This window comes from Nylanderia fulva, unplaced genomic scaffold, assembly GCF_048542155.1.
Source record: "Nylanderia fulva isolate GAGA-0341 unplaced genomic scaffold, ASM4854215v1 Scaffold83, whole genome shotgun sequence".
NCBI classification, from domain to species: Eukaryota; Metazoa; Arthropoda; class Insecta; order Hymenoptera; family Formicidae; genus Nylanderia; species Nylanderia fulva.
The window spans coordinates 188,201-332,379 of NW_028190950.1; the positions used below are offsets into that span (position 1 = coordinate 188,201).

Below are 144,179 nucleotides of genomic sequence, written 5' to 3' on the forward strand. Positions count from 1 at the left end.
AATATTCATTTGTCGATTATCATACCTTAATACTATTATGCACAAAATAATGAGATGAATCATTTGGTGTAAAGAAAACACATAGTTGCCTTTAAAAAAAATATGAAAATTGCAATAAGCAGTTAGATAATTTTTCTTCAAATGGCTATTCAAGGTCAAATCAATGACACCATCTCATGTCCCCCTTGAAACCATACAACTTTTATCTGAAACATTTTTGTCTTAAACTTTTGGATTTTGAGAAATTTTAGTGGAAAGATTAAAATGGCCTACCCTGTATACATTATTTACATTATATATACATTATTTAATATTCTCATTGCAGGTAACTTAGAAAGAAAACAAATTATAGAGTCTATTAGAAAGAAAGGGAATTTCATACACAATACGGATCCTTCCTTAAATACGGGAGAATTAATTGTTTGTCGAAGGCCTGCCAAAAATAGTTGCAAAACAGTACAAGATTTAATAAGTTGCGCAAAGTGTAAAGGATGGTTCACTAAAAATAATATCAGGCATCATTTTAAAGAATGTGTAGGAGAATCCAAGGGCAGAAATGTACAAGTTTTAGGACGTGCTGTGATGGGTAGAATCCATGAATGTGCAAGTGAGATAGTAAAAAAATTTTTATTCCCAGTTTTGAGGGAAGATGATGTTACACAAAGTATTAAATACGATAAATTATTAATAACATTTGCGAACAAATTATGTATCAAATACAATCATCAACACCAACAAGATATGATACGTGCTAAACTTTGATTATTAGAAAGGTTTCTTATCGCAGTGAAAGAATATAACTCTAACATAACAGAGTATCTGATATATATAATCCTTACATATACGATGATTGTCTTAAAGCAGTAAATAAAGTAGCTTATTTTGATGATATTAATAAAAAATAAGGTGCACCATCAGTTGCGTCAAATATTGGGACATATTTAAAACAAATTGGTAATTTGCTAATAACAGAATGCATAAAGCTAATGATATAGAAATGCAAAATGCTACAGAAAACTTTAAAATTAGTACAAGAAGATTATGGTATATCTATAAACAGAAACAGTAGAATACATTATTTACAATATTTACAATATATATACGCTATTTACATTATATATACATTATTTACATTATATATACAATATTTACATTATATATACATTATTTATATTATATATACATTATACATATTTTTTGTTTGATTTTTAACAGGTTAATATTAATATAAGTCGTAAAAATCCAAATTTTTTAATAAGCACCGCTTTTTCATTTACTTTTCAGTTGGAGAAAGCATGCTATGCAAACAAACTTATTGGCGAAACAGGCACCTTCCATATTTATTAGCAGCATTGCATAAAATGTTTAATATATATAAAATTTCGGTTTACATTTAATGAAAATCGTTTCGTTTATATTGTACGCGATTGCATCACATTAAATGAAAAATGTCACGATATATATATTACGTACGTATAATACATGTTTATTTACGATTCCTAACTGGACATTTTACGCGTCTTCTCTTGTGTTTTATATTCACATGATATTTATGATAATTACAAAAAAATAATATATATCATGACATTTTTCATTTAATGTGATGCAATCGCGTACAAACTAAACGAAACGATTTTCATTAAATGTAAACCGAAATTTTATATATATTAAACATTTTATGCAATGCTGCTAATAAATATGGAAGGTGCCTGTCCCGCCAAATCATAAGTTTGTTCGCATAGCATGCTTTCCCCAACTGAAAAGTAAATGAAAAAGCGGTGCTTATTAAAAAATTTGGATTTTTACGACTTATATTAATATTAACCTGTTAAAAATCAAACAAAAAATATATATAATGTATATATAATATAAATAATGTATATATAATATAAGTAATGTAATTGTACAATTGCACAAAATAGTATCACCATTCTATATTTATTTAAATAATATAAAATGTTTTCATTGCAATAATATTGTTAATATTGAGCACAACAGCACGTAACCTTTTTATTCGATTTTTAACAGGTTAATATTAACTTAAGTCGTAAAAATCTAAAGTTTTTACTCAGCACTGCTTTTTAATTTTCTTTTCAGTTAAATTCTTGCATCAACGCGTTAATTTCTAGTTATTTATTATCACCTTTAAAAAAAAGGTAAAAAAAGGCGACCAGTTAAGGGCACGCCATTAACAAAAATTATTTATTGCAAACCCATGTAGAATCCTATCCTATTGCAAACCCATATAGAATCCTATGAAAAATTAACCATTGCAAACCCATGTAGAATCCTATGAAAAATTAACCATTGCAAACCCATGTAGAATTGTATTAAAAATTATCCATTGCAAACTTATGTAGAATCCTACATTGCAAACCCATGTACAATAGAATTGTATGAAAAATTATCGATTATAAACCCATGTACAATCGTAACAAAAGTAATGAAATAAAAAAAAAATTGCGACTAGTGAAAGTAGAAACTTGTACCAGTGGAAAATTAAAGTTGCAGACATATATATAGTCGTATAATGAATCAGTAAAAATTTAAATTTGCAAATGTAGAATCGTACCATAAAAAAACTTATCTTTTAAAAAAAAAAGATAAACAAGATGTGCCAAGTCCATTAATATAAAATAAAAGGAAATAAAAAAATTGTAGTTAAAAAAACTGGGCGCGCTGCTAAATAATATTCTAATGAGATTAAAATTAAATTGTTATTTTTAAACTCATTGCAGTTAAAATATGTTTTGTGTTCAAATTAATTAATGTTACTTTAAGGTGCTAAATAATATTCTAATGATATTAAAATTAAATTATTATTTTTAAACTCATTGCAGTTAAAATATGTTTTGTGTTTAAATTAATTAATGTTACTTTAAGGTGCATTGTAATTTTGAAACTTAGCAGCGCGCCCAGTTTTTTTAACTACAATTTTTTTATTTCTTTTTATTTTATATTAATGGACTTGGCACATCTTGTTTATCTTTTTTTTTTAAAAGATAAGTTTTTTTATGGTACGATTCTACATTTGCAAATTTAAATTTTTACTGATTCATTATACGACTATATATATGTCTGCAACTTTAATTTTCCACTGTTACAAGTTTCTACTTTCACTTGTCGCAATTTTTTTTTTATTTTATTATTTTTGTTACGATTGTACATGGGTTTATAATCGATAATTTTTCATACAATTCTATTGTACATGGGTTTGCAATGTAGGATTCTACATAAGTTTGCAATGGATAATTTTTAATACAATTCTACATGGGTTTGCAATGGTTAATTTTTCATAGGATTCTACATGGGTTTGCAATGATTAATTTTTCATAGAATTCTATATGGGTTTGCAATAGGATAGGATTCTACATGGGTTTGCAATAAATAATTTTTGTTAATGGCGTGCCCTTAACTGGTCGCCTTTTTTTACCTTTTTTTAAAGGTGAGTTTTTAAAGATTATATCATTCATTTTTGTACAATATATGATATAATAACATTACCGCAATGCCATGACTCTGTGTATGTTTTACTGTTTAGACGTTTTGATGCTTTAATCAAAGATACTTGATTCTATATATATGTTTATACATAATTTAAGAAGTATTTTCAATATCTTAAATCATTTCTTTCCTTATTTGCAAACATGTTTCAAATAATATTTGATATCATAGCTTTAAAAGATATGTATTAGAACACGTATTATCATATTAGCACAAATGCGTAATATCATATACGATAAATATAAAATATATTTTATTACTGCATATATTACTTTAATGCAGTTTACTTTATAAAGTATCTCGTTCGAGTACTCGTTATTTGGAATCATATTATTGCTTTATATGACAATATAATTGTGTAAATGATATTTTATTGTACCGTATGATCATATATAATTTTAATTGATCAAGTAAAATATAAAAAATATTTTTCTTATTAAATATATATATATAATTAGACTTAAAAGCTTGATTTGATTTACTAATATTTATCACTAACATCTGTTTAAGAGAGTTATGCCGGAATATAATTCTGTGATATGATCTATATTAATTTGATCAATTTTTTTTCAATAATATAGTAATAAATATTAATAAATATAATAAATATTAATTAATAAATATTAATAGATATTAATAAATTTATAATTTTATAGTATATAAAACTGAAGATATAAAGAAAATGGAATACAAATAAATATTTTTTTCCGTCAAGCTATCACTACATTTTGCACATGTCTAGTGGATTTTAGTAATTATCTTAATTATTTTATATCATATTAATATAATCATTTTTGTTATTATATTGACTTTTAATTTAATCATCCCTTTTATGAATCAAAATTTTGCAATGTAAAAAGACGAACATAACGTTGAATAGTAAATCGTAAAAAAATTAAATGTGAACTTGTGTGCATGTATGTGTATTGCTATTTTTCATAAATATTAAAGTGATCACAAATTTTGTTTGTAATAGCTCTTTTCTTAAAACTCGACACATAAGCCTGAATAATACCTTTTTTCAACAATAGAAACTATATTATAGTGAATAAAGGAATACGCAAAAATTTTGTATAATGATATGTATTATGTATTATACATAATTATTCAAAAACGTTTGTTACAACATTTTATACTTTTCCGTCTTAAGAGAATATATATATTTATTAAACAAAGTTGTATATTGTACATCCTGTTTCCCTTAAAATATCATAGAGATTAATTTAATAATCTTGTCACATTCTGTTGTAATTAAATATTCGTTATTATTAAGTCAATTACAATCGTGGTCATTTTAATATAATTAATTTTCAATTCTCACTCCTTTACAATTGATGCTGATTTTCGTTGGCCTACTGAAATTCATTTCTAAGTGCAGCCAAAAATTTGCCACATATATGCTAGCATGGTTCGGTGATAGCAGAGTGTATACATATTTACTAGTAAAACCTGTAAGTTTTCCCGCGTATTTATATTTTGTAGCAATCAAGCAAATATGATCAAATTTCTCAGCAGACAAATTATATTCTTTCAACAATCGTTGATTATTTGCAATGCATGACGTGACCTGATCACGCTGAAAAAATATTAGTTATAAAACAGATGTAGTTCCTATTAGTTAATTATGTATTGCAGAATCATGCAAACGCAGCAAGACTAAAGAATATAATATAATAAATTGAATAATATAATTGTTCAATAAAAAAAAGATACCACTGAATTAATGTCAGCAGAAGGCTCTTGATGTAATTGGACTTGTCTGATGATATTACTTAGTGAATAAAGTTTATTATACATATCTACTGTCGCGAGTTCTAATCTATTTAATATAGAATTAAAATCGAGAGCATTATCGTTTAGCTTTTGCATTTGCTTTATTTGCTTATATACATCTTGGCAAAAATTTGAGTCGATTAGTAGAATATCCATTTCTTCCATACGCGTGGATTCTATATAATTACAACTAATATGTAACATGACATTGTAGGGAATGTAACCTACATACATGTTACATGCAAAGAGGTTACATGTCATCAAATCTGACATCTGATCTGACACATATACCCATCATGGATCATGGAGCGACATACTATCGCCGTCTGTTGTAAAACGTGCGAGATGGACATTTCCAATACATGCATCTATTCATGTGTTGTGTACGTGTGATATATGTGTGCGCATGTGTTGTATACGTGTGAATACGTGTAGCACGATACTACTATGTTTGCGTGGTCGATGATGACGGGGACGTTTCTTAAAAGAAATTTTTCATATTTTGACTTTGCAATTATATATCTCTGCTTACAAATCACGTAGAGCAGAAATAAAGACACTTTTATTATATAATTCAAACTCAATCTATCGATTAAGTCTAGTATAAACTCGATTGCTTCAGCCGTTATTGAGAATTCGAAATATTATAAAGACTCAAATGTCCGACTCGCGTTAAGATACACGGTGTCTCTAAGGGCTACGCCCTTAACTGGTCGCGAGACACTACCGTGTCTCTTGATTACATAAAGATTATGGTATATCTATAAACAAAACAGTAGAAGAAAATATGACACAAAATAAAAGACAGAAAAAAGTTATGCTTCCATCTATGGAAGATATAAAAAAATTACACTCATATCTAAATAACGAAAGAAAATCATTGTATGCAAAACTTCAGAAGAAATTTAAATACGAAACATGGCTAGAACTTGCAACAGTTATATCAATGCAAGTTTTTGATAGAAGAAGAGCAGGAGAAATAGAACGGGTTACTATTGAAGATTTTAATACTCGCGAAGGAATAACGAAAAAGACCCATTTAGATTTATACAAATCATTAGGCACAAAATTACAGCAGCTAAAAATTATTATTACTATTATTTATTTATAAATTTTATTTGTGCGTGTAATTAAATTATATATATTGTATATGATGCAAAATAATTACCCACATATAACTTTAGTATAGTTGCTGATAAATACGTAAGATTCTTAATTCGTGGAAAATTGGGACGTACAGTGCCTGTGATTTTAGACATGGAATTAGTTCAATGTGTTGAACTAATTTTGAACCAGCGAAAGGATGCAAATGTTCCTGAAAAAAATCCGTATGTGTTTGGCATACCTAGTAGTACCAAACGCCATTTCAAATATTTAAGAGCGTGTATCCTTATGCGATATTTTTCTAAAAAATGTGATGCACAAATACCACATTCTTTAAGAGGTACTGAATTACGTAAACATATTGCTACAACATGCATTACGTTAAATTTATCTGACAATGAAGTGGATGATTTGGCGAACTTTATAGGACATCACGAGAAAATTCATAAACGCCATTATCGACAGTCAATAGCAGCTGTAGAGATAGTTCGTATGACGAAATTTCTTAAAGCAGCATTAGGTGAAAATGAGCAACAGCAATCTAATAATAGTGATTCAGGTATATACACTATTTATCTTATTATATATATGCCACAAGTACTTTTTATATATTAATTTTTGTATAAAATATATTAATTATTGTATTCCTTTTTTAAACTTTTCTGCATTCTTAATATATCTATTTAATTAGAAGAAAAAATCAGACAAAAGTCCGTATAAACCAAAACTTATGAAATTAAGGCTAATGTGTGCCACGATCATGGATGTCTGTGTAGAAATAAAAGTAGTAATAATGAATGCAACAATGAAACGTTACGTTTGGAACCTATTAAATCAAAGTATGAATATGATATATTCATTGAAATGGATTCAAATTGAGAATACGTTTCATTATTGTGTTCATTCTGCTTTACTCAATTTTTATGCATCGACGTCCGCGGTTGTAGTATATATTAGCCCTTAGTTTCAAGAATTGGTTTACACATATATATATACATATATAATAATTATCATAATATTGTATTATTATTAACAGAAGAGGAAGAGATGCAAGAAACAAACAAAGATACTTCGAGTGCAGAATCGGAAAACGATGCCGAAACATGTATGATAAGTTCACGTATATATATATGTATATATATAAGCCTTCTTTATTACGAACAGAAAGGAAATTACCAAAATTTCTTAGCGTAACAGATGAACAACAAAAATCTGTAAAAAAGAAAATCGTGCATCAAAACCATACAATAGTGAATAATGACAATGATTCTGACGAAACTTATTCCCCAAAGATAAAGAAACGTCGCAGTAGTAAGTTTATTTTCTCATTTTCACATATTGTATTCAGTTTTTATAAATTTATCAAGTCAGAGTGGATTTTCTTTTAAATATTATTTAGTATTATATTTTCATGTGACTATGTCAAAGTATATTAATATATTAAGCTTTTATTTATAATGCATTTTTTGATAGAATTTTAATGTACATAATAACAATATTAAATTAAAAAATAATAATGATAAATGATAAAGGTTCCACACACATTAGCTTAATTTAATTATACATTTATTTATATTATTTGTATTTTTTATATTATTTTATATTTTTTTATTTTTGTATTACTATTTCTTTTTATTCTTATAATTATGACGTTATAATTTTAATATTTTCTTATTAATGAAAGTTTGTCAGTACTCTGAAGAGAATTTTAAAGTAATTTTATTGTATTAGTAATATAAATAAAAAAACATTTAAATAAAATTTAAGTAAATTATTGCTTTTTATATAGAAATATTTATTCTGATTCATAGATAATTAATTTATTTTGTAGCATCTCCATTTGGTATAACAAAAAGAAGACGTTGGACGGAAGAAGAACGTAATACAATATTGAAAGAATTTCAAAAAGAAATTACCACTTCACAGCTGCCATCTAACAAAAAAAATTTCCTGTGTAAAAGAAAAAAATAAGTGCTTATTTAATCGATCCGTTGCTCAAATTAAAACGTGGATCCATAACTATATATCTGGCAAAATTAAGCGTCACTAAATGAATAAATATTTTTTCAGAAAATATTTATTTAGTCAAATCGGAAATATTTTAATTTTTTATTCAAAAATAATACGTAGATTACTTGTATTTAAGCAATTGCAAAAAATAAGTAGAATACCTCATTTTTATTATTTCAACACATTAAACTGAAAGTTAAGTTACGTTGTGAGAATTTTATAAAAAAAGAAGTTAGAGAAGTTGCACTGCGCAAAGTCATTTATTTTGATTTCTTCATATATTTATATTATATGTAGAGTAGCAGTACTGTGTAGTTATTACAATTCTTTTATTGATAATATATATTCATGATTACAAGTGCAATATGTGAAATTAATTATATGACATATTAAGCTAAAAGTTAAATTACATTGCGAGAATTTTATAAAAAAGAAAGTTAGAAAAGCTGCACTGCGCAAAGCTATTTATTTTGATTTTTTCATATATTTTCAGTTTTTATAAATTTATCAAATCAGAGTAAATTCTCTCTTCAATATTATTTAGTATTATATTTCGTATTATATTTTAGTATTATACTTAGTATTATATTTTAGTATTATATTTAGTATTATATTTTAGTATTATATTTGTCACTATGTCAAAGTATATTAATATATTAATCTTTGTGATCATGTCTCTCAGAACAATGCGTGGATTATTTCTATTTAAACTATTAACAATTGCCAAAAAATCGTCTTTACTTTCTATAAAAATAAAGTAATTTTAATTATTTAGATATAAGTAATCAGAAATTAACGCATTGATGCAAGAATTTAACTGACAAGAAAATTAAAAAGCGCTGTGTAAAAACTTTAGATTTTTTACGTTTTATATTAATATTAACCTGCCAAAAATCAAATTAATATGTTATGTGCTTTTGTATGCACTTAATACGTACAATATTATTGCACAATGAAAACATTTTATATTACTTTAAATAAATATATAATAATGATACTATTCTGTACAATTATACATATAATACATGTTTTTCTTAAAATTCCTATTAACTGAACATTTAATGCGTATCGTCTTGTGTTTTATATTTATCACATAATAATTACAAAAATTTTTAAAAATTTGAATACCTAAAAGATTATAACTTAACGACATTTCCCATTATTTAAAAAAATGCAAATTAAAAAAAAATATTTAAATTAATTTTGAAATATTTATCTTCAGAAGAATTGCAGAAAATGTTTACACTCTTAGTTCTAGTTTCTTAATAATAATTGTTAGAATCCATGAGGGGTTACATAGAACTCATAATTAAACATTGGATTTACAAAGATAATTTTTCAATTTGAGGTACTTAAAAATTTTTTATTCAAAAGCAAAGCAAATGAGAAAATAAGAAAAAGAGACTAATTTCACAGAGATAAATGAATATCAAGTTATTAATACACGAACAATTGCTTTCTCAAATATTACAGATAAGAAGTACCTTCGCATTGTGTAGCACAGCTCTGACTAAGCAGAACAATTGTCTCTGCCCAGTGCTGAGATTACTACCGTCTTCATCCAAGACTGCATCCAAATCATCCGATCGATAAACTAAAGAATGCACTTTACATTTCTCGAGGGTTTTGTATATATATGCATATCGGTATACTGATCCAACGGATCCACATTCTCTCGATTAGTAACCAAGAAGAGAAACGGATTCTGAGGTATAATTGCTAAATGAGATCTGGAATGTTTTTCTTTTCTTTACAACTGTTAACATACAATGATTATTTTTTGCAAGTTTATGAATACCTTAATGTGTTCAGTTGTAACGTTTGAATATTCACGTTGTCGATTAATATACTCCCAGAACTGATCTCTGTCAGTCTAAACAACGAAGATAGTAACGAACTTTTTCTAGCACCGGTGCGACCAACGACGCCTATTTTTTCCGCTGGTCGAGTAACGAATGTTATCTCTTTCAACGATGGCACTAAATGGTTCCTGCGAATATAATTACAAAAATTTCTTTTACCAAATGTTACAATCGTGCATTATCTTTATCAAAAAATTTGAAAATATTACCTGTACATAAATACAACTTCTTTAAATTCCACAACACTTTGACTAGGCCACGCGTAAGGTTGATTAGTGCCCATTGTATTTTCAGTCGGCACATAATCTAAATATTGTTTAACTCGTTCCACCGCAATCTCTCTCTCTGTCTCAGTAACACCAGCGCGATGACGCGACACGCGATATGCGACGAATCGCGAGAATAGGATTTTCTACCTATTCATATAAACGCGATGCGCGATTACGAAACCTAACCTAATTTATTGCATATTTACTATTTATTGCAATTCTATAATTTAATGACAATATCACTCTCGGATCGATGTCGTTGCACGTTTATTTATAACCAAAGAGATCCTCTTTGTTTATAACGACATCGCATCTATAGATAGGATCGCAGTAAATCGCTCGTCGCGCGCTACAAATCTTCAAACTTGGTCAACTTTTTTGCGATGTCGCACTCTATAGTGCGACGGATATAACGTGCGGAAAAGCTGCACGCTCATTGGATATCGCGCATCGCGTGTCGCGTCATCGCGCTGGTGTGCAGGAGCCATAAGATGCCTTTACATGGTAGCATCAAGCGTCAAGCATCTACGTTTGCGCAGATGTCACATAAGATAGAAAATAGCTTCTTGTGGCTAATAATATTAATAAATATAATAAATATAATGATTATAATTAATATTAAATTTTCAGTACTAATATGTGCTAATATTCATTTGATCTCGACTTATTCGTATGATTCATCTTATTATTAGCAGCAAGAAGCTGAAATCTATTTTATTTAACATTTGCGCAATGAGTTTTTGCGCCGACACGTTTGATGTTATCATATAAAGGCATCTTTATATCCAAATAATCCAATAGGATCGCATTGGAGCGAGAAGTATGTTGGGGGGGAGCCTGCTATGCGAACAAACTTATAATTTGGCGGGACCGGCACCTTCCATATTTATTAGCAATATTGCATAAGATATTGCGTAATATATATAAGATTTCGGTTTACATTTAATGAAAATCGTTTCGTTTCGTTTGTACGCGATTGCATCACATTAAGTGAAAAATGTCACGATATATATTATTTTTTTGTAATTATCATAAATATCATGTAAATATAAAACACAAGAGAAGACGCGTAAAATGTCCAGTTAGAAATCGTAAAAAAACATGTATTATACGTACAATTGCACAGAATAGTAAGTATCACCATTCTATATTTATTTAAAATAATATAAAATGTTTAGATAATATAAAAAGAATTAAAACACAAAAATATGCAAATGGTGAGAAAGGTAAAGATACACTTACAAGTAACGCTACCCAAGTGTCATACGCCGATTTTCCTGAGACTGTGCATACGTGTAGTACATTGAAAAATATCTGACACGTATCTTTTTATATCTGCCCAAAAGCCGTTTACTTCATTTGCTTTGCTTTTGAATAAAAAATTTTTAAGTACCTCAAATTGAAAAATTATCTTTGTAAATCCAATGTTTAATTATGAGTTCTATGTAACCCCTCATGGATTCTAACAATTATTATTAAGAAACTAGAACTAAGAGTGTAAACATTTTCTGCAATTCTTCTGAAGATAAATATTTCAAAATTAATTTTAAGGGTAGAAAACGCCCTTATGAATATATAGGGGTGACACAGAGTAACGATGGCTACCAGCAGCAGTCAGAAAACTAGAAAATAACTGTCGTATATTGAAAACAAACAAATAACGTACGCAGTTAGAAAATAAAAAAACAACGGCAGTAGATGATTTTCAAGGTAGCCGCTTTTCTTCTTCCGTCTGCGCCGCATCGCGCCAAGGCCAACGGTGTTTACATTTATTGTGACGTGCGAGAGAGGGGCGATCAATGGGATACCATGGATTTACTGCAAACTACCACCGACCAGACGGAAGAAGAAAAGCGGCTACCTCGAAAATCATCTACTGCCGTTGTTTTTTTATTTTCCAACTGCGGACGTTGTTTGTTTGTTTTCAATATACGACAGTTATTTTCTAGTTTTCTGACTGCTGCTGGTAGCCATCGTTACTCTGTGTCCGAATTTCTGTCGACTGCAGTTACTCTTTTGTTTTCAAATAGCTACTGTCGTTTTTCGTTTGTGATTGATGGTTTAAATTAATAGTCAGAAAAATGGCGATGAATCCAAAAAACATCATACATTTACTGCAACAAAGTTTTGATCGGCCCGAATATGATATACATTCAGTTATTACAGATGAAGAAAGATCTTTTGCAGTTTATTTAGCGGATTTAATTAAAGAATCCATTGACACTCGAATATTTATCGAAACCTTTGATACTTTATGCTATAATGACGAAAGTGTGTATCCTGACGCAATTGTGATTGAAGAGGAGTTTGAAAATGATTGTGAAGTATTAGAACAGGGATGTAAAAAAGCTATAATTGACGTAGACATTGAATATAAAAGGAAAGCGGTAGAATTTTGGCGTTCTGGAAAGACAAAAAATATGCCTTTAAAGTCAGTTCAACACAGATTTAGAAAAGTTTCTAGTCTTAAATTATTGTAAGATTAAGGAGGCACAAATTACACAAGTTGGAACTAGGATTGAAAAATTATTACAAATTTTGAAATATGTTTTAGAACAATTCAAAAGTGCGTCTGATAAATCGCTTTCTATTCATGACATTGATCTGAAGAGATGGGCTCTACGGGTTAGAGAGTTGATTTGTCACGTGAATTATTCACCGCTTCAAGAAAATGGGTCCATAATTTTAAAGTGAAGTATGGAATTGTATCACAAAAGATAAATAAATTTGTGACTCAAAGACAAATATCGACAAAAGAAAAATTAGTGCAAGAGTCTCGTGAATCCGTCTCTACAGTGCAATCAGAGTTATTATTGGTAGGAGAAAGCTATATTTTCAATTCAGATCAATCGGGATTTAATTTCGAAACACATGCAGGTCGTACGCTAACATTAAAAGGCTCGTCAAAAGTCGAATGTCTAGCACAATCCTTAAATTCCTTGACTCATAGCTACACTATCCAGCCAATCGTTTCTGCCGATAGAGATTTAAAGTCCCTTTTGCTGATAGTCCTGCAAGAGACTGGTGGTAAATTTGGACCAATTGTCGAAAAAACTTTATACAAGGCAGACAATATCGTTACATTTGCATCAAAATCGGGCAAATTGACATCAGATCTTGCCATTAAATGGTTCACAGATGTCTTTTTGCCAAATACCGGCGAAGAATCTGTTCTTTGTTTAGATGCATGGTCTGGGTAAACAGAAAAAATATTTGACGATGTAAATAAAGGCAATAAAAACGTCAAAATTCGTACGATTTTTGCTGGAACAACTAGCTTGATTCAACCGCTCGACGTTTATACTTTCAGACCATGGAAGAATTTTTTAAAACAATTTTCGGACCTAATCATACTGTATAATTATGATGTAAATTTACATTTAAGAAATAACATCCTCAAAATACAGTCTTTAATACATAATCAATTCTCCTTGCCTAGATTTAAGAATTTATTCCGATACGCTTGGTGGAAGAGTGGATACATCACAGAAAAACCAGACAAATGTGAAACCCCTTCAGATTTTTGTTTGAAGAATTGTGAAGCTGTCTGTAACTTTTGCAATGATATTGCAATAATGCAATGTGCTTGGTGCAATAAGTCCATGTGTATACAGCACTTCTTCGCAATCACAAACGAAAACTTTCCACATTATTGCACTGAATAAAAAGTGTAAGCATTTAATAATAATAATAATTGTTGTGCCTCCGGGAAGGCACGGAAAATTTTGGGGTCTCAGTCGACTGAAGGATGAGGATCCTAGGATCGGCGGGCGTCTCCTCCTTGACTAACTTCGATTGTTTATTTGAATAAATCTTTTATTCCCCTTATTTCTTGAGTTGGTTTAATTCTGTATAATCCCACCTGGGTGGTTAGTTAAGTATGCTCGCTCTCGATAGTCAGATTACAGGTGATAGTTTATATTCAGCGGCTTGTCTTCGACTCCTAGTTAGATTCTAATTAGCGACTTGACTTTTTGGATTTTCGTTAGCGACTGACTTCATCGCCTCGCTCTCCGTTCGCGGTGGTCTCCTGCCCTTTTCTACATCTTTCGGGGGAAGATGTAGAGAAGCTCTTTCATTGGCTAATTTTTATTCACACGCTTTTATCTAGGTGTTCGCGGTTTTCGGTGTAACGCTTATATTTCATCGCGTTTGCGTCTTTTCGCGATAAGCGCTTCGCGAGAGCGTGAGAACGTTTCTCAAATGATTGTATAATAGCCGACTTACTAATTTATTATTAAAACTATATTAATATAATATAATATAATGTAGTTATAGTCATTCGGACTATAACATTCCTCCCCCGTTAAAAAAGAAAAACGGAGGTACGAAGTTTTTCGTTCTTAATTTCTTAACTTACGTATAATAGTGGTTTCCCGTTACAGTATAGTATTACAATCGTTTCTTAAATTCTAGTACTTTGACTTCTTCTTAGGATTGATCTCGGTATTTCAAAGTCAATATTTGTTGTAGTTTGCGGTTGTTTTTTGTTTTTATTTTTTCTTTTTATTATTATTATCCATATTAAAATGAATATTGCAGCTACTGTCATTACTGTTCCGGTAAATGTCATTGGGTAGATAAATTGTTTCCGTGCATAAAAATTTTGTTCGTTGTTTTGTAAGTCGTTGTCTATAGTTTCTATTTTGTCTCTGAGTTTTGTCAATTCCAAACGATATTGTGAGATGTTTTCTAATGTGTCCTGATCATGTCCTATAATATTTTTTCGTCTTGTGGAATTGTTATATTTATATTTGGTAGGAAAGTTTCTAAGGTATTTCCGTACAATTTTCCTGCCGTTTGTAATGTTGTGTCTGTTGTTGTCAGTTTACAGTTTTCGTTTAATGTAATCTCGCCTGTGTTTTTGATTACTTTACTTTCTGATCGTCCGTCGCATCGTATAGTTATTGTCTGTTCAGCGGAGGTCGAGTATAGCCAAGTGTCTTCTTGGTGTAAGGTTATCCATATCGTGCGGGACGAGGTATATTGTCTAACATTACATTTATCCTGATAACGTTGTCGCAGTGTATACATTTGAATTTCGCACGGTGCGCCTACATCTATGCGATATATGGGTGTATTTTGTTTGCATACATATTGTGTATTTATTTTACTACATTGCTCTAACTTCTTTTCTGTTATTATGGCATACGTTAATTTTTCCTTTTCTATTACAATAATTGGGTTGTTTATTTTAATATAATTGTATACATTCTTTATGTATGGCGTAGGAAATTCTATCGCTTTTATAATGTCGTATGTCGGCTGTACAATTAAAGGAAAACGCAAAATTGTATATATTGTATCTGATTCGTGGTACGCTGTTATCGCAGTGTTTTCTTCTATCGATAACCAGTCGTCTGTACGAATTTTAAAGGGGAAATACAATCCTTCAAGAAGTTGTGCTGCTGCATCTTTTAAATTATTTATAATCTCGTCTATTGGTATTAATCTGGGATGCATTTTGCCCTTTCGTATATATGTTAAGTATTCTAATACGTTTTCTGTATCTTTTATTAGTTCGTTTACAATTGCTTCTATCGCCCTGAAATGTTCGTTTATTTTTTCTAAGGTAAGAGTTTCGGCCATAGTTTGTTTTAGCAGTTTCTCATTATGGTCGATTATGTTTTCTAATCTATCTAAATGTGCTACTGTAGCGTTTATTACTTTTAGTTGGTTTCGAATAGCGTGTTCGGATACCCGTTGCTTATTTGCTATTAATTCTAGCTGTTCGTTTATTTGTTTTTCATCGTCTGCGTCCATGATTCCGAACAATGTTTTTGTTATCGATCCTATACCGTCTATTAGTCCTCGACGTTTGTTTGTCGGTCCTTTGTATAGGGTATCAATTTGATTTTTTATGTTGTTTAGGTATTTTAATTTCTGTTTTATAATACGAACCGAATTCACGCATGAACTTTCTGTTCCGTCGCACATCATTTCTGTCTGTTTCATGTAATTGGCAATTTGTTCATGTCTAAATTTTAAAGGTGCAAGGTTTAATTTTATCACTAGTTTCCATGTTTTCTTGGAAAAGTGTAGTTGTCCGATTTGCTCGAAATATATCCCTGGACTGTGCTTGAACTCTGTTATCTTATACAGTTGACTCTTCTCACTTTCCTTTCCGAGTACTGCAGCGTTGCAGGCTAAGAGTGAGAGTGCCCTGTAATGATATACATATAATTCTTCTTACTATTTTGTCCTTGATCGTGAATATGCTTTCGTTTGCAATTTTTTTATCAAGCAAGAGGGGCGTTCGGTCTATATGTCTTCTGTCGTCCCTTTAGTCTTATGACAACCTTTGTTTTATTACTATTGTTGCGTCTTCAAAAAAAAAAAAAATGGTTGGTTCTGATATGTGGTTCGATTGCTCGCGATGCCATGTGGAGTTTGTGCCCTGGTGGGAACCGGTATGTTTCTCGTGTTCGAGATTTCTTCGATGTGTGGGCCCAGTTGTGGGGCCCGCATTGCTGACCAGCTGTTTTGAACGGGCTTTGGGGGCTGTCGCAAGATATGCGGCTAGCTCCTTTCCGTTTTCTTTACACGTGAGTGTAGATGTGCGGTCTGGTGTGCGCGTTATGCGCGAAGTTGCTTTGGTGCCTCCCGAGGAGGGGTTTATGATTCCGGCCATGCAAACTTTGAGGGCTTTGCAAGAGGGGCGGCCTCTTCCTTATGGACGTGTATGTCGCGAGGACGAAGCAGACGATTAGGTAAGTCCTAATTTTCAATAAATAATTTTAATCTGTTTGTGTGTATGCGTATCGCTCTTCTTCCTTTCTTTACTGTGTAATTGACGCTTGAATTTTTTTCTATTATTGTATACGGTCCTGCCCATAATGCGTCTAATTTCTTGGATCGTCCGCGTCGGAGTGTCTCGTCGTATACGAGTACTTTGTCTCCTATTTTAAATTCGGCTTCTTTCGCGGATTTATCAAAGTATTCTTTTGATTTTATTTTTTCCTCTTTAATATTTTCTTTCGCAAGTTGATTTGAGGCACATATTCTTTCCCTTAGTTCCTGTAGATAGTCATCGTAATTATACGTCAGTTTAGGCGGTTTTGTTAGTGCCGTCGGTAGTTCGACTTGTCGTCCGTATATTAGTTCAAAGGGGGTATATCCCGTAGCTGAATGAGGAGTGGTATTATATGTAAACATTGCGTATGGCACCCATTCATCCCAGTCGGTTTGGTCAGCATTTATATATTGTCGCAAATATTCGGCTAATGTGCGGTGCGATCTTTCTAATGCTCCATTACTCTCGGGGTGATACGCGGTTGTTTGTATCTTTTTTATTCTTAATAATTTGCATATATTTTTAAATACTTCGTTCATAAAATTTGTGCCTTGGTCTGTTAAAATTTTTTCGGGAATGCCGTGTTCAAAAATTATTTTCGTAACGAACTCTTTCGCGACGGTATTTGCTTCCTGATTTGCGATCGGTATCGCTTTACTGAGTTTTGTCAGGCTATCCTGAAATGTTAGTAAGTATTTGTTTCCATTAGTGGTAACTGTTAGCGATCCGAGGATATCCAACGCACATTTTTCAAATGGTTTATTCGGAGTATCTGTGATCACGAGGGGTGCTTTTATTCGGCGCGATAATTTATTTTTTTGACAGGATTTGCATTTGGCGATATATTGTTCGACATCTTTTGTCAATCCTGGCCAGTTATAGTTTAATCGAATTCTTTTGATTGTTCGTTCGATTCCTTGATGCCCTCCTGTGGGTGCATCGTGATATTCATAGAGTATTTGTTTCTTTTCCTCTTCAGAATATTTCCTAGTATTATCCGCGAATTCTTCCTCTTCTTTTTTTTCTTCGTCTTCTTCTAACGTGAAGATTCTATTTTTTGTCTCCTCGTTGATATCTCGGGTTACTTGTCGGCTTAGCGCGTCGGCATTCGCGTTTGCTCGTCCGGCCTTGTGTATGATTTCATAATCATATTCCTCGAGTTTCAGTCTCCAACGGATTAATCTAGACCCGGGGTCAGTTACATTGAACAACCATATCAAAGGTTTATGATCGGTAATTATTTTAAACTTTGTGCCATAAATGTATGGTCGAAAATGTTTAACAGCCCATACAATTGCCAATAGTTCCTTCTCCGTAGTATTATAATTTTGTTCCGCGCGAGATAATACTCGGCTGGCGTATGCGATAGGTCTATCCTTGTCTACCGTTCCTTGTGATAGTACGGCTCCGATTGCATAGTCCGAAGCATCGGTAGTCACGTTGAATTCTTCATTGAAATCCGGATACTTTAGCACTGGCGCTGTCGTTAATTTTTTCTTTAATTTTTCAAACGCGATTTGTTGTTTGTTTTTCCATTCGAACATTTCCGTTTTTTTCGTTAATTTTGTTAACGGTTTTGCGATTCGCGAAAAATTTTCTATAAATTTCCGGTAATAATCCGCTAGTCCGATAAAGGATTGTACGTCTTTTACTTTCCGTGGTGTCGGAAAATTTTTTACCGCCTCTAATTTCGACGGATCTGGCAGTATACCGTTTTCGGAAATAATATGTCCAAGGTATATTACCTCTTTTCGTAAAAATTCGCATTTGTCAGGCTGTAGTTTGAGACTATGTTTCCGTAGGCGTTGTAATACTTCCGCGAGTCTTCTGTTGTGATCCTCTAAACTGGATCCGTATATAACGATGTCGTCGAGATAAACGAGACATCGGAGTTCTTATATCCCGGTTAGCACTGAGTTCATAAGTCGTTGGAAAGTCGCAGGCGCGTTTCTGATTCCAAACGGCATTCTATTAAACTCGTAGTGTCCGTAGGGAGTCGAGAAGGCTGTTTTATTTTTGTCGCGCTTGGTCATCGGTATCTGGTGATATCCAGATGCAAGGTCGAGCGTCGTAAAGTACTTCGCGTTTCCCAGCTGATCCAAAATATCGGTAATATTCGGCAGTGGGAATAAATCGCCTATAGTTAATTCATTTAACTTCCGGAAATCGACTACTACTCTTAATCGCGGTTTGCCTGTTGCGTCAGCCTTTTTTGGCACTACTAATAACGGTGCATTCCACTGGCTAATGCTTGTATTGTACTAATAATTCCGTCTTTTAGCATTTCCTGTACTTGTTTGTTCACTTCTGATTTGTGTTTCTCGGGAAGGCGATACGGTCTCACATTGACGGGTAAGGTATCGGCGCGCGTGCTTATCTCGTGGTTTAGCGTTGCTGTGCATGACAGTGGTTCTCCGTTTAAATAAAACACGTCGCTATATTCTTCGCATATTTTCTGTATCGTCTTTCTTTCTTCCTCGTTTAAATGTTTTGTGTGTAACAATTGTCGAATTCGTTCGTCACGCGTTAATTGATTCGGAGTCTCGTCTATATGTATCGTGTACAACTTGTGCGCGTTATTTTCGCAAACGTCTTCTTCGGTTATGAGGGGTGTGTGTATCTCGACCGGCTTATCAGTTGTATTAATTACACTGATGGGACATTGGTGATTCTTCGGTTCTACCAAACATCGTCCGATATAGATTCCTGGGGCGGTTTCTTTGGCTCGAATGATCCCTGTCTTATTATCATTTGTTATTGCATGTATAATTGTTTCACTACGCGGCTTTAAGATAATTTTGTTATACGGTTGCAGTTTTAGGACGGCGTTTCCGATTTGTAATTCGCGTTTTTGTAATCGCACGTGACTTGCTGCTTCTGGAGGAAATCAATTCCTATGATCCCGTCGTATTCCATTGGGAAATCATCTTTCACGACGTAAATCGCGTGTTTTATCTTGTTTCCGTTTAGCTCAATTGTCGGGTACATTTTTCCGATCGTCTTTGCTTTATGACCGGTTATTCCAACGAGGGTTATTTTATTATTGTAAATTTCGGTCTCGCCCTTCAAGTGTTTCACTTTTATCAACGAAATCGTAGCTCCCGAATTGTAAAGCATATTTACTTTTCCGCGTTTTGCCTCTCGTATAGGCAGAGTAATTATATTTAAACTCGCTCTCTTTCTCGGCGTTCGGCGCACGTGTGTCACCTGATATTCGAGCGCGCGAGTCTTCTTAATCTTATCTCCGCGCTCTCCGTCTTCATCGCTGCTACGTTCGGACTCGGAATTTCTCTCCTGCCGGATTCTTTGATTATCTATTTTATTAATACTTCGCGGTTTTTTTCGATCCTCTGGCTTGTTCCGTGGGGGCGTATTATTTTTCGGTCGCCCGTTTAATTTCCAACATTCTTCGCGGTTATGTCCACGCTTTTTGCAATGATTGTAAAATTTTTCGATGGCGGATACACGCGAGGATTTTTCCGGTTTCGGCAGAACGTTGACCTTGCTACGACAGTCTCGTCCGTAATGTCCGGATTTTCCACATTTATAACATTGTCCCGTCGTTCGCTGTCCTGACCGCGTTGATTCAGGCTTATTTAGCGAGGAATTAGTTGCCCGTGACGTGCTAGGTCCGATAAATCTCTTTTCCGCGCTCGCGCCGGCTATCGCTTCTTGAAGCGTCGTATATCGTTGTGAGCGTACAAGTACCTTTAAGTCGCTTCGTAGCCCTAATTGAAAATTTAATAATGCTTGGGTTTGGATCGTTTGTAAGATAGTGCGTTTCTCTGAGCTCGTTTGGTTTCCTCCATCAAATCAAATATAATTTTTTTCAGTGTACGTAATAAAAATTCGATAAATTAAAATCATGTACATGATTTCTCATTTTGAATTCATTTCTCATGAATTTCTCTTTTTAATAAAAAAAACTTCTACTGTAAATAATATAATCTTGAACAGGTTTTACCTTCTCGAACTCTTTTAACTAAGTTAATATTTTCGATATATTTTAATTCTCAAACTCGAATTTGATCATTACTTTTTCGAACTAAAACTATCGCATTAACCTATTCTTTAGGTTCCGTTATTTTGTAATCACTAACTCCTAACTCAATCATACTGTAGTGTGTACAGAACCAGAAAGTATATAAAAAACCAGAAAGTATATAAAGAATCAGAAAGTGAGAAAAAGGTTTAGTACCAACGGATTCTGATTTAATTAATTTTATCAACAGAATTGTTGTCTTGCCATTGAAGGACGATTTAGATACGGTAAAGACGCCAAGAACGATGACAAACTCACTGAAAATGAAAAAGATTGCGACTTCGACACCACAAGGCATACATATTTTCAGATAATAATTTTGTCGATTGAGATAGAATTGCTGCCTTTGAGGACGATTTATACACGATATCGACTCCTGCAACAATAAATCTGACGAGAAACGAAATCTCAAAAGAAACGAAAAGTGTGGAAAAAGATTGCGTGACTATCTGCGACAGGCTTGAAATGTCATTTAAATACATGTATTTAGTTACATATATCTAGTAAATCTAAAAAAGTATTAATGAAAATGGATTCAAGGACTCAATATAATGTCTTGCCATTGGAAAAATATAAAAAGTGAAAAATAGTTACACCAATAGAAAAATCGAGTACAATTTTAAATAACTATAACAGGCCAAAAATAGAAGTAATTGAAAAATTAATTGCATTACACAAAAAGAGCATTATACACGCGGAGAATTTAATTTTTCAAGTAGTAGTAGAATGGGAGATAAAGGCACCTGCAGTGTTAGGTTTATTAGCGATATAAGATTTAAATTTAGTAAACAGAATTGACACGGTTAAAGTAAGAAAAACTAAAGCTATAGAAAATAATAAAGAACTTTTTAAAAGTTTAGGAGAAATAAAAAATTTTACTTATAAAATAAGATTGAAAAACAACGTTATACCGACTGTAAAGCCGGCACGGAAAATACCAATACATTTGCAAAATGATTTCAAGGAAATAATTAAAGCTGAATTAAAGAAAATGATTGAGTTCAGTATGTACAAGTCAATTAAATAAATTATATTAAAAGTTCATTTTTACTTGTGCCATTTTCATCACGTATACGTTGTTGACGTGTACTTTCGTCGTCATTTGAAAAATTAAAGCTTCGCTTTTATTTTGTTCCACTTTATTTTGTTTTTTTTATTCAATTTCTTGGTCACTTTTAAATATACCATCCGTCTAAAAGATATTATTTTTTGAATTTGAATAAAAGCGATACAAAACGAATGAAACCTCGTTCTTTACTTCACATGTGCACTTAAACATGATTTAACATTAACTGATAGTTATCAGAAATGCCAAATCCGAGCAAGGTGATAAAAACAATTACAATACATCTTATAAAATAATACAAATAAAATAAAAAGAAATAATACAAAAACAGTAAAAAGAAAATAAAGAAGTCAAAGATATTAAAAAGCGTTAATAATAGTGTTATAAATCGAATTAAGATTATCTGTGCATTGACCGCATTTATTTTTTCTATATCTAATGATGGATATTTTTTTCGTGTTTTGTGGAATTCCATTCATTTTTATTAGGTAATACTTTTATTATAAGTATATCTAAACACAATTAACGTAATAATAAATATGGTTTACAAATATTTTTAATTAAAACATTATTTATTTTATGTTATTTTATGTTATTTTAATTCTGCATAGATTAAACCAATTTATTCAATTTCTCTTTTTAATAGAAAGAAGATATTTTTTAGATCTATTAAAATAAATTTTTATATACCAATCGCGACCATTTCTGCTACTAACATTAATTTCTCTCCAAAACAATGCCTTTTTTTTAAAAAGTTCGGGTTCTAATTCATTTACAACGTTTACTCTATTCTTATTTTTTGTATTTTCTTCTCTTCGTGCGGTTCGTCTTCCCGGTTGTGACGCGGGGGAGGCACCGCTCCCACGTCGCGCCTTCCCAAAGAGTTTGGGAGGGCGAGGTCACGGCTTGAGTGTTCCCGCTCGAGCCGCCACCTCCCGCCTCTAAGGTGGTGTCTTAAATATATGCCTGCAAGATTTACAGAAAAACTTATAAGCTTTATTACAAGGCCTATAATTTGTTATTATTTTCTTTGAAATATAACAATGCGTAAAAGTATGCTAATAAGCATATTTAAGAAAAAATTTAAAAATACTACTTATATGCTGAGTAATCTTGTAAAATACATTTTATACACATTTTTCAGATGACTAATAAAATTTCTGTACTGACAAGATATGATCTTTAATGCGTTACAAATATATGGCAGTTTCTAATATATCTTATTCGGCTGCTCTTCTCTGAGCAGCTTCAGATTAGCTTAATGTTACATTTAATTAACACTTTAAAATACTTGAAGTCACCAGTGAAGATTAAACAATAATAAATAAAATAAATCTTCTTTTTATTTAATTCGACCAAACTGACACATAAAAAAAGTACAAAATATGTCACGCAACGTTTCGACCATCAATTACTGGCCCTTATCAAGCGTAACTAGAAAAATGATAATATAAAAAATTATAAAGTACAAACCAAATCATTCTACATAAAAACTATCAATAAAATACAATACCTAATTATTGAAGTAAAATTACATATTAAAACACTAAGCTGTTGTTCGCAAAAACTTAAAGTGATGATTAACAAAAAGGACAACGTGAGCCTAATGATAACCTGGTGAAAAATTATTTGTATATATATGCCGTCGACAAGAGCTATAGTTATGAAAATAATGTTAATATAAAAAGGATTTATTGTGTATAAAAACGTGTCAGAATTACTAAAAAAGACTAACGTCAAAGAAAGTACAAAGAAAAATAAAAATAAAATTATAAAAAACAGAGTTCACGAATTCGATATTAATAAATCATATATCGGGTTTAAATTTTCGGTGTCCTTATGTAAATTTATATTCTTATCATGATTCTTAATAAAAAACATCTCAGCGATCTCCCTTTTCTTTTTGTGCTTCTTACGATGCAATATTCTAGGATTATTCCAGTTAAAATGATGTCTATGTACCGTACAATGTTTACTGATTACGTTATGATAAAATTAATTTAATTTAATTGAGAAATAATGTTACACAAAAAATGTGTTTCAAGTATATTAAAAAAACTAAAATTCATTTATATGATACAAGCATGATAATCTTGTCTTTAAATTGACTATGATGTATTCGAATTTTGAGGAAAAAATTGTCAAGCATATTTTTTTCGCACATTTATATATGAAGAAATTATATCTGTATATTAATTTATCAAGTTATGAAATTAATTTAAAATTATTGCTGTAAAAGTAAATGTGATAAATATTTTTAAGTAATATTTTAATACTTTGTTTTTCTATGAATGCAAGTTTGGAAGTCATGGATCTGATAATAAATGCAGTACCACGGATTCTAAACAGCGACACCTGCAGAATGATAATAAATTAATTATTTGCATACAATATAAATATCCCTTTTCACATACCTTTTACCTCAAGAATTGTTTACTTCAAACCTTTATAACTCAATAAGTACATCAAAAAATATTTTATTAGTGTTTTGGAAAATTCTCGAGATAAGCTACAAGAATATCTAATAAAAATAGAGAGTTTTGTTTAATAAAAGTTGATCTTGAAATGACCTCTAAATTTGACCCCTACGTCAAAGTCAAGGTCACCATAAAATATCTTATTTTTCCTAGAAGCAATTTTTATATATAACAATATAAAATTATATAGAAATATATAAAATTATACATATAATTGCAAAATTAAATATGAAATATATCTATATATAATTAGATAAAAGAACTTTTTATATACATATACTTATATAAATGTATATATATATATATATATATATATATATATATAATAAATAAGTATTCACATATATAAATATATATTATATAATGTTTCATATATAACTTGACATGAGATTATACATAAACTTTATAATTTATATATAAATAAATTTAATTATATATAAAATGAACATATTTCACATATAATTATGTATAATTATATAATCTTATCAAAGGACAACGTAGTATTCATCGGCTTCTGAGTAATATTGTAGCCTGGAATATCTTTAACTACATATTGGTTGCTTCCAAGGTTTTTGTCAACTAGATAAGGCCCTTTATAATTAGGTTTTAATTTCGAGGGCACACCTATTTTACTACGATCATTCCTAATTAATACATAATCGCCTTTCTTATATACAGTAGGTTATTTACTATTCGCATTTTGATACATTCTTGTTATAGTCCCTTAAAACCTTAATAGCCTGTACTGCAGTGTCTCCGTAGAGATTTCTTTCCTGTTCCAGATCTGCATCTATATTAACAAGCGCCTGTGTAAATCTAACTAAGGTATTACCACTGTGACCACGCTGGTCGACGCCAGACATTAACTTTGCCGGACTCCAGGGCACCGACGAGCCTTCCTGCTCTACCCTGGGCTGCTGCCACAGTTTACCAAGCGACTTCGTCATTCTGGTCGCAATCGACTGACAGTCCAACGTCGACTCCAGGGCTCTAACGAATCATCCTGCCCTACCCCGGGCTGCTGCCTCGGGTTACCGGCCGATTCGCCAACTCGAACCCAATCGACCTCCGATGTTTTGTCTTCCACGTCCTGATTTTCCTGCGACCTCGTGAAGAACTTTAGACAAGGGTGTGGGGAGGGGAATAATTTCTGTGGACCCATCGTCTCTTATGGACTCCCCAAGTCCCTACCTCGGCATCTGCCCGAAGTCTCGCGGGAAAACCACGGATCAAAAACCGCGGGAAAGGCAGTCTTCTTAGAATGAATTGAAGACGAAAACCTTTCTTTCTGGAAAGTTCAGCTCGAAAATCGGCCTCTCCGCCATATCCAAGAAACTCTGTTTCTCCCCGAAGCAGAACCGTAAATACTCCTTCAATCGAAACCTCTCCCTCGAGTGAAATTTCTCTTCTTCGGAGATTCTGTAAAAGAAAAAGAGGATTACGCAATAATTAATTCACCCTACTTTTATCTGTTCAATTTTCCTCTGAATTTTCCATAAAATAGACATTCCCTGGGCTCCAATCTATTCTAACAATTCTAATCCTTTTCCAGAAAAGGAGCTATCCCTATCCGCATGTACGACTTTTTTCCTATGCCTAGGAGTCTTTTGAATACAATATACCACGTCGTTAAATCTTTTAATAATCGAATAAGGACCCTTCCAATTATTCTGCAATTTCTGGGTCTTTCCTTTACTTCTCTTGGGATTATATAGCCAGACTCTCTCTCCCTCCTCGAAAAGAATTGTTCTAACTTTCCTATCATATCTGGCTTTCATTTGCGAAGACTTTAAAGCTCATAACGTTCCCTAACACAAGAACAAATTTTTTCTAATCTTTTTTTTAAATTATCCACAAAATTCTCTAGAGGCAATTTCTCTTCATCAAATTTAGGACTTTCTTGTAACAAGTCTACTGGTAGCCTAAGTTCTCGAGCAAAGTACAACTCGGCAGGAGTCACTCCTGTAGTCTCATGTTTCGACAATCTATATCCCAAGAGAAACATAGGAATCCATTTATCCCAATCTTTCTGATTTTCAGAAATGTATTTCGCCAAGTAATTGATAATTGTCTGATGTTGATGTTCCACCTGATCATCTGATTGAGGATGAAGAGCAGTAGTCCTTGTCTTTTTGATCCCAAGAAGTCGCATTAATTCTCCAAATAACTGAGACTCGAAATTCTTTCCCTGATCTGTGTGAATCTCAATAGGCACTCCATGCCTTGAAACAAATTGACTCACAAAAATTTCAGCCACAGTCTTGGCTCTAATATTCTTGAGAGGGAAAGCTTCCACCCATTTTGTGAAACAATCCACCATTACAAGAAGATACTTATTTCCTGACTTAGTCAACTGAAGAGGATCAAGGATATCCATTTGCACCCTTTTTAATGGAGCTTCGACGTTATAAATTTGCAAAGGGGATTTTCCTTTTCCAGAAGGACCTTTCTTTGATATACATATCTTGTAGGTTCTGCACTACTTCTCAACGTCTTGCTTACAATTCGCCCAAAAGAATCTTTTTCGAATCTTTTTAAAAGTCTTGTTAACTCCAAAATGTTCTCTGGACGGAGAATCATGAGTTTCCTGTAAAATCTTTTTGATCCGATCTTGAGGAACTATTAATTAAAAGAAATTAGTTTGAATATTATTAGAGCTTCCCATCTTTTATAGAAAATTCTATTTTTTAGAACGAGAGAATCCTAATAAGACCAATAAATCTGAGCCGAAACATTCTTGATAGGAACTTCCGAATGTTATGGTCTTTTTCCTGTTTCTTTTCCTCGTATAATAAATAAAATGCTTGGATCTTTTTGCACGACGCCACTCTTCCAGATTTTCTCTCGCAAGCATAATGCGAGCGATCATTTTCTCTGTTTCTTCTGCGTTTTTCGTTTCTCGACTTTAGCGCAGTATTCGCATCTGAAAGCCTCACATGACCGCCTAGATAATCCATCGGCATTCCCGTGAGATTGTCCCTTTCGATGAATAATTTTGAACTCAAACTTTCTTGAAGTCTTTTGAGCCAACGAGTCAATTGTCTTTCTAGATCCTTAACAGACATCAACCATTTTAACGATACATGATCTGTACGAATTACAAATTTTCTACTTAAAAGATAATGACGGAAAAATTTCAAAGAATCTATTATTGCTAACAATTCTTTTCTAGTCACACAATAATTCCGCTCAGTCTTGCTAAGCGTTTTACTAAAATAAGCGATCACTTTCTCTTTTCCCATCTGTCTTTGTGATAACACTGCACCGATACCGATATTAGACGCGTCAGTATCTAAAATAAATTCATCTTCTCCTTTAGAAAAAGATAATATCGGAGAAGACGGTAACATCGATTTTAATTTTTCAAAAGCATCTTGGCATTTTTTCTCTAAACAAATTTAACTTGATTCTTTGTTAATACGTAAAGGGGTTTCGCCAAAGAAGAAAATCCTTTCACAAATTTACGGTAATACTAACAAAAACCGAGAAAGCTTCGTAACTGTTTTCTAGTATGGGGGACCGGCCAATCTCTCACGGTTATAATCTTTTCGGGATCCGTAGTAATGCCTTCTTCTGAAATAATATGTCCCAAATATTTTGCATTTCTTTGAAAAAAATACATTTTTTTGGATTTATTTTTAAGTTCGCTTCTTTCAATCGTGAAAATACTAAATTCAAATTCTCTAACATTTTATCAAAAGTTTTTCCAAAAATTATTATATCATTTAAATTAATACTAAACATTTTTTTGATAAAAGGCCATGTAAGACTTTTTCCATTAATCGTTCGAAAGTCGCGGGAGCATTACATAAACCAAATGGCATTACTGCCACAGACCCCTGCCGACCGAGAAAACTGTCTTTTCTTTGTCCTCGAAATGGACTTTTAGTTGCCAATAACCGCTCTTTAAATCTAATGTGGAAAGCCAAGAGTTACCTGAAAGTTGATCTAAAATATCGTTAATCCCGGGAAGAGGGTATGAATCTTTTACCGTCACATTATTTACATTCCGATAATCAATGCAAAATCTTATACTGCCGTCTTTCTTTTTCACCATAACGGCCGGAGAGATCCAAGGACTTTGCGATTCCTCTATTACTCCTTGTTCCTTCATGTCCTCAATAATTTTATCTACTTCCTTTCTTAAATGAATGGGAATTCGACAAGGTGCCTGCTTAATGGGGAGAGAGTCTTTTATGTTAATGACATGTTCTACAACACTACAGTTGCCAGCCACAATGTTTTCAGAAAATACATCAGAGAAATTATTTAAGAAGTTTGTTAAAATTTCTTTCTCTGTTTCTTTCAAATTCAAAGAATTATTTTCAAAAAGATTTTTTGAAAATAGTTGAAACTTTACAAGAGTTTTCAATTCTAACACAATTAAAAGTTTTATTTTCTTTTGACTTTAATTCATTAAATTCATCATTAAAAATATTTTGTAAATTAATCTTTTTAAGAAAATCTGTTCCCAAAATACAATTATCATTTATGGCGGCGACAAACATAGGAATAGAAACATAATATCTTCCAATCTCTACTTCAACTTCTACTAAAAAATTAATTAGAACTTTTTCTCCCGTAGGATATTTTAAATTACAATTTTTAATTTAAATCTTTTCTACATCCTTATTCAACAATTTTTTATTTATAAGTGAAACATCGGAGCCCGTGTCTATTTTTAAAGAACATTTTTTACCGTTAACCTTTCCGAGATAATAAAAATCATTTTCTTTAATTCTACCAACACTAACAATAATCTACAAATCGATTCGATATCGGAGTTTTTTCGGAAAAAGTCGAGCTCACCCCGCACAGCTCAACTAAACCGCGTTTCCCTTCTCCTCAGGACACTCAAATCGAAAATGTCCCGTTTTTCCACACGTCCAGCACTCTTTGCCTTTCGAGGAAAAATTATTTCTTCGCCATTCCTCTTCAAAGGATTTCTCTTTTCATGATCTGACTTTCGCGCGCTGTTTTCATTGTTTTTACTATCGCTCCTGTTTTTCTTATCAAAATCCTTTCGCGCGTCGTTCCTCCCCACCTTTTGGAAATTCGCGCTGTTGAATTTTCCGTAACTTTTCTTCTTTCTTTCAAAATTTTCTTCTTGAATGATTTTTATAGTCTTTGCTCTCTTAATGGCCAAATTTAAAGAGGTTATCCCCTCTAATTGAAGGGTCCTCCTCAAGAAACCGTCATAGAGAGCAGAGATAAATTGCGCGCACGCGATTTTATCCTTCACCGCGTAAGGACATTCGGGATATGTAAGTCGCGACAATCTTTCCAATTCGGCGCCAAAAAAAGCGAGATTTTTCCCGAGTTTTTGTTTCTGATTCGTAAATAAAGAATAATAGTTTTGAGTAAGATTTCCCTCCCCAAAAAGTAATTCTAATTTTGATTTTAACTCGGCAAAACTGAGTTTATCTAAATTCTCTATATTTTCTAAAACAGTTCGCGCTTTTCCTCCTAAATTCGCGGCCAAAGTAACGGTCTTTGCAGATTCATCCCAATTATTCGCGCGCGCGACTAAAAGAAATTGGGAGAGAAACTCCCGCAGCGGAACTTTCCTGTCAAACGTATCGGGTTTCACTTTGCAATCGATTCTCGCGCGAAGATCACTACTAATATCCCCGCAAGCTCTATTATCGAAGTTACAAGACGCAATATTATTAGAAGGACTTAGCTCGTTTTCCTCTCGCGAGGTGATTCTCTGCTCCAGCCGGCGTAGCTCCTCGTCGCATTGTCGCATCAAAGCTTCAAATTGTGTACGCTCCTGCTCTCGTTGTTCTCGCAGCTTCCTGATTTCCCGGAGCGCAGTTTGCAGTACATTTTCTTCCGAAAGAGTCTGTATTCAGTGGTATTCGCAGCGGAGCTTGTGAACGGGTTAGTCTGGGCGAATGTTGGGTAGTCATTTTCCTAATTATCTTTCGTAGCTCTTTGTTTGTTCGATCCCGGACGAGCCCCCAAAATGTTACGTCCTCGGGACGTCTCTTGCGCTGTCTCACGAAAAGTGTCACACACTCTCACTCGCGCCCGGAATGAACAAACTCTCGTAATGTGGAAAGAAGTTTTAATGAAACGACCCAATACAATAAAGTAAAGAAATACAATATGTAATAGGCCAGAATGCTCATGGCTCTCAAAGGACGCCGGTCCATGCGCCATCCCCACCTCCACGCGGTGAGAGCTGGAAACGTCGAGGTATTCCCTCGGCGGTTAACGGGGCAATGGTTTCGGGCAGAGTGTGTGTACCGACACACATCTCTGGGCATCGGCGGGGTTTTTCGGCTCCCCTCTCGAGTGCTACGGTCACGCTCGAACGCCGGGTGAACGCCTAGGCCTGTAGGGCGAGGACAATTGTTCTTAAGTCGTGGCCAGGGGAGCTGGGGACTCTAAAGGTGCTTCGCGGCGCACTAGGCGCGAATCCGAGGGAGCTTTTCCCCTCGGATTAGCCGTCCATAGGAGGAGGGACCCATAGCTTGGCTCAAGTCCCAAATCCTATGGAGACACGGCACGGGTGCCTCACTTGTGGGGCACTCACGGGGGGGGGGCGGTGGCTTGAGGGGAGACGGCTTAGCACCGGCGAGCCTCCTGGGAACAACCGTCTCCTCGCTAGTAGATTGCATCTCTAAGATGGGGGATGTTCGGGTAGGTGCAGTCCCCACTGTGGGACTTGGGCGGCGGTGATGTACCGGTGGGCTTAGCCGTGCCGGGGTGATTCGCCGCCCTTGTCCCATGGATCGCCTGGGGTTTGCTCGCGTGACCATCTTCTCACTCACCCGAAAGGGTGTGGAAGGAGATGGTCGTGAGGATTGTGCTTAATCCTCCGGAAATTCGTAAGCACACTTACTTCGAGTCATTTACTTCGAGACACGGATGCCCACCGGGGCGCGGTGATGTCAAGTGACGGGACATGATCCCAGAGGCTGACATCGCCAGCAACAGGGGTCCGCCTTCCCTCTCGTATAAAAACGCGGAGGCGGGGACACGGGCAGGGATGATGATGGTTGCTCGAGCTTATCTCGAGTGATCAGACATCATACAAACAGGAGTCTGCCTTCCCTCTCGTATAAAAACGCGGAGGCAGCCGGGCCGGAAGTGTTTCAGTATTGTAAACATTCCCGGGGCTACGTTTAGCCGACAGAACGGGGGTCTGCCTCCCCCTGAAAAATCGGAGAGCGGCTAGGGACTTAGATCGCGTGCCTCTACCGGGAGGCTCGGGTAGAATCCCCTGGTGCTTTGGCAACAGGGAAGAAGAGGGTTGTGCTTCACCCTTCGGAAATACGGAAGCACATTACTTCGAGTCACGGATGCCCGTCGGGGCGCGGTGATGTCAAGTGACGGGACATGCTCCCAGAGGCTGACATCGCCAGCAACAGGGGTCCGCCTTCCCCCTCGTATAAAAACTCGGAGGCGGGGACACGGGCAGGGATGATGATGGCTCTTCGAGCTTGCTCGAAGGGTCAGACATCATACAAACAGGGGTCCGCCTTTACCCCTCGTATAAAAACGCGTAAGGCGGCCGGTGCCGGGATGTATTCAGCATGGAAACATCCTGGTTAGACATGGCATGGTCTGAACGGGGAAAGGCACGTACTCCTGCGGATTCGAGCCTGCGTACGCTGGGTGATGCTTGGACCGGCACATCAACCCATAAAGCTTGCGCGGGGTCTGGGCCCTCTATTCTGCTGGGGGGCTGCACCCTTAGAGGAAAAACAAAGGGCTATGCCCACAAGAAGGAGGAGCCCCGCAGGAGGGGTTCTATATTTTCCTGGGGGATCTGCGGGAGTGGCGGCTTTGACTCAACACAGACGTCTGCCTAGTGGAAGATCGTTTACTCTACTATAAATAACCGGTAAACGACACGCGAGGGAAAGGGGGAAATTTGGGAAAGATACTCAGATATCCCTCTGATGGGAAGGGAACCCTAGCAGAGGGAGAACCAAAAGGGGGCATTTGAGTCTATCTCGTCTTATCCCCCCCGTTGACCACCACCTTGCCGTGGTGGGGGAGCTCACCCTTCGCAAGGGAATAGCCTTGCGAGGGGTGCTAAGAGTAGTCGGTACCTCCTGTGGAGGTACTCCTGGCTTGGTGGGGTCACAGGGTTTTGACCCACCACCCCTGGACGGTCACCAGGTTAAAAAAGACCAAAAACCAAGGATGATGGGATGAAAATCGGCGAAAAAACGTACCGGCCCAGGGGTTTCGGATGCCCCAGGGCCCGGCGGGGAGGGGGGTACAGTCCCGGCCTCCGCCCCGTCGTCAACGAGCGACGGGCTGAAGGCAGAGGAAGGAGCGGGATCTGGGGCTCCAATGAAGGTGGAGCCCCAGACCTCGGACGGCGAGAGACTGGCAGTGTTGCTGCCGGGTCTCGAGTGGAGGGACATTGCCCCGTATTGGGAGTATGCTGATGCTGAGACCCCCAATGCGGAGCAATTCTATAGATCCCTCGACATCCTGGAGAAGGTGAAGTCGGGGATCGGGCAGTTTGTGGGAGGCATCGATCTCCTTCTGAAGAGAAAGGACACGGACTCGGTGAGAGATCAGGTGAAGCGCTTTACCGGGTTCGTGCAGGGCTAGACGCAGGATCAGGCGTATATAGTCGCTGACTTAACGCGCCGTGAATGCGCCCGGCTCGGGAGATGTGCCGAAAAGAGCGTTGGCACGAGCCCTGATACCGGAAAAAAGTTCCGGGATCGGGGTATACAGACAGGGGCGCCCCCTGACCACGGAAGGGGATCCCGGGATCAGGGGGTGCAGACGGATGGGGCCCCTGGCCCTGGGGGGAGACTTCGGGACCAGGGGACACAAACGGAGGAGGCCGAGGCGATGGAGATCGAGGCCCCAGAACCGGGGGCGGTGGAGGGCACGTTGGAGGAAATATTCTCCATACTGGCGGCAACCGCGGACCGGGTGGGGTTAGTCGAGAGACGCCTCGGCGAGCTGATGGAGGAGAGAAAAGGGGTCAATGGGACCCTAAAGGAGGGGATCAACACCACCGTTGCCACCGGGGAGTGGGTAAGGGTGGTGAGGGGGGCGAAGGAAAGGAGGGGGAGGGGAGACAAAGGAGATTTCACCAATGGTGGGGGGAGGATGACCACCAGTGGTAAAGAGAGGAGGAGGAAAGGCGTCAACAGCGACGGTGAGGCGACGGTCGCAAACGCCATGGGGGCTGCGAGGTGTTATCGGTGCCTATTCCCGGGGCATACTTGGCACCGATGCACCTCGCAAGTGGACAGGGGTAGCCGCTGCTACCGCTGCGGCTCTCCTGCCCACAAGGCGGCAGGGTGCCTGGCTGGCCCGAGGTGTCCGCTTTGCGTGGATTTCCTCCGGCCGGCCAGGTGCCGACATAGGCTTGGGGAGCGGGGGTGCCTTATGACACCCCCTGCGGGGCCTAGGGGCGGGGGTCTCCCTCCCTCTTCCCCGTCGTTGGTGGTTGCGGCTAAGGCTGCGGCTGCAGGCGGTGGCGGGGATCGGGGGAGGGGAACCCGTAAAACCCCGGCGTCGTCAGACGCCGGGTGAGGGTGTCGGGGGGGACATGGGGACGCTTAGTCCCGTCCCTCCCTCCCCCACAACCTCCGAGAGGGTGGGGCCTCCCTGGCTGCGGGCGAACTCTGACCCGTAGGGGAAAGAGGGAGGCCGCAGTTGGGGGGACCTAGGGAGGGGGGGCCACGTATCCCCTGCGGGCGGACTTGTCCTTCCGCATGGGTGCCTGGCCTTCTCTCACAGACGGGACGTGACGCGTGAGGCCCTCTCACCGGGAGCCATAAGGCACCGGTGGGAGGGCAACACCGTCCACGGAAGGGGGTTTCTCTCCTTCTGAGAGGGACCCCCTGATGAGGGCTCCCTCAGTGACCGCCGAACCGGACTACCCTTTTGGGGGTCCGGGGGTTGCGACACTGGGGGGGGCGAGGGGCGATGGCTCGAGCGGGAGTTCTCGAGCCATAGCTCCGCCCCTCAAACTCTTTGAGAGGGCGCGGCGTGGGGTCGATGTCGCCCTGCGCCGCAACCGCGAGGAACCCGTACAATGACGGGGGGGAGGGTGTCGCCTTCCGCGGCATCCTCCCAAGAAGGGATAAGGCGGGGGGGCGGCTAGACGGCATGGGATTCCAGCATCCTAGCCGTCCCCTGTATAACGCCCGTGAAGGACATCCTCTGGGGTTTTAGTGCGGTAGGTCCTGTCCCGGCTCTCCGGCTCGCCGATCCCGACTCTCCGGCCCGCTACGGCGGACCGGCCAGGCGGATGTGCGGGCCGGCCAGGCGGGGCAAGGAGTCTTACATAACCCCCGCCTCTACCCGGAGGCGGATGATACCATGAGGTTTTCCCAGAGTTACAAAAAAAAAGGCCAGAATGCTCATCAGTCTCGTAAGCGTCCGCACGGTGCGACAGCTAGATCAAATCTAGTCATGGCGCCGGAAAAACATTCGAACGCCGGTTGTCTATAAACAACCCTCCTAGCGATGATGCTCAGGGGATGAAAAGGGATGAAGGTGCTCAGGGGATGTAAACCAGGGACGTAACAATATCTATGTAAAAATCAATTGATACAAAGTTTCGCTCGTATATTGTAAATACAAAAAGTGATAAATAAAAAAGCCAACTTATTGAGCAATTATTAGGGTTGTTCTGTCAAATAAAATTTATTCCATGTATAAACTATTAAACATAAAATATTATGTGAAAGCTACAAACATTCAATACTAAAACTTAAGCAAAAATTACAATCATTATATAAATAATAAACGTTTTAACCGCACGCGGTCTTCCTCAGTATAATTATTAAAAAATACAAAATCATTCAACAATTCACATAATATCGAAAATTAATGTTAGTTCTTCAAGAGTCGAGAATTTATAAGCAGTTAAAGCGTGTTTCAATCCGTCCAACAAATGTTCGTCTCGATATGATCTTTGATTTTAATCAAATCTCGAAAAGTTTCATCGTTAATATGCGAGAAATTAAAACGTTCCGTAGACGCTGCGATTAATAAAAAATTAAAGATTAACGTATGTGAAAATTAAAATATATATCCCCAATAATTGACAATATGCTTACTTGACATTGTCCTTCTTGACAATTTTAACCACGTTTTTTTTGAAAAAGTTATTGAAGATGACACAAGACAAGACCAACAATATAAAAAGACACCTCATTTCAAACTCTACATAATCGAAGAATGTGCGTGTTTATATATGATCTAATACCTATGTTTAAACCGTTAATGTCCTATTTGTCTTATTATTATTTATTGTTCGCTAATTTATTCAAAATATCAAAATACGACTCGCTGAGTAACTCACAGTATCTTTGTTTAAATTTAGCCCATTTTTTTGTTCTTTAATATGTATTATAGCATCTCAGAAATTAGTCTTTTATTAGGAGACGCGGTAGTGTCTCCGGCCATGTTCAAACCCTAGAAGACTTTAAAAGACACTACAAGTTTCCTTATCCTGCACCATCAAAGTCCATTTTTTGGGGGTGTAGAACTACTAAAATATAAAAAATTTTGAATTGCACGTAATATAACCTGAAAGGCGGCATCGCCACTAAGCGCTGCGTTAAAACGAGTGCAATAAATTTCTAATTTGATCTAGGCTTCATGACATTTCAAAAAGTATCATCCAGAAAAAAATTATCAGACAGAAATATGTATGTCGTGTTAAAATCGGAGAGACGAAGAAAAATATATGGTTGCGTTCTCACGAGAATGGGCGATGGAGGGGCCCATTCTTTATTTTTAATATTTATACAAGAATATAAATTCATTCTGTTGCAATTGAAATAAATGTGCAATGTATCGTTAAAAGTTATTACAATTATACAAACATTTACATATATGATTAAATAAAATATATATGTATACTATAATATAATTATATATTTTATATATGTACATATATACCATATATTTCAATTATTTCGAACTGTATTGCATAAATTGTTACTTATACAAAGTTATGTAATAAGAATCGAAAATACATATATTTGTGATACTTGAATTACTAGAAAGCTGCTCTTTATATCTGTACTTTAAAAAGTAACTGATATCCTAAAAAAATCATAAAAATAAAAAGGTCAGGCTTCAAAAGAAGGTACTCAAAAATTTAAACCTTTCAAAATTTAAACAATCTAATAATAAATTATCACGAAAAGTAACTGATATGTTATTCAAGGTGCCATTTCAAAGTGAACATACGTAAAGTGTATATTATTTAAATTTGGTAATAATATATTACCATGAAAAGTAACTGTGATATTTTATTCAAGGTGCAAGTTCACATTGAACATACATACATATAAGTAAAACTGATTATAATTTGATTCTAGAAAATAAGTGCAATATGTTATTTTTAGTGCACAAAATATAATAGTCGTTTATAGAGATTTGATTTGAAATTCATACTAGCCCGTACAATGAAAAATAATTGCTCGTAATTCCAGAGTACCAATTTGTTAATGACTCAGAAAAATAACATGGCGGCCTGCTCTCAAAAAACTTTCGATGGATAGAATAAATAATTGAAATAAAAGTTGTGAAAATTGTATAAATTAAAAATCTCCAATCTTTCTTTAGTAAAATTTCCCGTTAATGACCATCATTAACCTAGACAAGATGGCATATGTGATTGGGATTTAACATTATCAGTAATTTATTGAATAGACATAGAAAAGTTTTGTTGTATGCATCGGTTCAGTGTTTGAAATAATCATGTACTATCCATATACTGTAAAGCACAAATTCTTCATTTCTATCATAAATAATATCTATTTATTAAAATTTTATCAGACGTCTTTTAAATAGAAAATAGTGTCTTGCGATCATGAAGAATAGGTTTTGAATAGCAAGGTTTCATTTGACTTACAATTTTCTTCAGAAACACAGAAGAAAAAGGTATTTGTATATAGTTTTGTATATTCACTTCGTTGTGTGTAGAGCTTTTAAAAATAACGTTGAATCCTTATTCTAATCTAATCTTCTTCTAATGTAATTACTTTTCGTACTTCAAATGTTGTAGTAATTATTCTGTAAGAGCTTCGACATTATTTCTAAATGGACATCGAAAAACATCATAGTTTTTTGAGAGCAGGCCGCCATGTTATTTTTCTGAGTCATTAACAAATTGGTACTCTGGAATTACGAGCAATTATTTTTCATTGTACGGGCTAGTATGAATTTCAAATCAAATCTCTATAAACGACTATTATATTTTGTGCACTAAAAATAACATATCGCACTTATTTTCTAGAATCAAATTATAATCAGTTTTACTTATATGTATGTATGTTCAATGTGAACTTGCACCTTGAATAAAATATCACAGTTACTTTTCATGGTAATATATTATTACCAAATTTAGATAATATACACTTTACGTATGTTCACTTTGAACTGGCACCTTGAATAACATATCAGTTACTTTTCGTGATAATTTATTATTAGATTGTTTAAATTTTGAAAGGTTTAAATTTTTGAGTACCTTCTTTTGAACATGGCCTGACCTTTTTATTTTTATGATTTTTTTAGGATAATAATTATTTTCGTTGTCCAGAATCTTTACGTTATCCCAATTAAATGTATGGCGTTCATTTCTTATGTGTTTAGAAATTACTGAATATTTCGTTAAGTCCAACCTGATATTATTTTTATGTTCTTTTAGTCTTGTCTGTAATTGTCTCTTCGTTTGGCCTACATAAGATGCATTACAATTATTGCAATTGATCTTATAAACCACATTCGAATTGCATGGATGTTTAGTTTTATATTTCTGTGCTTTAATAATATTGTTAAGTTTGTTGAGACATCTGTATCCTACTATACACTCTGTATTTTTTACCAAGGAAACAATCATTTCTGAGATCCTATTTATATACGGAATAACAAAGAATTTTTTATTAACTGATTCCTTTTCTATAATTTCTGTTCCTTCTATGTTAGCTTGTCTTTTTATAATCTAATCTATGTAGTTATATCAACTGAAGAAATTATAACAATTTTTAATATTTCAGATATTTAGTGGTGATGAAATGAAATGAAAGATGAGGGGGAGGAGCCTCTCTATAGGCCTCTCTAAAATTTGGAAGCATTTTCTATAAATTTTTATAAAAAGAACATAAGCTACCTTGGGTGTTGGGATAGGAACGTGACATCCATCAATTGCTCCTATCACATCAGGAAGAGAGTCAGTTTGTGAAAAACGATATTTTACTATGTCTAAGCGATCACCTACAGGCCATTTTATAAACCTGTCCGCTAAACTATTTAAGGAAGCCACAACTCTTCTCATAGAATCATGCAACATTGACTTGCTAATTCCAAACCTGTCAGATACAGATCTATAAGAGGAAGAACCACGTGTTATTTTGTGTTAGTTACTTTAATACAAAAATTGAACGTGTTTAATAAACATTTTCCATAAACTTACCTAAATGAATCCGGAGTTGCAAGCAACCACAGAACTGATAATAACTGTGTTCGGACATCTAAAGTTGTTCTCTCAGTGTCTGCTTTCCTTATCAATTCAGGTGTCAATATTTGCTCTAAATTTTCGTATGTTCTTCTAGTCACACAAAAATGTTCCCTGAACTGTCTGTCTGTGTAATTACTTATTGCTATAGTAACATAGCCTTCAATTCTTGTAACATGATGTCTTAAATTTCTGCAACCGCAAACCCTTGTAAGCGCATTTGCTTCTTGATTCCATCGGTCACAATCTTCATCACTGCTCTGCTTATACTAAAGCTTTTCAACTGCTGTTCTCAATAAATTGTGTCCACTTACTGTGGCAATTGCAAGAATGACATTTCGACGACGCTCCTCCATTTTGTACACACACCAAGTTCTGTGAAAAGCGTTCGGCGACACTCGACACTCGAAGGCACACAGTTCCCCCACTACCTTTCCACCAAAATTCACCGACTCTCACGTTTCCGAACGCAACCTAGATTATATTTTCCATTACTTTTTCCATGTTCCACAAGATTAAGAAATCATGTTACTCACTGGAAGAGATAGTTCGTCTCTTCCAGCCCTATAAATAAGGATCACTGAGACCGCAAGTGCAGTTCCGTTCAGTTCCTCAGACGACAACAACTCATATATGTAAGTGAAAGTTACAATAAAATTTATAGAAAAAGGAAACAGACTATGATTTATAAGACCTTTGAATTCACGAGTCTTACAAATGGTGGCAGCGGTGCGGGATAATTAGCAAAAACAATAAAGTTATAGTGCTATTACTTCGAGAACAATATACTAGTTGCACTAGTCACTTCAAGAAAGACTTTAAAGACTCGAAAATTATCCCGCTCTGCCAAACTCAGCAGCAGCAGACTGGCGTGGACAAATTATAGAGGGGTAAGAAAAATTATTTCCTCTGACACATCTACCGGATCAAACGAAGATCCAAATATGGAGCATTCCACGTGAAAAGGGCCCACCTAAAAATAAACTTTTTAGGATTTTTTAAATAATTGTGGAGACTTGTTAGGGTACATATTGTATGAGGTTAAAGCAAAAAAAATAAGGATTATATGCCTCATATCCAAGATATCGAAGGTAGAATGTTTTAAGTAATTTTTCTTTCTTTGACATTTATAGCTAAAATTATAATATATATAGAATTTTTATAGACATGATTTTTTAGGATTTTTCCCGTAATTTCAGATGAAAAAGTTAATTTTAGTGAAAATTTTTTATTACCATCAAAAAATCAATTTTTTAGTTTGAAGTAAATAAACGGAAAATTATATCCACTTTTAAAAAACTGGAAAAATTCTCAAAAATACTTCAATATATGTAGAATATAATGCCATAAAGGAAATTTTGGGATCGCAATTGGATCTACTCGAAAACGAATATTTTTTTCAAACAAAATAGGAGTTTCAGACAAATTTCAACTAAAAACTCAATGATGTCAAATTTTTAATTAATCTAATTATTTCATACTATATGAATAATATATTTTTAACAAACAGCTATAAAAAATAATGTTCAAATTTTGTTATATTTTTATATGTTGATAAGCGAACGCTGCTACGATATTATGAGTAAAATCGTCTGAAATGATGGCTAAACTGTAATGACAAACTTCACCGTTCATTTTATAGTATACTGCAATGTGAATCGAAGCTTGATTATTATTATAGTAAAAAGATTGAGCCGTCTATAAATGAGTACTATAAATGCGTAATTTTCACTAAAATCACATTGAAGTAGAATTTCTTCGTCGAGCAAATTATTTTTTTTCCAATTAAAATATGCTGACTGCTGTTTAGACACAAAGTGACGAGTCTTTAGTTTCAATACCTTGTCGCATAAGCTATCAATAAATTCATCCGTTGAAATAATTTCAGTAACCAAAGTTGACCTATCAGTATTACGCCACTGTTGATATTGAATTTCATCAATGTCATTTTCATCAAAAATTTCACGTAATTCATTTTTCAATACCTGTGTACCTTTACATTCTTTGCAAGTATTGAAATAACAACTTTTTACTGGGTTTTCACACATAATATTCTTGATCAGATCTTTGTAATCTAATAATTTGATATCTCTATTTTTTGTAAGCAACGGTATTTTACTTCCATCAATCATTAGTTTTACATTTTTGTGATATACGCAAACACAAACAGAATGCGTTCCAATTGCACCTGCGATAACGCAATGTTTCGGACGTAAATCACAAAATTTTGAAAAACCTACAATATTTTTAAATTAGAGTATTGAAATCGGAATGCTTTGTGAAGTTCTTTTAGATTACATAAAACTAATCTTTTCTGTACTAGCTTACGTTTACCATCTGGTTGTGTTATTGAAAGGCAGTCAGTGATTCCAGGTAAATGACGGCTGTTATCGTCATTTTCATAAAATTCCCGTACTAAGTTTTTAATTTTGTCACTTAATTTCCTGCCATTCTTTTGATTTTTCAAAGAAAGAATAGAACGAATATCACCTTTATTTAATTGATTTCTAATTGACCTGCAAAGATTGCGAGAACAGTTAAAAAATGTCGCAATTTTTCTAGTCCCCCATTCAACAGGTGCTAATGTTAAAATGTTTTGTCTCTCAGTTTGAGTAGTTTCTTTATGTTGAAATTTAAGGTATAACGTTTTTAAAACCAAACAATCATCGTAATGAACATTCTTCTTACAAGCTTTTTTTGCAAGTAGCTTGTATTCGACTTCATAATCACTTTTATTATCCTCAGATTTTGATGTTTCAATTTCTAAATCTTGATCATTATTAACAGTCTCTTCAACTGCAGGTCCAATTGATTTGTTTGCCAGTTCCGGATTATGTAAAGTGAAAATGATAATATCATTACAATTATCAATTTTTTTGCGACACCCATCACACAACCAAACTGGCGAGGGAAAGTCTTTCAATTTTGCAATTTGTCTTTTAGTTGCAGATCTCACTACAATTTTTCTGTGAGGAATTACGTTAAATGGATTGCAACAGCGAAAAATTTGCTGCTTTGTACACATTTTTACAATGTGTAAAGACAGTGTAGAGAATTATATTCTTATAAACTTCTATTTTTATAATAAAAATAATAGCAACAAACAAAGTAAGAACAAAAATATCAGCAATAAAAGTAACAAAAGCAAATGCAGTAAATGTATCGAAATAATTACAAGTAAAGCAACTTTACGCTTCAATCACTAGACTAGTTTTGACGCACAACACGCCAAATTATAATGGTGAAGATATAGTGGGGGTATCGCGGCGCGGCAAGCTCGCACTTAGCTATGACCTTCAATATGACTTTGTTATTAGTGTATTGTGCGTCTCAAAACTAGTACTAGTGAATGAGGAATTTGCTTTACTTGTAGCTATTTCGATCCACATTTAAAGTACAGGAGACGGCTCAATCTTTTTACTATAATAATAATCAGGCTTCGATTCACATTGCAGTATACTATAAAATGAACGGTGAAGTTCGTCATTACAGTTTAACCATCATTTCAGACGATTTTACTCATAATACCGTAGCAGCGTTCGCTTATCAACATATAAAAATATAACAAAATTTGAACATTATTTTTTTATAGCTGTTTGTTAAAAATATATTATTCATGTAGTATGAAATAATTAGATTAATTAAAAATTTGACATCATTGAGTTTTTAGTTGAAATTTGTCTAAAACTCCTATTTTGTTTGAAAAAAATATTTGTTTTCGAGTAGATCCAATTGCGATCCCAAAATTTCCTTTATGGCATCATATTCTACATATATTGAAGTATTTTTGAGAATTTTTCCAGATTTTTAAAAGTGGATATAATTTTCCGTTTATTTACTTCAAACTAAAAAATTGATTTTTTGATGGTAATAAAAAATTTTCACTAAAATTAACTTTTTCATCTGAAAGTACCGGAAAAATCCTAAAAAATCATGTCTATAAAAATTCTATATATATTATAATTTTAGCTATAAATGTCAAAGAAAGAAAAATTACTTAAAACATTCTACCTTCGATATCTTGGATATGAGGCATATAATCCTTATTTTTTTTGCTTTAACCTCATACAATATGTACCCTAACAAGTCTCCACGATTATTTAAAAAATCCTAAAATGTTTATTTTTAAGTGGGCCCTTTTCACGTGGAATGCTCCATATATTAGAATCGAAAATCTAAAATCTTTGTTACCGCTCCGATGTCGCGCGCAACAAGTCCGTCTCGCGAACAAACACTTACGTTGAATATTCTGGTGGACAAAATGATTCAGATGACTGACGTAATAAAGAAACTGAAAAATCAAATCATGGATTTAAAAGTAAGTGGTCACACAAATCAAAACTACCCCCAATCATCAAATAGAGATAATTTCGAATCTGAGGACTAAGGAACACCTATAAAAAATTATAACAAAGTGATGCAACTAATCCCTGAATTTGACGGATGGAATATATAAACTATAATCGAATATCTAAACTATAAGAGATAAAAAGAAAAACGTAAAACAAATTTTAATGGCTTGAAGAGTACTTTAAAGTTATATGAACAAAAACTTTTTTATTTTTATTATTTTTTTCTAAAACCCCCACCACTTAAATTTTTTTTCAAAATTAAAAATTTTGATTTACCTAATTAAAAGCTTATTTTATTCCAAATTCAACCATGTGTAAAAAAAGTTATTTTACAAAACATCATTTTAAAAAATTAATTATAAACGCTCCCGTATATACGCTCATCCGTGTTAGGTGCGTAAGTAATTACCGTCGAACAATAAGATATATAAAAAAATGTTTTTGTATAATTTTTCTTTTGAAAGTCCATCAAATTCTTCCCAATTTCCGTTGGATCGCTGGCATATGGTCGTATAGTGTCTAATATTTGTGCCCACAGCACCTACGTATCTTATTATAGCACATAATTGTTTTTTTTCCTTTTCTGTATTGATAATATATTTAGGTATTTCTTTTATAGTATATTTGTCACAAGTGACAACGTCTATTATTACTAAATCATCTGTAACATTAAAAAAATACTAATTAATAATTGTACAAATAATTAATAAATTTTAATTATCCATATTCTATAATAATAAAAATAATTATTATATATATACATTAATTATTATATTCTCTTTATTGTTTTGGTAATTTTATTTATTTTTCTTACTTATTTTCCAAAATTCTCTGATTTTTGTCTCCTGGCAGGTATTGCATTTCCGCTTTTGCGAAAATGCTTCTACTTCATTTATGTCAATACTGTCTTTTCGTAGTTGCGTTTCTTTTATAAATAACGTCTGACAATGATGCTTTATCAATTCGCATTGGTTTTTACAGTAATCAATACATTTTACAGAGTAAAAGCTACTGCCAATTAATTTCAGAAACATTTCTCCTACATTACTCTCGCAGTCGACTATTATTTGTTCCAATCTTTTATTATAAGCAACGACTTTTCCATAACTAGCCATTAGTTGGGTTCTACGTTTATAAGCTTCGTTATTAATATCGTGTTCTTTAGGTTCTCATCGTCTATTCCAAGAACAAATAATGTCTGCACTAAACTGTCAAATGGACATGAATTTAATAAACTGTAGGAAATGCCATTTATTTTGTGCGCTGTTAAATCAATATTTGACGAATGTTTAAATATGCCCACTTCAGTAGACTGCTTGCATTGTAATTAGAAATACGATCTTTCTGATGTCCTAAATAGAGAGGTAATTGTTTTTTCATGCGTGCGCTTGAAATATCTTTTAATATATTATTTTCGTTTTCATCGTTTTTAAAATATTCAGTTATCGACGTATTTATATCATATTTTTCTTCTCTAATATTTTCTTTATCACAGACATCTATAAAGTTATAGTTACTAGTAACATCTATTTTTAGAGTCTTTTTTGTAATAATTTTTCCTTTCCAGTTTTCTTTCTCTTGAAGCTCCTGTGATTCTGTTACACAGATTTTATCTAATTTACATTGGTCTATTTTAGAATTAGCATCGACCAAGATCATTTCACCAAATAAATAATCGATGTGTCTTTGGACGAAAGTATCTACTCTTATTGTTTTATTTTTTACGTCTTTAAAAACTATATTTTTTATTTTAGTTATTTCTCCTTCACAACTTGCTGTCGATCCTCCCATGCTTCCGTAACCTATTTTGGTAACCTCTCTAATAACTTTGTCCATAATGGTAACAGCAAAATATCTTTTTTCAAAATTTTGGCAAGTTGAATATTTCGATAGGCATTTGGTCTATCGGTTTCGCTCTTGGATTCTTTTTCTAATTCATTTTCTATATCTTGAAGCCATTCTTTCCAATCCTTGGATATCGTTTCCATAAGATGCGTATTCTCCGTAAAATCATTCAAGCTAATATGTTCATCTTCTAAGATTATATTTTCAATTTCATCTTTAATTGTACCTAAAAACATTTATACAATATTATACATTATACACATTACATTACATTATACATTAATATTTGAGAATTATTGTGCGATAGTTATGCTTACCTGTTATGATAGATTTTAAATATCGTTCTCGTTCTTTAAGTTTGTTAGTTTCTGTTTCATATTGCGACAATGTTAATATTGCTTCGATCATTTCTCTCGCCTCCGTTTCGTCTTTGCAATTGCAGAGAGCACCAATACATGAAGCATAAAATGTTTTTAATATTTTTGTACAACTTTTTAATAAGCGAGTATACTTTTTTATAAAGTGCGCTTTGTCAATACGTATACAACAATGAGGAATATTATTTTTACATTTGTTTGCATAATTGTAAATATTAAAACATCCATCAAATGTTCTCGCTGCCGCATGAAGAAATGCGAAAGAATAGTCTACGCATATCTGTTTAGGTACAGGAATTTTTAGTGATAACCATTCATTGAGCCAATGCTGTATGCTTGCAACCGAATGTTGTTTTGTTATCATTTGTGCAATAAAAAATTGTCCTTCTTCGACATTTATAACAATTAAATAAAATAAAATATAGGCCGTTTTTTTGCCATCGCACATCATAATTTCTTTAAATCGTGCTCCAGTTGCATCAATATAAATTTCCAAATTGTTCTTATATTTGGAAAAAAGTTTTTTATAAATCTGTACTTGCAGGTTTATGTAGTAGTGGATATAAAATGGATCGAGTCCTATATTTCCAATGCAATTGCTGTACTTTGTCATATTTTTCATAATAACAAGTGCTTGTATAGGATTGGAATGTAGATAACAAATGCACACTTCTTCGTTTTGTGCAACATGCAATACATTGCTAGATCGAATTAAAGGATACTTTGGATCCCCGAGTTGCATTAAATCTGCAGCTTGTGTTGCTCGATGAATATAAACACTCTTTTTCTGGACTTCTTCAACCATCATTTTCCGAGTTTTCCCTCGTAAATATAATAGACCACATTTTTCAGTTTTTTTTCCTTTTTTAAAATTACATAATAATATGACATTATTGTCACAATCTCTCAATTCAAATTTTACGTGAATGCTGCTACCACATCGACAATATCCTAATTTATAAACAAATAATAATATAACATTATCAATTGAAATATGTACTGTAGAAACAATTGCAAAAATGATCGAAAAGAAAAGTTTAAATAAATTTAAAGAATAAAAAGAAGCAAAAAGTTTAGGATATTTAGAGTAAAAATAATAACTATAATTAAGATTTATAATATTAAAAAGACGTAAATTAAAAGTATTTCCAAATATAGTTTAGCCAAATATATAGTATAGTTTACCTTTAAGATATCCTCCATTTATGTTTTGCGGTATATAATAGTTGATATAATTTATTGCACAGGATTGCAATCGTCTTGTTTTCCAGAATAACTTTGCAAAAAATTCTTGATAAAGACCGGATCTAAATCTTAAATTTTTTCTGTAACTTGCTTTCTTATTTAGATTACGTCCGGTTCTTTTGTGCAAACGTTCTTTGATTATCGAATCAAACTCTTGTTTAAAAACAGGAATTTCAAACGTATCAGTTTCGTCATCTGTTATAAAACTTTCTGATCGAGATGACTCTAAACTCTTGTTAACTGATGATTCTGAGCTGTTATTAACTAAGGAGTCTGAACTCTTGTTAATTGATGTCAAGTTTATTTCATTGTTTAGTAAAATATCCTTAATATTATAAATATTGTTGCAGGCATATGTGTACAAAGAAAATGAACTTATTGTCTCGTTCATTTCTTTTGAAATGGAAAGCCAAATTATACTATCTTTTGGACATATTTGATTATTAACGACAATATTATTTTTATATTTTTCGAAACACTTTTTTAATAGTTCCACATTAACTTTAGGCGGCCTTCCTCTTTTTCTGATCATTTTAACTTGTTTAGCACTGGATTAATACGTGATTGATATAAGTTCACTTTATATTTTTGCTTAAACACTCAATCGAATTTCGGAGCTTTCTTCGGACTGCACCGCAGCTAAACTTGGTCCCGACTGAAAAATACTGTGCCACTCGCTAAAAACAATCGAATACCGCGAAAAAAAGGATTGTCGTTCTTCTTTCGAAAAAGAAAAAAATTCGTCGAATAACAGAAGAACTAACACCAGCAATACTATTTTATAAATTAGAGTTTATATATCACACACACAGACACACACACACAGACACAGACACACGCATCATTTTAGAGATTAATATTACATTTATCTACAGGGTTTGTCCGGAAAGTAATGCGTCGCATTTTTTTGTGACGCGACTATACATCGCAGAGCGATGGGACCGGTTGGGGAGGAAGGGGGGTACCCTTAGCTTTCCAACGGTAGGTCGCTCAATTGTTTCCATGCGCTTGGAGGGTTAGGACGGCTTATTCTGTGAACCTCTGCTTAGTGGTCGCGTCGAACTTGTGATGGAGAGAACGATAGAGCAACGCTATGCGATAAAGTTTTGCGTGAAGCTGGACAAGACGCCGCTGGAAACTTTTGAAATGCTCAAGAAAGTTTTCGGGGACGATTGCCTTTCCAAATCGCAGTCAAACAGATGGCACAAGATGTTTAGAGAAGGTCGGAAGGAGGTCGCCGACGAGGCCCGCGCAGGACGCCCGTCAACATCGCGAACGGACGACAATGTGACTCGTGTGCGCCAATTATTGAATTCAGACCGTCGAATGAATGTTCGCTTAATGTCGGAATTATTGAACTTGCCGAAAACGATTGTTCACGAGATTGTATCGGAAGACTTGGCCATGCGGAAGATTTGCGCAAAACTTGTGCCCAGAGTGTTGACCGATGCGCAAAAGCAACACCGAGTGGAAGTTTGTGAAGAACTCAAGCAACTCTGTGCAGATAATCCCAATTTCTTTTTTTTATTTCCTCGGCTGAAAAGGGAGCTCAAAGGACAACAGCTCGAGTCGGTTGACAACGTACAAGCTACTTCGACGGCCTCCCTGAACAGCATCCCAGTCAAGGAGTTCCAGAAATCTTATGAGGCATGGAAATCGCGTTGGCAAAAATGTATTGACGCAGAAGGGTCATACTTCGAACAATTTTAAGTTGTTTTACCTATGCGATCAATAAATTCTTTTTTAAAAAAATGCGACGCATTACTTTCCGGACAAACCCTGTATATTATGTACACAACACACACATACACACACATACAAAATTATAGAAATATAAAAAATAAAAAAGTTATATTATTCACAAATAGACTTATATAATAAATAAAATATATACATATAAATTGAATAAATAAATAAGCTCGTTAATTCATAAATTAGAGATAAAAAACAATGTGAGCCTATTACGAGCTATGTGAATTGATGTCAAAACATATATATTTCCAAATTTTACATCAAATCATATAAATTTAATTCACAATGAGACGTTTCGATGCTTACTTGCGTCTCTTCAGTCATGATTAGTTAAAACATAGTTAAACCAGTACAATGTGATCCGTGTTAAGTCAATTCTCTTCTAATATGTCCTAGGTCTCGCAATTTTTATTATTAAAAAATTTTTTATTACATCTAACACTTCTTTAAACAATAAAATTGAAATTTAAGTAATATTTAATATAGCTCTCACCTTAACTTCCAAATTGAAAACCTTAGATTGACCCTAGTCACAGAAAGATAAATAAGTGCACTTTTGTATTTACAACGTGAGTGTCAAGATGTTCTATCTTTCTGTGACTAGGATCAATCTAAGGTTTTTAATTTAGAAGTTAAGGTGAGAGCTATATTAAATATTACTTGAATTTCAATTTTATTGTTTGAAGAAGTGTTAAATGTAATAAAAAATTTTTTAATAATAGAAATCGCGAGACCTAGGACATATTAGAAGAGAATTGACTTAACACGGATCACATTGTACTGGTTTAACTATGTTTTAACTAATTATGACTAAAGAGACGCAAGTAAGCGTCGAAACGTCTCATTGTGAATTAAATTTATATGATTTGATGTAAAATTTGGAAATATATATGTGAGATACTATTTTTTTAATTAATTTAATTATTAAGAGGATAAAATAGGAAGATGTTCAAAATATAAGCATCTCTTGTTGTGTGATATTAATAATTTAATCAATGCTTAAATACATGTAAAGCGAACCCCATCGCTTCTGTCATTAATATTCGATAATCACGATAATTGTCTCTTATAGAATAGAAACTCCGAACGCGTAAATTTTGTCTCTGTCTGTTCTGTCTCTCTAACACACACTCTGTCTCTTTCTGTCTCATACGAACTCTGTTTCTTCACTTTCTTTATAACCCGTATTTATTCTCTCCGATCTGTTTCGTTCTGCGACTCACAGCGGACTGCCCTAGCTTTCGTTTCGGAAATCTCGTCAATACGTAAGGTCGCGTCAGTCAATATTTTCGACCAATAATAATGAATCTCTTTCGTCTCGTTACAAGTTTGTTAACTGTTTGTCTAATATTTGTGCCCTACAACTCGGCCATTCCTGCAGTCACATTCGCCCTCGAATGTATACCAGCGAACTGCGCTACTCAGAAACCTCGTCTTCGTCTTCGTTTTCGGAAAAATAGTCATCGCTTTCCTGGCTCCATGGCTTCATATAATCAGCTGACGTCGTCGTACGGTTTGGACCCTCACTCTCGCCAATTTTTTGCACCATGTATCGATGATTGCGCAAGACCTTGGTGATCTCATACGGTCCCAGAAATCTCCCTGCAAGCTTCGTTCCCGGTTCTCGCTGCGTACGCCTAACAGCGACCAGCTCTCTCTCACGATAGTCTCTAGCTTTTTTTCTCTTCCTATCAAAATTCCGCTTATTCTCCTGCTGCATTTTGACGATGTTTTTTCTTGCCTCAGCTCGTAACTCCTCTCGAGCATCCTGAAAGAGATCAAGTTGCTCCTTCTCCAGTATCTCCTTGATCTCCGGGCAATCTTTCAACCTTGGATGTGTTCCCAAAAGCACCTGGAACGGTGATGAGCCTGTGCTTCGATGAGGTACAGCATTCAAATACTGCTGCGCCGTATCAATGTAGCGATACCACTCGTGCGGCTTTGGAGAAGCCAACTGGGTTAGCAATGGTATGAGTGTTTTGTTGACTCGCTCAACCTGCCCATTTGCTCTCGGCACTCCTGCAGTAATTAAGATGTGCTCGATATTTTGCTCCTTACAGTACTCTTCGAATTCGCTTGATGAAAAAGCAGTTCCTCGGTCGGTGATAATCTGTCGTGGATTGCAAAAAACTGCAGCCTGCTTCCTCAGGCGCGTCAAAACCTCCTGTGTACCCGTAGATTTGGTGGCGTAGAGCCACACAAACTTGGAGAAAGCGTCGATGACCACAAGAATGTGATTGTAGGTCTTTTTCGTCGAAGGTAATGGTCCTAGATAATCCATATGCAATGTATCCAATGGAACATACCCCTTCTCAATAGTGTGCAAGAAACCCTCCTGCCTTCCCTGCTTTCTTTCCGCCAGAATGCATGCATCGCAGTTGCGCACGATCTCCCCGACTCTTCGCCGCAGGCTCGGGATCCAGTAATCGTTTTTCACCAGGTTTTTGGTCTTGTTCACCGAAAAATGGCCCCACTTATGCGCTCGACGGATGATCTGCGCCTGCATTTTCCTCGGAACCACAAGCCGTAGATCGCCATCGAATTCTCTGAAGAGTAAGCCACCTCGCAACGTGTACTCCTGCGCTTGTCCTCGTTCAACCAACTCGCGAAGCCTCTTCACGCTGTCATCCTCCTCTTGAGCTCTCCTGAGTCTGGCTGTCAAACCAGCATCCGTCTCGTCAACCACCAAGCACGCCGGTAACGGGTTGCGACTAAGTGCATCAACGTGCACCATGTTTCTTGCGGGTCGATGCTCTATGGTATAGTGAAACTCCTCCAGAAGTAATGCCCATCTTGCAACTCGTATGCACAGATCCCTTTTATTCATAGTTAGCGTGAAAGCACGACAGTCGGTCACAATTTTGAATGTGATGCCCAGCAAATAAACGCGAAACTTCTTCAGCGCCTTGATTATCGCCAAGACCTCTAACTCGTAGCTCGCATATTTAGCCTCAGCCGATGTCGCTTTCCCGCTTGAATAATAAACAGGATGGAAAAGGTTGTCCTCGTTGCTTCTTTGGAGTAATATTGCACCATATCCGAGCGTCGAAGCGTCCGTGTGCAACTCAGTCTCTGCTCCCACCCGGTACAGACTTAGCACTGGTCTCTCGCTCAGCATCCGCTTCAATTTCTCGAAGGCATTCCTCTCCGCCGTACCAAAGTTGAATTTCACGTTCGCTCTCAAAAGATTCGACAGTGGATGTGCTATTGCAGCATAACCTGGAATAAATTTTCTAAAATAGCCACTCAAGCCTAGAAAACTTTGTACCTGCTTGACACTGGTTGGCTCTGGAAAACGCTGCACTGCCTCAGTTTTTCTATCAGATGGTCGCACATATCCTGCTTCAACAACATGGCCCAAGAACTCCACTCTCGTCTGCAGAAAACAACATTTCTTCCAATTGATATCAAGACCAGCTTCGCTAGCAACCTTAAGCACTCTTGCAAGTCTCTCCAATCCGCTGTCAACGTCATCTGATGGGATAATTAGGTCGTCCATGTAGGCCAGCACTACTCCCTCTCGTGTCAGATCTCTAAAAGTTAAATTAATAAATCTCTGAAATACAGCCGGAGAATTGCACAAACCAAACGGAACTTTTAGAAATTCATAGTGTCCGTCAGGAACAATAAATGCTGTATATTTCTGACTCGATTCCTCTACTCCCACGTGAAAAAAACCATTCTTCAGGTCGAGCGTGGTAAACACTCGAGCGCCCTGCAACAAATCCATCTGATCCTCTATTAAAGGTAATGGATACCGATCTCTCAAAATCTTCTTATTTAAATGGCGGTAATCCACACACAGCCTGGCCGCTCCGTCTCTTTTTCGGACCAATACTACAGGACTGGCATACTCTGATGATGATGGCTTGATAATCCCCTCAGCCAGCCATTCGTCGATTTGTGCGTTGACCTCGGTTTTTTCTGATGGAGATAGCCGCTTCGCAGACTGGTAGACTGGTTCCTCATCCTTCAATATAAGTTTCATTTTAATGTTAGCCTCGCGCACCTTATTTGGCCTATAATTTTCAATAATTTTTTGCAACGATGCTCTCTGTTCAATATCTCCTACGTCGATCTCGCCCACACGATTCATTTCGAAATCCGCGAATGTCAGATCTGTATTAAATATCTCCGGTATCGCGTCCTCATTCTCGTGTGTCGACTCTTGTAATGGACTAATGGAGATTTTTCCCGCTTTAAAATTAACTTCGACTGTGTCCAAAAAGTCAGTGCCTATTAACATTTGATGTCGCATCAACGTATCCGAAATTATTTGAATACACACGGTATAGGTATGCTCATCAACACGAATTTCTGCCTCGAATTCTCCTAAGGTCGTGTTATTGTCCGACCCCACTCCACGGAATCGCATTCCGCCCAATCTCAATCGCGGTGAGCCTAATTTTATATATTCGTCGGCACGCATCAGCGTGAGATTGCTTCCGGAGTCTATTAAAGCTCTTACTTGTCGACCTTGGATTGAAACGTCTTTAATATATTTTTTACTCACAGATTGCGTCGTAGTAAAGCAGCTTTTCGATGTTCCCGCTTTTCTCGGACATTTAGACGCAATGTGTCCGCGCTCATTACACGCAAAACATTTCGCGCCTTGATTTTTCGTCGGACAGTTTGCCGCCATATGATCCCGCATACCGCAATTGTGACAACAAACAACCGCGTCCGTTGACTTTTCTTTTGCGTCACTTCTTTCGGATCTCTCTCCTTTGTTCGCGACACCGTTCCTTTTTTCAAATTTCAAGTTAAACGTACCTCGTTGTCGCAGAGTTACCCTCTCAAACGCGTTCAGAAGCGCCTCCACCGTATCAAACCGCTGTATACGCGCCTGGTTTTGAAGCGCATCATCTGGTATGCCCTCGACAATGTATTTGAGCATCTCATCATTGTCAACAGGAACTCGATTTCCCGCGATAATTTTCTCATGTACGTATTCGTGGAACGTCTCCTCTTTTTTCCACATACGGTCCTCAAAATTTTTTCGCAGAGTCACTTTAGATTGACGGTGCTGAAACATGCTCCGCAATTCACCGAGAAGCGCGTCAAACGTTATCGTAACATGCCCTGGTTTCGAATGTAGCCACTCCAACGCCTTGGCCTTCAACCGCATTCCGATTATCAGTCTCGCTGACTCGTCTTCTAATTTATATATTGTCTTCAATAAACGAATCTGATTTTCCCACGTTTCGTAATGCGCTGTTTTTCCGTCAAAATAGCCAAGCAAATCCGCGATAGCCGTTATATTCGTTTTCGATTGAGCTCGCACGCTATTATCATTAACGTTCGAATTTTCGTTAATTATCACGCGTTCCGTCCGCTGATTTTGTCGCAGTATTTTTATTTCGCGTTGCGCTAATTTTAACTCGCGTCGCGCTATCTCTCTCTCTCTTCTATACAGCTCAATTTCCGACAGCTGCGTTCCTGAAACGCTAGCTTGTGAGATATCACCCACATCGTCACGCCGATCATGAGACAGTTCGTCATCCTTGCGTAGCCACTCGCCATTCGGATCAGCTTCCATCATTCGGCAGATTAATTCGTTTTTCGTTCCCGCAGTAGACAAATTATGCCTCTTTAATATCTCCTTGAGCGTCTCCACCTTGTATTTAGTCGGGTCTTTCATCGTTGGTTGCTGAATACTGTCCATTGCACGCAAATCACCTATAAGTCACTCGGTATATTAACACTTGTTATTGTATCTTTGTCTCTCGCGAAATTCCTTTACCCGTCAGATTTCACATACACAACACTTTGTTTTCGTGTTTGTCCTTTGTCCCGTGTAACGCACATCAACTTGTTTGAAATGTTCAGGAATTTTAACGGCTTTTGTATATAATATATAAATAAATTCGCGTATAATTATAAATTACGGCACTAATCCCGGCTGAGCCCCCAATTTGTGAGATACTATTTTTTTAATTAATTTAATTATTAAGAGGATAAAATAGGAAGATGTTCAAAATATAAGCATCTCTTGTTGTGTGATATTAATAATTTAATCAATGCTTAAATACATGTAAAGCGAACCCCATCGCTTCTGTCATTAATATTCGATAATCACGATAATTGTCTCTTATAGAATAGAAACTCCGAACGCGTAAATTCTGTCTGTCTGTTCTGTCTCTCTAACACACACTCTGTCTCTTTCTGTCTCATACGAACTCTGTCTCTTCACTTTCTTTATAACCCGTATTTATTCTCTCCGATCTGTTTCGTTCTGCGACTCACAGCGGACTGCCCTAGCTTTCGTTTCGGAAATCTCGTCAATACGTAAGGTCGCGTCAGTCAATATTTTCGACCAATAATAATGAATCTCTTTCGTCTCGTCACAAGTTTGTTAACTGTTTGTCTAATATTTGTGCCCTACATATATGTTTTGACATCAATTCACATAGCTCGTAATAGGCTCACATTGTTTTTTATCTCTAATTTATAAAATATATACATTTTTTATACTTATTTCGCGAGCAAAAAATTCGAAAACCTAATATCTTGAGAGCGAATAATTTGAGAAACATTTTTATGCCATAATTATGCGAGCAATTAATTACTTTAAGGCACTTTATTCTTGAACGTCCTATTTTATTCTTGATTATTTTTAAAAGTTGGAGCAAAAAAATTATTTTCTAAAGTAAAAAAATAGCAAAAAAATAGCAAAAAATTTTACTATTATTAATCTTTTGCTCTTATTTATGTAAATGCTATTTTTTACAATGGCTAAGATAGCTTAATCTTAAGCTATCTAGCCCTCTAATTTTTTAAAAATTGGAGCAAAAAAATTATTTCCTGAAGCAAAAAATAGCAAAAAAATAGCAAAAAATTTTAGTATTATTAATCTTTTACTTTTATTTATATAAATGCTATTTTTTACAATGGCTTAGATAGTTTAATCTTAAGTTATCTAGCCCTCTGTAATTTTTAAAAAATTGGAGCAAAAAAATTATTTCTTGAAGCAAAAAATAGCAAATAATTAGTAAATAATTTTCATATAAGATTCATTTTGTTCTGATAATTTGGCTCAGACAGTTTAATATACCTCAATAACGAGTTACATAAGCTACATGCCGATCAGAAAAATATTATACAATATGTACGAAACCAAACCAGCATAATTCTTAAGTCTCTAACTAGTAGCGAAAATGTAATCAATATAACTTCGAATTTAATGAATCAAATAAATAGCCAATTCAATAGTCTTAAAAATCTATCTCAAATTAATGAGGCGAATATTTGGATTGACAAATCGTTACTAGATTTAGACGAGATATTAAGAAGGCTGATTAGCGAAATTTGAAAAGCAGAAGAATTAATAATTGACGGGAGACACGGGACCGTTAAGCCTTACGTCTTATTACCTAAAGAACTTTTTAATACTCTGAGACAACATAAGCATATAGATAATTTCCCAGTACCGTTGGAAGAAATATATTATACTACTCTTATAGATATAAGTAAAATATCAATAGCGTTAACCGAGAAAAACTGCTTATTCAACTAATAATTCCATTAATAGAAGATAAAATCTTAGAAGTAACTAAAGTAAATATATATATTTTATAAATTAAACTTCGGCTCGTATACAATTAAAATATGTGATATAATAAAAGGCCAACTTAACGAGCTTATATGCTATTAATTGAAAAATTTTTTTATTAATTTACGTCATAATATACAAAAGTTAAGATAAACGTTTCGACTGTACGACAGTCTTTTTCAATATCCTAATAATATGTCAATAAATTAATTTAGTCATATCGACCTTATTATAAATACAACATTTATGAGATTATATGACGAACGCAGTACAAAATTCATGTTTGTTGGCATGAGTTAGAGCGTCAGATGCTGTTATATTATGTAACGACATTTTTTGTCACAAACATAACACTTTTTTTAAAAAAATTATTTCTTTTTACTTAACATAATCACAATGTGTACTTTTTTAAAAAACAAATCGATATCTGTTAACACAGAACATCGACAGTTTGAGTGAAACTAAAATTGTCGATAATTACCGACAATTTTAATTCCGCTATTATTGATAATAATCCATATATGTCAAAAAGCCATTTTAGTGTGTTCAACATATTGAAATCAGACAACATAATATATTTTTACTGTCGAATCATCTCGCACACGCATCTAAGCGTGTCAATGACAGTAAAACATACATATATAAATGTGTCTCTTTATGACATAGTTGAACACAATTTCAATATTGCTCTTTTATAAATTTTGATGATATATGCATATTTTCATGTATTTTTCAAAGGAAATATACAATCTACCATATATATATATATATATATATATATATATATATAATATATATACATACAAGGTGGTTCAAAAGTCCGGCAACGGTCAATTATGTCCAAGAAATAGTGGTCTTATGAATAAAATATAAAAATTGCAGGGTTCAACCCGGGAAAAATTTTTTATATATAATTATATCTAAATAATTATATAATTATATGTGAAATATGTTCATTTTATATATAATTAAATTTATTTATATATAAATTATAAAGTTCATGTATATATAATCTCATGTCAAGTTATATATGAAACATTATATATATTTATATATGTGAATACTTATTTATTATATATATATATATATATATAAATTTATATAATTATATGTATATAAAAAGCTCTTTTATCTAATTATATATAGACATTTCATATATAATTTTGCAATTATATGTATAATTTTATATATTTCTATATAATTTTATATTGTTATATATAAAAATTGTTTCTAGAGAAAATAAGATATTTTATGGTGACCTTGACTTTGACGTAGGGGTCAAATTCAGAGGTCATTTCAAGGTCAACTTTTAATAAACGAAACCTCCTATTTTTATTAGATATTTTTGTAGCTTATCTCGAGAATTTTACAAAACACTAATAAAATATTTTTTGATGTACTTATTGAGTTATAAAGGTTTGAAGTAAATTTATAAAATATTGACAATATCTTGTAAAACATTCAATTTTCGTTATACATTTATACTTTTTATGCACGGAATAATGAGACCAATCAATAGGTGCAAAGAAAACACAGTTGCAAAAGACGTATGTAATTTTCAAGAAACAACTTCCCAGCAAACAACATTATAATTGCTATATAACACGTAATTAACGTGCATGTAACATGTAACATACACGTTAGTTGTAATTTCTCACTTATGGATTCTATTATTTATTGTAATTATATCCTAGATAGAATAGTGACTTAGCGAAAGATTATCTTTCGGCATCCTACAATATCGATGCTATCTGGGATATAATTACAATATATAAATAACATATGTTATATTACAAATGTTACATCTATGAGTGAGAAATTACCGTATATGTTATATGTAACATGCACGTTATATAGTATTATATACATGTAACATAGCAGTTATATTTTGTGTTTGCTGGGTGCATTTTCTTTACACCAAATTGGTCTCGTTATTCTGTGCATAAAAATAAAAAGTATGATAACGTAAAACTGAATATTTTACAAAGATATAATTTTATGTCAAACAATCTTTATAATTCGAACATCTTTATAATTCAAAAAGTACTTCATGAAAAAATGTTTTATTATAATGCTTTGAAAAGCTGTCGAGATAAGCTACAAAAATATCTAATAAAAAATAAAGGATTTCAATTTTTTTTATTAATTTGACACCTAGGTAAAAGTCAACATCTTTAGTATTTTTTTCATAAGATCACTATTTTCTGATATAATTGGCCATTGCCCGACTTTTGAATCACCATGTACATATTATATATATGTTTATGCATGCATATATGCATCCATATACATGTATATATATGTATATATTTCTTACATATATAAATGCATGCATAGATGCATACATATATACAAATACATATACACATACATGTATACACATACGTGTATGGTATAAGCATACGTGTATGGTACGTATATTGATATTACCTGTAATTTTCTATAAATTACAATGTATGCAGTACGCACAATTCGCTTTTCTCCTCTTATCAATAATTGAGAAAATAGCAAATATATTCAAACAACCAGCTGCATATTTTTATATAATATAACAGAATATTATATAATATACAAAACATTTTTATGCATATATAGAATGAAATGGGCCCTTCCATCGCCCATTCCCGTGAGAACGCAACCATAATATATGTACTTTTTTTGTCTCTCCGATTTTTGCAAATGAGACATTTGTATTAGACACTTTTTTGCAACAATATTTATTAGAATTACACATTTCTAGTACAATAAAATGATAAATTTTTATTAGTTAGGAAACGGCGACAGTTTATTTTCTGCTATAATTTTTAAGAAATGTTGTCTCATACGTTTAACATCAGCAGAATATGTCTCATTACAAGGATTTCCTCCTAAAGCTATAGTTGTAGCAAATGCGGCAGCAAAGATTCCACAACATATACCATCAGGTTGAGTTTGAACGTTTTCGAATATTATATTATTTTTATTTATTTGTGGATAACGGCGATGAATGTAATTTTTTTCTTTAGCCTTCAATGTTTCGTATGTACAGCCAGATAGACTGTCGTACACTCGAAGCTTAGTGCCATCAAAAGAAATACATCGCCAGTGATTACTGCAATTTTCTCCAATAATTTGTAAGCTTTTGTTGTTACAACTTGCTTCAATTATATGAGGATATAAAATATCTTTTTTTAATAACTAGAACGCATATGCAAATCGTTCTGGGAGAAGATATTTTAGAAACAACTAACAGACGAATAAATCGTCTCTGATATAAAATATCTTTTTTTAATAACCAGAACGCACATGCAAATCGTTCTGGGAGAAGATATTTTAGAAGCAACTAACAGACGAATAAATCGTCTCTGATATAAAATATCTTTTTTTAATAACCAGAACGCACATGCAAATTGTTTTGGGAGAAGATATTTTAGAAGCAACTAACAGACGAATAAATCGTCTCTGATATATAATATCTTTTTTTAATAACCAGAACGCACATGCAAATCGTTCTGGGAGAAGATATTTTTAAAGCAACTAGCAGACGAATGGATCGTCTTTGGCATGAAATATTTTTTTTTGTTACTACTGCAACTTTATAACTATTATTATTACTATTGTACTATTGTAACTACTATTTATTATTACTATAATATTTCTACTACCAACAACTATTTAAAATAAGCAAGAGACTGCTTTATTTTTCCGAAATTGTTACTTTTAGAAAATATGTATATATATTGTTGAGAAATACGGTAATATATATATATTTTTTTTTATTTTCGGAGCAAACCGTTGAGAATGTTTGAATATCTTTTTCAAGGATGATTGTATCGCGATGGAATTTGAAAAACAGCGTGATAGCCTCGTGATCACTCGCGCCTAATAGGCCGAAGTATCTCGCCTTACTTTAAGGGATCCAATCACGATAACGCGCCCTACGCGCGCTCCAAAACTCGCGCTGTACTCACAGCAGTCTCAATCGAGAGAGCGAAAAGAGAACACTCTTGTACATAGCGTTCTTGTGCTAATCGAAAAAGAAATAAAGTTACGATTCGACACCAAGTGCAAAGTTTCATTCAGAAAACCCGAACCCGGCGATAACATTAACATACAAAATTGGTCCTTCGAGCCGGATCTGTGAAATTAATCGGATGAAACTGCGACCTTGTTCTCAATCACGCGTGAATCAACCCGAGAGTTTCGGACAACTTCCCAGTGTTCCGGAAGCCTTGTGATCGGACGTTTAACGCGTTCTCGTTCGTTGCGGAGCTCTGTGTGCGAGAGTGAGACCGCGCTACACGACCAGCTGTCGCGCGCTCAGAGACAGTCTCTCTCTCTCTCTCTCTCTCTCTCGCTCTCTCACGAAGACGCGTGGAGCGAGAGAGACAGCGCAACGACGCGCGTTCCGACGCGCTCTCTCTCTCTCTATCTCTCTCTTGCTGCGGCTCTCTCCCAAAGACCAACATTTTTGCAGTACAAGCGCCGCTATCACGCGCTTTGCAATTTTGCCCTTCGGACGGCAGTTAAATGCCGTTCGAGAATAGCAACTGCACGTGTACTCCGCTACCCGTGCCCAGTGACTCTCATCTCCGGTGCCGCGATCACGTGCCAGTGATGGAATTCTCTAACACCGCGGGTGACAGTGAACATTGTTGCAAGTAACCCGCGCGCGCGCCGCAATCACGCGCTTAGCAAGTCGTTACACACAGTGACTCTCATCGTTTAAAGGTGACTCTCATTAATTGTGAGCCGCTATCACGCGCTACGAGCCAGTGAATCAAAACAATTCCTGGGCATTAATTTAAGAAACTTTCTGCATGCTTGCAGTACCAGGCGCAGGACGTCGTGCGCGCAACTATAAAGCGCCCGCCTCCTGCTTCTCTCCTTGACTCTTGTCAACTTTCGTCGAATCTCGACATTCTTAAACTACAATAAAGGTGCGTGATTTCAAGTGTGACTTCGCTAAAACGCGTTTTGCTATCACCACCGCACCATTATGTGTACTTTGCTCTAAGTGACAAGGATAGCCACTAACGGCCGTCGTGACGACGCCAAATCGCGCTAAAAATTAACTCTTTCTCGCACGCTCGCGCTTCGAGCCGAGGAATTTTTCCTCGCCGAGCAGCCGCGCGCGCCTTCTGCTCCCGTGAGTGATAAAATAATAGCTTACATATTCGGCATCGAGACTATGATGTCGACCACCGTGAACGATCTGCTCATCGAGCAGAGTGAAAACATTAGCTCGCTCAAAAGAGTCCTCGTCAATTTCAAAAAGCTAGCCAAGCCGAACGTGACCCTCGCCAAAACGCGAGGTCGTCTTGCCACTGCGGCGGAAATCTGGGGCGCTTGCCGCTCCCTCCACGTCAAGCTTCTTCAGATGGCAACGCCGGAGCAGAAGAAGGCCTTATCGTACTTCGAGCAGGACGAGTTTCTCGCAGCTGAGGATGTCTACAACGATGTGGCCGATCTCCTTCATGAAACGATAAGTCGATTTACACCAACTCAAATCGCGCTTAACGATCGTAGTCTCGATTCCTCCGTTCGCGAACCTAACAATCATTGTTTTCATTTGCCACGCATCACGCTCCCGAAGTTTGCCGGTAAATTGACTGATTGGGAAAACTTTCGCAATATTTTCGAGTCTCTCGTAGCAAACAACGACGCTCTTTCAAATTCCCAGAAATTTCATTATTTAAAAACGAGCGTAACGGGAGATGCTTCACTGTTAATCAATAATTTAAAGATTTCGGATGCAAATTATGAGTCGGCCTGGCAATTGCTAACAAACGAGTACGATGATAAACAAGCGTTAATTTATTCGCATCTGCATGCATTTTTTAATTTTCCGGTGATGAGATCCGAAAATGTAAGCGATCTTCGCAAGTTACGCGACACAGTGTCTGCATCATTAGCCGCGTTAAATAACCTCGGTCGTCCGGTAGAGCAATGGGACGACGTTCTTATATATATAATCACGCAAAAGTTTAGCGCGAAAACGCGTACAGAGTGGAATCTGAAGCGAACGAAACGCGACGAGCTCCCTACTTATCAGGAACTCAGTGAATTCTTAACGCTTCGCATTCGCGGACTATCTGACTTTTCGGATGCGAGCACAGACGCCGGCTCCGCGAAGCACGATAAGCCGCGTTCGTCAGTCAATAGCGTGACCGTCGCCAAATGTATTTGCTGCTCCGGCGAGCATCCAGTTGCGAGATGCGAAACGTTTATTAAAAAATCTGCTTCACAGCGTTGTGCTTTTGCCCGTCAACATAAGATTTGTTTTAATTGCTTAAAGCCCGGGCACTTTCCGACGAAATGCCCGAGTAAATTTCGATGCAGACAGTGTAGTCGCATGCATCATACACTGTTGCATTCCGCGTATTATGGCGCCTCTGTCAGTACAGAGGCTTCCGCGGCGACTACCTCTGAGTCCGCCTCGAGCGTCTCTAACGACTCGCTAGTTCCGCCGAAGGTACCGCCAGTTGCGAGCGTCCAGACAGTACCACCCTCGCTCGATCGACCTCCCAACGTTCTTTTGGCCACGGCGTGGGTCGACCTCCACACAGAAGAGGGTCGATGTTTGAAAGTACGTGCGCTGCTGGATCAAGGATCCACTTTCAGTTTTATCTCGGAGTCGCTTTCACAAGCTTTGCGCACTAAACGGCAACGAGCCAATTTGCAAATTAAATGTTTCGGCGAAAAATTCACCGGTACTGCTAAGTCACGATTAACGCTTCGATTAACCCCGCGTTCGAAAGCTGATCCGAGCTTTCCTCTGGAAGCTTACGTATATCAACGCATTACTTCGTATGCCGCGTCGCAAGTTCAGCCGTTCGAAACGTGGCCACATTTACAGGGTCTCTCCTTTGCGGATCCTGATCCTTCGAGTCACCACCAAATTCACTTATTGATCGGTGCTGACCTTTACGGCTCACTTTTGCTGCGCGATATCCGTCAAGGTCCTATCGGTACTCCGACCGCTCAATTGACCGCTCTTGGTTGGGTACTCTCTGGCCCTACGACTAGTAGGTCCACCGCTTCTGCTGAAGCCTCCGTATTGAACTGCGTGTCTAATCCGGACATCCACTTGCTTCTCCAAAAATTCTGGGAAGAGGAGGAAATTCCTCACCCTTTACCCCTCACTGAAGAGGAGGAGAGGTGCGAAGCTCACTTTGTTGCGAATCATTACCGGAATTCGCAGGGACGTTATACCGTCCGATTGCCATTTAAGCATGATCTCCCGATAGAAATCGGTGATTCTTTATCAATTACAACTTCGCTGTACTATATAATGGAGAGCAGGTTACGACGTCAACCTGAGCTTCAAGCTCAGTATAATGAGTTTTTAAAAGAATATCGCGCTCTCGGGCATATGACAAAGGTGGAGGACTCTGAGCATTCCGAGTTCAAACCCGTATACATATCGCATCACACTGTCTTGCGTGATTCGAGCTGTACCACTAACTTACGCGTTGTTTTCAACGCCTCTTGCAACACGAGCAACAACTCCTCTCTCAACGATCATCTGTTGATCGGTCCGAGGTTACAACAAGACCTCCCCGCGATACTGTTGCGCTGGCGGCAGTGGCGCCTGGTCTACACTGCGGATATTGCTCAGATGTTCCGCCAGATCCTCGTGCATCCGTCTGACACGGACTTTCAGAGGATTCTTTGGCGTTCGTCGGCTGACTCGCCGATCGAACGCTACCGACTTCTCACGGTGACGTACGGGCTGGCCCCAGCCCCGTACCTTGCGATGAGAGTCCTGAGGCAGCTCTCCATTGATGAAGGAGCTCTCTATCCCGCTGCCGTTTCAATTCTGCGCGAGTCCTTTTATGTGGACGACGCGCTTTTCGGCGCGGACGACGAGGCCTCGTTAATTGAGGCTCGTATACAACTGGTGGAAATACTAAGAAAGGGTGGGTTTCAGCTCCGTAAATGGGCATCCAACTCCCTCTCCCTTCTTCAGGGGCTCTCGGCTCATCAGCCGGAAGTGAAAAATCACTTGTTAGTAAAAGAGGATACTCTCAAGGTCCTAGGTCTTTCGTGGCACTCGCAGGACGACTCGTTTCAATTCGTGGTCACACCGCCGAAAACGGTCAATCCAACGAAGCGCTCAATTCTCTCTTTTACGGCTAAGTTGTACGACCCGCTCGGTTGGGCGGCTCCGTTCGTTGTAACCTCTAAAATTCTGTTACAAGAGTTATGGCTTCTCAAGTACGACTGGGATACGCCTCTCCCTGATATATAGTTACAATTTATTATAGATTACAATTTACATCAAATAACTTTGATATTCTTACAAATAAAGAATAAAGATGAGAGAAAGAGAGATGATATAAATTTTTTATTCTTTAATAATTGTAAGAAAGGGGAAAATATCTTTATATATATATTTATATATATATATATATATATATATTTATATGTATATATGTAATATGTGGATGTATTTATAATACAATAAAATGTTCGATGTAGAATCGAAACGATTTTCTTCATAGCCGCACTTGTCATCTTGTTCAAAATATTGGTATAATCTGAAATTTTATTTCCAATTAAAACATGTTTTATAATATGTTTTGCATGAAATTATTTATGTTAATCAATTTTTTTAAGCTGTCAGAATAATATTATGATTCTATAAACTATTGGTGAGATTGATTGATATTGTTGAGATTACACAATATAGACATATATATACAAGATATAGATATACAAGATGTTCTGCAACCATTTAACAATATTTAATACTTTAATATATTCTAGAGATAATTACAAAAAATAATTACAAAATAATCTATAATTACAAAAATAAATCTAATATAAAAATATTAAAAACATTAATACGATAATATTTACTCTCATTATATTTTGGTGTCATCGGTAGTATCACTTTTGTAGCAAAACTGCAAAAAAGATAAGCACTCTAAAATATTTTAAAATAATATTTCTTTATACAAATTTTTAAATAGATATAAATTTGACGTTTTTTAATTTGTTTAAAATTATAACAACTGTCGCTAAACTTTTAATATATATGAAGCTTTTGTATAAAAGCTTTTATTGTGTATATGCTTAAAAGACATACCCTTATTTTTACTATATATTAGTAATTTAAGTACTTGAAATAAGTGATTAATTGGACTTACTAATGATAAATTAATTCTATAAGGATAGAATAATCAGAAGAGATTCTTTTTTCACAATAAATTACAATTATATATAATATAAGACTATAATATATAATTACAATTATATATAATATAATTATATATAATATAATTATATATAATATAAGACTTGATACAACATGGATTAGCTCTTTTCCATTGAATAGTTCAGTGATTAAAGCAATTCTGAGATTAAAATGTATGCATACATAGCTACAGATTTTGATGCAAACTTTGTCACATGAGTTTAATATTATTATAATTACTCATAAGTCAAAAACTACTCTGATTTCCACATCATTTTCCTAAATCTTCAGATTTTTTAAGCTAATCTGCAAAATAAAACGTCATTGAAAGAGTATTGTATAATGGTTGCAGAATACTATATATGCACAGATCTCAAGTTCCTATAATTATTAATATATTTAACCACAAAAAATGGGTCAAATTTTAGCTTAATTTTTTGACATCTTTGAATTGCTAATTTGTAATTAGTAAAAAATCATAGTATTCAGATGAACCAACGTTTAAATTAAAGCTTGAACATTTTTTTATTAATGCAAAAGACCAGAATTGAATGATAAAAAATGTTATACAAAATGGCAGATGTTAAAGATAGACATTGAAAATGGAGAAAAATGTCTTTTTAAAATTTTTGTATAGCTCATTGGAATCGGCTCCTAGATACAAAAAATATGAGCTTTTAAGTTCATTATATATAATACCTTAACAAATCCATATTTAACAAATTTTTTTACAATTTTTTTATAAAGTTATACTGTTTTAAAAAATGTTGCAAAATAGACTTTTTTAGTAACATTTGCAATTTAGAAACAAACTATCATGAAAAATTTGTTCAAAAAAAAAATTAAAATGTAAACTTTAAATTTTATAACCTTTTTATCGATAATAAACAAAAAAATTATATCATTATAAATGTTTATTACCGGCAATTTTTTGTGTTTATTATTGGCAAAAAGATTAAAAATTTGAAGTTTATTTTTTAATATATCTTCAAAGTTTATATTTTAATTTGTTTTTCATGATAATTTGTGTGTGTGTATGTGTGTTATCTAAATTGCAGATTTTACAAGAAAATATCTGTTTTGCAACATTTTCTTCAAAACAGAGTATACTTAATTTTGTCAAAACAAAAAATTGTAGAAAAATGTTTAAAATATGGATTTGTTAGCAAAGTAATGAGCTTAAAACTCATATTTTTTATACCTGAGAGCCGATTCTTCTGAACTAAGCAAAAATTTAAAGAGACATTTACCCCATTTTTTATCTCTATCTTTAACGTTCGATATTTTGTAAAACATTTATTATAATTCAATTTTAGTTTTTCTTCTTATCAGTGTTTACTGTTATCTAAATAAAATTATATAGATAATCATTTAGATAAAATCTTGGCGTCATCTTATCTTTATATAGATAATAAATGTATCATTTATACATATATATATACCTGCATCTTAGATGAAAAAAAGTATTATTTTCACGAAATTATCTAGAATAATATTCAGATAATTTGGTTTAAAGTCATAGCACAAAAGAATACTTAATTAGTAGAACTTCAGCAGTAATGGATAATTTATAAATAAAACTATAAATATATTTTTACATTTTTTTATAACTGTATTTACATAAACGGTCTCAAAAAAATATTATCTGGAAGTTATCTAGATGCATCGCCATATAATTTTATCTTTTATTTAGATATATTTAAACGAATTTATCTTATCTAAAATGCATTTACATGTTTTTATTAAATCTTTATCTAGCTGATTTTAAATTCATCTAAGCACTGCGTGTTATTAAATGAAATGTTTGGGCTTTAATTTAAGCGTTGATTTATTTCAATATAATACTTTTTACTGAGTTATTAAATTCAAAGATGTCAAAAAATTGTGCTAAATTTGGTAGCCATTTATTTTGCGGGAGAGTGTCATACACACACACATACGCACACTCACACGTATACAAAACATAAAATTAATGCGTATTATAATATTAAATTTACCTATTGAATTATTGATGAAATAAAAATTGCTAATTGTATAAATAATAATGGAAGATTAATTGACACGTAGCCAGCAGAGTTATCTGAAATTAAATAGAACCATTTTTATTAGAATTCAAATATACATATATAATTACTTGAATATATAATAAATATACGTATATTTACATATTACATAATATTATATATATATATATATATATATATTATAACCCAGATAGCCACAGTAATTATTATGACATTATTTTATCAAAATGCATCATTTGCCATCAAAATGATGCATCATTTACCATCAAAATGATGCATTTTGACATCAAAATGATGTCATAATAATTACTGTGGTTATCTGGGAATAAGATAATATATTTAAAAAAACTTTTCTCTTACCATCATTATTATCAGATTCTGATTTGTCTAAGGCTTGGATTTCCATTTTACGATGTAGCTTCGTTGTAGTAGTTGATGTAGTAGTAAACGTTCCTACATGACAAAAATATCATATTTATTCATTCAATGGAAGTAATGTTACCAATAAATAAATGATAAAATCATATTTTAGTAAATTACAAGTTATTTAACAACAAATAAATTAAAACTATATATATATTGTATATACATATGTATCTATAATTAAGTACCGTCCGTCTGTCTGTCTGTCTGTCTGACCGCGAACTACTTCCGCATTTGTGGACCAATTTTCATCAAATTGGTACCAAAATTTTGCAAATTTTCCGGGGAGGGTGATAATGATGATTGCTTGTAAGTTTTACGCCTCTACCCACGCACCCACCCACGCAAACGCATATTTATGGACCGATTTTTTTGAAATTGGTACCAAAATGTTGCAAATTTTTTGAAGATGGCGACGATGTGGTTTTTTTTTAGTTTTATCCCACTCACACATCCACCCACGCATTCGCACATTTATTTACCGATTTTTTCGAAATTTGTACTAAAATTTTGTCGGGGATGGCCACTATATGATTTTTAAAAATTTTTACCACCCTATTCAATCACCCATGCACCCATCTACGCAGCCTTCCACGCACCAACACATTTATAGACCGATTTTCTTGAAATTGATACCAAAATTTTGCATATTTTTCGGGGATCGCTACTATGTGTTTTTTTTAAGTTTTACACTACTACATACGCATCCACCCACGCATTCATACATTTATTGATTAATTTTCTCGAAATTGGATATCTATTTATATCTATATATACACAAGTTGCAAATTTTTTGGGCAGTGTGAGATGGTGATTTTTTTAATTAAAAAATTTTTTTTACTATAGAGGAGGCTATGTTTCCGCGAAAAAAATTTTTTGCAAATTTCTATACCAATGTGTTCAGAATGTTCCAATCGAGAAATCACATTTAAAAATAAAATTTTTGTATGTAAAACTTCCATCCACGTACTCACACATATTGATTTATTTTCGGTACCAAAATCTTGAAAATTTTTGGGGATGACGACGACAGACAGACAGACAGACGGACGGACAAATAGACAGACAAATAGATATTAAATATTATTAATAAGTATCATTAAATATTATATATCTTTGGTTTTGTAAAATAAAAAATTGTGTGAAAACTAATAAGAGCGGGGTCAGTGTTGGGTAAAAGCTTTGAGGCCCACGCGAAGCGCGGGCCAAAAAGCTAGTATATATATGTAAGTACCGTCTGTCTGTCTGTATGTCTGTATGACCGCAAACTACTTCCACATTTATGGACTGATTTTCATTAAATTGGTACCAAAATGTTGCAAATTTTTCGGTGGTGGTTGCTGTGTGGTTTTTTTAGTTTTTGCCCACTCACGCATACACTAACGCATATGCGCATTTATGGACCGATTTTCACGAAATTGGTACCAAAATTTCGCAAATTTTTCGGGGATGACTACTAGATGCTTTTTTTTATTTTACCATCCACCCACGCACTTACACATTTATTGGCATATTTTCACGAAATTGGTACCAAAATTTCACAAATTTTTCGAGGATGATTACTAGATGTTTTTTTTTTAATTTTACACTCCCACCCATGCACCCACCCACACATTCACGTTTTAATTGATTGATTCTCTGGAAATCGGTACCAATATAGTGCCAATACTTATTGTTAGTAATAGAAATTGGTACTAGGCCATTACTTCGCCAGTAACTATTTTCCACTTGGGTATATTATGTATTGATTCCGAGAGCCGATACAATATTTTTAAATAAATTAAATTTTCAACTAAAATACAAATTTAAATTTCCTAGGCTAGTATATTAGACCTAAATGGCAGTGTATATACATAACATTTCAAATTTTTTGGATTAGCAAAAGTCAGCACGGATAGTAAATGTAAGAGAGAGAGTTTCAAGAATTAAATAAATTTTAGTAAACAAAAGAAGGAAGTCATAAACAAAGTTGTGGAATAAATGATTGTTACAAGGTTATATAATCTGAGATAAATACGAGTAGACAGATCAATAAATAATCAAATTTTAAAATCTATTGCTTGGCAGGCGTAGACTGAAAAACTAAAATCAAAATAACTTTTGCAGTCAAGGTATACCTGTATCCAAGGTCTTAAAATAGTTGACCAAAATCAAGGATTAGATTGGGATTGTCTTAAAAAAAGTTCTTATAAACATTAGTCCAAAAACCTCTCCTTCAGGTGTTACAACTCATTGATGGCTTCTACATATTGAATTGCCAAGTCCGCGTTGACAGTGACGACTTAATTCAAAAGAATAAAAATATAAGAATCTCTATATGTATTGTTTTATCGATAAAAGATGTACAATAATGAACGAAAATAACATAATTAACTAGCGATTTGAGGCCCGCGCGAAGCGCGGACCTCAAAGCTAATATTCCTCAAAGATTTTACTTTTTTTATAATTTATTTTTAGATATCAAATAGTTAAAATAAAGTCGCCAGTGATGAATAAAAATATAATTTATTAATTATTCGACCTGACTGGCCAATATAAATTGTTAATACGCAAAGTTTCGACCCTTGGGTACGGATCCTTATCAAGTGTTACTTTTAAGATGTCAATTAGAAAGATGTAGGATTACTAATGTATTAGTATTTAACAATTTGTATTGGCCAGTCAGGTCGAATGATTAATAGAAGTTATATTTTTATTTTTATTAGTTTTATTTATAGAGTTTATTATTAGTTTATCTATACTATTTATATAAAAACACAGTTTGTCAGTTGGATAGATTTGTATTATCGATGTTTAAGATTCATTTCAAATATAGACGTATTAAAATGAAATTTGAATAAATGATTGATTCTTTATCATCTTGGGAGTGTTAGACTGTGTTAAAATTTGTTCAGCTTTTAATGTCAATGTGTTCGAAATGTATTAAAAGGTCGAAATTTTAAGGATTTTATATATATTTTTCTGAGAAAAAAATTTTTATATATATTCTTCTGAGAAAATTCTTTTGATATTTTTTTGACATTAAACTGATTTAACTTTTGATTTTTTTGACAAAAACTTTTTTTGATGCATATTCACCCCTCAAAAATTTTTTTCTCAAAAGAATATTCTTACACAGCCGAATTTCGACATTTTTAATACATTTCGAATACATTGACATTAAAAGCTGAAAAACATTTTTTTGATGCATATTCACCCCCAAAAAAATTTTTTCAGAAGAACATATTACGCAGCCTATAACACCCCCAAGATTATAAAGAATCAATCCTTAAAATTTCATTTTAATCGGTCTACGTGTTTTAAAGATTATTGCGAGGACAAACAAACTGACAAACTCTGTATTTTTAAATAGTATACATATAATTATTTCGACTCGAGCTTCACGCGGGCTTCAAGACCTATATCTAACGTTTTTTTAAATATAATATTTTAAGTTAAGAGTTTAACAAGGCTCTGTAATATAAATATAAATTTAAAGTGTAAGACAGGCAATAAGAGCCAATCGCGGAAGACAGTGCGTTATCCCAACGAAACTAAATTTTTTCGTTAGAATTAAATATCTGTGCACAAGGCACCAAATTTTACTTGATCACAGCCAAGATTTTCAAATATGAAATAATCTCATATTTGAGATTTAATTTCAATAATCCTTTAACCCTCCTACGGAAATAAATAAATAAATGCAAGAGAATATATTAATAATATTTTTAATATATTTTTATATTTTTATATTTTTAATATATTTTTAAAATATTTTTTTCGTGAGCTTAAAAGCTAGCTATACACACACACACACACACACATATATATATATATATATATATATGTATGTATATATACATATATACAAATACCGTCTGTCTGTCTGACCGCGAACTACTCCTTAATTAATGGACCGATTTTCTCGAAAATGGTACCAAAATACGGTTGCAAATTTTTCGAGGTGAAAGCTTTTAGCTTGATATCTCAAAATTTAGGAAAACTAGAAAATGTGTATTTTTTAGAAATTAAAATTTTATAAAAATCAAAATTTTTCATCGATCATCACAAAACTCAATACCAAACATTATTTATTAATAACTTATTTACGTAAAAAAAATTACTCAAATATCTTAAAATTTATTAAAATTAGAACAATTAAAAACGTTTCTTAAAAATTCAAAAATTAAAAAAAATGAATTCTTTCATTGATTCTCATCAAATTCAATACCAACCAACTTTCAATGCTAATCTATTTATACAAAACAATTGATCCCGATATCTTAAAATTTACCAAAGTTAGAGCAACAGACATTTCTCGAAAAATTAAAAATTTTAATATAAATAAAATACTATATAAATTTTTATAAAAAAGTGTTGTACTACTTTACTTGTATGCTAATTTTAAGCGCTGTACAATTAAATACTTCTTGAGACATTTACATTTTAAATGTACACATACATGCATTCATACACACAAAATTAAAAAAAATAAAAATAAAAGTTTGAAAAAAGTTACTTTCTGATGTTTTGGAGCATTTTGAACACACTGGCATAGAAATCCGAAAAAAAAAATTTTTACGAAAACAGTGCTTTCTCTAAAATAAAAAAATTTTAACATTTTAAAAATACATAGTGGCCTATCCTGAAAAATTTGCATTATTTTGATACCAATTTCGAGAAAATTGGTCCATAAATGCGCACGCACGTAAGTGGGTGCGTCGGTGGGGGTGTAAAAACTTAAAACAATTGCCATCGTTGTCATCCCCGAAAAATTTGCAAAATTCTGGTACCAATTTCGAGGGAATCGGTCCATTAATGAGAGAGTGCGTGGGTGGGTGGATAGGTTTGTACAAATTAAAAAAAATCATATAGTGCCATTTTCGACAAATTTAGAAAACTTTGGTATTGATTTCGAAAAAATCGATCAATTAATGTGTGAATACGTGGGTGGGTGGGGATGTAAAACTTAAAAAAACTACATCGTCGCCATCTCCGAAAAATTTGCAACATTTTGGTATCAATTAAAAAAAATCGGTTCATAAATATGCGATTGCGTGGGTGGGTGTGCGTGGGTGGGTGAAAACTTAAAAAAACCACACAGCAGTCTTCTTCGAATAATTTGATACCAAACAAACATTTTGATACCAATTTGATGAAAATCGGTTCATAAATGTGGGAGTAGTTTGCGGTCATACAGACAGACAGACAGACAAACAGACGGACGGTACTTATTGTATATAGATATAATTAAAAAATTGCAGTACTTCTTTAAAAAACCACCATCGTCGACATTCCCAAGAAATTTGTCTTATATATATTCGGTCAATAAATGTGTGAATGCGTGAATGGGTGGATGGAGGTGTAAAACTTTATAAAACTTAAAAAAACACTATCGTCGCAATCCCCAAAACATTTGCAAAATTTTGGTGCTACCAATTTCGAAAAAAATCAGTCAATAAAGGTGGAGGTGTAAAACTTAAAAAAACCGCTATCATCGACATTTCCAAAAAATTTCATAATTTTGATATAAATTTCGTGAAAAAGTCGATTAATAAATTTGTAAATGCGTAAGTGGATACGTGAGTGGGTTGGTGGAGTTGTAAAGCTTTAAAATAACATTTAAAAAATACATACACACATTTTTTCGGAAATGGTGACAATAATGGTTTTTTGATACTGATTTTGAAAAAATCAGTCAATAAGTGTGTGAGTGCGTGGGTGGGTGAGTGGGGATGTAAAATTTAAAAAATTCATCATTATCGCCATTCCCGAAAAATTTGTAAAATTTGGATACAAATTTCACGAAAAAAAAATCAATTAATAAATTTGTAAATGCGTGGGTGAATACGTGGGTAGATTAGTAGGATTGTAAAAATTGAAAAATTCATATATAGTAGCCTCTAAAAATTTCAAACATTTTGGTACCGTTCTAGAGAAAATCGGTCAATAAATTTGTAAGTGCGTAGGTGGGGGTGTAAAACGTAAAAAAATCGCCATCGTTATCATCCCCGAAAAATTTGCAAAATTTTGGTATAATTTCGAGAGAATCGGTCCATTAATGAGGGAATGCGTGAATGGGTAGGTACGGTTGTTAAAATTTAAAAAAATTATATAGCGACTGTTCTCTAAAAATTTCGAAAACTTTGGTACTAATTTTGAGAAAATTGATCAATTTTGTGAGTGCGTGGGTGGGAGTGTAAAACTTAAAAAAATTGTCATTGTCGTCATAAAAAAAAATTTACAAAATTTCGATACCAATTTCGAGAAAAAGTGGGGGTATAAAACTTAAAAAAACCACATTGTCACACTCCTTGAAAAATTTGCGAAATTTTGGTACTAATTTGGTTAAAATCGGTTCACAAATGTGGAAGTAGTTCGCGGTCAGACCACGGTCGTATACACAGGTCTGGAAACTCTTATGGTGGGGGTAAGGCTCTTAATGTCATGATTTGTGGTTCATAAATCGGTCGCTAACCTCAGAGCGCTGTGATCGCTGAGTAAAGAGCTTATAGCGGGGAGCACACACTCTTGCATAAGCGCATAAGCATATGCATAAAAAATTCGATTGGTTGAATTTCTTATGTACACGTTTATAGACCAATCAAGATTATTATGCTTACGTTTATGCGCCTATGCAAAAGTGTGTGCTTATAGTCTTAAACTCATTTACTAGCCTTTCAAAATGTTCTATAATGTTTATATAAATCAGTTTCTCTGACATTGCTTTTATCAAATCTTTTGAAATTAAAATCTCCATATTTAATATTTCACAAGTTTAATTTTTCTATTAAAAAATATATAACATACATTATTGTTACAATATCAATATACATAGTAAAATATATCTTGGGGCGGCGGGTGGCCGTGCACGCTGCGTCACCGAAACTCGCCTGAGGCGAAGAGTAAGTGTAACGCAGGTTCGAATCCTACTCAGACCCCAAGTTCGTGATCATCTTCGCTACTTATAGTATTTTATTTTTAAATGTCTCAGCATCAGTGATCTTTCCAGCATGTGATCGCTGTAATCGCTGAGTAAATACTAGAAAGCGACAAAGTAATGATCCATCAGAAACACTTCCAAACAAAAAGACCAAAATATAGTTGTCGTTGCAAAAAGAATAGTCTATCGAAATTTTGCGGCTGCGTAAAACAAAAAATTTCTTGCAAAGCAATATGTAAATGTAATATTCAACTTTGTGAAAAACAAGGTAATATTTATTGTTATTTACTGATTTATAAAATGTTTTTATCGTGAGTAGCATTTTTAAGCAACTCTACGTAGAAATTAATTTTATTTTACAGGATACACATGATAATACTGCACATGCTGGAAAGACCACTGATGCTGAGACATTTATAAATAAAAATACTATAAGTAACGAAGATGATCACGAACTTGGGGTCTGGGTGGGATTCGAACCTGCGTTACACTTACTCTTCGCCTCAGGCGAGTTTCGGTGACGCAGCGTGCATGGCTACTCGCCGCCCCAAGATATATTTACTATGTATATTGATATTGTAACAATAATGTGATGTTATATATTTTTTAATAGAAGAATTAAACTTGTAAAATATTAAATATGGAGATTTTAATTTCAAAAGATTTGATAAAAGCAATGTCAGAGGAACTGATTTATATAAACATTATAGAACATTTTGAAAGGCTAGTAAATGAGTTTAAGAGTCCTCTTTTAAGTGAGTGATATTACATTTTGTATTATATTTCAAATTTCTAAATTATATTCTCATTCTCATGTATTATTCTAATGATATACCTTTTTTTGCAACTTTGTCGAATAATACAAATTTTACAAGATTAATAAAAATGCATAAATTTATCTGTTCTGCACTTTATTTTTATAGTAAAAGATATATCGGAACTTATTGTAAATATAGAATCCTGAGAAGCTTGAACAATATTATATTGCTTAAGGGGAGTGTGATTTATTGATTTACATAATAGAAATTAGTCAATATATCCTCTGGAATCTTCAATACAGAGAATTATAGATAATATTTTGCACGAAGATTTTCATCTTTTGGCACTTGAAAAGTTGACCATTTTTCTATGCACTTATATTTATTTGTTGTACAATTCGGCACACACATTCCGACGGCATTTTAATAAAATTTTAATTAAATAGATATGACATATGATATATATGACATATGAGTTATGATATAGTCATTTAAAAAAGAAAGAACTCTTACTATGCGATCACAGTGCCATACGGCTAGCGGTTAACTCAAGAAACTTTTGACATTCATTAAGAGCCTTACCCCCACCATGAGAGTTTCCAGACCTATGTATACGACCGTGGGTCAGACGGACGATACTTATAATATACTAGCTTTTCGGACCGCGCGAAGCGCGGTCCTAATATAGTCTTTATAAAATTTTATTTAATATAAAGAGATAGTTCTTTTGTTTTAAATATTTTATTTCGCAAAAATAAGCACCGTCTGTCTGTATGTCTGTCTGACCGCGAAAATATTTATACAGATATAATTAGATATATTATGCAATCAAAATATTTATTAAAAAATTAAAAAAATTTAAAATTAATTAATTATTATTAATTTTTATTTTCCATTTCTAAATTCTTCAATTTCTCTTTGTCTTGCTGACATTTCGTCCGTGCTGCTATGCTCATCATATAACTTATATCACTCCAATTTTTTTCGTAAAAACATAGCCTTCTTTATGTTAAAAAAAATTAAAATCCCACCATCTCATCACACTCCCCAAAAATTTTGCAACTTATATATATAGATATATAGATATAAATATTGTAGGCCAACCAAACGAGCAAAATTACAAGATATAAAGATTTATTAATAATTAAATTCTCATTCCATTAGAGAAACAATATACAACGTAAACGTTTCGACTGCACTACAGTCTTCTTCAATACATAAAACTTAATGTATACTCAAACTTAATAATACTCAAACATTAATGTAAGTTGAAAGATTTTTCAATTTTTCTCTGATATTAATTAATTCGCGTAAAATCTCCACAGCATGATTAAATATCGCAAAACTTGAAATCTCAGACTAATCGTCTTACTTATCCATTGTTCATTAGCGAAGAATCGTTAACTTTGTATTTTAATATTTAAGTTTTATGTATTGAAGAAGACTGTAGTGCAGTCGAAACGTTTACGTTGTATATTGTTTCTCTAATGGAATGAGAATTTAATTATTAATAAATCTTTATATCTTGTAATTTTGCTCGTTTAGTTGGCCTACAATATTTATTTCTTTTAATTTCGTTAATTTATACGAGCCTTTCATTAATTAATTTTATATAGATATAAATAGATATCCAATTTCGAGAAAATGAATTAATAAATGTATGAATGCGTGGGTGGATGCGTATGTAGTATTGTAAAACTTAAAAAAACAACACATAGTAGTGATCCCTGAAAAATATGCAAAATTTTGGTACCAATTTCGAGAAAATCTGTCTATAAATGTGTTGGTGCGTGGGTGGTTGCGTAAGTGTGTGAATAGGGTAATAAAAATAAAAGAAAACACATATTATCGATCCCTGTAAAATATTCGAAATTTTGGTACCAATTTCATGAAAATCCGTTTATAAATTTGTTGATGCGTGGGTGGTTGCGTGGATGAGTGAATAGGGTGTTAAAAATTTTTTAAAATCATATATTAACCATCCCCGACAAATTTACAAAATTTTAGTACAAATTTGTGAATAAATGTGTGAATGCATGGGCGGATGCGTGATTGGAATAAAACTTAAAAGAACCACACAATAGCTTTCTATTAAAAATTTGTAACATTTTGATACCAATTTCGTGAAAATCAGTCAATAAATGCGTATGCACATAGGTGGATACGTGGATGGGTGCGTGGGCGGGTGAATAAGGTGATAAAAATTTTTTAAAATCATATAGTAGCCATCCCCGACAAAATTTGAGTACAAATTTCGAAAAAGTCTGTGAATAAATGTGTGAATGCGTGGGTGGATGCGTGGGTGAAGGTGTAACACTTGAAAAAACCACATTGTCGCCATCTTCAAAAAATTTGCAACATTTTGATACCAATTAAAAAAAAATCGGTCCATAAATATGCGATTGCGTGAGTGGGAGCGTGGGTGGAAGCGTAAAACTTACAAGAAAGTACCATCGTCACACTCCTCGGAAAATTTGTGAAATTTTGGTACCAATTTGATAAAAATCGGTCCACAAATGTGGAAGTAGTTCGCGGTCAGACAGACAGACAAACAGACGGACGGTGCTTATATATATAGATAGATAGAGTATGTGCGTGTGCGTGTGCGTGCGCGCGTGTGTGTCGGTGTATAGTGCACCTACACACTTGCCACTAACCAGTATAATAGACAGTTTTGCGAGACACATTATACGTTGCCTTCGGTATACTGAGTAAACATTTGACAATTGTTGCTTCCGGTAAATCTTCATCCAATAAGGCAACGCGTGATAAAATATTATACAGTCCATCCTCACGCAACGTTACGGTGGGATTTCCAATTTGCTCTTCTGGAATATCTCTGCAATGACACAAATGTAATAATAAATACAAGTTAAATGTGTCCCTTAACAGTCTGCATTATCGACAGGAATTACTATTTCGTATTTCTAATCTTTCGTCGCATTAATTTGACAGAGTTAAAAATGTTTTTCCATGATTGTAATACATATGTATATCAATAATCTCAGGAAACTCCGATTTTATATGGAAAACGAGAAATTACGAAATTATAGTTTTCCTTATTTCTCAGCCATAAGTAATGTCGAATCAACGTCAATTCGTCGTCGAATCGACATTGATTGGTCGAATCGACGTCAAATCAACATCAATTCGACGTTGATTTGATTAATCATTTCTGGCTAAATTATTTTTGTCTCAATATGGCGTCTCGAATTACTGATAAACTGTCAACGTATAATATATGCTTTATACAAAATATATACTTTATATGAACATAAAAACAAGTTTGCTGAAGTTGAAGTACGCGGAAAAAACATTCTGTTATTTTTGAAATTCAGATTAAAACAGAGTCAGTAGCCGGCGGTACTGTCACTTTCAAGCCTTATAACTCAAGAAGTATTTCATAAAAAAATTTTATTATGCTTTGGAAAGCTCTCGAGATAGCTATAAGAATATGCAATAAAAAATAGAAGGTTCTATTTAAGAAATCCATTCCATTTAAGGCTCTATTATACTTACAAGGCACATATACGCATGACTCGTATTATAGACTATACATACATTATATGTATATACATACATATACATATACGAGTGAGTCAATTAAAGTGTTACAGACTTTTATATCTTGGAAACGAAGAATTTTAGAGAAAAATGTTTTAGACAAAAGTTGTATGGTTTCAAGGAAAACATGAGATGGTGTCATTAATTTGACTTTGAATAGTCATTTGAAGGTGACCTTTACGTAACCTTCAAATGACTATTCAAGGTCAAATCAATGACACCATTTCATGTTTTCCTTGAAACCATACAACTTTTGTCTAAAACATTTTTCTCTAAAATTCTTTGTTTCTAAGATATAAGTCTGTAACACTAATTGATCACTCGTATATATATATATGTATGTATATACATAGATATAATGTATGTATAGTTTGTAATACGAGTCATGTGTATGTGTGCCTTGTAAGTATAATAGAGCCAAAAACAACAGACATTTATGTTTAAGGGGATGCTGACTCTATTTTATCGATAAATATTATCTTTATTTAACTATTTATTGACTATACAGAATGAAACATCCTTCATTAAAATTAAAGTATTCATAATAAGAAATCTAGGCTACTATGTACATATATGTATATAAAAAAGAAACAAGAATGCTAAATAATTACAATTTTTTTATCGTTTAGGTTAGGTTGACCTAATGTAAAAGACCAATAAGAAAACTAATTATTTAGCTTTCTTGGTTTATGTGATGTCTTCAGACTAGGCTAAATCACGGAGCACGATAATGTATTTAGCTATATATATTTATTTCACATTTGCAGTAAGTATAACAAAACTAGTTAAGTAAAAAGCTGCACGGGGTACTATGTGCTCGCGCCCATGTGTTCGTGCACACACACTACACTTTCTCTACGCGCTCGCCCTCGCGGCACACACTCGCAGTCTCCTCACGCATGCTCACACACACTCCACGCCTTGCTCACGTGTACTTGCATATACTACAACTCTCCTGCCTCTTTAAATGTTGTTTCTGTTCAGGCGAGGAGAGCGTCGCGGTCCAACAGCATCCTTTTTGATAATTTGATCGGCGTGTCTCCTTCTCATGTTGTTATTTTTATCTTTGACTGCGAAGGTGGACGGTGAGGTCTGCTTTACAATTTCTGCTTCCACACGCTTATCTGATCTTACGCTGAAGTCATCGATAACAACCTTGTCTCCTGGTTGGAGATCGAGTTTCCTACTACCTGCTCCTGCTACGATTTGCGCACGCTACCGCTTATCAACAATTTCAGTTAGTCCCGGGCGTAGTGAGTCGAATCTCGTTCGTAATTCCCCCTTGTACATTAATTGGGCAGGACTCCTACCAGTTGTACAGTGCTCGATACTTCTATAGTCAAAAAGAAACATATTAATCGCATTACCTACACTTTCTCCCCCTTTTACAATTTTTTTCACTTTGTCTTTGAATGTTTGTACAATATTTTCCGCAGCTCCGTTCGTCGCAGGGTGATAGGGTAAGCTAAATGAGTGTTTTACTCCGTTTTCCCGCAAAAAGATTTGAAATTCTTCGCTTCTAAATTGTGGGCCTCCATCAGTAACGCAGTGTAGCGGAAAACCGTATCTTGCGAACAGTAGTTTAAATTCATCTATCAATCTGTACGCTTGTGTGTTATTATTAAAGTTTATAATTTCTGGCCATTTTGAATGCGCGTCTATTACTAATAAGTACATTTTACCGAATAACTCTGCAAAATTACAATGAATTCTCGACCATGCTTTGTCTGGGTATGGCCAAGTTGTTAATGGAATGTGAGGTGGTTTTTTTCTCTCATTAAACAAATATCGCATTCTTTGACTTGCTTTTCAATGTCATTATCAATTCCTGGCCACCAGACGTATGATCGAGCAAACATCTTAATCTTAACAATGCCTAAGTGAGTACATGAAGTTCTTTTAATATTAATTCTCTCATGCGTTCTGGTATCACCGCTCGTAAACCCCAAAACAGACATCCTTTTTCTACTGATAATTCTAATCTTTTATTAAAAATACTTTTTAAATCATTCGACATAGTTTTGTCATTTTTTGGCTAATTACTTACAAAATATTTAATCGTTGTTGAGATTAACAGATCTCTTTTGCTTTCTTTTTCGAGAGTTTTATGGTTGTACGTTATTACACCGGTTTCAAAAAAATTAACCTAAGAGAAATTTGTGTCAATTATGTTTGTGTTATCCTTGATTGGTAACCTCGAAAGCGCATCACAATTTGCATTTGCTTCGGACTTTACATGTTCAATTTCGTATTTAAAACCTGATAGGTAATAAGCCCATCTCTGTAATCTATTATCTGCTGTTTGTGGAATGCCCTTTCGTGGTCCCAAGATCCATTGTAACGCCTTGTTATCTGTTCTTAATATTATGGTTTTTCCGAAGATAAATTGATAAAATCTCTGAAAACCAAATATTATTGCCATTGCTTCTTTATCCATAATTTTCCTGTTTAATTCATGTTTCGGTATTTTCTTTGATGCGAATGCAATTGGTCTTTCTTCGCCATTTTTATACTTATGTGATAAGATCGCTGATAGTCCATAATTTGATGCATTGTATACCAATATTATTTTTTCATTTGGATTATAGTTTACTAATACTTTTGGCGAAACCAATTCGTCTTTTACCCATTTAAACGCTCGTGCACATTCAGCGTTTCACTCAAATTTGTCTTTGTGCGACAAGTCATACAACGGCTTTATGCGAACTTTGCGAGTCTATATACGAAGACTACTCGCGTAACCCAGATAGCGTCCCGGCGAGAATAGAAGACGGAACCACAATCATAACTGTAGAATTATAGTTAGGCTCCATGTCGTAATTGCTACCTTAAGGGTAATACATTCTTCCCCCTCCTTCCGCATCGTGCAACCTTTGTCGGAAAACCCTTCGTCGTGGGTATCCCCGGAAAAATTTCCGTAATACGACGTTGTCTCGCGCAATAGTTCGAGCACGTGCAACGCGAATCATACACTCGCGAATAACACGCCGCGACTGCGAACGGGACGTAACAATACTTAGGGTTAGAATTTTAGAATTAGAGTTAGGATTTAGAATTTGGACTTGGAATTTAGAAGTGCGACTGTACTGTTCGGTGTCGCGCAGAGAACTGCCGAAATTCGGGACTGCTCTGAGGTCCATCGTTTCGGCGGCTCGGGCCTGCGGCGGCCTAGAGAGGGGGAACTCTCCGGAGTAGGGGCTCTCACCGTGGTGGGAGACCCTTAGGCGCTACGAAGCGCCACGCTTAATTTCTAGGCGGAGTTAAGCGTCATGGCCGGCTTTGGCGCGCTTTTCAAATGATGTTTGATAGTTTTAGGATTTATTCCTTATAGATAGAAAAAAAAATTTACCTACCCGGACATAGTAATGAAGCCGGACGTGACACCTCCCCCCTTAAAAGAAAATGTTGGACCATGTTCCAACGTTTTCCGAGCTTAGTAGTAGAATTTACAAAGTATAATTTTGTTAACCTATCACTGAGTCTATACTCCTTCGTTGAGGAGATTGCGCAGTTCTTTGTAGTCTATAGGCACTTCACTTTGGACTTTTTCTGTCGGGGGTGCAAAAACTTCGGTCGTCGAAGGGGGATTTAGGGGTGTTAGCTCTCGTCCGTTGTCCTGGTTCTCGTCCGCTGGTTTTCCGAGGTGCAGTAGAACGTTTGTTACTGAGGTCCAAACGGCTCCCAGGAGGTGCAAACTCCATCCATATACGGAATGGAGTGCGTAGCCATGTATCAGTGTATCGATAATTAGTTTGGCGACACGAACGATGACGAATATTCCGAGGACTCCAGCGCTTGCTGATCCGAAACTTACGAATCCTTTCCACAAGCGGGCTCCCGTATTTTCTGCTAGCTGGTCGAGGGTTTTCTCGTCCAACAGGTTTAGCATAGAGAAGCTTTCCGCGGGGACTTCTTGTCCCATTGCTCCTCTAGCAATTGTATTGAGCATAGAGGGTTTCTTCATGGGAAACATAATGTGGTCGCGAAGACGATCAAGGTCTTCGCTGGTATAGATGCCGCTGGAGGCGAGTGAATCTGGACTGACGTATCTCCATTGTGGTTTGGTTAGTGGTTGAATCATCGGCGGCGCCATTGATTCCACTGGCTTTGAAGTTAAACGATACCAGATGTTGTGTACTTGATACATCGCTGGAAGTAGTTCGTGGCAATCCCTGGGTGTTCCTGTTTGGGTAAGTATCCTTGATCTTGGCAACAGGAAGAGGGATTTGTTTTGGTGGGTGACGGGGAGTTCGTTGTAGCATCTTTCAGCTTGCCGTACTCGGCACTCCACCGGTACGCATTTGATCAAATGGAGGACTTCGCCTGCCGTAATGGCGGTGTAGCCTGGTGCCTTCATGATTCGATGCGCCATTTCGTCCGGGGCGATGCTGGCGAGGGAGAAAGCGTTTTGTAGAATTTGTCTCTCTAAAGCACATTTTTGCTCCATTATGTCTTGATACAATTGTGTCAATTGTGTTTTCAGTGTTTTTCCACGTAAATGAATTTGGAATTTATGTAGGAAAATATATCGAGGTTATCGATCGGGACTCTGGAGTGGCCCTTAAACGTATGTCCAGGTTGAGTCTCGAGTATGCAGAGTTTGGGATGTTCCGTCCTTAAAATTCTGTAGCCGCACACGTTTATTTCCGTGGTTCGTGCTAAAGCAAAGGTGGTTTCTTGCGTGGTGACTGTGTAGATAGTCGGTGATTCCCTCTGTGTGGGCTTAGATGAGAGGCGGTGTGCTAGGCCTTGGTAGAGAACGTCGTAGCGATTGAAGTGGCAGTTATCGCTGGGTAGCGCCGTCCAATATGTGGTTGAGCCATCTGCGTCGTTGCATTCTCCTTCAGCTACGGGACATCGAGCACCGGAGGGTAATATTACTTTATTGGTGCTATGTCTGACGGGGAGCTCGAGTCTTCGGGTGGTAATTTTTATAGATGCTTGAACGACCACGTTATCCCAAGTGCCAAACGGGTCGCTGAACTGAGTTCCGAAGCATGTTCCGTCGGTTCTGGTGGTTCCTGCGAGGGTCAAGCTACGGTGGTTGGTGGTATTCACCTTGATGTCCGTGATGAGGCCGTTGTTTCCCAGGAATATAGTTCCGGTGTTGTATAATTTTTTGCAGGTTTCTGCCGATACTTCGCGGATGTATTCGCGCCTGCCATTGTGCACCAAGGATACATGTGAGTGCATCCCACAGTAGTAGATAGTTCGATCGATTTCAACTATACATTAGAGTCCGATGGTGTGGTCGAATTCGCTCAATTGTAACAGTTGTATATATACTTCTTCTTTGTCCGCTTCAATGTTATCTAGGTTACATTCTCCGATATCCGTGAGGGATAGTGAAGTAATGTTTAGACCATGTCCTCCGCAGTCATAACCTATTAGTCCGTTAGAGGTTATGGTTAACAGCGAGACTGCTATAAGGATACTTGCGTAGATCTTCATTCTACTGAGGTTCGTCAATTACTGGCCGGTCCTCCGCCGATGCATCCAAGATATAGTCGTCTCGCCCGGAGTGGGGGTCTTCCTCGATAGGGTTTTGATGTGGGGAAGCTTTTAGCTTGTCTTCGTGTACAATTTTTGTCTTATTTCTACTTATGGCTAACTTAACGTTACGATTACCTAAGAGACAAATGATTTTATAGGGACCGGTGTATTGATTGCTTAATTTGCCTTTATTTGGTTCTTTTAATAAGTACACGTAGTTTCCCGCTCGAAACTGTTGGGCGTTAACTCGGCGGTCGTAATAGACCTTTGACCTTTGTTTAGCGGCTACTAAGTTTTCGCGGGCGACGGCTTGGGCGTCACTCAGTTTGTTAAAAAGGTTTGTCAGATAATTAGCGTAACTCTCGTCCGTAACGTCGGCGACATCGGGGTAGTTGGAAGGCAACTTGGCTATCTTCCCAAAGACTAATTCATGGGGAGTATATCGCGTCCCTTCGTGTACGCTAGTGTTCCGGAACCGTTGAAAATAACTGAGAGTCTCCGCGAAAAGTCAAATGTCGCGCGATCAAATATATTGAGAACCATCAATCGTCGCATTAGCGAATCACGAATTTCCACGCGACCGAGGCATAGCGCGTAGCCGATCCTTCTCACACCTCTTTGCAATTCGCATTCGCGGTCCTTTTTCGCCAACTCAAGTGCGCGGTGTATCGATTAGGATCTGTCGCGCACCCCCGTTCATGCCTATCTGAGTCGCTAATATCCTTCCTCGACCCAGTTCCTTCTTGTTGTTCCGGCTCTCAGTGTATTAACACATTGCCTTGTTATTGGAGATTCGTATCACGCGTGGTTCACATAATCCTTCGAGTCACGAAGGTGATTCATTTCCGCCGGTCATCGGCAAAACTTTGTAGAATATTGTGCAAGCGATATTTTCCGTTATTTCAGTTTTTTTTGTGAAAGATCGACAATTTTAGTTTTTATGTGAAAGATCGAATAAACCTTTTTGAACCATATTCTCAGCTGTTAACAATCAACCCCTTCTTCCCTCTATTCCCGATTGAAATTAATTTAATCAGTGCATTCCGCAACATTTCTGGTCCTTCGAGCCGGATCGGGACTGAGGTTTTTTGCCTTTTTTGACTGTTAACAGCTGTGTTGGTGCTACGCGTTCAGTAGCGAACTCGTTCGATTATCGCGTAGTGGTGCAATAAAAAACCTGTGTAAAATGGAATCCTTCGAAGAATTGATGCACGAACAGTCTACCAAAATGAGCTCAGTTATTCGTGCGATATCTAATTTTAAAAAGTTAGGTCAAGCTAAAATGACCTATGCAGTGACGAAGAATCGCATGGAAACATTAAAAGAAAAATTTGAACAGTGCTCAAAATTAGATGCCAAATTACACGCTTCCGCTGACTCCAAGGAGAAGACCACGCACCCCTACTTCTCAGATCACGAATTTGACGAGTGCGAAGAAGCCTACGAGACAGCGTTGGATTATTTCGCAGAGGTTGTACATGAACTCTCCAAATCATCAGCTCATCCTGCAGCTAACGTAAGTCATTTGCACGAATGTCAGTCTCATACGACACTCAACCTACCGAAGGTCACATTGCCGGTCTTCGATGGATCGTTCGACAAATGGGAGAGCTTCCGCGATCGTTTTCAATCGATGATTATAGAAGAAAAAAGCCTGTCTAACGTACAAAAATTGCATCATTTATTCTCGTGTCTAAAAGGCGAAGCGCTCATCGCGATCGAACATTTAACGATTACTTCTGATAATTTTGCTGTAGCGTGGACGATTCTTTCGTCCAATTTTGAAAACAAGCGTCGGCTAATTAATTCGTATATACATCGCTTATTTACACTGCCCAATGTTACGGCGAAATCGGCGACCGAACTTCGAGCTCTACAGAGCAAATTAACTGCCGCAATTGCCGCGTTAAAAAATTTGTCTCGTCCGGTCGAACATTGGAGCGATATTTTTGTTTACATTATCACACAAAGACTCGACAAATCCTCGCGCGAAGCGTGGGAATTGAAGTTAGGAAAAACGACCGTCTATCCTACGTTTGACGAAATTAACGCGTTCTTGGATTCTCGTATTCGCGCTCTCGACGCCCTTGTACCGATCGCTTCGACACTCGATAAACAAAGCGATAAATCAAACGCGAAATTAAAACAAAGGGTTGTCACTTCGCATACAACAAGCGCCACGAAAGTTTCATGTCCCGTGTGCGAATCGAATCATTTGTTAAATCAATGTACCGCGTTCCTCCGAAAAACGCCGACTCAGCGATACGAAATTATTCGTAATGGCAAGCGTTGCCTTAATTGTCTCAGTTCGAAGCATCAAGCGAAAGAATGCCCGAGTACCCGCTCGTGTAAAGAATGTCACAAAAGGCATCACACGCTTTTACATTTTTTTGACGCTCCGAAATCAGCTGCTCAAGCGTCATCGTCTCCCGCGTCAACGAATCCCGTCATCTCGACAAGTGACGTTTCCTCGCATATCATTGCGAAAGCTGTAACAGCGCGTCACATTCTCCTGGCAACTGCTCGCGTTCGCGTGCATTCAATGCACGGTCGATTCCAATGGGCCCGAGCGCTCATCGATCAAGGATCTGCGTCATCCTTTATAACCGAAAATTTAGTGCAGTCATTAAGACTTCCGAAATTAAATACCGCTGTTAGGGTATCAGGTATCGGCGAAACGCAGACAAGCGTTCGACATGCCGTTCATCTAACAATAACTCCCAGCAACGCGGACACTCCGGTTTATAGAACCACCGCGTTAATTTTAAAATCGTTAACTCGATATTTGCCAAACCATCTCAACAGTCCAGAGCAATGGCCGCATTTGAATGGCCTTTCGTTAGCTGATCCCGATCCAGCAGGATCAGATCCAATAGAAATAATTATCGGAGCGGATCTTTTCGGGTCACTCATCCTCGATGGAGTTCGAAAAGGCGCGGTTGACAAATCGATCGCTCAAAACACCGTGCTAGGCTGGATCATATCCGGACCTATAGCGCAACTCAAACCGCTCTCGAAGTCGTCCATTGGAGTACATCATTGCTCTGTTACGGATGATCTCAATCAAACTCTCCGCCGATTTTGGGAAATCGAAGAAATTCCCGCTTCATCAAAAATAACTAGTAAAGAAAAGGCATGCGACGACCATTTTAATTCGACACACTCTCGAAATTCTGAAGGTCGCTATATCGTCAGACTTCCATTTAAACACGGACCTCCACTCAACATTGGAGAATCTCGACATTCCGCGCTTCAGAGTTACCTTCGCCCGGAAAGCCGCATTAAAACGGATTCATTGAAATCGTCGGAATATCATAATTTTTTAAAGGAATATTATGATCTGAGACACATGCAACGCGTCTCAGAAACCGAACAATTAATCGACTCGAATCAAATCGTATATATTCCGCACCATGCCGTATTCCGCGCTAACAGTTTAACAACGCGAATACGTATCGTTTTCAACGCTTCAAGTCGAACCTCAAACGGTATGTCATTGAATGATCATTTATATCCGGGCCCTAAACTTCAAAAAGACCTTGCTGCAGTGATTTTGCGTTGGCGCACATTTCGATACGTTTATTCCGCCGACGTGGCAAAAATGTATCGCCAAATTCAAGTCGATCCTCGCGATCGTGATTTCCAGCGCATCTTCTGGCGGCCATCTCCAACACATCAAGTTGAGGAGTATCGTCTCTGTACCGTAACGTACGGCATGACTTCAGCTCCGTACTTAGTTTTGAAGGTCATGAATCAACTCGCCATAGATGAAGGCGCTTCATTTCCATTAGCCACATCCGTTATCGATCGTCAAATGTACGTCGACGACTTTATCTTCGGCGCCGACGACAAAGTTCTCGCTCGTCAAACTCGCGAGCAGATTGTTTCTCTGCTCAAAAGAGGTGGATTCACGCTACGAAAATGGGCAAGCAACGTGTCCGAACTCCTTGACGAGATCGAAGATACCGACCACGGTCTCGCTCAAAGCCGAGATCTAAACCAAGATGAGAGCTTGAAAATTCTCGGTCTTACGTGGCAACCAGATCGCGACATCTTCAAATTCACCATTACGATTACAGGGCCTCCTGGCAACACCAAAAGAAGAATTTTATCCGACATCGCCAAATTCTTTGATCCACTTGGATGGGCAACTCCAGTGATTATTCGCGCCAAAATTTTGATGCAACGACTTTGGATCGCTAAATGTGATTGGGACGAAGTCGCTCCGCCGAATCTGCTTGAAGCCTGGCAGCAGTATCATACTCATCTTAAACAGCTAGAAGAGGTGATGATTCCACGTTGGATTCAACTCGGCCATCACGTACTGCATCTAGAGTTGCATGGATTCTCGGATGCATCTACCAAAGCATACGCTGCAGCGGTGTACATTCGCGTTGTCACGGTGGATGGGTCTCGGTCAATCTTCTTGCCGCAAAATCAAAAGTCGCTCCTGTCAAAGTAATGAGTGTTCCGCGACTCGAGTTATCTGCAGCTCAATTACTCGCACGGCTCATTTATTTCATTTGCGAAGCTCTCGACTTTTGTGAGGTAAATGTTTATTGTTGGACCGATTCCACAATTACTCTTGCCTGGCTGAGCCGACCTTCTACTACATGGAAGACATTTATAGCGAATAGAGTAGCCGATATTCACACGCTGCTTCCGGACATTCCATGGCGTCATGTCCCAACAAAGGAAAATCCTGCCGACTGCGCATCGCGCGGGATCTCTTCCGACGACCTTGCCACAAACCTTCAATGGTGGTCAGGGCCCGATTGGCTTATTAAATCTTCCGATTACTGGCCACAATCTGACTCGGATTTCGATCCCCACGCGCTAAGCGAGCAACGCGCGCAACCACAATCGCTCACTACATCCGTTGTCGCATCGTGGGACCTATCACAACGTTATTCGTCATGGCACAAACTCCTTCGAATAACTGCATACATCTATCGATTCATAACGAATTCCCGCTCTCGACATATCAATCTCAATCTGAAGATACAAAACCCTAGAGCTCCGATCTACCTAAATCCGATTGAAATCAAGTCCGCTGAAATCTTTTGGATTCGTTATATTCAATCAGAATTGTTTCATAGCGAGATATTAGCACTCAGTACGGCAACTCCAATCAAGAAATCTAGCACACTGCTTTCATTAAATCCTTATCTCGATAATGATCAAATAATTCGAGTCGGTGGCAGGCTAAGGAACGCCACTTTACAAAGCGCCGTTCGCAATCCGATTGTCCTAAAGGACCATACCTTGGTCAGGATGATCATCATGGACACCCACCGACGAATGTTGCACGCTGGATCTCAATTAACATTAGCTCGGATTCGAGAGAAATTTTGGATTCTGCGAGCACGATCTCTGGTTCGCGCTGTACTCTACAAATGTGTATCATGTACACGAGAAAAGGCTCAGATTCCTACCGAGCTCATGGGCGACCTTCCGAATGTAAGAGTAAATCGCTCAGCTCGAGCATTCGAACATGCCGGTGTCGATTATGCCGGTCCAATTCTTGTACGAACCTCTCGTGGACGAGGTCATAAAGCGCATAAAGCCTATATTGCCGTGTTCGTTTGTATGACGACAAAGGCGATCCATCTCGAGCTCGTTAGCGACTACTCTTCAGACGCTTTTCTCGCCACATTAAATCGTTCCGTTTCTCGTCGCGGATACCCTGCATCGATTTATTCGGATAATGGAACCACATTCCAAGGTGCCGATCGCGAACTTAAACTCGCAATCGCGCAGGCTTTAAAAAACTCGGATTTGCAAAATACGCTTTCGACCGACGGAATAAACTGGCATTTCGTGCCTCCTTCCGCTCCCCACTTCGGTGGATTATGGGAAGCTGCCGTACGCAGCGTCAAACACCATTTAAAGCGCTGTATCGGCTCACATACGCTCACATTTGAAGAATTAAATACTGTTCTTTGTCGTATCGAAGCGTGTCTTAACTCGAGACCTATTGGGTCTGTGTCCGAAAATCTCGATGATTATCATGTATTAACACCGGGACACTTCCTCATCGGAGGACCCATCTTAGCTGCGCCACAGCCAAGCGTTCTCGATCTTAACGAAACTCGTCTTTCCCGCTGGCAATTGTTGCAACATATTACAGAAAAATTTTGGAAATCATGGTCAAACGACTACTTATTAACGTTGCAGCAGCGGCCAAAATGGAAAATTGCGCAACGACTTGCGACTGTAGGCCGAATCGTTCTCTTGCGGAACGCACTTGCTCCTCCGTCTCACTGGGAGCTCGGACGTATCATCGAATGTCATCCCGGCAACGACGGACTCGTTCGCGTCGTTACCGTGCGCACCGCGCGTTCACAGTATAAGCGTCCAATTGTAAAATTATGTTTTCTTCCGATCGATATCAATACTTCAAGCGATCAAAGTTCCGCCATGGCGGGCGGCACCGATTCCGATTAGACTTAAGTAATAATGCTCAAAAATTATTGTACTGCACCATTTGTTGTAAAAAAAAAAAAAACCTTTCCATATTCATATTGTAATCGTTATAGTCTTTACTTCGAATAAAATCATTCGAGACGGGCGGTATGTTCCGGAACCGTTGAAAATAACTGAGAGTCTCCGCGAAAAGTCAAATGTCGCGCGATCAAATATATTGAGAACCATCAATCGTCGCATTAGCGAATCACGAATTTCCACGCGACCGAGGCATAGCGCGTAGCCGATCCTTCTCACACCTTTTTGCAATTCGCATTCGCGGTCCTTTTTCGCCAACTCAAGTGCGCGGTGTATCGATTAGGATCTGTCGCGCACCCCCGTTCATGCCTATTTGAGTCGCTAATATCCTTCCTCGACCCAGTTCCTTCTTGTTGTTCCGGCTCTCAGTGTATTAACACATTGCCTCGTTATTGGAGATTCGTATCACGCGTGGTTCACATAATCCTTCGAGTCACGAAGGTGATTCATTTCCGCCGGTCATCGGCAAAACTTTGTAGAATATTGTGCAAGCGATATTTTCCGTTATTTCAGTTTTTTTTGTGAAAGATCGACAATTTTAGTTTTTATGTGAAAGATCGAATAAACCTTTTTGAACCATATTCTCAGCTGTTAACAATCAACCCCTTCTTCCCTCTATTCCCGATTAAAATTAATTTAATCAGTGCATTCCGCAACAGCTAGTATTATAAGAGAATGACGCTAGTTTTAAGTATTTGTCCCAATCATTGTTTCTATCTACGTATTGCTTTAAGTATTCCCACAAGACATGGTGGGAGCGCTCTATTGAGCCATTAGATTGCGGCCGGTAAGCCGTCGTTTTGAAGTGCTTAATTTTAAACCTTTTTGCTATGTTACGCATTAGGCTATTTAGAAAATGCGATCCCTGATCTGTTAGAATAGCTTTTGGCGCTCCGAAGACGCATATTAGTTCATCGGTGAACGCGTCAGCTACGTCGATCGCGTTAGCGTGTTGCAGAGGGATTGCTAAGGAATATTTTGTTAAAAGATCTTGTATGGTAAGTATATATTTGTTATTAGTCTGTGTGACGGGTAATGGTCCCATAATGTCCATCGAAATTTTGTCGAAAGCTGTGCCAGAATTGTCTGTTAGAACCATGGGTTGTCTGGTCTTTACGCGGACTAATTTTTTCAATTGGCAAGGGCGACAGTTTTTTATAAAAATTTGAATGTCGTTTTTCATACCGTTCCATTGGTAGCGTTTCTTTATACGTTGGTATGTTTTTGTAATGCCTTTATGGCCACCGATCGCTGAATTATGATTTTCGGCGATAATGTTTTTTCTCTCGGCTTTTTGGGGAATAGATATTTCGTTATTACAAATAAATATTTTTACATTAATTTCGCTTAGAATGCGCGTTAGTAAAGAGTGTACCGCGTTCCAGGGGACGTTGTCGATATCGCCTGTAACGTCCAGACAAATTTCAAAATTTCAATCTTTTTCAAAATTTTATTCTTTAACATATTAGTCATTACAATCTCTAACCTACATGAAAGACCGGTATAAACAATTTAATCTCACATATAATTACTTATAAGTTAAAACATGTCTTCTCACAAATGACAACGGGAGTAGCAACCCACTTTTAAATAATATTTTTATCATAAAAAGCATAATTAACAAGGATGCTTTGCTCCGGATCATTCGTTAGGAAACATAAAAGTTAGAGAATAAGCACGCCTAAATCAGACAACGAATGTATGTTCTAACCACTGAAACACCTTACACATTGCATGCTACTAATGCCCCTGTATACGCTACACCATTTATACTTGCGAGCCCCTAGGCACCGTACACATTGTATGTCCATAACCCCTAATTATACTATACCCGTCGTACGCTCCAACCCATGAGTGTTTTACACACTTCATACAGCCACGAATATGTAGATCTATTCTTTAGGCGATGTTTTACTGACCAACATATAACACAAACGAATCCCTCAATACCGATCACCGACGTCAAAGACAGAACTACTAACCTACCTACCCATAATAAAACCAACCGATGGTAAAACAGAGACTTGTTCTATCAACTACAGATAAAACTTGCCCACTAATGATAAGGTAGAAAACTACCTTACCGACCAACGACGTTACCGACATTACCAACCAATGATAAAACAGGAACTTGACTTACCAACTACAGACGATAAAGTAGAAAATTACTTTACCGACCAACGACAAGTATGAAGACTAACACTACCAGCCAATAAGCACGCCTATAGCAAATATATCATTAACCTTAAAATTCTCGTTTATAAATTAGGAGACAAAAACCATATAAATCATGCGTAATAACATTATATCCGTCATACAATCGAAAGTATTATAGCTATGCAATGTAGATGTGCGAATTGAGTGTTAAACTTAGTCAGGGACAAGTTAGAAATTCATTCCTGACATAGACTCTCTATCAATTTACATATAGCTATGCAATATAAATGTAAATTGATAAGTTTTAACTGTCCAATGCATTTTATTTCAAATCACAAATTTTAAGGGATAATACCTAAATATCGTTTATTAAGTAGTATACTATAATAATGAGATAATTAGGTATGAAACATTATTATGTGTACTCGGCTTTTACTCTCAAGAAACATCTAAAAGATTCTAGAAGGTTCTAGAAAGGCGGTTGAAAACCGTTACATTCCAGAAGCATGATGCAATGCATGATGCAACGCTGAGACACGTTGCAACCTGCAAGGCCCGTTGCAAGCCGCGTAGCGGTGAGTCACCAAAGAAGTACCGCTATCGCTACCAAGAAGAAGATAAGATAAGTCGGAGCGAATAGCCAACAAAGGCATACCGCTATCGCTACCGAGAATAGGATAAGGAAAGTCGGAGCGGCCGGCGATGAGTCATCAAAGGAACGCCGCTATCGCTACTAAGAAACCATCTCTCCGGGACTTAACCGTCGCAATCTCTACCAGGAACAGATTGTCTCCGGTACTTCCCCGGCATACCTCTCTTGCCATTGGCTAAGCCGCATCGCCCGATGGGAGGAGCGAGCCACATTTTACGGTATATAAACCCTGCACCCGGCACGGAACGGCAGTAATTTCGTCGCAGTGGTTCCAGTCAACAACAATCCAGCACTCAACCAGCAAATACTACGGGGTCCTGAAGACATAGCCGCCATTTTGGTGAGACACAGCCGCCATTTCGGACCGAGGTACCGAAGCTCCTCAGATCTTCAGACTCAGAGGGAAGAACACAGTAGCGAAGTGTACCATAGCAAGGCACATTAGACATTGTCTAACCTTGTGAGTATTTAAGCCAGTTCACATATCCCTAAATAGTAAAGCGCGACGGGCACTCATTATATTTAATCATTATATTTAATCATTATATTTAATCATTATATTTAATTATCCAATATTAACTCAATTTTACATTACATTTCGAACTCTGAATTTTGAGCATAGACATAAGCGACATATTACTCTGCGTTTCCGATATTATTTCAATCTACGATTTGCATCTGCATACGTCTGCGTTACAATCGTCGATCTACTCAATATTTTATCCAATACTATTCAATATTATTTAACCGATATCGCATACTTATTCAATCTATTATAATAAATATACTTATGTATTTTATTATATCACTGCTTATTTATATATGTATGTAACCCTGTATCCTACCACATATTAGCGAATTGAATGCCGCTAATTCCTCTGTACAAATTAGAAACTATATCCTGTCAGAAGGTACATTCGCAAGTCATCTCTGAGGTGCACGTTTAGTAAAGTGAACGTCGCATTAGCCTATTAAGACAAGGACCAGAGAACCCGGCCTAGCCGGATGAACACCTATCTCTCTATCGCTTTTACGCTTTTATTACCTTGCATTTTCCAATAGTTGCGAATACTTTACCACACCAACTGACAGTGATTTTGCATATTGATATTCGATTCATTTGACAAGTGTACACTACCTTATCCTATTTACTACTAATAGAAATATGCCCTGTCATAAGGTAAATTCGTTACTACGATTCTGAGATGCACGTTTAGTAAAGTGAACGTATGCATTAGCCTTTAAGGACCAGAATTCACACGGGTAACCGTGTATTTCTTTAACCTTCCCTGCTTACTCTCTCTCTGCTCTATAATCCAAATGAATTACTTTACCAAACCGAATGACAGAGGTCTTGATAATTACTAAGAATTATTACTTCAATGTTTAAGACATTAATCTTTGATGCTTGAAAGTACAAGTATTAATATTCTTGATATAGATATTAATACACGTACCCAGAATCCTTGCATATTGAAATTAAACTCATTTTGATTAGTATATCCCACCTCACCCCGTTTAATACACATTAAGATAATATCCTGTCAGAAGGTACATTCGCAAGTCATCTCTGAGGTGCACGTTTAGTAAAGTGAACGTCGCATTAGCCTATTAAGACAAGGACCAGAGAACCCGGCCTAGCCGGATGAACACCTATCCCTCTATCGCTTTTACGCTTTTATTACCTTGCATTTTCCAATAGTTGCGAATACTTTACCACACCGACTGACAGTGATCTTGACGAATCATTGAGAATTTATTTATTTCTAAACCTGAAATATAACTATCGACATATCGAGTATTAATATTCAGAATATCGATATTAATACTCATATTCAAATCCTTACCCTCTCCCTGCATCACTATCTCTCTTCTTTTAACGCAAACTATTATAATCATTATTTCAGTGTTTAAAACGTTAACCCTCGATGTTTGAAGGTACAAATATTAATATTCTTTACGTTACCAACTAACGATAAAATAAAAATCCACCTTACCACTTAGAGATACTTTTACCAACTAATGATAAAATAGAAATCCACTTTACCACTTAGAGATACTTTTACTAACTGATGATAAAATAGAAATCTACTTTACCACTTAGAGATACTTTACTTATAGCCGATAACATACAACCTTCATTTCCGGCCTTGATAGATATCAATACTCCTCTTCAAACCCTTTTCTTTCTTCACCCACATTATTACCAATTTTCTTTCAGTATCGTTTAATTATAACTATAATTGATACAAGTTTAACTAATTAACAGGTGAAGGACAGTCTCACATAGATTAACCTTTCATCTCCGTTCCCTTTCATTAACAAGTAGATCACGACTTAAACGAAAGTCATACTCGATTACTTTTGATTATTTAATTCTCTCAGTTCTATAAAACGTATCTTTCATATAAAATTATTTAACCGTTAGATGGTCTCTCCATTACGAAGGAAGAATCAAATTGATCGTGACGAGCAACGTCTCCATAGACTACGCGAACGTAGAACAAGAAGAGTCTTAAACTTACATGTCCAAATCTTTCCTACACGAGTAATCGTTCGACCCACTTCTCCCGACGTCTATTTACCTATAAATAACCTTCCACCTTATATCGATTATTCTCACCCGCAATTTCCGGATCCGTCGCATTCAGAATCAAATACGTTAGGAACAAACTCAAATAATCATTTCTTCTCCGACCCTGAATATTATATCCCAGATCAAAGCCAACGAATTGTATCGTCAGAATACGATCCTTTCTTACAATTTAACCACGAACAAAACTTTAATATTCTTGACGAGGACACCGCGAACCTCACATCCGACGACACTCGTAACTTCGTCTCTGAAGAAGTTCAGGACGACTTCGCTTCTTTTATTACTTACCTTAATCAGCCTAACAATTCTGAACAGGAACTCAGTAATATTGTAACTCAATCTCAAGCCCCCCACGAATCACGTCAGGACCAATAAACTTTATATCGGCGTAAAGGTTTTATAAATGAATAAATGACATTATACTTGTAAAATATCTTTATTTATCGACCCGACCCGTCAGTTTCCTTCTCCGTCCGATACTCTCAATCGAATCTCAAGCTCTCGGCTTCCCTGGGTATAGCCGGCCTAGCAGGTTGCCCATAAAACAAATAGAGAGCAGCTTCTTAAACGTCCACCGAGGTAAACGCGAGAGAAGACCGACTTGTGCAGAAGGTAATTTGCCGCCGGGTGAATTATTGGACGTAACAAGAAGGCTTTTATTTTCTGGTGGCAGCGGTGGGATTGGCCAAAAGAGATCGTTGAGAGGTCGCGGAGATTGATCTGTGCGATCGGTGTTTTTCATAAGTAAAATTAACGTAAAGTTAGTTTATAAATTATAAATCTTAAAACAAAATGTCTCTTACCAGAACCCCTGTACATTCAGACAATTCAGAAAACAGAGTACTCACCCGTAGTCAACTTAATCTTTATACCCAGAATTTAAACGATAAAGAAGCCCAATTAACAGCGCAAGCTGAAACATTACGAAATAGAGGAAAATTTACTTACATTTCAACGAACTTTAGAACAAGATAGAAACATGGAGGACGGTTCGGTAACCGGAATTTCAGAACAATTAGCTACACAATTAACCCTTATGGAAAAATTATCGGAACAAGTAACTCGCTTATCACAACGTATTGATATAGTCGAACATTCTAACAATATGCAGGAACATTATGATAAAATAGAAACACAAAGACCACCCACTCCTTTACAACTAAATTCTCCTATTCGTTTGAAAGACGCTATAGACACAATCCCTAAATTTGATGGACATAAAATGTCTGTCTTCCATTTCACGAAAATTTGCGAAAGAGCACTTCAACTAATTCCCGGATATCAAGAATATCATTTAGTTCAACTAATCATTAATAAATTGCAAAGACATTGTGACCGTGCGATCCCTTATTTTAATCAGAATCGAACTTACAACGGCCCAGGTTGCCCGCTTTCGTCATTTGTGCGGTCGCCAGTTGTTTTAACCTTATAAACAACAAGGTTACTTACGGTTGTTGATTCCACATGGCAATGTTGACACGCTGGTTTCCTCAAGTGGATCGTTATCCCGCTGGGTTTATTAGTTTCCTCTTTTTGTTCTAGGTCGTCGTGGGATGCTGGATTCCTCCTTCTCATTGCCACAGACGTTTGAGGATTCGCTGGACTGTTTCGCCGTGGGATGGATGATAACGGGTAAGATGAATCGACACGTTATGTTCCAGGTAAATATAATGTATATATTTTTTCTTTCAGGTTCCACACAGATTCTATAAATACTGTACAAAGCGATATTTTACTAGTCCGCGTTTTTTACGATGGAACAGAGTAGAATTGAACAGAACTCTCAATCTCTCCACCTCTCAATCTCTGAACCACGAGGCCTTGCTGCGCCGGCTTATATTTGCCGCAACGTCACCCCTCTCCTGACCCGCTGGCCAATCACGTTCTTTTGCCCCGCCAAGGGTCCGCTGACTACTCAGCGCGTTGCGCGCGCGCGCATGCTCTATACTTGGCTCATCCTTAGTTCTATGTTTATATTATATTTATACTATGTACATTTTATTTGCTTATTTGGCAAAAAATAAAAATGAACGTTATAATGCTAACCAATTGACGCATTGGTTTTATCACATAATAAAATAAATAACCTTGAACCTAGCTGGTCTATTAACATGAATGAAAACTAAAATTTTATCTTGTCTCGCGCTTTATAATTTAACATTAACTCAAAATGCGTGGAGTAATTGTAAATATGCAAAAAATAAAAAATAAAATTTACATTAGGCGACTTAAAATTAATTTTTATCAAACTTAAAAATAAAATAAAAAAATTCATACTGCTTTCGTCCGCTACTGGGATGTCACGTCCTTTAACCAAGGCAGCTCTTCCGGACTGCGCCCAGCTTTGGTTGGTCGCATTCCCCCTTCTTCGGATTTTTTGGATGTTCCTTGGATTTTCGAAAATGCCGAATCCTTCGGTTCGGGAGAGATGTTTTTCGTTGATTTGGGATGTTTTTCGTCTCTCGGTTTGTCAATTTTCTGTTTCCATTTGTTGGCGCCTTTGTATCGCATGACGATTTCGTCCGATGACTCGGATGCTTCTTCGATGTATGATATTTTTCTTTTAGTTTGTTTCTCTCTTTTTGTTCGTAGTATTTTGGCATCCTGAATTATATTTTTCAGTTCGCGTGGAACTTTCTCTATTGCTCTTAGCTTAATTCCTTTGTTTTGCGTTTGTATTTTTGGTTGTTGCATTTGCTGATTTTTATTTTGGTTGTTAGGTGGTATATTTTCATCGTTTTCACTTGTTGAGTCGGAATAGATGTTGATAGGTTCTCTGTCTTGTGGTTGCGTATCGTATGATGTTGAAGGAATCTGATAATCAGGTTGTAATTTTGACTTACATGCTGGCGGTCGTGGATCGTCGATGTTTATTTGCGATCTCGGTTGTGTGAGATCAAATATTATTTCTTCTTTTCCTTTGTCTGGTCCTTCCATTACGCACGACACTAGCTTGGTTGCCCATTTTGCGTTTACTTGCTTGACTGTGTCACCTCCTACAACGTTTTCCACTATTGTAAACGGTTTTCCGATTGTTAGTTCGGTCGGCTTATTTGCTCTAATTGATGTTGTCGATGTTACGATTATCTTTGTGTCGTCCGTATTGTCGTACAATATAAATTTATCAGTGTATGATATTGCGTTGCCGGATATCTTGTCAAATTTGTGCATTAAGTCTGTGACTTTTTCTTCGCCGTCACTATCACTTAGCACAATAGGTGTATTTATTAGTGTTTTCACTGTTTCTTGCAACCTTTGAATCCGTTCTTTTTTTCTTGCAATGCGTTGAAAAGTTTTTTCGCGGGATTGGTACAGTTCTTTTACTTGTTGTAATAGCGCGTCTTCGTGTTTACTTAACTCTTGTAATTGCGCGTCCATCTTTTGGTCGAATGATGTTTCGCTCGCCGTGGTTAGTACGCAACTACTGTCTGACAGGTTATTGCTTGTCTTCTTTATATCTTTGTTCGGTGCGCTATCCCCTCCACTTGGTATCGGGTTACTGAGTACGTCGTTACCGCACGTGTTTTTATCGTCGCAAGTGTCCTCAATTTTATTGCTTTCGCGAATCTCGGCTATTTCCTGGGTTTTGATGTTTATAATTGCCGGTCTATTGTTAACTGTAATTAAGCGTTCGTCACTTCTTGTTAATTTATATGTATCTGCAATATTTTGGTATTCGGATGACGTTTTATTTGATTTTAAATTATTAAATTGTTCTTTTTGAGTTTGGATTTCTTTTTTAATTTTATCCTTTATTTCGTCTGAATTACATGTGTTTTGTTGTTTAATTTGTAATTTAGCTGTATTTTGAACGTTATCGTGATTATGATTTGCAATTTCATCTATCGTTTTCAGGAGATGATTTGTAACTTCTTGTGAACTTTTTTCGCTTGATTTGCCATTATTTTTATTTTTAATTTGTATTTTTGGTATTTTAATGAAAATACAATTTTTCTTTTTCAGGTTGCTTATGTCGATGTCATCTTGGATCTTCGTGTGATGATCTTCAGGTATTTCAGGTGTTTTGTGACTATTTTTTCTTTTTGGATTGCCTTTTTTGCTGTCATCTAGGATCTTCGCGTGATGATTTTCTGGTAAGTATAACATGTCTAATTTACATTTCTTTTTGTTTTTTATTTGTAGATTGTTGTTATTTTTGGGCTTATTTTGATTTTTAATCATGCCCCCTTCTATATGTGGAATGGGTGGATTTGCTTTTTCTTTTACGTAAACTTCAATTTCGATTGAATTACATTTATTTCGTTCTTTTATTTGTATTTTAGGTAATTCTTCTTTAATATCGATGCCCCCTTCTATTTTTGAGATAGTTGGTGATCTGATATTTGGTAAGTATTCTTCTGTATTTTCTTTTTTGATTCTGTTTTTTACAGGTATCGGTTGTTCGGATTGTCTATTTGTTGCTTCATATATAATTTGTTTAGGTATTATGTTATGTAAGTATGTTGTTTGTATTTTTGACTTAGTTTCATGTGTTTGAGTTATCTCTTTTTCTTGTAGTCGTTCTATTGGTACAAGAGATATTACATTAATAGTTCTAGCATCATTGTCTTGTGATGTTTGGTTATTAATTTGATTTTTTAGAGTTGGTTCTCTGTGTGGACGGATTTGTCGGGAATTATATATTTCGATAACAGTTCCGTCGAGCTGTTCGATTAAATATGCGTTTTTTCTAATTACTTCGCGGATTCTGTATGGTCCGTCGTAAATTAAATGTAATTTTTTAGTTGTTTTTCGCCTTGCATCAGATCTTCTATGGAGTTTGATCCATATTTTGTCTCCGACTTCGTGTTCTTTCGCCGATTCGTGTTTTTCTGCTTGTGCTAGACGTTCTCTGGCTTTCTTTTCCAGATGTTGTTTGACTTTGTCTATTTGTGTTTGTCTGTCAATTTCTTCTGTTTCTTCTGGAAGTAATCGATTATTAATTTGTAGATTTGATTGCATTTGCGGATATAACTCTATTGGAATTTCACCAGTACTGAAGTGATGTGTGGAGTTTGTTGTATCTTCAAAACGTTGAATGATTTTATTCCATTGTGAATGTTTATCGTGGAAATATGCTCTTACAACGCGTCCTAGTTCCTTTATTACACGTTCTACCGGATTTGACTGAGGATTATGGGGCGAAGTTCTTCGTACGCTGAATCCTTCTTCTTCCGCAAATTCTTTCCATCGGTCACGTCGGAATTGAGTTCCGTTGTCTGTGATTATTGTTTCTGGTTTTTCTATTGTTGTTAGGTATTTTTTTTTATTGCTTTGATGATTGTTTCGATTTTTTGATTTGTCACAGGAAAGCATTTGATTAGCTTTGAAAATTGATCCATTGTGACAATTATGTATCTTAGGCTTTCTTTTGTTGTAGGTAATGGTCCAAATAAATCCAACGATATGGTTTTATTTTTATCTTCTGGCAAGTTGAAATATTGTGGTCCGCAAGTTGGTCGTGTATAATATTTTGATGCGATGCAAGTTTCGCATGATGCTACCACGTCTCGGGTAATCCTATCCACATTGTTGATTTTGAATAATTTCTTTACGAAACCAGTTGTTTTGTCAGTCCCGTAATGTACTAAATATTTGTGGACTGAGTTTATTAATTCCCACGCCAAACTGTTTGGTATTACCACTCTTTCTTTTGCTCCTTCGTTAACACGAATTAGTCCTTCTCGGATTTTGTATTTCGAATTTGGTTCGTTTATTTTATCTTGTAATTCCATATTTGTTTGTTGGGCTCGCTCGATCATTTCGATCCATTTGTCTGGGTTGTCGTTTTCTTCTTGTTCTAGAATTTGACATATTTTAAATTCATTTAGAATTGCAGTTTTATTCGTGTTATCGGCATATTGTCGGGATAGAGCATCTGCTGTCTCGTTTTGTGTTCCTGGTATGTGTTCTATCTCCAGGTCGAATTCTTGCATGAATGATATCCAACGCGTGATTCTTTCACTCGCATTTGCGCACGAGCTTACGAATTCAATAGCTCTGTGGTCTGTGTTGACTTTAACTTTGCGTCCCATTAGAATTACGTGCCATTTTTTTAAGGCAAAAATGAGTGCTAAACACTCAATTTCAGTGATTGTGTAGTTCTTCTCTGCATTTTTCAAACTTTTGCTTGCATATGCGATTGTATACTTTTTGTTTTCTTCTTTTTCGTCGAATTGGTATAGTCTTGCTCTAAGACCTGTTTTCGATGCGTCTACGTCTATGCCAAAATTAAGTTTTGGTCTTATTAGATATAGGGTTGGTGCTTCTGCAAATTCACTTTTGATTCTGTTGAACGCTTGTTGTTCGATGTCAGTCCATGTGAATTTTACTTCTTTCTTGAATAGGTTCTCGAGTGGTTTTGTCAATCTCGAGAGGTTTTTTACAAATCTTCAGTCCCAATTAATTAAACCTAGAAAGGATTGTAGGTTTTTCTTGTTTTTCGGAACTTGGAACCCTTCGATTGCGAGTTTTGTCTCATCATTAATGTTTGCTGTTACTTCGTCAAAAGTATGTCCTAGGAATTTGATTTCCTTTTTCAGAAATTCGCATTTGCTTTTGTTTATCTTGAATCCAACTGTCTTCAATTTTTGAAGTACAGTGTCGATGTGATCCAAATGTTCCGCTAGCGTATTTGATGCGATGAGTATGTCATCCAAATATACTATAACGAAGTTTAGCATGTCGTCTTGTAAGGCTCGGTTCATGGCTCTTGTGAACGATGCTCCTGCTGTTTTTAGGCCGAATGGCATTCTTTTAAAAACGTATGTGTGGTTGTCAAACGTGAAACCTGTATATTTTCTGCTCTCTTTTTCGAGCGGTATTTGCCAAAAGGCTTGAGTGATGTCAAGAGTTGTGAAATATTTTCTATTTCCAATTCTGCTGAAGATTTCGTCGATCGTTGGTGGTTGAGTATGATCTCCTGCCATTTTTTTGTTGATCTCTCTTGCGTCTAGACATATGCGTAATTCGCCTGATTTTTTCTTTACGGTAACGAGAGGGTTGACGTATTGTGTTGCCGCCTTTTTGATTACTCCCTGCTCTTCCCATTCGTTTATCAGCTCGCGTACTTTTTCTCGGTGTATTTCCAGTACGGGATACGGTTTTCGTTTGTAGGGTTTATCGTCCAATATCTCGATTCAATGTTTGTAATGGTTGACTCTTCCTATTCCCTCCTGAAATATTTCATCATGTTTGGCGAGAATTTTTTGTAGCTGAATGCCCCCTTCTTGTTTGGACATTTTGATGGCTGATATATTCTTGATTGGTGTCGTATTGTTTTTAAATTGAACTTCGAATTGTTCTTTGTTGTATTTAATTAGTGCTTCATATTTCGTGAGCACGTCGTGTCCGATTACCATCGGGTAAGAAAGTTTTTCTACTACGTAAAATTCGTGTAGTATTTCATTTGAATTAATATTCATGAGGATTTGAATTTTGCATGCTACAGTTAATTCCTGTTCGCCGAACGCTCCGCGTAGCTTGCACTTCCGGATTGGAATCTTGTCGTGCTTTTCGCCCGCTTTGACTATTCGATTTAAGGTTTCTTGGGACATGACCGAAATTTCCGCTCCTGTATCAATCAGTGTGCGTATCATTGTCTTACCGACTTGAACGTTTATCATTGGTTCAGTTTTCGGTTTGGTTTTTTCTTTTCGGTCAATATCTTCTTCGAGATCTTGCATTATTTTGCGCGTTCTCATTATTGCAACATGTTTTTCCTCTTCTTTTATTTTTCTTTCAGGATTTGTCGATGTTTCGTCCTCTTCTTTACTTGATTCTTCATCTGATGATGATTCTGGTTCCTTTTTCTTGATTGCAGAAATTCCTCTTTTACCGGCTGTATTCGTCTCTTTTGCGGTTTTATTTGCTTTCGCAACTGCTTTTGATTTCGGTACAGTTTTGTTCCGGTCTTCTTCGCTTTCGCTATCAGGGAATTCCACAATTGGTTTGGAACTTTGTTTCTTGTTTCCCCCTTTGTGATCATACCAAGGTAAAGCTTTTTGTCGTTCCTTTTGGTATTTTGGGGTTTGCTTTGTGTTCCAGTTTGTATTTTGTCTTTGGAAACTTTGTGGTTGTTTCTTTTTTGTGCCTGTATCTGGCTTGTCGCTTACTTTTTGTTTAGCTTTTGCTTCCGTATATGCTTCTTTATCCTCTTGGATTTCTTCCAATAGTGATGTAAATTCTGGGATACTTTTGATGGTTGTAGATTTGATTTCCCGTGCAACATTTGTGTCAAAATGCCTTTTGATGCAACGTATAATCTCAATATCGCCCATTGGCGGTTCGAGAAATTTGGCTTTTCGAGCCAGATCCAGTGCGTAGTCCGCCATTCTGGATACTTTTCCATCTTTGAATTTTCCCATATAAAGCTTTTCTCGGAACTTGGCTTGTTGAGGTTCTCCCCAGAAATGTTCCTTAAACTTTGTGCGAGCATCGTCAATGTGGTCGAAATCTTGAATTTCAAACCATGCTGCCGCTTGATCGCGAAGACATCTTCCGAAAAAGTATAAAAAGTCTTTCTCCTCCACGTCTTCATATATTGCGATTGTATTAAATTTTTTTATAAACCTCATTGGGTTTATATCTTCTGGTTTTCCGCTAAATTTGATTTCGTCAAATGGACTTTTTATCCATCCACCTCTTGGTAATTTCATGCCCTCTCTCTGCATCTCAACCGGTCTTGAAACGATGGCATTGTTTACTTGTTCGGTTAATATTGATTCTTGCGAACTGCATCGGCTCCTCAAGTCCAGATTGTTTATTAGTGTTTCGAGTAAGGTTTCCATTTTTTGTTCGAGGCTTCGGATCCTATCTTCGGCTTGATGGCTGTCAGATGATGTTTCGGGTTTTTCAGAATTTACTCTTACTTTTCCCGATCTAAGTGTTGACGTTGGTGAGTGTTGTACTCCCCGGAATGTTTGTCCGGTTTTGTCGTCTTTGTTGTCCATGTTTCTTGACTACTTATTTATTACGGATTTATTTAACTATTTAATAATCTAACTTTGGCTATATTAGAATAAAAATTAATACGATGAAAACTTTCTTTATTGTTCGCGCTTTTAAATCGATTGGATTGTAGCGTTTTGTAATGAACCGGCCTTTCGTAATGGTCCGCGCTGTGTACCGTCGAGTTTGGCGTCTCGTTATGGTCCGCGCTTTTTTCGTGACCTAGGGCTTTCGTTATGGTTCGCGCTTTGTTCGTCGAGTATGGCGTCTCGTTATGGTCCGCGCTTTTTTGTTGGGTTAGGACTTTCGTTATGGTCCGCGCTTTGTCCGTCGAGTATGGCGTCTCGTTATGGTCCGCGCTTTTTCTCTGGACACATTTTCGTTTTGTCCTTTATGTAAATTATTGTTTCCTGATTTTTATGTTTTTCAGGTGTGTGAGCGTAAGTGTGTATGTTCTGACGTCGATAAGCGAACGCCAGGTGTATTATTTTTATTTTAGGTTCGGCAATCACTAGAAATTCCAATGGATTCCTTCTTTTATTAGTGTGCTTCACCTTTATTTCAGTTAAATTCGTTTCGTACTTACTTTTCCAAATTATTGCAATCACCAGGTTGTTCTTAAAAGAACACCTTCTTTTATTAGTGTGCAACAATTGGATTATACTGCTACGTTGTTGATGCTGAAATAGGGTTTTCTTCATGCAAGTGTGCATAGAAAATTTGTTTTTAACCCGAGCATTTGCATGCAACAGTATATGTTTCGCGGATATTCAAAATCTTGCAATATCGCGTTTAATATTAGCTTATTTAATTAATTTGTTTGAAATCAAATTTGAATAGCTATTTTAGGCTCCCAAAAATTTTGAAAATTATGGTGCCGTTATGTTTTGAACAAAACTGAATTTATTTTTACCCGGTTTATAATACCGAAATTGATTTACCGTATGAATTTACGTGTTCTTAATTCATTATTCTGTATTCATGCAGATGTATGAATGTCTGTGTTATTGTTCTGTCGACGATAAGCGTCGGCAGGTGTTACGGTCACTTTGAGTTTTGTTTGACTAGTGCCGCATTTGTCGGTATCTTTATATTCGATACTTTCTTTTTGAATCGCTATCGCGTTTTTATTTATGTTTATCCGCGACGTAATAATTGCGATGAATGTTTTATTTATGTGTATAAATGTCAGTGTTATTGTTCTGACGGCGATAAGCGCCCGCCAGGTGTAACGGTCACGTTTTGTCTTTGACTGAGTGGTGCCGCCCTTTGTCGGTATCTATTTCCGACGTGAATTTCTTTTCGGTCGCTATCACGTTTATTTTACGCGATATTTTTATTGCGATGAATGTTTATTTACTTGTATGAATGTCAGTGTAATTGTTCTAACGGCGATAAGCGCTCGTCAGGTGTGTCGGCTACTTTTTGACTTTGACTGATGGGTGCCGCTCTTTGTCGGTATTTATCTCCGACGTTTTTCACGATCGCCGTTTTTTTATCGGTGTCGTGATTTCGCTATTGCGATGAATTTTACCGGATTTCTTGCAGGTAATGTTTTGGTTTCTCGTGTTTCTTACGATGTATGTGTGTAAGTATAATTGTTCTGACGACGATAAGCGTCTGTCAGGTGTTCTGGTCACTTGATCAGTGTCTTCTTTTTGTCGGTCTTCCGACAGATTTATAGAGAAATTTCCAACTTTTCGTTGTCGTTATGAGAACAACGATCAACGTTTTTTTTTTTTTTTCGTGGTATATTTCCTGCAAAGAAATTTCTTACGGTTGTGCTTAGTATAAATTTCGACTCGTGTTTCTAAGACGTTTTTGCAAGCTCGTACTACATAAGTCGTACTGTCGGCATTAATTGCTGACAGCTGTCGCGGTCGCCACTGTTATTCGCACTTTTCTGTATCGCGCCCGATATGCTACGTTAATTTATTTTCGCCGAGCTTCGACACAGTGCAGGCTAACACACGACTTACTAACGACGCTCTTTTTACTGTGACCGTGCGATCCCTTATTTTAATCAGAATCGAACTTACAACGGCCCAGGTTGCCCGCTTTCGTCATTTGTGCGGTCGCCAGTTGGTTTAACCTTATAAACAACAAGGTTACTTACGGTTGTTGATTCCACATGGCAATGTTGACACGCTGGTTTCCTCAAGTGGATCGTTATCCCGCTGGGTTTATTAGTTTCCTCTTTTTGTTCTAGGTCGTCGTGGGATGCTGGATTCCTTCTTCTCATTGCCACAGACGTTTGAGGATTCGCTGGACTGTTTCGCCGTGGGATGGATGATAACGGGTAAGATGAATCGACACGTTATGTTCCAGGTAAATATAATGTATATATTTTTTCTTTCAGGTTCCACACAGATTCTATAAATACTGTACAAAGCGATATTTTACTAGTCCGCGTTTTTTACGATGGAACAGAGTAGAATTGAACAGAACTCTCAATCTCTCCACCTCTCAATCTCTGAACCACGAGGCCTTGCCGCGCCGGCTTATATTTGCCGCAACGTCACCCCTCTCCTGACCCGCTGGCCAATCACGTTTTTTTGCCCCGCCAAGGGTCCGCTGACTACTCAGAGCGTTGCGCGCGCGCGCATGCTCTATACTTGGCTCATCCTTAGTTCTATGTTTATATTATATTTATACTATGTACATTTTATTTGCTTATTTGGCAAAAAATAAAAATGAACGTCATAATGCTAACCAATTGACGCATTGGTTTTATCACATAATAAAATAAATAACCTTGAACCTAGCTGGTCTATTAACATGAATAAAAACTAAAATTTTATCTTGTCTCGCGCTTTATAATTTAACATTAACTCAAAATGCGTGGAGTAATTGTAAATATGCAAAAAATAAAAAATAAAATTTACATTAGGCGACTTAAAATTAATTTTTATCAAACTTAAAAATAAAATAAAAAAATTCATACTGCTTTCGTCCGCTACTGGGATGTCACGTCCTTTAACCAAGGCAGCTCTTCCGGACTGCGCCCAGCTGTGGTTGGTCGCAACATGCTTACGCCGCGATCGAGGGAGTTGAATTTAATAGCCTACGAGATCTAACACGACGTTTAAAACTTATTTTCGGACCGAACAAATCCATCGATCAATATTGAGGAGAGTTAGCAAACATATTTATGAAACAGAACGAGAACATTTTTGATTACATCGCCCGCGTTCAAGAATTAAGAACAGCAATTATAGATGGAGAAGCCGATGTTTGTGGAAATCTCGACGACGAAGTTAGAGATAACATCGAAAAAAGCGTTACTAACAGTTTTATTAACGGATTACCTTCCGATTTATTAATCCGCGTGAAATTAGAACGACCATATACTTTCTAACAAAGCATTGTCTCAGCTATTCAATTATCCAAGACCCTAGAAGCCGAAAATCTTCGAAAGAAAACTACTGCTTTTAATCGCGCTTACACTTTACCTCGTGCCGATGTAAACTATCCGACGGCAAGACAAACCGTGAACAATGTTGATAATAACCCTCCAATAATTAATAATTCGCGCAACAATAATATTTCTACTACTGCTCCTTTCATTAAACCTTTGATACCTGGTCAACCCGGACCAAATTATCCAGCCACTAAAATCTGTCGTTACTGCAAAAGTTCCGGTCACTTCATGAGCGAATGCCGGAAACTCGCTTACAAAAGATCACTCGAACAAAATCAGGCTCAACCTAGTACTTCTTTTGCTAATTCGGGAAACCCCCAAAGCGTTCCGGTACAATCCGACGTCCGCCGGAACGAAGCCCCGACAGGACGCACACAACCTGCAAACATGATCCTTACACAGCAATCAATTCCAACCACACCACTCGAATCTTCAGTGTAGATAACGAAATTAAACACAACGACTTACCTTCTATCAAACTTATATCCCCACACTTATCACATGAATGCAATTTTATGATTGATTCAGGCTCTGGCATAAATCTTATCAAACAACAATTTGTATTACCTCACGTCAATCTAGATAAAGAAAACATTATATCCATTCGAGGCATTTCCTCTGAAACGATAGTAACTTTAGGTTCCATAACTATCCACTTGTTAGACAAACCTACCCTGTTCCATGTAATATCAGACTCCATTTGCATTCCCCAAGACGGGATCCTAGGAAACGCTTTTTTGAAAGAAAGAAGCATTATCATAAATTATAAGGATAGATGCCTTCATCACGACACTATTATCATTCCTTTCATCACCTATGAAGTTGGAAAATTGCATCTCAAGGCAAGGACTGTTACTCCTTGTTGCATTCATATTTCTAATCCAGAAATACATACTGGATATCTACCCTTACAAACCCTCGCTGACAAGGTGTTCTTCGGAGACGCACTCATTACTCATTCAAACGGAAGGAACATACTTACCGGTATTTAATACCACCGAGGAAGGATTTCAAAATCGACACTCCGTCAGTAGAAATTTATGATTTTGAATCTATAGATATTAACGAGAGTACTAAGACCTTAGGGCTCGACGTACTTTATGAAGATGAAGAAACGGGAAAATACATTAATCGGACCGAAACCTTAGGACATTCGGTACCTTCTGAAAAAGAGATGGGAGACAAATCCATGTATTGTACGAAGACCTTTGGGCACGGCGTACATTACTTAAACGAAACGACGAAGATGGGAGATTATACTAATCACACTGGAACCTTAGGGCATTCAGTGCGATTCCAAGACGAAGAAGAGATGGGAGATAAATCTGCAAGATACATCGAAACCTTAGGGCATTCAATGTCTTGCAATGAAGAGTATATTACCGAAAGTCGGGAGACCCCGGTAATGGGAGATGAAATTTCTAATTCCGTCGATTGTGCGAGAACCCTAGGGCTTTTCTCGACCAACGACAATTTTACTAACTCTAATCGACCACACGCTGTCGAACAACTTTCAAGACTCGAACATTTAAATCCCGAAGAAATTGATCACGTCAGGTCAATTCTTACTAAGCATTCAGACAGATTCCATCTGCCTAACGAACCTTTAGGAACTACAAACGCGACTCAACACTACATTCCAACTATTAACGAAATTCCTATACACAATAAACAATACAGGTTTTCTCCTGTCCATAAAGAAGAAATTGATAAACAAGTCGGCGAATTATTAAATAATAATTTAGTCGAGTATTCTACATCGCCGTATAACTCACCAATCTGGACAGTACCGAAAAAACCAGATTCACAAGGCAATAAACGTTGGCGTATGGTTATAGATTATCGAGGATTAAACGAAAAAACTATAGGAGACGCTTATCCTCTTCCTAACATAACAGACATTAAAAATAAAATCTCGACGGCAATCGGAGCCTGTGCGGATGACATGCACAAAATTAATAAATTAAAATGAGATCTCAAGTCAAACTCATTTATTAAAATCTAAACGTTTTGACCCACTTCGGGTCTTCTTCAGTAGAATCCGCAAATAAATTAAATATCATTCTCCTCCCTATTCGAAACCTACCCGCCACCCTCGTGGTGAGATGGACAGGTTATGTAGTGGGGCTGGGATCTACGCCTCCGGGGCTCAAATGTGTCCCGGAGACTCCCCCCGATCCCCCTCCCCCTACCCTAAAACCACACGGTGGCCCTCTTAGCGCGTGTACAGCGGCACCCGGGAATCGCTTCTCGCATAATAACGGGATCGCCCGGCACGCCAGGCTTGCCGGTTCCTTCCAACCTAGATAAGGGGCCGGGTTTTATCCCGGTCCCTGAGAGAAGGTAATGGGGCCACCCATTCCCCTCCCCCCTCGTGATGGCCAGCGTGCAATGGTCCTCCTGAGCCCCCGCTCCGAAGTTCCTGCTGGCCCTCCGCCCCCCCTTCACGGCTCCTTTCGCCCTCGAAGGGGGTTGGAATTCGGCCGTGACACAGGGGGCATCTCCCGGGAGACTCCCTCGGAAGAGGGAATCTTTCACAGCGGAAGGGAGGGTCTCTTGATCCCCCGCCCCGTGGTGCGAGGGTCGTGTCCCCTCCGTTCCGCTTCTCTTATGTTGTGTTTCTCCTCCGGGGATGAGGCTCCCTCCCACCCCTTGTTGGGTTCGAATTCGGCCTTGGTCCCCGGAGGAGTCCTCCCGCTGTCTCTCGTCCGGACGGGATCGGGGGAGCCCCACCTCCCTTCATCCCGTCCCTCCCTCCCACAAACTCCTTTGCCCTAGTGTATCGCCGCGGCTGCGGCGAACCTTCTCCCCCGTGCGCCGACCCTCTTCCGACGCATTGGGTGTGCGTTGGGGTCCGCCTCTCTCTCTCTCTCTCAGCCACCTCCTTCCGCGTGAGTACGTCCTCGCAGAAGGAAGCGACCGCCTTCCACTTCTCTTTGCTCTCCAGCATGGCCTTAACCATGCTGGGGAGCTGCAGATCCCTTCCTATAGCATCGGTCAGGGCACGGCGCTGTTCTGCCCAAGTTGGGCAGAATTCTACCGTGTGTTGCGCCGTGTCCCTGACCTCCGTGCAGTGGTGACACCTCCTGGTCGGCTCTCTCCGCGCCTTGTCGTGCAGATACTCACCGAAGCACCCATGCCCGGTGAGTACCTGCACGACCCTATACGAGAGTCCAGATTCCCTCGACAGCCAGTCTGACAGAACCGGCTGGATTGCTTGTACAGCGCGCGCTCCGGCTCTCGGTTGGAGAAGATCCTTCGACCATCTATTTATCGCGCGCTGTCTCGCCCGTTGTCGGGCCGCTTCCGCCGCTTTCGGTGTCATGATCAGACCCCGCTGGCGGAGGCTGCTCTTCTGCTCGTACAATTCCTTGTACGTCTCCGCCAGTAGGTCCCATGGGATCGACCCTGACACCGAGCATGCCGCCTCTACCGAGATTGTGCGATATCCGCGGACGATCCTGATGGCTAACTTCCGCTGTAAACCCAGTAGAAGTCTTTGACTCGGCGCCATCAGGTCGCCCGCCCACACTGGCGCCCCGTAGAGCGCCATGGATCCTATCGCACTCATGTAGAGGCGACGAATCTTCTCCTTCGGCCCCCCGATGTTCGGCAGCAAGCAGCCAATGCTGTTGACTGCCGCCCTTATTCGGGGGGCAAGTATTAAAGAACGCACCTGCTACTTTCCAAAGACTTATGGATAATGAATTATCGGGACTACAAGGGAACGAATTATTCGTCTATATGGACGACATTGTCATTTACGCACGATCATTAAGAGAACACGAAATCAAATGTGAAAGATTAATGCAAAGATTACGAGACGCGAATTTACATTTACAGCCAGACAAGTGCGAATTTCTAAGGCACGAAGTAGCTTATTTAGGCCATATAATAGGCGCGAACGGAGTCAAACCAGACCCGGACAAAATAATATCAATAATGCACTTTCCAATTCCGAAAAATCCGAAAAACATAAAACAATTCCTCGGTTTAGCCGGATATTACCGAAGATTTATACCTAACTTTTCTAAAGTCGCAAAACCATTAACGGATTTATTGAAAACAGATAGCATATTCAATTGGCAATTAAAACAAGTAGAAGCTTTTAACTTTTTGAAACATTCGTTATGTTCAAATCCCATTCTCCAATATCCTGATTTTACTAGACCTTTCATACTAACTACCGACGCATCAGGGTATGCCATAGGCGGAATTTTAAGTCAGGGACCGGTAGGAAAAGATCTTCCTGTCTCATATACTTCTCGAATTTTAAATACCGCGGAACAAAATTATTCCACGATCGAAAAAGAATGCCTAGCCATCATATATTGTATTAGCCATTTCAGACCCTACTTATACGGAAGACTTTTTACTATAATAACAGATCACAACCTTTAATTTGGCTACATTCCATAAAAGACCCAACTTTCAGACTTTGGAAGTGGAAAACTAAACTAGCAGAATACAATTACGAAATTAAATACAAAAAGGGATCACTAAATAACAACGCCGACGCTTTATCGCGGAATCCACCCACGGATTTAGTTTTACCAATATTCGCTTCGGATAATGATGAGTCATCCGATAAATCCAAATTTTCAAGTAGACCAGGACCTTCCGTCAGATCAATTGAAACAAATGCTTTAATCCCTTACCGCAGTAACAATATTAATAATCCTAATTATGTTAATATAACCGAAAACGATTCTGATTCAGATGACGAAAGTTCAATTCCTAACAACCATAATCATGACTATGCAAATATGTCAAATATAAATTTAGAATACGACTACGTAGACCCAGCAGTTTCAGAAACTACACCAATTATACAACCTTCTCCTCAAATTCCGAGTAAAGTAAAAATACGTGAAATAAGAGACAATTTATTAAACCAAAAGGATAATCACGTAATTTTTATAAGCTTAGACGGATCACCTTACGATAAGGAAGCTGAACTTTATTCTATTGCAAATCTTTTGCCCACATACGAGAATCTTAATTTTGAAAGAATTAACGTAAAGAAAATCAAGTTAAACAATTTAATATCAATTCCAATAAGAACAAATAATCGACTGTCAATAGAACCGCAAACTGTAAAAAACTGCATACGCTCTTTATTAGACTGTGTTAACGAACTACAATTAACTTCCTTTAGCATTAGCAAAACATATAAATTCGATGACATCCCCTGGTCTTACGTTGTTAACCAGTTAAAAAAATTTTTCCACGACACCCGCGTAAATATAACTATTTGCCACAATCTAGTTGATAATCCTATCTCTACGGAACGCGTAAAATTAATTTAAAAAAACCATGCATCAGCATACGGTGGCCATTGTTACGTCCAATAATTCACCTGGCGGCAAATTACCTTCTGCACAAGACGGTCTTCTCTCGCGTCTACCTCGGTGGACGTTTAAGAAGCTGCTCTCTATTTGTTTTATGGGCAACCTGCTAGGCCGGCTATACCCAGGGAAGCCGAGAGCTTGAGATTCGATTAAGAGTATCGGACAGAGAAGAAAACTGACAGGTCGGGTCGATAAATAAAGATATTTTACAAGTATAATGTCATTTATTCATTTATAAAACCTTTACGTCGATATAAAGTTTATTGTTCCTGACGTGATTTGTGGGGGGCTTGAAATTGAGTTACAATATTACTGAGTTCCTGTTCAGAATTGTTAGGCTGATTAAGGTAAGTAATAAAAGAAGCGAAGTCGTCCTGAGCTTCTTCTGAGACGAAGTTACGAGTGTCGTCGGATGTGAGGTTCACGGTGTCCTCGTCAAGAATATTAAAATTTTGTTCGGGGTTAAATTGTAAGAAAGGATCGTATTCTGACGATACAAGTTGTTGGCTTTGATCTGGGATATAATATTCGGGGTCGGAGAAGAAATGATTAGTTGAGTCTGTTCTGAACGTATTTGGTTCTGAATGCGACAGATCCGGAAATTGCGGATGAGAATAATCGATATAAGGTGGAAGGTTACGTATAGGCGAATAAACGTCTGGAGAAGGGGATCGAACGATTATTCGCGTAGGAAAAATTTGGACGTTAAGATTTAAGGGTCTGCGTGTCCTACGTTCGCGCAGCCAATGGAGACGTCGCTCGCTACGGTCGATCTGATTCCTCCGTTGGAAAGGAGAGACCATCTAACGGTTAGATAAATTTATATGAATAATATGTTTCGTTGAAGAGAGATTGCTTTATTACTTATAATAATTAAGTATGACTCACGTTTGCAGCGTGATTTACTTGTTAATGAAAGCGAACGGAGATGAAAGGTTAATCTATGTGAGACTGCCCTTCACCTGTTAATGAATTAACTTTATGTCAGTGATTGTTATAATAAACCTGTATAAAAAAAGAAAAAGGATTGGTAATAATGTGGGTAAAGAAAGAAAAGGGTTTGAAAAAGAGTATTGATATCTATCGAGGCCGGGAATGAAGTTTTGTATGTTATCGGCTATAAGTAAAGTATCTCTAAGTGGTAAAGTGGATTTCTATTTTATCGTTAGTCGGTAACGTAAAGAATATTAATATTTGTACCTTCAAACATCGAGGGTTAACGGTTTAAACATTGAAATAATAATTATAACAGTTTGCATTAAAAGAAGAGAGAGATAGTGATGCTGGGAGAGGGTAAGGATTTGAATATGAGTATTAATATCGATATTCTGAATATTAGTACTCGATATGTCGATAATTATATTTTAGGCTTTGAAATAAATAAATTCTCAATGATTCGTCAAGATCACTGTCAGTCGGTATGGTAAAGTAATCGCAACTATTTGAAAATGCAAGGTGTAAAAAGCATAAAAAGGATAGAGAGATAGGTGTTCATCCGACTAGGCCGGGTTCTCAGGTTCTTGTCTTATTAGGCTAATGCAACGTTCACTTTACTAAACGTGCACCTCTGAGATGGCTTGCGAATATACCTTCTGACAGGATATTATCCTAATGTGTATTAAACAGGGTGAGGTGGGGTACACTGGTCAAAATGAGTTTAATTTCAATATGCAAGGATTCTGGGTACGTGTATTAATATCTATAACAAGAGTATTAATACTTGTACTTTCAAGCATCAAAGATTAATGTCTTAAACATCGAACTAATAATTCTTAGTAATTATCAAAACCTCTGTCATTCGGTTTGGTAAAGTAATTCGTTTGGATTATAGAGCAGAGAGAGAGTAAGCAGGGAAGGTTAAAGAAATACACGGTTACCCGTGTGAATTCTGGTCCTTAAAGGCTAATGCATACGTTCACTTTACTAAACGTGCATCTCAGAATCGTAGCAACGAATTTACCTTATGACAGAGTATCGTTCTATAAGTGGTAAATAGGATAAGGTAGTGTACACTTGTCAAATAAATCGAATATCAATATACAAAATCACTGTCAGTTGGTGTGGTAAAGTATTCGCAACTATTGGAAAATGCAAGGTAATAAAAGCGTAAAAGAATAGAGAGATAGATGTTCCGGCTAGGCCGGGTTCTCTGGTCCTTGTCTTAATAGGCTAATGCGACGTTCACTTTACTAAACGTGCACCTCAGAGATGACTTGCGAATGTACCTTTTGACAGGATATAGTTTCTAATGTGTACAGAGGAATTAGCGGCATTCAATTCGCTAATATGTGGTAGGATACAGGGTTACATACATATATAAGTAAGCAGTAATACAATAAAATACATAAGTATATTTATTATAATGGATTGAATAAGTATGCGATATTGGTTAAATAGTATTGAATAGTATTGGATAAAATATTGAATAGGTCGACGATTGTAACGCAGACGTGTGCAGATGCAAATCGTAGATTGAAATAATATCGAGAATGCAGAGTAATATATGGCTTATATCTATATTCAAAATTCAGAGTTCGGAATGTAACGTGGAATTGAGTTAGTATTAAATAATTAAATATAATGATTAAATATAATGAGTGTCCGTCGCGCTTTACTATTTAGGGATATGCGAACTGGCTTAAATACTCACAAGGTTAGACAATGTCTAATGTGCCTTGCTATGGTACACTTCGCTACTGTGTTCTTCCCTCTGAGTCTGAAGATCTGAGGAGCCTCGGTACCTCGGTCCGAAATGGCGGCTGTGTCTCGTTGTCTTCGGGACCCCGTAGTAATTGCTGGTTGGTTGACTGGTGTTAGAAGTACTGAATTTGACTGTGCTGGCGGAACAACTGCCGTTCCGTGCTGGGTGCAGGGTTTATATACCGTAAAATGTGGCTCGTTCCTCCCATCGGGCGATATGGCTTAGCCAATGGCAAGTGAGGTACGCCGGGGAAGTACCGGAGATAATCTGTTCTTGGTAGAGATTGCGTCGGTTAAGTCCCGGAGAGATGGCTTCTCAGTAGCGATAGCGGTGTTCCTTTGGTGACTCATCGCTAGCGATTTTCAACCGTCTTTTATTCTCAGTAGCAATAGCGGTATTCCTTTGGTGGTTTATCGCTATGCGCTCCGTCTTTTCTTATCATATTCTCAGTAGCGATAGCGGTGCTTCTTTGGTGACTCACCGCTATGCGGCTTGCAACGGGCCTTCCTTATTTTATTCTTGGTAGTGATATTAGCAACGGGTTTCAGCGTTGCATCATGCGTCGTTTTAGAACCTTCTAGAATCTTCTAGATGTTTCCTTGAGAGTAAAGCCGAGTTCACATAATAAAGCGGGTTTCACATATAATTGTCCAATCATTATAGTACGCTATCCTATATCCGATATATATATATATATTTTAGGTATTATTTTTTAGAATATGTCGATTCCTTTTGCGGTTTGAAATAAAATGTATTACTTCGTAAATTAAAATAATCTTATTTGCCTTAATTTATATTCATATTTGAATGTAAATTGTAGAAAAGTTTAATTGTAACTTTTACTATTATTTTATAGTTAGACCTTAATAATCATGATAGACAGGTAAAATTTATCAATTTACATTTACATTGCATAGCTATAATACTTTCTATTGTATGACGGATATTGTATATGATTTTTGTCTCCTAATTTATAAATGAGAGTTTTAATAATATATTTGCTATAGGCATGCTTATTGGCTGGTAATGTTAGTCTTCATATCTGTCGTGTGTTGGTCAGTGAAGTGCCGTCTAAAGAAAAGTCCTACATGTTCGTGGCTGTATAAAGTGTGTAAGACACTCAGGGATTAGAACGTACGATGAGTATAGTATAATTAGAGGTTATGGACATACAATGTGTACGGTGCCTAGGGGCTCGCAAGTATAAATGGTGTAGAGTATACAGGGGCATTATAAATGGTGTAGAGTATACAGGGGCATTATAAATGGTGTAGAGTATACAGGGGCATTATAAATGGTGTAGAGTATACAGGGGCATTATAAATGGTGTAAAGTATACAGGAGCATTATAAATGGTGTAGAGTACACAGGGGCATTATAAATGGTGTAGAGTATACAGGGGCATTAGTAGCATGCAATATGTACGGTGTTTCAGGGGTTAGAACATACATTCGTTGTCTGATTTAGGCGCGCTTATTCTCTAACTTTTATGTTTCCTAACGAATGATTCAGAGCGGAGCAGCCTTGTTAACTATACCTTTTATGATATAAATATTATTTAAAAGTGGGTTGCTACTCCCATTGTCATTGGTGAGAAAACATGTTTTAACTTATGAGTAATTATATGTGTGATTAAATATTCGTTAATACCGGTCTTTCATGTAGGTTAGAGATTGTCATGACTAATATGTTAAAGGATAAATTTTTGAAAAAGATTGAAATTTTGAAATTTGTGTGGACGTTACATGGACAAATAAAACTTATCAATTTACATTTACATTCCATAGTTATATGTAAATTGATAGATAACTCGCGTCAGGAACGGATTTCTAATTTTTTCTAATATTTATATCTATCATTTGGAAATCGCGATGGAGGGTTAAAACTTATCAATTTACATTTATATTCCATAGTTACATGTAAATTGATGGAAAACTCATATGGAGAATAACGTATTATTTTGTGCTATTATACCGTGCCTGCGGCTACATATGATTTATCGGTTATTCGCCAACTGTCTCTGACTAAGTTTAACACTCAATTTACATATATCTTTTGTAGCTAGATGTAAATTGGTGTTTATTATAGAGAAAATCATAATCAAGATAAAATACCTATATATTCATGGTTGAACTACGATATCCTTATTCAGTAGTACTTTCGAGCGTACGACGGATATAATGTTATATTGCATATGAATTTTTAGTCTCCTAATGAATGAGAGTTTTAAGGTTAATAATATATTTGCTATAGGCGTGCTTATTCTCTAACCTGTATGTTTCCTAACAAATGATCCGGAGCAGAGCACCCTTGTTAATTATGCTTTTTATGATGGAAATATTATTTAAAAGTGGGTTGCTATTCCCATTGTCATTTGTGAGAAAACATGTTTTAACTTATGAGTAATTATATGTGTGATTAAATATTTGTTAATACCGGTCTTTCATGTAGGTTAGAGATTGTCATGACTAATATGTTAAAGGATAAATTTTTGAAAAAGATTAAAATTTTGAAATTTGTCTGGACGTTACATCTCCCCTCCTATTTGACAATAAAACCCGACGTTGATCTAGGGTTTTGTTCTAGGTTAAGTCGTTATATTAACGGGGAGTATTAGAATAATCCCTAACATCATGACAGGCTGTAACGCACAATCGGATTAAATATTTCTATGTATATATATAAGTTATTTGATATGTGCGTGTGCACGCATACACACACATATATTTATAGATATATACATGTGCATGTGCGAAGGCAGTCCTGGCTTCGGACACGATAACGGTGCGTGATGAATCTTCTAATAATTGAATAGTATAATATACATGATTTTACCGTCGTTATTTCATTATTTTATGTTTGTTTTAGACTCGCACATAGACATATATATATGTGGGTGCGTGCAATCGTACATACGTGTACGAGTGCATGCTAACGCACGGGTATATGTTATAAATTATTCTTGTGTCTTATAAATATGTATATCGGTTGCGCGGTTGCAGTTTTTTCTGCCCGTGTCTTTTGTAGGATTCGTAGAAATTATTTGAAAGTTTGTCATTTAATAAGATATGATTAGCTCGTTCACTGGTGAAGCTGGAGTTGTTCTTACTGAGTTAAGACAAGTATAAGCGTATAGTATGTTACGTATATATATATATATATATATATATTAAGCACGTTAAGGTTTTCGCGAGACTATTCATAATAGTCGAATACGAGTTATTACCAGTGAGCGAGTTAACAATAATCTGTAATAATATAGAATATATTGTGTTAGCTAGAGGATTGCATGGGTATGAGTCTTGTTACGTCCAATAATTCACCTGGCGGCAAATTACCTTCTGCACAAGACGGTCTTCTCTCGCGTCTACCTCGGTGGACGTTTAAGAAGCTGCTCTCTATTTGTTTTATGGGCAACCTGCTAGGCCGGCTATACCCAGGGAAGCCGAGAGCTTGAGATTCGATTGAGAGTATCGGACAAAGAAGGAAACTGACGGGTCGGGTCGATAAATAAAGATATTTTACAAGTATAATGTCATTTATTCATTTATAAAACCTTTACGTCGATATAAAGTTTATTGGTTCTGACGTGATTCGTGGGAGGCTTGAAATTGAGTTACAATATTGCTAAGCTCCTGTTCAGAATTGTTAGGCTGGTTGAGGTAAGTTATGAAAGAAGTGAAGTTATCTTGCGCTTCTTCAGGGATGACGTTATCGACGTCGTAAGTGAAGTTCGCGGTGTCCTTGTTGAGAATATGAAAGGTTTGTTCGTCGTTAAATTGTAAAAAGGGATCGTATTCTGGCGATGTAATTGGTTGGTTTTGATCCAGGATATCATATTCAGGATCGGGTAAGAGATGATAATTATGGTCCGTTATTAACGTATTTGACTCTACAAGTGAAGACTCTGGAAATTGCGGATGAGAATAATCAATGTGAGGGGGGATATTATTAATTGGCGAGTAAACGTCTGGAGAAGAGGATTGTACGATTATTCGTGTTGGATAAATTTGGACATTAAGATTTAAGGGTCTGCGTGTCCTACGTTCGCGCAGCCTATGGAGACGTCGCTCGTTACGGTCGATCTGATTCCTCCGTTGGAAAGGAGAGACCATCTAACGGTTAGATAAATTTATATGAATAATATGTTTCGTTGAAGAGAGATTGCTTTATTACTTAAAATAATTAAGTATGACTCACGTTTGCAGCGTGATTTACTTGCTAATGAAAGCGAACGGAGATGAAAGGTTAATCTATGTGAGACTGCCCTTCACCTGTTAATGAATTAACTTTATGTCAGTGATTGTTATAATAAACCTGTATAAAAAAGAAAAAGGATTGGTAATAATGTGGGTGAAGAAAGAAAAGGGTTTGAAAAAGAGTATTGATATCTATCAAAGCCGGGAATGAAGTTTTGTATGTTATCGGCTATAAGTAAAGTATCTCTAAGTGGTAAAGTGGATTTCTATTTTATCATTAGTCGGTGAAAGTATCTCTAAGTGGTAAAGTGGATTTCTATTTTATCATTAGTTGGTAAAAGTATCTCTAAGTGGTAAAGTGGATTTCTATTTTATCATTAGTTGGTAACGTAAAGAATATTAATATTTGTACCTTCAAACATCGAGGGTTAACGTTTTAAACATTTAAATAATGATTATAATATTTTGCATTAAAAGAAGAGAGAGATAGTGATGCAGGGAGAGGGTAAGGATTTGAATATGAGTATTAATATCGATATTCTGAATATTAATACTCGATATGTCGATAATTATACTTTAGGTTTTGAAATAAATAAATTCTCAATGATTCGTCAAGATCACTGTCAGTCGGTGTGGTAAAGTATTCGCAACTATTTGAAAATGCAAGGTATCAAAAGCGTAAAAGGGATAGAGAGATAGGTGTTCATCCGGCTAGGCCGGGTTCTCTGGTCCTTGTCTTAATAGGCTAGTGCGACGTTCACTTTACTAAACGTGCACCTCAGAGATGACTTGCGAATGTACCTTCTGACAGGATATTATCTTAATGTGTATTAAACAGGGTGAGATGGGGTACACTAATCGAAATGAGTTTAATTTCAATATGCAAGGATTCTGGGTACGTGTATTAATATCTATGTCAAAAATATTAATACTTGTACTTTCAAGCATCAAAGATTCACTTATTGCATCTGCACACGTCAGCATTACAATCTTAAACATCGAACTAATAATTCTTAGTAATTATCAAGACCTCTGTCATTCGGTTTGGTAAAGAAATTCGTTTGGATTATAGAGCAGAGAAAGAGTAAGCAGGGAAGGTTAAAGAAATACACGGTTATCCCGTGTGAATTCTGGTCCTTAAAGGCTAATGCATACGTTCACTTTACTAAACGTGCATCTCAGAATCGTAGCAACGAATTTACCTTATGACAGAGTATAGTTCTATAGGTAGTAAATAGGATTAGGTAGTGTACACTTGTCAAATGAATCGAATATCAATGTGCAAAATCACTGTCAGTTGGTGTGGTAAAGTATTCGCAACTATTGGAAAATGCAAGGTAATAAAAGCGTAAAAGAATAGAGAGATAGGTGTTCATCCGGCTAGGCCGGGTTCTCTGGTCCTTGTCTTAATAGGCTAATGCGACGTTCACTTTACTAAACGTGCATCTCAGAGATGACTTGCGAATGTACCTTCTGACAGGATATAATTTCTAATGTGTACTGAGGAATTAGCGTTATTCAATTCGCTAATTGGCGGTAGGATACAGGATTACATACATATATAGGTAAGCAGTAATACAATAAAATACATGAATATATTTATATTGCAAGTACAATAGGTTAAATAAGTATGCGATATTGGTTAAAAATAGCGAATAGTATTGGATAAAATATAATATAAGTCAACGATTGTAATGCTGACGTGTGCAGATGCAATAAGTGAATTGAAATAAAATTAGGAATTCAGAGTAATATATGGCCTATGTCTATATTCAAAATTCAGAGTTCGGAGTGTAATATAAGATTGGATTAAAATTAATTGATTAAATAAAATGATTAAATATAATGAGTGTCCGCGCTTTACTATTTAGGGATATGTGAACTGGCTTAAATACTCACAAGGTTAGACTATGTCTAATGTGCCTTGCTATGGTACACTTCGCAACGGTGTTCTTCCCTCTGAGTCTGAAGATCTGAGGAGCCTCGGTACCTCGGTCCGAAATGGCGGCTATGTCTCGTTGTCTTCGGAACCCCGTAGTAATAGCTGGTTGGCTGACTGCTGTTAGAAGTACTGAACTTGACTGTGCTGGCGGAACAACTGGCGTTCTGTGCTGGGTGCAGGGTTTATATACCGTAAAATGTGGCTCGCTCCTCCCATCGGGCGATGCGGCTTAGCCAATGGCAAGTGAGGTACGTCGGGAAAGTACCGGAGATAATTTGTTCTTGGTAGAGATTGCGTCGGTTAAGTCCCGGAGAGATGGCTTCTCAGTAGCGATAGCGGTGTTCCTTTGGTGACTCATCGCCGGGCGCTCCGACTTTCCTTATCCTATTCTCGGTAGCGATAGTGGTATGCCTTTGTTGGCTATGCGCTCCGACTTATCTTATCTTCTTCTTGGTATTGATGACGGTTGACTATGCGCTCCGACTTCCTTTGTTACGTTATCGGTTTGCAGGTTGCTACTTGCTTCTGTGTTGCATCATGCATTGCATCATGTTTCTAGAATATTCTGTGAGTAAAGCCGAGTTCATAATAGTAAAGCGAGTTTCACACTTCATTGTCCAACTAATGTAATATGCTATTTTATGAGCGAGATTGCCTTATACTAAGTACTATCCTTTAGAGTATGTCGATTCCTTTTTACATAGTCATTCTTGGACAATGATACTGCTGGACAGAATTACTTGTGGACAAATTTCGTACATCGTCGATTGTCGGTAAAGTATTTTGCTACCTGACCGGTTGTATGGTATTGATGATCGATTAAGTGGGTCGTTAATTGGTATGGTAAATTCATGTCTTATTGTTAGTCGGTAAGATAGTTTTTTATTTTGCCATTAATGGCCAAGTTTCATCTGTGGTTGGTAGGTCAAGTCTCTGTTTTACCATTGGTTGATCTTATCTTGGGTAGGTAAGTTAGTAGTTCCGTCCTTAACGTCAATGATCGGTATTGAGGTGTTGGAGTGTCGGCAGAACTCCGCTGGCACTACAGACGACGTTGGCACGATGACCGCGAGGCTTTCGGAAGGTTGCGACTCGAGCCATCAAAACATTTTATTTTGGTGCTCGGTACACGCCGCTTTCGATTGCCTTATATGGTCATTTTTCGATGATGTTTACGAGAACTACGGTCCCCTTTCCCTCGCGATCGGGTGGATCGAGGAGCTCGAAGCGAGGGAGGGGGGCTTTTCTCGAAATTCCTTTTCGCGACCAAAAGGGCCAGTCTGATACTGGCACGACGAGCGGTACCATGCGCGTCAATTATCGAGACAACGAGAAATATATCTTTGTACTTTCTTTTTTTGTAATTTGTGTTTTCTGTGTCAGTTAACGACGGCACAGATTCGCGTGCCGTGAATAAAGACAAGTGACGTGTAAAGCATTCTTTTGAATCTCCACCCTCTAATCCGCGCAATCCACCGGCCGTCCTCCAACCGGCGAAAATCTGCACGGCGAGTCGCCAACATTTTTGGTCCTTCGAGCCGGATCGCGAGGGTGAGACGAAACTCTAAGACCTTTTCAGTGAATAACCGCTCGTTTAGTGCATCGTGCCTATAGTGCCGCGTACCGTGCCGCGCACCCTGCCGTGCCTATAGTGCCGCGTACCGTGCCGCGCACCCTGCCGCGCCTATAGTGCCGCGTGCCGTGCCGCGCATTCCTGCCGCGCCTATAGTGCCGCGTACCGTGCCGCGCACCCTGCCGCGCCCACAGTGCCGTGTACCGCACCCCGCACTTACCGGCTCTACGACCTCGGGTCACGATCAGCTGTGCGCGTCTTCTCTCTCTTTCTCGTTCTTTCTCTCTCTAATTCACGCGGTCCATCGCGCTTCGTAACGCGCTTGTCAATCTTGCCATCTCTTTTTTTTGTAACGCTCTGCGATGGATCTCGCAATTAAAAAACAGATGAATACTGCCGGATATATTGAGCGCTTCTGGGACAATTTAATTAAAGTCGGCAAGGACAAAATGACACGCACGTATCTCACCACGCGCCTTGAGTTGCTCGAGTCATATTGGACGCGCTTCCTGGATGCGCACGATGCCATCCTCTCTTTCGAGAAAATAGACTCTTCGGATTATATGCGGCAGGACGTTTACGCGGTGACCGAGGATAATTACGTAGCCACGAAGTCGCGTATCACTTCCTTTATGCCGACGACGAGATCCGCGGACGGGCAAAGTGCCGCAAGTTCAGTGTTGCGCCAGATCCAGCTGCCGAAGATAAGCTTGCCGAGGTTTGACGGCGATCAGCTAGCCTGGGAAGGCTTCCGAGACCTCTTCAAGTCGCTGGTCCATGACGTGGAGGGACTCACTCCCTCGCAGAAGCTGCAGTATCTGAAGGCCAGCCTAAGCGGGGACGCGGAGGCCGCCGTCGCCAATATCGAAATCTCTTCCGACGGATACGCGCTGGCGTGGGATGAACTCGTGACGCGCTACGATAACCGGCGAGTCCTCTTGGCGACTCACATGCGCGTGCTACTCTCTGCCGCGCCGGTAACCAAGCCGTCGTCAGCGGAAATCAACCGCCTGATTAGCGCGGTCAACCGGGCTTCGCGCTCCTTCAGGGCAATGGGCCGCCCAGTGGAGCACTGGGACGACTGGTTCGTCCATATTCTGGTCGAGAAGCTGGATCCCGCCACCAGGCTATTATGGGAAAGCCATCGATCGAGTCGGGACTTTCCTAATTTCGAGGAGCTCAAGGCGTTCCTCCTCACGCGGGCTCATGCGTTGGATGCCTCTAATCTGCGGACGCCGATGACTTCCAGCTCCGCTTCGAAACAGAAGCGTACGGGCCGCAAGGACGACGTCGCGTCTCACGCCATGGCCGCGAGTGACCACAAGGGCACGCCGTGCCCCCTGTGCAGGGAGCAACATCACATGCGCTCCTGCCCGAGATTCAAGACATACTCGACGGAGCAACGCCGCGAGCAAGTGCGCAAAAGGAAGGCCTGCTTCAACTGCTTGGGACAGGGTCACGCCGCCGGAGCTTGCCCTTCAATTCACCGCTGTCGCCACTGCCAGGAGAAGCATCATACGCTTCTGCACACAGAGCCGGAGACGACGCCACAACCTGCCGCTTGGGAAAAAACGGCATCAGACGACTCCGCCGACAAACTGAGTAACGTGGAGACGTCCAAGGTCTCCGCCTTGACCAGCTCTATCTCCACCACAGTGCTCCTCGCGACCGCGGTTATTCGAGTGTTTGGTGAATCGGGCCGATCGTTGACAGTGCGCGCTCTCCTGGACTCAGGATCGGAGGCGTCCTTCATCTCGGAACGCGTAGCCCAGCAGCTGAGACTACCCCGCCGACGAGTGAACGTGACGGTTTCCGGACTTCAGGGCGCGACGACCGGGCGAGTGACTCACGCAGTATCGATGGAGATCGGCACGGAGCGACCGCCAACAGTACGGATCACCCTGCCGAAGGCGCTGGTCCTGCCTCGGCTCACCGCCCTCACACCAGGGAAACACATTCCGAGAGGAGAATGGCCGCACCTGCGGGGCCTCATGCTTGCCGACCCGGCCTTCGACAAACCGGCGGCAGTCGACGCCGTCCTAGGCGCCGATATCTACGGCGTACTGCTCGACGGAGGAGTCAAGCGTGGACAGCCGGGGGAACCAGCCGCTCACTCTACCGTCTTCGGTTGGGTGCTGATGGGTTCCCTCATCGGACCCGCCGATCCTCTTCCAAGCCGAGTCGCCGTCCACCATACTACCACGCAGCCTGATCTTCACCAGGAACTCCGAAGGTTTTGGGAGCTCGAAGAGGTGGCCGCCCAGCCGATACTCACGCCAGAGGAGTCTCGTTGCGAGCGGCTGTTCGCTGAGACTCACACACGTGATGCTGAGGGAAGATACATCGTGCGGCTCCCTCGCAAGGAGCACCCGACGACGGCTCTTGGGTCTTCTCGCCACGGGGCCTTGCGAATGCTCCTCAGCACTGAGCGTCGTTTGACGCGCGATCCGTCGCTCAGGGAGCGATATCACGACTTCCTGACGACCTACGCCTCCTGCGGCCACATGGAACCGGCACCCCGCGGCGAGGCAATCGGCGAACCATACTACCTGCCGCACCATGCGGTGGTGAAGGCGTCAGACCCGGAAGGTAAAATCAGGGTCGTTTTCAACGCCTCCTTCCGGACCACCACGGGAGTCTCATTGAACGACGTGCTGATCCCGGGACCGAAGCTACAGGCGGACCTATGGCTGGTCCTCACACGCTGGCGTCTACATCGATTCGCCTTCACGACGGACATCGTGAAGATGTTCAGACAGATCCGGGTGCATCCGCATGACCTTGACCTTCAGCGGATCTTATGGCGGGCGGATCCGGCGGCGTTGGTGCAAGACTACCGACTCACCACCGTCACCTATGGCACAGCCCCCGCGCCGTACCTGGCCATCAGAACCCTGCTACAGCTCGCGCAGGACGAGGGCCATCGATTCCCCCTGGGAGCAGCTGTACTCCGGGCCAACACCTACGTGGACGACATCCTCGCGGGAGCAAACTCGATGGAGGACGCGCTCGAACTCCAGCGGCAGACTGTGGCCCTCCTCGCTGCCGGCGGCTTTCAACTCAGCAAGTGGGCAGGTACTCACACCGCGTTGTGTCCGGCCGTGGGCAGAGCCGAACGACTCATCTCTGGAGTGGACAGCGTGGGTGCCCTAGGAGTTCTCTGGGTCCCGGCCAACGACGAGCTTCATCTTCGAGCAGTCCCCGCGCTGTCGAAGGTCGGGAATCCAACCAAGCGCACCATCCTCTCAGCTGTAGCCAAACTTTTTGACCCGGCGGGCTGGGCGGCTCCCGTGATCATAGGCGCCAAGATCCTCATCCAGGACTTGTGGATGGCCGGGTTGGATTGGGACCAAACCATCCCGCCTCCATTGCGCGAGCGGTGGTCGCGCATTCTGACTATGCTGCCAGACCTGGATCAGCTCAGCATTCCGCGGTGGACAGGGACCTCGAACGAGCGCCTCGTGGAGCTCCACGGCTTCTCCGATGCCTCGGAAAGAGCGTACGCCGCTGCGGTGTACATCCGGGGTGTTGACTCCAACGGCATCCTGGTCTCCAACCTTTTGGTCGCGAAAACCAAAGTGGCCCCTGTGAAGCCAGTTTCTATGCCGCGACTGGAGCTGTGCGGTGCCCTGTTGACAGCACGCCTACTCCGGAACACCAGCGCTGGCCTAGGGGTGCCTCTCTCGCACCTATACGCCTGGACGGACGCCAAGGTCGTGTTGGCATGGCTGCGGGCTCATCCTTCCCGCTGGAAGCCATTCGTCGCCCATCGGGTTGCTGCGCTCCAAGAGACGGTGCCAGCCGAGCGCTGGCATTACGTCCCCACTTCAGAAAACCCGGCGGACGCTGCCACGCGAGGATTGACCCCGATCGAGCTGTCGCAACTTCGCTTGTGGTGGAAAGGACCGGGCTGGCTGGAACGACCCAAGGACACCTGGCCGGCGGACCGGGGTCAAGACATGGAGCTGTCAGAGGAGTGCCGAGCGCACGCGACAGCTACCGACGGAGGCGAGGGAGCGGTCAATGACCTTTTGTTACGCTTCTCCTCCCTTACCCGGTTGGTACGCATCACCGCATTCTGCCGTAGGTTACTTCACCGCGGGGCCCGACCGAGAACGACTCACCTGACCACCGCCGAACTGAACGACTGCAGGCTCAGTTGGCTGCGGATTGCGCAGGGACAGGACTTTGCGGGAGAGCTGGAGGCCCTCTCGCGCAATGCGCCCCTCCCGCGCCGATCACATCTCCTGGCGCTCAGACCCATCCTAGGACGGGATGGACTGATACGAGTCGGGGGGCGACTTGAACACTCGCCCCTGGCCTACAGCGAGAAGCACCCGATCATACTGGCCAAGGGCAATCACTTGGCACTGCTGCTGGTCCGAGAGGCGCATCTGCGCACTCTTCATGGCGGAACATCAGTTGACTCGAAGCGTCCTGGCACGGACATACTGGATTATTCACGCCAGTTCGTTGATCCGCTCCGAGATTCACCGCTGCGTCCGATGCGCCCGCTTCAGAGGCGAAACGCTACAGCAGCAGATGGGTCAGCTCCCGGCTGATCGCGTCCGGACAGGACGTCCCTTCATATCCGCCGGCGTGGACTACGCAGGCCCTATCCAGCTACGAGCCTCGAAGGGTCGAGGTCAAAAATCCTTCAAAGGATACATCTGTTTATTCGTATGCCTGTCCACGAAAGCCGTGCATTTGGAGGCCGTATCAGACCTCACCACGGAAGCATTTCTGGCGGCATTCCGGCGCTTCGTTGCACGGCAAGGCCACTGCGCACGTCTGGTCAGCGACCACGGAACCAACTTCCGAGGCGCCGATAGGGAGCTCCGCAAGATGTTTCGAGCAGCAGCGGAATTCGGCCAGGAGTGTCAAGCCCTCCTCGCCACCGATGGGGTCGAGTGGAACTTCATTCCCCCCGCGGCTCCGCACTTCGGGGGGCTATGGGAGGCAGGTGTCAAATCGACCAAGCACCACCTACGAAGAGTACTGGGGGACCAGCTTCTCACCTACGAGGAACTCTCGACGCTGCTCTGCCAGATCGAAGCCTGCCTCAACTCGAGGCCACTCTACCCACTGAGCGCGGATCCGACGGATTTTGCGGCGCTCACCCCCGGTCACCTTTTAATCGGGGAAGCTCCGATTAACGTGCCAAAGCCAACCACCTTGGAGGATCCGCCGAATCAGGTACAAACGCGATGGCGACTTCTAACTAACATGCGTGACCATTTTTGGTACAGGTGGTCCCGAGAATATCTGCAGCACCTTCAGCAGCTGGGCAAATGGAGGGACTGCAAGGCCAACCTCCAGCCAGGGACCTTGGTTCTGCTGAAGGACGAGCTGCGGCCGCCATCAAAGTGGGCCCTTGGGCGAGTTCACGCGGTGCATCCAGGGGTCGACGGCCTAGTGCGCGTTGTCAGCATCGACACGGCCACCTCCCGGCTCACGCGGCCGATCACGAAGATCTGCCTGCTCCCGGTCGCCCCGGACCTCTAATCCACAGGACCCCTGGGCCTCGAGCGAGCGTCGTACGGCGGGCGGCGAGGGTTTCTATTTCGTCCCCTGGACGAGGCGGGCGGAATGTTGGAGTGTCGGCAGAACTCCGCTGGCACTACAGACGACGTTGGCACGATGACCGCGAGGCTTTCGGAAGGTTGCGACTCGAGCCATCAAAACATTTTATTTTGGTGCTCGGTACACGCCGCTTTCGATTGCCTTATATGGTCATTTTTCGATGATGTTTACGAGAACTACGGTCCCCTTTCCCTCGCGATCGGGTGGATCGAGGAGCTCGAAGCGAGGGAGGGGGGCTTTTCTCGAAATTCCTTTTCGCGACCAAAAGGGCCAGTCTGATACTGGCACGACGAGCGGTACCATGCGCGTCAATTATCGAGACAACGAGAAATATATCTTTGTACTTTCTTTTTTTGTAATTTGTGTTTTCTGTGTCAGTTAACGACGGCACAGATTCGCGTGCCGTGAATAAAGACAAGTGACGTGTAAAGCATTCTTTTGAATCTCCACCCTCTAATCCGCGCAATCCACCGGCCGTCCTCCAACCGGCGAAAATTTGCACGGCGAGTCGCCAACAGAGGGATTTGTTTTTGTTATATGTCGGTCAGTAAAGCATCGCCTAAACAATAATTCTACATATTGGTGACTATATGAATTGTGTACGATATTTAGGGGTACAATATGTAAGGTGCTTCGGGAGTTAAGATATATATATATATATATATATGTATATCTATATTCGTTGTGGTACTTAAGCGCGTTTATTCTCTAATTTATTTATGTTTCCTAACGAATGATCAAGAGTAGAGTATCTTTGTCGGTTATGTCTCTTATAGTTTCAATATTGTTTTTTTTACGGTGAGCTGCTACTCTTATTATTGTTCGTGAGAAGACATGTTTTAACCTATGAGTAATTATATGTGTGATTAAATATTCGTTAATACCGGTCTTTCATGCAGGTTAGAGATTGTCATGACTAGTAGGTTAAAGAATAAAATTTTGAAAAAGATTGAGACTTTGAAATTTGTCTGGACGTTACACCTCCCCTCCTATTTGAGAATAAAACCCGACGTTGACCTAGGGTTTTGTTCTAGGTTATAGAGATGCTGTTGTAAGTCGTTATACGTCTGAGGGATAGTGATATTTGTGGATTCTATTTTTCCAGGTCGTCTGGTGTTATAATCTTAAAGTTGTGGCTGACTTATCACTGGCGGTTCTTTTGGCAATGCAGGGGGTGTGTCTGAGATGATGGCGAGAGGTGTGGCGTCTTCTGGGAATTTGTTCTTTTTTTCCTTTTCGTTCATATTCTTGCGGCTGAGATAAAGCAAAAGATTAGTTAAAGAGTCCCATAATGCTTCTATTAGATGTAGACTACATCCATATACGGTATGTAGTGCGTATTTATGGATGATGGTGTCAATTTCCAATTTAGCAATACGAACGATCATAAATACTCCAACGACACCGGCCGTTGCTGATCCAAAACTCATGAATCCTCTCCATATTTTTGCCGCGGTGTTGTCTACGATTTTGTTGAGCGATTCTTCGTCTAGTAGTTTGTATAGTGAGACGGAGTCGGTATTAACTGGGTGTCCAATGAGCCCTCGGGCGACGGCGTTGAGCAATGCCGGTTTCTCTGCGGGAAACATAATGTGATCTCTTAATTTTTCTATGTCTTGCTGCGTGTAGATTCCACTGACAGCTAATGGTCCAGGTAATCAATAACTCCAGGTAAGAGATGCCATGGGTCGCAGTTGTTGAGGTGGCAGCTGTCTTACTTGTGCCTTTGGTGTGAACTGTACCCAGGTGCCCTCTATTCGATATAACGTTGGTAATTCTTGAGAACATTCTCGTTCGTTTCCGATCTTTGTGACGATTCTTGATTTGGGCGTGAGGAAGTAAGAGGTGTTTTTGACGGTTACGGGTAATTCGTTACAACATTCTTTGGTTGGACGTACGGTGACTTCCACGGGGATGCATTTTATGATCTGGACAGCTTCTCCAGTGGTGACGGCCATGTATCCCGGCGACTTCATAAGACTATACGCGAATTCGTCGGGCAAGAGGGTAGCAAAGAATAAGGCGTTGGTTATTACTTGTCTTTCCAATTCACATTTTTGTTGTATGACATTGTGATACAGGGATGTCATCTGATGTCGGATATGTTTCTCGACATACACAAACTTGGAATTCATGTAAGTGAATATATCGAGGTGATCCACAGGGATCGTACCTTTATTGGCAAAGGTTTGGCCTTGCTTTGTTTCCAGAATAAATAATTTCGGATGTTCGGTGGGAAGCAGAGTGTATACGCATAGTGGTTGTTCTTTAGTCTTAGTTAAGGCGAATGTGATGTTTTGGGTGGTAAGACTGTAGATGATGGGTGAATTATCGCCTGCTATTTTAGTCGCTAGTCCTTCGTATAGAACATCATATTGATTGAAGTTGCAGGATTTCATTGGTACTGGTTTCCAAAAGGTGTAACCGTCGTCAGAGTCCAAACAGAAGCTATCGGCCAGTGTACAGATGGTTCCTGACCTTAACTTGATTTTACCGTGTTCAAGTTGTACTGGCACGTAAGATGATTTAAGTGAGATTTTTGCAACTGCTTGAACGATTACGTTGTCCCATGTACCGTAAGGGTCAGAGTATTGCGTACCCTTACATGTTCCATCGGTTTTTAATTCGCCAGCTAGCGTAAGGCTGTGATAAGAAGTTTGATTGATTTTAAGTCCACTAATTAAGTGAGCGGGTCCCAGGGATGTGGTGCCATCTTGAAACATTCGCATGCATTGCGAATATCCGGTTTCCTGGACGTAATCCGCTCTTCCGTTAAAGACGACCGAGATGTGCGAATGCATGCCGCAGTGGTATATCGTGCGGGATATCTCTAGTTTGCATTGCATAACTTCTGCATAATTATATTCAGAAAGTTGTAATAGCTGTATATAGATCTCTGTAGAGTTCGGAGTTTGATGGTGGAGATTGCATTCTCCCACATCTAAGAGAGAAACAGCGGTGATGTTGAGATGCTGTCCACCACAATCAAATCCAATCAGGGCGAATGAGGTTTTAACGGAGAGTATTAGAATAATCCCTAACATCATGACAGGCTGTAACGCACAATCGGACTAGTTTACTAAATTAAATATTTTTATATATATATATGTTATTTAATATGCATGTGTGCACGCATGCATACGCATATATGCTTATAGGTATATATACATGTGCGCGTGCAGGGGCAGTCCTAGCATGGGACTCGATAAACGGTGCGTGACGAATCTTTTAATGATTAAATAGTACAATGTACATGATTTTACTGTCGTTGTTTCTCACGTCCGTTTTCAGACTCGCACATGGACACACATATATATACATATCTGCACATGCATAAGTCGTCAAAATAGCCAAGGGTCGTCGAAATAGCCAATGGTTACGAAAAATCGTCGTCAAAGTATACGATTGACATATACATATATATATGTGTACATATATTCGTACAATTTATAAGTACAGGCGCGAGTGCCCGCTAACGAATAGGTGTATATGTTATAAACTATATTTATGTCCTATATCTATGTATATTGGTTGCGCGGTTGCAGCTTTCCTGCCCGTGTCTTTTGCGAGATTGTAGAAATTATTCGAAATTTTGTTATTTGATAAGAGGCGATTAGCTCGTTCGCTGGTAAGGCTGGAGTCGATTTTTCTGAGTTAAGGTAAGTATAAGTTTTTAGTATGTTATATATATATATAAATTGTTAAGTTCGTTAAGGTTTTGCGAGGCTATTCACAATGGTGGAATAGTGAACCGATAGATAATTCTCGCGAGAAACGGAGTTATTACCAGTGAGCGAGTTAACGATAATCCGTGGTAATATAAAGTGTTTTAATTAGAATATTGCATGGAAATGAGTCTCATGCAACTTTGGGAGTTTTGTATGAGATGTACTTATATAAAGCATACCTCATGCAAAAATGAAAGATTATGGCTAGAAATAGTAATAATAAGGTTTTGAATACTGTACAGAGTTCCATGCTGAACAACCTGTTTAGTTAGGACGGTTTCCTGAAACGGGAACTTTTACATATATCGTATTACTAAACTATACCTGTAATTTTAGCGTTGAGATTTTAATAATCTTATAGGCGTCCGAGCTGATAGCGAACCTGCAATCAGGAATACATATATTATTATACGTGAATAATCTTTATATGACGCGGTGGTCATTTGTCCTTACATCTATTAAAATAATAATAATTATTAGTGCATTGTTTTATAGCGTAGGCTGGTAATGATTCCCCTCAGGGGCACTACAGACTCATCCCTGTAGTGTACGGGTGTCGCAATCCCGAGGTACCCGAGCTGGAGTGTGTGGTGACGGATGAACGAGGTGCGATGGGCGTGCAGGCCCTAAAAAGGACTTGTCCACTGCACTAGGTGAAGGAAAACACCGAAGATAACACCCGGGGGGGAGGCCCCGTTAGCCAGGCAAGGCAATCTCCTAAGGGGAAGGAAAACCCCCGACAGAAAAAAACCAATTTTTCTTTTCAGATATGAGTAGTTCCGAGAAGAAAGCGAACGTCCTGGGTTCGGATACCAGGAACCGGCGTGGGGGGGGGGGGGGGGTGCAGGCCTGGCTCCCTCCATGTCGTCAACAGACGACAGGTCGTCCACGGATTTGCCGGCTGGGTCCGTGGATTGGAAAGCGACAGCGCCGAGGATCAAGCCGAAGAAGGACGTGGAGGGTCAGCTGATCGAGCTGACCATTACCTGGGAGGAGTTGGGTAATGAATGTCGATCCGAGGAATCTCGCGATCGATGTCTGGCAATTCCTCTCAGATGCGCAGGTACGTGCCTATCGTCAGAGTGACGCATATAGGCACCTAAAGGAGCAGGTCCGCGCCTTTGTGAAGAGGTGCTCGCGTGGTGTCACGAAGTTCTGTGGCCGCCACGAATGCGTGGAGTACGTAAGTCGTGAGGCCTCGGAGCTGGAAAGACGTGGCCTGGAAGCTATCCAGGAAGAGCCTGACTTCCTTACCAAAGAGGTCGAGGAGTTTCGGGGAGACTCGCCGATGGGTGGAATCCCTGATGTGAGTATGGGTGAAGATGCGTTGGGCGCTGCCTCTGCCTCCCCTGGGAGTTTGGATGGCGCGCTTGACGTGTCGGAGCCCGGATTTCACCTTAGCCCGGTAGAGGTCCTCGATCGGGAGCAGATCCTGGCGAACAACTGCCGGGCTTATGCGGAGGAAGTCGAAAGACTTGAAGCTCGAGTTGCCTCACTGGAGGCTCAAAACAAGAAGCTCCTTGAAGATCTGGAGTCGATGAGGAGATTGGCTGCTCCCCTTCCTCCCTCTTTTGGGGAGAAAGGAAGCGCCCCCTCGAAGGAGGAAGTCGCGGCGGAAGCGGAGTAGAGGGGCGGACTCCGAACCGGAAATTTCCGGTGAGGGGACTGTCTCTACGGTTCGGAGGACTCTATTTGAGTCCTCCTCTGATGTGGCTCTGCGGGAGGACCCACACTAGCAGCTAATAGCGCGGGTGGGTCTTCTTATCGATGAGCGTCTTTCTGGGGCGCTTGGGGGCCTGAGGCGGGCTGTAGAGTCCCTCAGGTCCTCACTGGAGTCTCGGGGGAATGGGGCAGTTTTGCCTGCCTCCGCTCCCTCTACCAGCGAGGTTTCCCCTGTCCTCTCCATGCGTAAGCGGGGGAGGCGGGGTCGTGGCGGTAGATTGGCGGCCTGCTCTCCGGGGGCTGGGTTGCCTGCTTCGTCGGCGACTGTTATGGTTGCCGATGGGTCGGGTGGCCTGGGTCCTGGGGGAGCTCGGACGTCGGGCCTCGCGGCTGGCCCTGGGTTGGGTGCGCGTCGGGGCCGAGTGGTTCGAGCTGCGCGAGTTCCGAGTGGGTCGGCTGTACAACTCGTTTCTACGAGGGGCCGGTCCTACTCGGACATTTTGAAGGAGGCGAGGTCGCGCGTTGACCCCGAGGAGTTGGGCATTGGCCCGATGAAGATGAGGTTTGGTGTGACTGGGGGCCTGCTTTTGCAGGTCCCTGGAAAAGACACGGCTGCGAAGGCGGACCTGTTTGCAGGTAGATTGCGGGAGGTCTTCTCGGGAGGAGACGTGGTGGTCTCCCGCCCCCAGAAAACCATGGAGCTCAGGCTTCGTGGTACTATGGGGAAGGAGACTGCCTCGCGCGAGGAGATTTTGGAGGCGCTGGGGTCTCTGGGGGGATGCAGCGCGGGGGATATCCGGATCGGGTCGATTCGGTCCCTGCCGCGGTCCCCCTTGAGCACCCTTTGGGTGCGTTGCCCGCTGGCTGTTGGCCGAAAGGCCTTGTCGACGGGTAAACTCCGTGTAGGCTGGAACACCCTGGAGGTCGAGGTACTTTGTGCCCGGCCTCTGAGGTGTTTCAGGTGCCTCAAGTTGGGGCATGCGCGGGTTAATTGCGCATCCGAGGTAGATCGCTCGCGGTGTTGTTACCGCTGTGGTGTCGAGGGACACCAAGCGGCGGGGTGCGTCGCCACTCCCCGTTGTCCGGCTTGCTCGGACGGTGGGGAGTCGGCTCGATATGTCCTGGGGGGTCGGGGGTGCGTTTCGTTCCCCCCTCCTCCCGGGCAACGATCAACCGGGGCGAAGGACAGGCGCCAGGCTCCGGGCCGTCCTGATGGGGGACGGCCTTTGGAGATCGAGGCTGCCTCAGCAGCTAAGTAGTGTTTAAATGTTGTAGCTGTTATGTCTGTACTAGGTAGCGGCGATGGGTTTGGAGTGCCGGGGAGGTTGCTGAAAGGTGACTCCGCGGCCTCCTTGCCCGCGCCAGGTTCATGTTTTGTCTTAGTTTCTCGTCTTTCGTCCATAGGTGGTGTGAACATCATGCACCACCTTTATATGTCTTTCGGCCACTGTGCCTTCGCTGTTGGCCCCTAGAGGGCTGGGCCTGTGGCCCTTATTTGGTTTCTTTGTGGACGTGTATATGTCTGTATATATGTTTGTCCATATAGTTGGTGACGTCCTGTGACGTCTTAAATGTGGGGTGGGCGGCTGCGGCCGTCTCACTAACCGGGTTCGGCAGGGAGAAGGGTGGGGGCCCTGATCCCATTGCACGTCGACCCAGGGAAGTCCGGGGGGAGCTAGTAGCCCGGCTCCCTCCGATGCCCTTTCGGGGCAAGGGAATGTCCTCTCCGGGGGGATACCTGTAGTATCCTCTCGGGGGATGTGTCCTCTAATGGACGCCGGTCGGGTGTCCACCGTGATGTAATGCATTAGCGGTTCCGCGGTGGACAACACCCATACGACCAGGGGCTTCAGTCAGGTTTTAGGTCGGGCCCCCGTCCGATAGACCCTCGGGATACTACGGGCGGGAATCCACCACAAAGCCTCCTGACACTCCCTCAGGGGTCAGGACGGCGAAGTTTGGTTTAGGCAAATTTCCTGACTTAAAAAAAAAAAAAAAAAAAGGCTGGTAATGATTAATGGTGGGTACCTTTCCGTCCCAGTGTCTGATGGTATGGTTGCTTTCCCATACGTTTACTTCATATTGAATATAGGTGAAGAAACATTCTTCGCATTTAGTTACGGGTTCGATTTTATAACAAGCATAGCGACAGTTGAAGCATGGAATAGGAGGTGCAGTTTCACAAACAAGAACGTGATAATTGCGGATGTCCTTAGGTACGGATCGGGTTCTTCGCGTGATGCGACAGGTTTGGCAATAGTTATCATAAATAGTGCTTTTATAGCATCTAGCTCTGTGTATGTTAGGAAAGAATTCTATCATTTTCTGTATTAAAGGGAATCTCTGTAACAGGGTGTGGAGTTCAACAATATTAGGGTGTTCGTAGTACGTGTTAGAAGCTGTTGCGTTGTGATCGCATGGATTGTTGGAAGACATTTTTTTTTTTTTTTTTTTTTTTTAAGTTTAAACAGCTAGAGGTGGTTAAAAGGGTAGTTCTTGATTTATGCTCATTAAATAACTAGTGCAAATTATACAACTTCGTATTGGTTTGGAAACTGTTAGGAGCTCGGAACATACAGAACACTGTGGTTCAGGGTAACCTAATCCAATCACAACGGCGTGAGTATACCGTGCTTGGTAAAAGGAACGTGCGGCTAGATCGAGATTTGAATAACAATTCGTGCAACGTGCAGAATAAGTGACTACGTTACGATATCCATATACCTTTACGCAGCTTGCGAATGCGAATATCTGATGTAGCGAGGAGCTTGTAGTTTGTCCTGGATAGACTGGTTGGCGATGCCAACACATCTGAAACCCAAAATTAGAGATACTGTTTTTCAACCTGGTTCTATATGTGCTAATTTTAACTTATCGATATGGACAATCCGTGGTTTATGGTCGATTAGGATTTTGGCGTTGTTGAAAGGTAGGATCTCTATTATTTCGTAGGGTCCTACGTAATGTGCTGAAAATTTTCCTTTCTTCGGTTCCTTTAGTAAGAAAACATAATCTCTTATCTTAAACTGTCGAGAATTTATACGTTGGTCATAATAGTATTTGCTTCTTTCTTTGGCTCTAATAAGATTTTGTCGCGCTTCTTCGCGGATATCATATAGTTTGTTGAACAAAGTGTTTATGTATTCTTGATAAGTAGGTTCTAGAGGTTCTTCAATAGGTTGATACGCGGATGGCAATCTGGCTAGTCGTCCGAATATTAGTTCGTATGGTGAAAATTTTGTTCCTTTGTGGACGCTTGTATTGTAAGAGAACATGGCGAGTTTAATGTATTTGTCCCAATTATCTTCTTTATCGATTTGTGTTTTTAAATATTCTATTAATACGTGATGTGACCGTTCTATAGATCCATTTGATTGAGGATGATAAGCAGTGGTTTTAAAATGCTGAATATTGAATTTCTTTGTTAGGATACGTATTAAAGTTGATAAAAAATTAGTACCTTGATCGGTAAGGATAGCCTTGGGAGTTCCATAAATGCAAATAAATTCTTTCGTAAAAGCGTCGGCTATCGTTAATGAAATGGCTTCTTTTAATGGTACTGCTATGGAGTACTTTGTTAATAAATCTTGCATGGTTAAAATATATTTATTTCCCTTATTCGTGATAGGAAATGGCCCTACTATGTCTAGTGAAACTTTGTCAAAAGCTGTCCCGGGGGTATCCGTAATAATCATTGGTTGCTTGGTTTTAACGCGCGTTAATTTCTTTAATTGACATTCGCGACATTTTTTAATGAATTCTTGAATATCTTGTTTCATTGTTCTCCAAAAATAATGAGGTCGAAGTCTATTAAATGTTTTCGTAACTCCTTTATGGCCACCGTATGCTGAAGCATGGTTTTCTGAAATTAATTTTACACGTTCCGTAGGGATAGGATTGCCAACTAGATTCTGGCAAATAGTTATATTTACGCGGGTGTCGTGGAAAAATCTTTTTAACTGGTTAACGATATAAGACCAGGGAATGTCATCGAATTTATGCGTTTTACTAATGCTAAAAAAAGTTAGTTGTAATTCGTTAACACAGTCTAATAAAAAGCGTATATAATTTTTCACAGTTCGCGGTTCTATAGACAGTCGATTGTTTGTTCTTATCGGGATTGATATTAAATTATTTAATTTGATTTTCTTTACGTTAACTCTTTCAAAATTGAGATTTTCGTATGTGGGTAAAAGATTTGCAGTGGAATAAAGTTCGGCTCCCTTGTCGTAGGGTGATCCGTCTAGACTTATAAAAATTACGTGATTATCCTTTTGGTTTAATAAGTTGTCTCTTATTTCGCGTATTCTTACTTTAATCGGAATTACGGGAGAGGGTTGTATAATAGGTATAGTTTCAGGAACTGCTGGGTCTACGTAGTCATATTCTAAATTTGTATTTGACATATTTGCATAGTCGTGATTATCGTTATTAGGAATTGAACTTTCGTCATCTGAATCGGAATCGTTTTCGGTTATATTAACATAATTAGGATTATCAATATTGTTACTGCAGTAAGGGATTAAAGCATTTGTTTCAATTGATCTGACGGAAGGTCCTGGTCTGCTTGAAAATATGGATTTGTCGGATGATTCGTCATTGTCTGAAGCGAATATTGGTAGAACTAAATCAGTGGGTGGATTTCGCGATAAAGCATCGGCGTTGTTATTTAGTGATCCCTTTTTGTATTTAATTTCGTAATTGTATTCTGCTAGTTTAGTTTTCCACTTCCAGAGTCTGGAAGTTGGGTCTTTTATAGAATGTAGCCAAATTAAAGGTTTGTGATTTGTTATTATAGTAAAAGGTCTTCCGTATAAGTAGGGTCTGAAATGGCTAATACAATATATGATGGCTAGGCATTCTTTTTCGATCGTGGAATAATTTTGTTCCGCAGTGTTTAAAATTCGAGAAGTGTATGAGACAGGAAGATCTTTTCCTACCGGTCCCTGACTTAAAATTCCGCCTATGGCATACCCTGATGCGTCGGTAGTTAGTATGAAAGGTCTAGTAAAATCAGGATATTGGAGAATGGGATTTGAACATAACGAATGTTTCAAAGAGTTAAAAGCTTCTACTTGTTTTAATTGCCAATTGAATATGCTATCCTTTTTCAATAAATCTGTTAATGGTTTTGCGACTTTAGAAAAGTTAGGTATAAATCTTCGGTAATATCCGGCTAAACCAAGGAATTGTTTTATGTTTTTCGGATTTTTTGGAGTTGGAAAGTGCATTATTGATTTTATTTTGTCCGGGTCTGGTTTGACTCCGTTCGCGCCTATTATATGGCCTAAATAAGCTACTTCGTGCTTTAGAAATTCGCACTTATCTGGCTGTAATTGTAAATTCGCGTCTCGTAATCTTTGCATTAATCTTTCACATTTGATTTCGTGTTCTCTTAATGATCGTGCGTAAATGACAATGTCGTCCATATAGACGAATAATTCGTTTTCTTGTAGTCCCGATAATACATTATCCATAAGTCTTTGGAAAGTAGCAGGTGCGTTTTTTAAACCGAATGGCATGCGCTTGAATTGATAATGCCCATATGGCGTAGAAAAAGCTGTTTTGTGTGCGTCTTTAGGTGACATAGAAATTTGGTGAAATCCGGAAGCTAAATCAAATATTGAAAAGTATTTGGCTGATCCTAATCGGTCAAGTATATCTGTTATATTAGGAAGAGGATAGGCGTCTCCTATAGTTTTTTCGTTTAATCCTCGATAATCTATAACCATACGCCAACGTTTATTGCCTTGTGAATCTGGTTTTTTCGGTACTATCCAGATTGGTGAGTTATACGGTGATGTGGAATATTCGACTAAATTATTATTCAATAATTCGCCGACTTGTTTATCGATTTCTTCTTTATGGACAGGGGGAAACCTGTATTGTTTATTGTGTATAGGAATTTCGTTAATAGTAGGAATGTAGTGTTGAGTTGCGTTTGTAGTTCCTAAAGCTTCGTTAGGCAAATGGAATCTATCTGAATGCTTAGTAAGAATTGACCTGACGTGATCAATTTCTTCGGGATTTAAATGTTCGAGTCTTAAAAGTTGTTCGACAGCGTGTGGTCGATCAAAGTTAGTAGAATTGTCGTTGGTCGAGAAAAGCCCTAGGGTTCTTGCACAATCGACGGAATTAGAAATTTCATCTCCCATTACCGGGGTCTCCCGACTCTCGGTAATATACTCTTCATTGCAAGACATTGAATGCCCTAAGGTTTCGATGTATCTTGCAGATTTATCTCCCATCTCTTCTTAGTCTTGGAATCGCACTGAATGACCTAAGGTTCCGGTGCGATTAGTATAATCTCCCATCTTCGTCGTTTCGTTTAAGTAATGTACGCCGTGCCCTAAGGTCTTCATACAATACATGGATTTGTCTCCCATCTCTTCTTCAGAAGGTACCGAATGCCCTAAGGTTTCGGTCCGATTAATGTATTCTCCCGTTTCTTCATCTTCATAAAGTACGTCGAGCCCTAAGGTCTTAGTACTCTCGTTAATATCTATAGATTCGCGAGATTCAAAATCATACATTTCTACTGACGGAATGTCGATTTTGAAATCCTCCTCGGTGGTATTAAATACCGGTATTTATGTTCTTCCGTTTGAATGAGTAATAAGTGCGTCTCCGAAGAACACCTTGTCAGCGAGGGTTTGTAAAGGTAAGTATCCAGTATGTCTTTCTGGATTAGAAATATAAATGCAACAAGGAGTAACAGTCCTTGCTTTGAGATGTAATTTTTCAACTTCATAGGTGATAAAAGGAATGATAATAGTGCCGTGATGAAGGCATCTATCTTTATAATTTATGATAATGCTTCTTTCTTTCAAGAAAGCGTTTCTTAAGATCCCGTCTTGGGGAATGCAAATGGAGTCTGATATTACATGGAATAAAGTAGGTTTGTCTAACAAGTGGATAGTTATGGAACCTAAAGTTACTATTGTTTCGGAGGAAATGCCTCGAATGGATATAATGTTTCCTTTATCTAGATTGATGTGAGGTGGTACGAATTGTTGTTTGATAAGATTTATGCCAGAGCCTGAATCAATCATAAAATTGTATTCATTGGATAAATGTGGGGATTTAAGTTTGATAGAAGGTAAGTCGTTGTGTTTAATCTCGTTATCTACACTGCAGATTCGAGTGGTGTTGTTGGAATTGATTGCTGTGTAAGGATCATGTTTGTTGGTTGGGTGCGTCCTGTCGGGGCTTTGCTTCGGCGGACGTCGAATTTTTCCGGAACGCTTTGGGGGTTTCCCGAATTAGCAAAGGAAGTACTGGGTTGAGCTTGATTTTGCTCGAGTGATCTTTTGTAAGCGAGTTTCCGGCATTCGCTCATGAAGTGATCGGAACTTTTACAGTAACGACAGATTTTAGTGGCTGGAAAATTTGGTCCGGGTCGACCAGGTATCAAAGGCTTAATGAAAGGAGCAGTAGTAGAAATATTATTGTTGCGCGGATTATTAATTATTGGAGGGTTATTATCATCGTTGTTCACGGTTGGTCTTGCCGTCGGGTAACTTATGTCGGCACGAGGTGAAGTATAAGCGCGATTAAAAACGGTAATTTTCTTTCGAAGATTTTCGGCTTCTAGGGTCTTGGATAATTGAATAGCTGAGACAATGCTTAGTTCGAAAGTATAAGGTCGTTCTAATTTCACGCGGATTAATAAATCGGAAGGTAATCCGTTAATAAAACTGTTAGTAACGCTTTTCTAAATTTTTTCGTTTACTCTAAGTTCCTTAAACGCTATTTGAAAAGCGCGCCAAGCCGGCCATGACTCCTAACTCCGTTCAATAACACAGCGCGGCGCTCCGTGCGCCTAACGATCTCCCACCACGGCTCCTGAGAGATCTCCTACTCCGGAGAGCTTCCCTCTCTCCCGGCCGCCGCAGGCCCGAGCCGCCGAAACGAAGGACCTCAGAGCAGTCCCGAATTTCGTCAGTTCTCTGCGCGACACCGAACAGTACAGTCGCACTTCTAAATTCTAACTCTAAGTCCAAATTCTAAATCTTAACTCTAATTCTAAAATTCTAACTCTAAGTATAATATCCTAACTCTAAAATCTAAATTCTAAGTCTAAATTCTAATTCTAAGTTCTAGTTTCGAATTCTGTACTGCTATACGAATAAATCAGTGTTTTCATGTGTGAAAACCAGTGTTCAGTACTCTTCAAAACTTCCACTCCCGTGATAAAACACGATAGCGCTTAAATCTGTCATACGGCGTTGAATTCAGAACAATTCAAAACTGTGTCTGGAGCGGACCACCGCTCATCACAGTTAGAATTAACATTCTCAGCAATT

The 144,179-nt window shown here is 38.1% G+C and overlaps 8 protein-coding genes and 1 pseudogene across 8 annotated transcripts; 7 read left to right on the forward strand and 2 right to left on the reverse strand.

Annotated features, from left to right (window-relative positions):
- Window positions 1–335: 335 nt before the first annotated feature.
- LOC146719869 (uncharacterized) lies at window positions 336–6,411 on the forward strand (annotated as a pseudogene).
- A 33-nt stretch (window positions 6,412–6,444) lies between these two features.
- Window positions 6,445–7,693, forward strand: LOC146719870 (uncharacterized). The gene is made up of 3 exons (XM_085489430.1): window positions 6,445–6,940; window positions 7,418–7,501; window positions 7,674–7,693. Exons 1-3 carry the CDS (start codon window positions 6,535–6,537, stop codon window positions 7,691–7,693), a joined length of 510 nt encoding a protein of 169 aa, XP_085345556.1. The 5' UTR covers window positions 6,445–6,534.
- A 2,040-nt stretch (window positions 7,694–9,733) lies between these two features.
- On the reverse strand, window positions 9,734–10,922 carry LOC114936376 (ABC transporter C family member 14-like). Its single transcript, XM_029309552.2, has 3 exons — window positions 10,463–10,922; window positions 10,190–10,381; window positions 9,734–10,121 (listed from the first exon to the last, which is right to left on the reverse strand). The coding sequence occupies exons 1-3, from the start codon at window positions 10,534–10,536 to the stop codon at window positions 9,986–9,988; spliced, it is 402 nt and encodes a 133-aa protein (XP_029165385.1). The 5' UTR covers window positions 10,537–10,922; the 3' UTR covers window positions 9,734–9,985.
- A 50,741-nt stretch (window positions 10,923–61,663) lies between these two features.
- On the forward strand, window positions 61,664–64,723 carry LOC146719871 (uncharacterized). Its single transcript, XM_085489431.1, has one exon. It carries the CDS (start codon window positions 61,664–61,666, stop codon window positions 64,721–64,723), a length of 3,060 nt encoding a protein of 1,019 aa, XP_085345557.1.
- A 2,945-nt stretch (window positions 64,724–67,668) lies between these two features.
- On the reverse strand, window positions 67,669–82,723 carry LOC114936379 (uncharacterized). The gene is made up of 4 exons (XM_085489432.1): window positions 82,716–82,723; window positions 78,456–78,637; window positions 68,056–68,148; window positions 67,669–67,751 (listed from the first exon to the last, which is right to left on the reverse strand). Exons 1-4 carry the CDS (start codon window positions 82,721–82,723, stop codon window positions 67,669–67,671), a joined length of 366 nt encoding a protein of 121 aa, XP_085345558.1.
- A 3,318-nt stretch (window positions 82,724–86,041) lies between these two features.
- LOC114935423 (uncharacterized) lies at window positions 86,042–89,317 on the forward strand. The gene has a single exon (XM_029308274.2). It carries the CDS (start codon window positions 86,042–86,044, stop codon window positions 89,315–89,317), a length of 3,276 nt encoding a protein of 1,091 aa, XP_029164107.2.
- Window positions 89,317–91,302, forward strand: LOC114935422 (uncharacterized). Its single transcript, XM_029308273.2, has one exon. It carries the CDS (start codon window positions 89,317–89,319, stop codon window positions 91,300–91,302), a length of 1,986 nt encoding a protein of 661 aa, XP_029164106.2.
- Window positions 91,303–125,262: 33,960 nt separating this feature from the next.
- Window positions 125,263–129,462, forward strand: LOC114932184 (uncharacterized). The gene has a single exon (XM_029304352.2). The coding sequence runs from the start codon at window positions 125,263–125,265 to the stop codon at window positions 129,460–129,462; it is 4,200 nt and encodes a 1,399-aa protein (XP_029160185.2).
- A 283-nt stretch (window positions 129,463–129,745) lies between these two features.
- On the forward strand, window positions 129,746–130,405 carry LOC146719872 (uncharacterized). Its single transcript, XM_085489433.1, has one exon. The coding sequence runs from the start codon at window positions 129,746–129,748 to the stop codon at window positions 130,403–130,405; it is 660 nt and encodes a 219-aa protein (XP_085345559.1).
- The last annotated feature ends 13,774 nt before the right edge of the window (window positions 130,406–144,179 follow it).

Excerpts from the sequence above, each read along its gene's own strand:
- LOC146719870 (XM_085489430.1), top strand. The coding sequence starts at position 6,535 with ATGGAATTAGTTCAATGTGTTGAACTAATTTTGAACCAGCGAAAGGAT. Across the intron at positions 6,941-7,417 it reads ATCTAATAATAGTGATTCAG|AAGAGGAAGAGATGCAAGAA; the intron begins GTATATACACTA and ends TATTATTAACAG. Across the intron at positions 7,502-7,673 it reads AACATGTATGATAAGTTCAC|ATAAAGAAACGTCGCAGTAG; the intron begins GTATATATATAT and ends TATTCCCCAAAG.
- LOC114936376 (XM_029309552.2), bottom strand. The coding sequence starts at position 10,536 with ATGGGCACTAATCAACCTTACGCGTGGCCTAGTCAAAGTGTTGTGGAA. Across the intron at positions 10,382-10,462 it reads GAAGTTGTATTTATGTACAG|GAACCATTTAGTGCCATCGT; the intron begins GTAATATTTTCA and ends TTATATTCGCAG. Across the intron at positions 10,122-10,189 it reads TTACAACTGAACACATTAAG|ATCTCATTTAGCAATTATAC; the intron begins GTATTCATAAAC and ends AAAACATTCCAG.
- LOC114932184 (XM_029304352.2), top strand. The coding sequence starts at position 125,263 with ATGGATCTCGCAATTAAAAAACAGATGAATACTGCCGGATATATTGAG.
- LOC146719872 (XM_085489433.1), top strand. The coding sequence starts at position 129,746 with ATGTTTCGAGCAGCAGCGGAATTCGGCCAGGAGTGTCAAGCCCTCCTC.
- LOC114936379 (XM_085489432.1), bottom strand. Across the intron at positions 68,149-78,455 it reads CAAAACTGTCTATTATACTG|GAACGTTTACTACTACATCA; the intron begins GTTAGTGGCAAG and ends TTTGTCATGTAG. Across the intron at positions 67,752-68,055 it reads AGAATCTGATAATAATGATG|ATAACTCTGCTGGCTACGTG; the intron begins GTAAGAGAAAAG and ends ATTTAATTTCAG.
- LOC146719871 (XM_085489431.1), top strand. The coding sequence starts at position 61,664 with ATGTCGACCACCGTGAACGATCTGCTCATCGAGCAGAGTGAAAACATT.
- LOC114935423 (XM_029308274.2), top strand. The coding sequence starts at position 86,042 with ATGGAATCCTTCGAAGAATTGATGCACGAACAGTCTACCAAAATGAGC.
- LOC114935422 (XM_029308273.2), top strand. The coding sequence starts at position 89,317 with ATGAGTGTTCCGCGACTCGAGTTATCTGCAGCTCAATTACTCGCACGG.